The following is a 144179-nucleotide window of genomic DNA, read 5'->3' on the forward strand; positions in this document are numbered from 1 at the left end:
CAGAGCTAACAGGGTTCAGGTACAAGATGTTGCCCCTTAATGGCAAACAGTCTAGAAATCTTTAACTGGTAGACACTCCCACCACATGTGGAGGAAAGCACCGTTAAGCTCACATCCTCTCCAGCATAAAGCTGAGAGAGGAGTAGGAATGCCCCATGCCATCTCACCTTTAGAGGCTTCCTGAAGTTTAGCCAAAATGATATGAAGTGGGGTTTAGAACATAAAGAGCTCCATTTGTGTTCATCAGTTAATTGACCTAAGTCCTACACTTCTCTAAAATTCTACCCATTGCCCATTAGTAGGGCCAATGGTGCTTTATAAAGTAAAGAAGCTTAACCTTTAAGCTGTATATTAGATGTCAGGAGCTGAAGTTAGGATTAGGTCAGCAATAAAAACCACCAGTGTCAGTGAAGTTAACTTTTTATTCAAAACAACCAAAACAGTGCAGGCCTCGTGATCACAGCAACTCTTCTTAGAAGGTCTTGCTCCAATGAGGCAGCTGTGAGGACTGAAGGTCCTCCTTTCCTCTGCTCTCTAATACTCCTCCCCCCCTGGATCCTTCCCAAGCAATCTCAGGCTCCTTCATCTAGTCTCATGTTGTTCTGCCCTCTTCATTCCTCTTTGTGTTTGGGGAGAGCAGTGGGGAGGGGACCCAGTCACAGCAGGAGGAGAAGACTCCCTGGCTTCTTCAGCAGCCTGCCTCATTTCTGTCTCCTGGCCTCCCGCCTCTGCTGCTCTCTGCCCCAGACTCTTCCTGCTCACTAAACCCTGTTGCGTCTTCAGCTTCTTATCTGCCCCCTCTTCTCCCTCTGACCACTCATTGTCATCCCACCACCACTCCCCTGGCTCTGAGCCTTCTTCCCCTGGGGGTTCTCTTGGGGTTCCCTAGCTGGTGCCTTCCACCACTCCTCTGCATCCAGCCAGTCCTTGACATTAGATCTAATTCCTAAGGATTCAAGCATCATTAGGGATTGAAGCCCTTTGTTTTTATGAAAAAGGGAATGACCAAACAAACAAATCTGGCATATTTGAATTCAAGTAGTTCTAATATTCTCAAGTTGTTTCTTTTGATTTTCCTCAGTAATTGGACGTCCTCTTGAGAGAATGTCCTGCATCCTGAATATTCCTGTTCCTGACCTTTGTTTATATACTTGTCTGTATAGCAGAACCTTGAGTGCTCTAAAATGGGTGTAAGAAGGGAGATTCCAGGTACCAGCCATGCTTCCCACAGTTTCCAAACTTGAAAGGAAACCAGTAAGAATGGGTTGCCTCTTCTGCCCCCACCCCAGCTCTAGAGAAGGGAACAGTGTGATTCAGTAAACTACCTGCCTGGGCACTGTCACCTCAGAAACCTAAGAATACCTCAGAGACCAGAGAATCCACTAATCTGTACAGACAACAAATCTGTACACACATGGCAACAGTGTACAGATCTGTTGTCCTGGCAGCTTACAAACACAGTCATTTACTCCGCTCTGGAGAATTCATACTACAGTACTGCTACAGCCTGTTATGCATAAAGTCACAGTAACTGGAAGATTCTGTCTATAACTGATTGGAATTAAAGTCTGGGTTGCCCGTGTGGTGCCCATGGGCACAGATATGCATGCAAAGGCCTTCCCTGACATCCACAGGGTCCCCTCCCTTCCCCGTTCTTGACTCTTGCTGAAATTAGATTTGAAGGGGGGAAAGAAATATATTTCAGCCAATAGAATGTCCCATCCCCCCTCTAATTGCAATGTGAGGGAGTAATTGGGAGGGTTGCAGGTGATGAGGGGGAAGTTCCTTTCCTCAGCCGTAACCCCTTAAAAAACACCCTCATGTCCCAATTACAATTCAAAGAAGCTTCTCAAAAGCCTAAGTGGAATGGAGACCAATTGATGACTTTGGTGGAGTCATTGCTGGGGAGAGAAGGAAATTGCCCCTTGAAAACCATATTCCGTTCACTTCAAAATGACTTTTTTGAGGGCACATGTGTGGCTGCAATATGTGTGCATGTGCTGCATGATTGTGGTGTATGTGTGGTACTCATAACAGTTTCTGGGGTTTGCAAATAGGACCATGAGCCCAGAAAAACTAGTGACCTCTTCATTATAAAAATGAATAAGATCTCACCAGTTGTAAATGAATCAATATCATTTTTACTGGCCTTCTGTGACTTTTATATAATTTTTGGGGCTTGGTTTTTTGGTTTGTTTATTGCACACTCCTACAAATTATCTAGCAATTCCTTCAAAGATAGTGTTTCCATTTGCCACCATTATTTTATATCAAGCAACTATTGCTGTAATAATCACATATTAATTCTCTATCCTTAAGGGGTATTCTGTTGTCATATTTTAGGAGAAAAAACAGTGGGTCCAAATGTATTTTATAGTTCAGCATTTTTCCATTGCATTTTAAAATCTTCCTCCATAGCTTCTTTAGCTTCCCTGCCCTTCAGTAAAAACACTTTTAATTGTCTGACAATTCCAACCATTTGAAATGAAATTCTTGATCATATTTTACTTATAGATAGTAGAGTAACATTTCACCCCATTAACAGCTTGCAGCAATTTTATTCATCTTTAATGAAATGGAGTGGACCGTTCTCCCAAAGTGTCCTCATATTTGCCCCACAGGTCTACTGTCTCTCCCATCTTAGGTCCATTTTAAAATGCTTTGCCCCATCAAATTCACATTCATAGTGTTGCAATATTTTACAAGCTTTGGGTAGAACCTGCTTCTCATTAGATATAAATTCTCTCTAAAACTGGTCATATTTCTTAGCTGCATATCTGATCTCAAAAATTATTCAAATAATATGGAATCTGATAAAATTCAGACCAAGGAAGATTTATGCCTCCTAATTTGTGTTTGGTTTTACTGTTCAATCTATTGTTCTCATTTAAAATGGATATACCTAAACAGCCCCTTTCTCCTCATATTTTCATAAATCTGTACTACATTCTGAAAGTGAACAGAGACTTTCATAGACGGTCTTATTTTATGTCTGTCCCATAATGAAAGAAGGCTTGCTAGTATCTCTATTTTTTTACTTCTTTTCTACTGAAGTTCTGATATGTGTTTCTTGTAATGGACATTCTAGTGAATGTGGGTTTCTTACAGTTGTCATGATACTAGATATTTACACTTCAGGAGGAAATGCCACCTTCTTTTGTTTTAAGTAATTCTCCTCATTTATAACATAGAATATGTAAAAGTAAGACAAAACAACCAAATTGCTCTGCTTCTTCTGTGCAAAGCACAAGAAAGCTTGAACAAACAAAGGTTGCAGGATCATAAAGTGGGGAAGCACCCTGAGGATCATCTAGTCTTGGACTATGCAGCTGTCCTGTCAAACCTGCAACCTTGACGTTACCAGCCCCGTGCTCTAACCAACTGAGCTATCCAGCTTCTCTGGGTATCCATGCCCATGTCCTCAAGGATACAAAGGGGCCGTGGAGATCAGCATATGGCGCTTATAGGCATTAGCAGCAGTTTTAACTGTGTATAGAAATCCCTTGGAGGACCAGGCTTCCCTCTCTGCTTTTCCCCAGGCAAACCCACTAAACTAAAGATAAGTTGCCTCTCAACACTTCCAATAACTCTCTCCATTGCTCCAGATCTTCCTCCCCACCCCCACCCCAGCAGTCTATGTATTAGCAAACATAATAAAGGTCCACCATACATTGCCTGGAGAGACTTCTGGTGGTTTTCCCTTGCACTTCCCTTGTAGTGGGTTAGTTTTTCAGCTTCTGCAATATACTGGTTTCCTGTACCAATTGTCCACATTTAAATTTACAGGAGCTGAAAAATTTATGTAATAACCAGACATGATGCTACAACCCTGAACAATAAAAGGTAAAAGGTAAAGGGACCCCTGACCATTAGGTCCAGTCATGCCTGACTCTGGGGTTGCGGTGCTCATCTTGCTTTACTGGCCGAGGGACCCGGCGTACAGCTTCCGGGTCATGTGGCCAGCAGGACTAAGCCGCTTCTGGCGAACCAGAGCAGCGCACGGAAACGCCGTTTACCTTCCCACCTGAGTGGTACCTATTCATCTACTTGCACTTTGACGTGCTTTTGAACTGCTAGGTTGGCAGGAGCAGGGACCAAGCAAAGGGAGCTCACCCCGTCGCGGGGATTCGAACCCCCAACCTTCTGATTGGCAAGCCCTAGGCTCTGTGGTTTAACCCACAGCGCCACCTGTGTCCCTGGCCCATGAACAATACCAGACCTTTAAACAATATGCTAGCACTTCTCCCTACAAACACAGAGAGCAACAATAAATGGAAAGATTTACACATATTCTGCCCCGTAACTCTTCAGACATTGTATATCTGAATGCTCCAGGACTGAATGCAAGAACACCCTCCCTGCACATACTGTAGAAAAGCAGCACACTCTGGAGAAGCACATCGTAAGATTATTCTTTCTAATATGCCAGTTTTCCATGGGTGGATACTCCACCTACAAGTGGTGCAATCCAGTGCTACAATCCAGTAAGAGCTGCATCACATAGAATAATAGAGTTGTAGACTTGGAAGGAGCCACGAAGGTCATCCAGTCCAACCCCCTGCGATGCAGGAACCTTTTGCCCAATGTGGGACTCGAACCCACAAGCCTGAGATAAAGAGTCTCCTGCTTTCTTGACTGAGCTATTCAAGAATCTAGTGATACTGCAGCTTGGCTCTTGAGGAATCATTCCTAAGTTAGCAGAAGCACCGTGGGAACGAGCTCCCTGTGGATTCTCCCCATGCTGCCCCAGCAATGGGGCTAACAGTTTGGTGCCTTATGGACTGTATCATCACACAGTCAGGAAGAAGAGTAAAGTTTGGGAAACTATCATGGTATTCATATGACTACGGAATACAAATATTACCAGAGACGTGTGGAAGGTGGAACTGAAGAATCATTTCTAAGATACGGAATGACAAGGACTTGAGCACTCAGGGGATTTTCATCATTGCTGGAGAGGGCATATCAGACTAAATGCACCATTGCTCTAAGCCAGCTTGACATATTTGTTCTTATATAGACATGCAAGCACATGCATACCTATTCTGGAAAGAAACAGTACAGTAGGCACTTTATATGTAACAGCACTGCACTACTTTTTTTGCAAATTGTTGCCATTTCACATGAGGGTGTTTATTGGTGTGTGAAGCAAGACTTTCAGCCCACCCAACTGAGTGCAAGTCTTCCATAATTTCATTTGCCTTCTGTGACGTTATCACATAAACTCACCTGACTGGGTAGTGCTATGATGTCATCGTGTTCACCACAGAATCTCTTACTCAATGAGATCTAAGGGTGGAAAAGCTCTTTTCAGGTTAAAAAATGGGGCAAAAGCAACCACTGATGTGGCAGAATACCTACAAGGAAGTGTTACATGAACATGAAATGGCAACAGTTTTTTGGGGGGAAAGTAGTGCAGTGCTGCTACATATAAAGTGCCTACTGTACTGTTTCTTTCCAGAATAGGTGTGCATGTGCTCCCCAATGTGAATTGCACACCCCAAGAAATCAGTTGTGTATGATTAGATCAGGATCACTGGGGGGAGCAGAACCAGGCTATCTGCAACACAACTGGTCAGTTAGTTAAGTATTTTTATTTATTTATCTGATTTAGGGGGGCACCTGCCCCCCTGGCTATTCCCATGTCCTTGCCCCCAGTCTCCTCACTTGCTGGAGCAGGTTTCTTCCATCAGTTGTGTTCCACCGCAAGGAACTTGGAGCGAGCCACTGCAAACCAAGCAGGACTCTCTCTGCAGAGACCCTTCCATTCCACATAGCCGCACCCTAAGTTCTGCTTCTTGGTCTTACTGGAGTGTGATGGAATGTTGAGAAGTGGGTTAGAAATATGCAGAAAGCTTTGAATAATTGCAGTTTCTAGGAGAGAGAGTTGTGCTTGCATCTGGAATGACGCACCATTTTTTCCTCAACTCTGGGATAGCCTTGAGCAAACCAGTGTCACTGAGTTTCCCAGCTGTAAAGGGGGATTAAAGCAGTACTATTCTCATGAAGCAGGGAGAAAGAAATGCTGAACCGCCTGGTAGAACTGGAAGCTCTATATGAAAAACTACATTTCTTCTGGCTGAGTCAACAGTTCCCATTACCTTTTCTTTGAACTTTTTCAGCAGCATCAAAACAAGGGCCAAGCAGTAGAGTTTAGAAGACTGCTTGGGAAGCACAAAGTTCCAGCTCCCATCTGCAGAGCTGCCATGAGATCAGCCCTGTTAGATCAAATCACAGGCCTCTCTAGTTTTCCCACTGCAGAAGCTTCTAAGAAGGACATGAGCACCATAGCTCTCCCCCACTGTTGATTTCCAGCAACTAGTTTTCAGAGATATGGTGCCTCTGATCCTGGGGGGAGACTAAAGCTATCACGACTAGTAGCTTTATCCTCCATGAATTTTTCTAATCCCATTTCAAAGCCACCAGGGCTGGAGGCCCAATTCCCTAGTTTAGCAACGTGCTGTGTGAAGAAGTACTTCCTTTGGTCTGTCCTGAATCTGATACCACTCAACTTCCTTGGATGATCCTGGGTTGTAGCCTTAGGAAAGAGGGGTAAAACTTCCCCATGCCATCCACATGCACCATGATTGTGCCACACCACAGACACGCACCCCTTTTTCTAAACAGTTGTAACCTCCTCTCATAGGAGAGGTGCTCCAACCCATTAATAATTGTGCTCCTAGTTCTACACTATCTTTTATGAGGCACTGTGACCAAAACTGTACACAGTTGCACCATAGATTTGAAGAATGGTATTAATATACCCTGATTCCAGTGAGATGGAAATCTGAAACTTTGCTGTAATGTATCCTGTTTCAGGGCTCAATCACTTGTTTGTTTGTTGAAGCACACATTTTCAGTCTCACCATGGCATCTGGGTCAGTTGGGGTCCGGGGAGAACTTGGCAGGGGGTTGGACTCGATGGCCCTTGTGGTCTCTTCCAACTCTATGATTCTATGAACTCAATGAAAGTCTCTTTGGGCTCAAAGGGGGAATAGCCCCCCTGCCCTCCTAAAGCAGCAGTGTGGACTCCCCTTTTTATTAGCCCTGATGTGCAATGATGGTGGGAGGAATATTAGGCTCATTCATATCAGCAATGCAGATAGTAAGCTTCCTATACCTCTATGGATTCTTTGCGTCCCATATGATGTTCTCCTCCAAATCACTGCCTTCCCAACACATTCCTTTCCTGCCCCCCCTCCTCTTTCTCCTTTTTGGTATATCCCTGGTATAAGAAAACTGGGGTTGGGGGAGGGGAAAGTGTGGGAAGGCAGTGATTTGGAGGAGAATGCTGTATGGATAACAGAAAATTAATGGCGGTACAGGACTGTTATGCTGACAGTCCACATTAAAAGACAGTGTGGATGAGTCCTGGAGCCAACTCCTAAAGGCGAGGTCCCTTCACCCCCCATAAAATGTTTGAGGGGGCCACCCTCCCAAATGAATGGTCATTGCCATTCCAATTGTGCCATATGATCAATTACGGGATGGGGCATATCTGCTCCCCATGGACATAGCCAGGATTTTTTTGGGGGGGGGGGGCAGAACCAAGCTTCAGTTAAGTATTTTTTTTTATTTATTTGCTTGTACACCCATGCTGTCCCCCTATATTTTATTCAAGTTGGCACCCCTGGATGAGTCCATTGTCAGCAGTGTTGCCCATCTGCCTCCCATGCTAAGCACTACTCTCACCTCCTAAGGAAGGAAGGGGGCAGAGAAGACAAAGAGAGAGACTTAGCCTCAATCTCATTGAGATTAGAAATTGTTTCCAGAGGTATTTTAAACAATTATATTCACAAGGGCCACAGAAAGAAATGGACATAGACCGATTTTTGAAAATAAATGGATTACAAAAAATCTCCCAAGAAAGTAAATTAATGTTGAAGTATAAAATATCTGAACAGGAAGTAGAAGGTGCCATTCAAAATATACAATTGGGCAAATCTCCAGGACCGGATGGGCTGACTTCTAGATATTATAGATCTTTGAAAGAGTGGTTATTACAACCTTTGAAGGAAGTCTGTAATGAAATTCTGGAAGGAAAGAGGGCACCAGAGTCGTGGAAAGAGGCGTATATTACACTTATACTGAAAACAGAGACTGAAAAGACTCAGCTTAAGAACTACCGCCCTATATCATTACTTAATGTGGATTACAAAATTTTTTGCTGACATTCTGGCCAAGAGATTGAAAAAAGTATTGATGGAAGAGATTCATAAAGACCAAGCGGGTTTTCTCCCGGGAAGGCATTTGTCTGGTAATTTGAGGAACATAATTGACATCCTGGAAAAATTAGAAGTAAATATAAATACTAAAGCAGTTCTGATATTTGTGGACGCGGAGAAAGCTTTTGACAATATCTCTTGGAGTTTTATGAAAAAGAACCTACAGGGGATGGGGGTAGGCCAAGGCTTTGAAAATGGTATAGGTGCAATATATTCTGAACAAAAGGCAAAATTAATTGTAAATAATGTGGTGACAGAAGAATTTAAGATAGAAAAAGGGACACGACAGGGGTGCCCAATCTCCCCATTGCTTTTTATATCGGTCCTGGAGGTTCTGCTGAATATGATTAGAAGGGACCGGTTGGTCAAAGGTATACAGGTCGGAGCCAAACAGTACAAATTGAGAGCATTTGCAGATGATTTAGTATTGATGTTACAGGAGCCAGAATCTAGTACTAAAAGGGTTTTAGAACTAATTCAAGAATTTGGCCAAGTGGCAGGATTCAAACTGAACAAGTCAAAAACTAAGGTTTTAGAGAAAAATTTAACACCGATTGAAAGAGAGAGGTTTCAGAATGAGACAGGTTTGACTGTGGTCAAGAAAGTGAAATACTTGGGGATTAACATGACAGCAAAAAATGGGAACTTATTTAAAGATAATTATGAAAAATGTTGGACGGAAGTGAAAAAAGATTTAGAAATTTGGTCAAACTTGAAGCTTTCCTTGTTGGGTCGAATTGCAGCTATTAAGATGAATGTTTTGCCCAGAATGCTGTTTTTGTTTCAAACACTGCAAATTGTGGACAAGATGGATTGTTTCAAGAAGTGGCAGAAAGATATCTCTAGATTTGTCTGGCAGGGCAAGAAGCCCAGAATAAAATTCAAGATATTAACTGATGCAAAGGAAAGGGGTGGATTTGCCCTGCCAGACTTTAAACTTTACCATGAATCAGCAGCATTCTGCTGGTTGAAAGACTGGCTGCTTCTTGAGAACACAGACATTTTGGATCTAGAAGGTTTTAACAATGTTTTTGGGTGGCATGCATATTTGTGGTATGACAAGGTTAAAGTACATAAAGCATTTAAGAACCATATTGTCAGGAAAGCTTTGTTTAATGTTTGGATAAGATATAAGGATTTATTGGAAAATAAAACCCCAAGGTGGCTGTCACCAATGGAAGCAAAAGCCCAGAAAAAGCTCAATATGGAGGCCAAGTGGCCGAAATATTGGGAAATTTTGGAACAAGAGGGAGATAGACTAAAACTGCAGAGCTTTGAGAAACTAAAAAACAAAGTGTGAGATTGGCTTCATTATTATCAGATAATGGAGGCATATAATTTGGACAAGAAAATTGGCTTCCAGGTGGAAAAATCAAAATTAGAAACAGAACTGTTAGAACCCAAAACTAAGATTTTGTCAAGGATGTACAACTTGCTGTTGAAATGGAATACTCAGGATGAAACGGTGAAATCTGCTATGATTAAATGGGCACAAGATGTTGGACATAACATTATGTTTGCTGACTGGGAACAGTTGTGGACCACAGGTATGAAATTCACGGCATGCAATGCCTTAAGAGAGAATATTATGAAAATGATATACAGGTGGTACATGACCCCAGTCAAGCTTGCAAAAATATATCATTTGCCCGATAATAAATGTTGGAAATGCAAAGAAACTGAAGGTACATTCTTTCACCTTTGGTGGACGTGCCCAAGAATTAAGGCTTTCTGGGAAATGATCTATAATGAAATGAAAAAGGTATTTAAATATACCTTCCTGAAGAAACCAGAGGCCTTTCTTCTGGGCATTGTCGGCCAATTGGTGCCAAAGAAGGACAGAACTTTTTTTATGTACGCTACAACAGCAGCAAGAATACTTATTGCAAAGTATTGGAAGACACAAGATCTACCCACTTTGGAAGAATGGCAGATGAAGGTGATGGACTATATGGGATTGGCAGAAATGACTGGCAGAATCCGAGACCAGGGAGAAGAGTCGGTGGAAGAAGATTGGAAGAAATTTAAAGATTATCTACAGAAATATTGTAAAATTAATGAATGTTAGAATGATGTTGGATTGAAATTAAGTGGTTTCCAGCTGTAATGCTTTAAGAGAATATGAAAAAAGGATTATAAACAGGTAATAATATAATGGTAAAGATTTGCTGAACCAACAATTTGTGGTGGAATACAAAAAAGGGAGGTATGAGGAGGTCCGGGAAACAAGTTAAAGGAAAATAAGCAATGGAAAATTTATGTGTTTTTAATTATTTTGATTTTGTATTTTTGTTATTTATCTGTTTTTTCTTCTTTTTCACTTTATTGTAATACTTTAAAAAATCTTAATAAATATCTTATAAAAAAAAACTAAGAGAGAGACTTAGCAGAAGATTATGCCCCCAAGATGGTGACTCAGGTCTGGGCAACCACTCTCCACACAAACCCTTTCCAAATTTGGTCCCTAACAAGAATGGAGTGGCCATCACTCAACAGCCTGCTATCCCTGGCATCAGATCTTTCCTGCTTCTGGGTATACTCACACTCACTAAGAGAAGAAGTGGAGTAGACCCTCACAAATCCTTCCATCCCTTTCCTGCCATTGTGCAGGTGTTGAGCAAGGATTGCATGTATGTGTGTTGGGGTGTGTGTTTAGTGGGATCACTTTACTATACCACTTATTCTATGTACAGGAGAGCCAGAAGGTTGCATGATGATTATGATTTTTAAAGATTAGGAAGACAGAAACAGTTGTAAGGCGGCTGTAGGAATAGCAATCATAAATAGTAGACATTTTGGAAAGGGAGCATTTGCAGTTTCGATTATTTGTTAGCAAAATGCCCATGATTGTGACAAGGTGATTGTGAGGGAAGGACCTGTGTATATCAGGGAATGCTGAAATTACAGCAAGGGGCTCTTGTTGATGAAAGATGGAAGATGGAAGCTGAGTTTTGGCCTGAGGTCCTGGATAGCAAGAGCTAGAACAGATTATGCAACAAAAAAACATTGCAGACAAGCAGATACAAAAGTAAGAGGCTTTACTAAAATTTGCTCAGGTTACCTAATTTAGAGGTTGTGGACTTCAGCTTTTCTCAGTGTAGAATTTGAATTGTCATGGTTTACAGCAGCCCTCGTTCTATTTCTATAGAAAATGGACTGAAGTGTGAACAGATGGACAGAAGGTGACGCTGGTAAGTTCAGACTCCTGCCAAAATATGAAGGGCCATGCTAGATTTATGATGTGAACATTGTGTGTGTTGGGCCATTAGAATATATATTAATGAAGTAATGCCTTTATTAGGCCCAAGCAATAGCTAAGCACACACATTCACACATAGTCATTGAAGAAATACTATTCCAAGGTTTGAAGAAAAAGAAGAGGATTTAAAGCAGCAGTTAATTTATCATAACCTTTTTGATTAATTTGAAAGGTGACCCCTGATTAATCAAGGAAGCAGGCTGTTATTTGTATAAAGCAAGTATTTTGACTGGCTCCCCCATATTGCACTCCAGAGCAGTGGGAAGGGAAGCAACATTAAGTACTATCTATCAACAGTTAGGGCAACTGCTAAGGGTAAGCAGGTAAGCAGGCAGGCAGGCAGGCACACACGCACACACACACACACACACACACACGCACACGCACACACACACAAGCTACATTCTACAAATCTGAACTTACAAAGGCTGGCTGCAGGAGGTCAGCTTTCTATTGCCATGCTGGGTCCCTCTTATTCTGTTAAGGTAATGCAGTATAAATGTGTGGGTTACGTTCTGGGTCACTGTGCACATTGGCCTGCCCAGCTCCATTCCTTCCCCCCCCCTTCTGGTGCCAAATGCAGCACACACGGGCATGGGCACACATGCATCAAACGTGCAGCTTGAGAGTTGCCTGTAAATAGGGTTACACAATGTAGGCAATTGTTAATTAATTAATTAGATCAATAAATAACATCATGAGGAAATAAAAAGATGCTCTGATTAACTAGGCAGTGGATTTCTCAAACTATTTTTGAAATCCACAAACTATTTTAACACATACTTACAAAAATGTGTAGGGATGTGTATGGAAGGTAGGAGAGGATATATCAGATATTATCCTTCCTTGCTGAAGTTTGTGAGTACAGCAGAGTGCATCCCTTTGCAGCAAGATAGGAAGCTGTTGATTCAGCCGGTTTCAGCCTTTTTTATGAAGCAACCAGGATGCCTTGGTGCAGCCAGGATTCTTCCTGGTATTTCCCCCCTTTTATCCCACTTAAAACAATAACAGTACAAAACAGTCTTCTAGAATAAAATAGAGTTTACTCAAAGTTCACATTCAGTAGCAATCTGGTGGCAGGCTTAGGCTGCAGTTACAGGTACATATTGCAGTTTAGATTAAAGTGAAGTCTGAACTATGGATGAGGTATGAGAGATCAGACTAGATTGCAGGAAGCAGAGGAAGAGGCAAGAGAGTAAGCGGGGGCGACATCACTAGCCTTTTATGAGTTATGCCCATCTCTACCTGGCCGCATCCAGAGGGAAGCGGCTCCCACAGGTTTGACAGGAAGTCCTCCCTGTTGGCCCCACATCCTCTGAACGCCCCCTTCTAGCAAACAGGAAATGTTGGACTTGGCTGCTCTTTCTGGATATCCCACAAAATGGTGCGCATTAGGTGCCACCTTCAAAGTGCCCACTGCCTCCCACAAGCCTGCAAAGACTACTGTGACCTGCACATGCATTGCTTTGAAAGTGGATTTGTTAAGTTGATTTCCACCGGATACACATTTAATTGGTTAATTCATCTCTATAATAATTATGCTTTGTTGACTATGATTTATTTACTCTTGTGATGACCCTGAGAAAAATGGCCTTGTTAAGGTTCTAAAACCAAAGGAAGTCTTCGCCCATCCTAAGTGTTTTTACTGATGGAATTTGCATATGAAAAATACGTAAATTTAATCAGTTTTTTTAAAGTCACTTCCCATGTATATAACTATGCTGTTCGATTGAATAACCCATTCCTATGTTCACTCCGTAGCAAGCCTCACCAAGCTCAATGTTAACAGGTAGGTCTGCTCCGGATTGCAGGAAGACACCGCCTTCCTTTAGGCGCCAGGCGAAAACGATCCTCTTCCACAACCTCTGGGCTGATTAACATCCTATATCATTTTAAATGAGTTTGTGGGAGGGGGAGTTTGTTCTTGCTCTTATTTTTTATTATGCATTTTGTGTATTTTTATGCTGTGAGCTCTTCGGATGAAGGGCGGTATACAAATTTAATAAATAAAATAAAAGCAGTGGGACTTCCTTCTACGGATCGGGATGCACGTTTGGGTTTTAATCGGATTACAGACCCAGGATTAGTTTTTCGCTTGCTTTTAATGTTACTATGTCTGCTGAAGAGGGCGTGTGTGTGTGTGTGTGTGTGTGTAATTTTGCCGAAGACAAATGCTTCGTTTGCAGACCCTATAATTATCTGTGAATCCCCCTCCCCTTTATTTTGTATGTGGAACTGGAGAGATGAGCGTTGGAAATGCAAAAGGCAGCAGCAGAGGAGGTGCGCGCGCGAAGCGTGTGTGCGAGAGAGCGAGAGCGAGAGAGCGAGCGGATCCTCCTACCTGCAGCTACAGATCGCAAGATACGTGGTGCTACCTGGAGAAGTCAGAACAAGTAGAAGCGCATTGAACTTCCAGGCTGCGGCGAAGCAGTCGATCCCCAGCGACGCCTGCTCTCCTCTCCAGGAGACTCCCCTCGCGATCCTCGATGTGGTTGCTTTTTGCAATTAAAAAAAATGCAAAAGCCCTTCTCTCTGTCTTCCCCCTTTGTTGTTTTTTGGCCCCCATGGTTGCAGGGGGAGCCGATCGTCTGAACGCTGCCTTGGTGCCCCCCTGCCGGGTCTTTGGAGGAATCCCCCAAAGGCTTCCTGCTGCGGGGATTTAATCGGCAAAGATCCCTTTTGCGACCGCTCCGCTCTCTCGGCCCCCTCCCCCCGCACAATTTTATATTATATGGCTCACTCCATGCCCTCCTAGATCATGCACAGAAACTTCCGAAAGTGGATTTTCTACGTGTTTCTCTGCTTCGGAGTCATCTATGTCAAACTAGGGTGAGTACGAGACCGGGTTGCGTCGGGGGCGGCGGCGAGGGGGGTGTCGGGATCCGAGGAGAGGTTTCTGAAGTTGTGTGTCAACAATGCCACATATTGCATTTTGTTGGTTAAGTCATTGCCCTTCTTTGCACCGCTTCTGGAAACGGGTTGTTGCAAACTCGCAGGCAGGTTTTCGGGCACCAAATATGAGATCTCTGGAAGGGTGGCGGGACCTGGATGTCTGCTGCCTGTTCCAGCCCTGAGTTCGCCTTTAGAGAGAGAAAGGGCTTGTGAAGCCAAGCCGCGCGTCGGTCAGCTAAAAGAGTTATCGATTTCTTCCCCCCTCCCACCAGTTTGGAGGCGCTGGTCATGTGAGCACAGCAATTTGCAAAACGTTGCTGCGTCGCGCACTGTCTGGTCTACGTGCCTGAGTCTGCAAAAAGGGACATTTTACATATTGTTGTTTCGTTTGTTAACTGGTGTAGGACAAAGAGGGATTGAATAACTGTGGTTTTGTTTTGTGTGTTTTTTTAAAAAAACAATAACCCAGCAACACATCCCTAGGTAGCTCAGGCTGCAATTCCAAGTACAGATTTACTTAGAAGTAAACGCCATTGCAATGAGAGGAACTTTCTTCAGAGTAAAGGTAGACACTGTGGGTGAGACCATAAAGAAGAAGCTTGCGTTTCCTTTGGAACTCGGCAAGACTTACTTCTGAGTAAAGGTGCACAGGATCGCTGCAGCCTCCTGAGCACGCTGCCTGGGGAGGAAAGCCAGCAGCTGAACCCAGTGGGTCTCCCTTTCCAAGAACGCCGAGCTAGGGTCCAGCTGCCGAGGCTGCAGGCTCGCAGGGGTTAACTCCTGAGCAGCCGGCTGACCCGAAGCTCGCCTTCCTCCTTCGGAAACGTGCTTGGGAACCGCAGCCTAAGGTCGGGAGCCTATTCCGGAGTCGCTCCCGCGGAATCCGGAGCGGGTCCATCCTGCCCCAGAGAGAGCGGGGGCATAGGATCGCTGCTTCCCTGACGATCAGCAAGACTCACCTCCCCGTGAGCAGGATCCGGCTGCGCCCAGCGCCAGATCCCTGAGCCCATTTCCTGGGAAGCAATGTAAACTCGGAAGCGGAGAGGTGGGTGGGGGAAGCTTCTGAGGGTGCGATCCTGTCTCCCTCCTCCCACAATTAAAATCCCTGGAAGGGATGTGTGTGTTTGCATTGGGGGGGGGGGTGTCAGCTCCCAGTTGCTAGCCGGGCCCCAGCGACCCTCCGAAGCATCCCTCGTCCCCGGGAGAGAGGGATCCGCCCCTGGCCGGCAGCGGGGAGGTCGGGAGCGGCGGAGGCGGCCCTCCCTCGACCCACTGCGCCAGGGTCGCTCTCTCGCCCTCCCCGAGACGGGATCCGAGGCACCTGCTGGGCGCCTGGAGGCAGGGGGGGCAGTGGCCGGGGGCGGGCGGGGCAGAGGCAGGGGCTTTCCTTCAGCAGACCAGGCCGGCCGGTCTGCTCGCCCTGCCTCCCTCCCTCCTGCGTGTCGCGCGAGGCGGCTTGCCTGCCTGCCTGCCTGCCTGCCTGCCTGCCTGCCTGCCCGCCTGCCGCGAGTTGTATTTCCACATTCCTTTGCTCCAGCCGAGTTTCTACCTGTTGAACCGCACGTTAAAGATCCCTGCCTTTTATTCCGCCCCCCTCCTTTTGCATAGCTGCGGGATTATTCCTCCCCCCCCCCTTCTCTCTCTTTCTCTCTTTTACGGTCCAAAATGCACAGAGTGAGTGCGGAGCTGCAATCCTGACCCTTTGAAGCTTCACCAGCCAATGGGCCGGGCGGGGGGGCGGGGGGGCGCTTGTTGCGCGAAGGCGCAGTCGGGCTGGCAGACTGGAGCAGGTGCTTTAGGGAAGCCCAAGGCAGCTTTGCACCAACCCTGCAAGGCAGAATGGCGCAATCAGGTGCGGTGCGGGCCGGGCGTGTGGGCCCAGGGACTAGCCCTGCTAGCCAGGGATAATGGGAGTTGTAGTCCAACAACAGCTGAAGGCCCGAGTTTGAGAGGTCCTGTTTAGCCAGAGCCGCTTCAAGGCGGATCCGGGATTCGAACCCGGAACCCCCTTCCCGACTGACAATCATCAGACCCTGCCATCGTATGAGCTGAGCGTGAAGTCTCGCTGTTGGGCTCTCTCCCGAGCACTAGCCCCTGCGATATAGGCCACCAAGTACATATTTCTCTTGCAGGACCTCCTTGAGCTGAGTAATGTTGCTTGGGGAGTCTGGGCTTGGAAGCTTGCATCTTCTGCTCATTTATGCCACATTGAAGAGGGTTAAAGCAGGCATTGAAGAGGGTTGAGGTCCTGTACACATTGAAGTAAATGTACAGGACCTGAACCCTGTGCACAGTTGCTGGAGTCGGGAAGGAGCCCTGCTTAACTCAGTGGCCTTTATTTCCTAGTAAATGTGGGTTTCAACTTGCCAGCGTACATAGGGCTGTAGCTATTTCTCGCCACGAGTAAGTTCAATGAGGCTAAGAATGTGTGTGCGGGACTGCAAAGAGGGACTGTGGCTTCTCTGAAAGTCTGTCACTTTCACACAGAGTTTTAGGAAGGGCTGCATCACAAAATGCCTCTGGTGATTTGATTTTGTGGAAGAATTCATGTTCAGACCATGGCCCTAGCAGAATGTGTGAACGCGTCCTGTGGAAACATCCCAGGCAGCTATAGGTTCCACCTATGATTTGGGAGGAGCCATTCCACATGTGCAGCACATCTGATGTTGCAGCCAACCAGTGCCCAACATGCACACAGGAACCAGTTTTTTCATATTGGACAAAGGCTCATCTCTTGCTGCCACCATGTCAAAGTGCACCTAATACAAGAGAGAATGAAGAAGATGGACTGAGCAGATGTTCCAGGCCCTCACACCAATTTAAGCCCAAGCCAAATAAGAACTTAAGGAGAGAGAGTCCAGGTGGACCTAGCTCATCATCCTGTTCTCCCACGGTGGTTAACCAGATACCTCACCTCAGAAAGCTCGCATGTAGGACACGAAGGCATCCGCCATCTGTCATTAAGGTTCCCCAGCAAATGGTATCCAAAGGCCTTCGAGCCTGAAGGCTTCCTTTTCCCATCATGACTAGTAGCCATTATGTGCCTATACTCCTTTGAGACCACCTAAGTCAGTGGCTGTCATCACATTTTCTGGCTCTGGCAATGCATTCCATGCCTGCATTAAATGCTGTCTATCCTGAATCTCCTGCTAATCAGTTTCATAGGATGACCTAAGTTCTAGTATTAGGAAAGAGGAAAAACGTCCCACACATCCTCTGTCACGTTTTGCTCTCAGTCACTGGTTTGTTTGTATTGAACGTAAGTTTCAACCAAAGGTCTCCGTGTCTTATGGGGTTCCTGCCACATCAGAACTATTGTGTTCCGCTCAGATAGCATTAAGGGAGCAGTGGTGTCTAGAGCCCACACAACAGCTGACCCTGCCGTAAACTCTATCACACTGGAATAAATTTGAATGAGATAAATGGGATTAACTTCAGATGCATTAGACTATGTCACTGATGAAAAGAGTTTTCCTGTGCATAAATGTGTTTCTCTTTAACTTTGTGTCTGTTCCTTGGTGCTGTAGGGACTAGTCCACACATTCACGAATATCCATTGTTCTGTACTTCCTGATACTGCTCTTGTGTATTTGTTTTTTAAGGAGATATGAAGGTCCTATATGGCATTATACCTGTGATAGACCACTCACACTTGCAAGTGAACCCCTCCCCCAATGATGCAGTCATTAAGTGATGAATATCTGTGAGCCAGCCCTGTTTCCAAATAAGATGCTGAGATGTTTAAGCACAGGGTTGCTTTTTCCCTCTGAAACTGTGTTATTGTTCTTTAGCAAAGTGCAGCATTTAACTGGTGTGCCCAGAGCTGATGGTGGTTAGATTGTGTATTGTATAATCAAAGAGATGAAAGCGACTTATGAACAGTTCGGGGCCAACTGCAAAAGTATGTTCTTGCAGTAACCAGATAAACTAACTCTTTCTTACTCATCTTCATCCTGCTGCATCTCACCACTTTCTTCCCAAGGCATCAGACACATTGATGTTGAAGTAGCTCTTTGCCTAGGGATGCTACCAGCACCTCAAGGGTTCCAGGACTCTCTTCTTTTTGTTTTGGGGGGCTAAGGGACAGTTCACACATGTCTGCACATCTCAGGACTGGCCAGCCTTTGATGAATTGCAGCTGAATGTGAATGGATTCCCTTTTTTGTTTTCTGAAAGTTTATATTTAGCATTTGCATGAGAATTCTCAAAATGCCTTACCAAATCTATGTCAATTATATGGGATGTAACATCACAGAAAGCAGTCAAATACAACATTTCCTGTTTGCCCAGAGTGAACACACAGGGGGATGTTACTCCAGCCAGGAGGACTTCCTGTGACACCTGGTCTGGAACATTCCCCCCTGCGTGTGACCAGGTAGATGGGTGCGACCCTGGGAGACCCCCTAAAAGGGCCGTTCATGCAGCCACCTTCCCTCTCCCTCTCTCTTGATGCTTCTCTTGATGCTTTATGCTGTCTGCTGGCTCTCAGTCAGCAGCACATGGGCTCAATCCCCATATGGGATAAACCCACACTCTCTTCTGTTAGCTACAAGCTAAAGCTTGCCTTCAGGATCATACTGTGAACTGAATGTGAGTAAACTTCTTATTACTTTTAAGAGAAGACAGTTGTGTCTTTATTCTTTTTAAGAGGGAACAAAGGGGATTTACCAGGAACAAATCCAATCTGGACAAGCCAGACTGAATTGCTTAACTCAAGAGATTCAAACGAATCTTCCAACTAGCTTCCTGCAATACACAGGGGAATGTGCTCTGCTACCAGCTCACTAGTGTGAATGAGGAAGGATAATATACAATCAATATATCCTCTCCTGGTATCAATATGATCAGTCATATTGCTGACACATTGGCACACAGTTGTAGCTTTCTATTTGGCTTCTAAGTTGATATGTGTGTCCAGAAATCTGGATTTTCCAAGAATTACAAAGCCAGACAGAAAGGTCTCCCCCCGCACACCTGTGTTTTCTTCTGTTTCAGGGAGTTCATCCCAACTATTTACTGCAGCTTCTGCCTGCAAGTAGTTGCTCCTATTGAATCCAGATGGAGTTTCACAGGGTGGGATGAGTCTCTGGAACTCAGGGGATGTGGGTTCAAACCCGACATTGGGCAAAAGATTCCTACATTGCAGGTGCTTGGACTGTATGACCCTCATGGTTCCCTCAAACTTTATAGTTCTATGATTCTATGATTGCAGACGATGACTTACCCAACGTATATGTGTGCATGTGATACAACCATTTGGGAAGGGTGCTCTTCTGTATTGTTCTGTCAAGCAGAGAAGAAATGTATTTACTACATGTTTGCATCTTATCTGAACTACTGACTGGATGGCAAATTTTTCTCCAGCATTTAGAAGGAGGATACAGAGGACCAGCGCACTGCAATCTGAACCTTAATGTGAATCACACAGACTTAGCACTCAAACATGTGAACTAATACCACTGAAACATGTGCAAGACTCATTTTTCTCACTACAACTTGTTCCCATGTAACTGTAATTGGAGGAGGGAGGGGAGGAGAGTCTGGTGCTCAGAGAGTAAAGGATGTCATGAGCCCAGGCAGCTACCTGGCGGGATTTCCACCATTTAAGCGGAAAATTGAGCCATAGGCAGTGCAGAGGTCACTGTAGGTGAGGGAGATGCATGGGAGAGGCGTGCAAGGAGAATATGCTGCACTAAAGAAGAGCATAGATCAATAATAATGAAAAATATAGAGGGTCACACCACACCCAGACAGGTGACAATTGGAAAATTGGTCCAAACTAGCAAGCACAACACTTGATTATTGGAAACTGAATGTGTGAACTGTATCCACTGATAAGCATGAAGTTTGAGGTGAATAAAAAGTTATCTCTGTGAAGTCTAATTCACATATTCATCAGTCAGTCTTATAGTAACCTGAGCATGCAATGTGTAAACTAGTCCTTGATTTATTTGTCTGCAACATCGTGGTGACTTGCAAGTGTGAAAAAAGGCCCACATGGCTTCCAAGAAAATGGTTTTTCAAAAAGCCAATTCAGTACAGTGCTCTCTGCTACCTGTCGTGGTGCAGTCACCTTTTAAAGGAAAAACCAAGTGATGCACCTGAATCTGCCCTTGCCCTCTTTTAGCTAAATGGAGAACTGGCAGCGATGCTGGCAGGTGATAAAGGCTTTTCCCCTGGATTTATATGTGCAATGCAAATTGACACGTGCATTACCTGATGTGCATCACTTAAGGATCAAGCTTGTGTGAATCAGCCAAGAGCTGCAGTCATTCCCTAGGAAATGTATTGTGCGATACTCGCGCAGCCTGGCTTGGCATATTTGAAATCACACTGTGGGAAGCGGATTCCCGAGGGAGCAGGGAAGGCGACGGGGCAGCTTCAGAAAGCAGGAGGCAGCCGCTGCAGAAACTAGACTGGCCAGTTGGGAAGAACAGTTTGCGAGTCAGAGAAAAATCTCTCTCTCCTAGCTTCGTTCCTTGCCCATGTTGTTATCCCTCGTTTTGGGTTGGGGAGCAAAATGAAACGAGGAAAGCGGGGCACGCGGAAGTCCAGAGAAAGGAGAGCAGGCTGCTTTGTGTCGTCCTCCTTGCAAAGGACGCAGGTGAGACTGAGAGGGCGATTCAGAGCCCCAGACAGGTGAATACTGATGAATGATGACCTCCTCTTTAGTCTGCAACTGCAAATGTACGGTAATAAAAAATAATAACCAGAAGAGAGAGAGAGAGAGAGCGAGAGAGCGCACTAGATCCTTCAGCAAGCCTAGGAGAGAGATGAAGATCCTCCACTTTCCCTAAACAATAGCGGGTGTAATTGACTCGGGCTGCTTGGAGGCTAGACTGGGGGGAGAGGCAATTATTCCCTCTTTCATCGAGCCTTGGAAAGACCAATTCTCCCCACCCCCGTGAAATCACATCCTTTTGAATGCAGTGATACCTCTTCTTCTTTCTTTCCTTCTCTCTCTCTCTCCCTCCCTCTACCAGTTTTTTTCCCTGTACAAAAAAAGGAGAGGGAGAAATGATAATGCAGCAGCCTGGCTTTCAATCTCTCTCTCTTCTCCATCCTCCTGTTTATTCTACACTCCACCCCCACCTCTGTCTTTGATTTGCAGAATGAAGCAAAGTGTGTGTTTTAGGTATGGGTGAGTTTTGTATTTTGGCCATATTTTTGGTCCATATTTTTAGACTTAGTGAAGATGAAGATAGCGTTCAATCTCGACCTTCAGCTGTGGTGGAGAAGACCAGCAAAAGAACAAGGTTAGGGATGAATGAATTCAGGATTTCTCCTGTCATCATCTTTATTTCATTAATTGATTTGTTGTTGTTGTTGTTGTTGTGTTACACATAGTGAACAATTCCACAATTCCACCAAGGTGCAAAATAGGCCCCCGCCATGAAGAGATTACAATCTAAATGGTATTGGAAGAGATAAGGGAAAGGAGAAGTCAGAGTAGTGGAGAAAAGTCCTTGCCCCTTCCTGAACTCAGTTTTATGGAAAAGGTAGCTTTTAAGGAGGGATTCTTTGCTGGTCTTTAGCACCCCTAAAGTACTCCACCGCACTGCCTCCGTTTTCCTTACAGCAACTCTGAAAGGTTGGTCAATATTAGCTCCATATTGCGATGGTGGTTTCTATGAACCTTCCCGGCTCCAGTCCCCGGTCGCGCAACCCGAGCCTCTCATCGTTTACTCGAGAGTAAATCCTCGTGGATCTTGGGTCGCGGGTCAGAGAGCCTTACTTCCCAGTGACTTCAGGCTCCGCATCCTTCGCTTGAACCCAGTCATATTTCCCACAAATAAGAATACAAATCGCGCTGTTAAACCCGCTCTATTAAACACTCCACTTCCTGGGTCAGCCTGTTGGCTTCGGAGGAGGAAAGTGAGATTCAGAAGGATACAAAACCAGTTTCGGGCTCGGCGCTTCCGGTCTCCTTCCTCTGTCTCTCTTTGCCCACCGCCCTTGCGATGCTCAGATTGTCATCTCCCTGGAAAGGGGGAGTTGTTGTTTTTGTTTGTTATTATGGTATGTATTTTCGATGTTTTTTATATTGCAAACTTCCCTGTGATCTTCGAATGAATGGCGGTATAGAAATTTTAATAAAATAAGAAGAATAAGAACAATATAGTGGGTTCAAGTCGGCTTGCAAGGCCATTCCCTCCAAAGTCCCCTAGGGGCCCGGGCAGGAGGGAGGCAAGGTTAAACCCTGCGTTGGCTGGGTGTCCTATTCTTAGGAGGGAAGGTGTGGCCGAACGGAGCAGGATTTACTCCCTGCTCATCATCTGATGAACAAGAGCTAAATCCAGCCCCAGGAGGAGTATAGATACCCCCCACGCTTTTTAGAAATAGAATAGAAATAATAATAATAGTAATAGTAGTAGTAGTAGTAGTAGTAGTAGTAGTAATAATAACAATAATAGAATAGTAATAGTAATAACAGTAATAATAAAAGGTTTCTGCTGCGGCTTCCCTTTCCATGAAAATGCTCCCGCCAGGAGCTGAATGAAAGTGATCCTGGGCTTCAGACAGTAGTCAGCCAGGCGGTCTTCCTGGATGAGCGGCCCCTGCCCAAACTCCAGATTTGGCGGGGTGATGCGCCGAATGGAAGACCAGGATCTTCAGCGCAGGGACAGATCCGGAGTGTGTAAGATACTGACAGGTAGCCGTGTGTGTGTATAAGAGAATATAGCGCTCTCTGTCTCTCTCGCTCTCTCTGAGAGAGAACTATATTCAGTCCTACACACACAGACACACACGGTTTTCTGTCATATGAACTCTAGATATTTCATAGCGCTCTCTCTGTGTGTGTGTGTGTGTGTGTGTGTGTGTGAGAGAGAGAGAGAGAGAGAGAGAGAGAGAGAGAGAGAGACTCTGATTTCCCACTGGCTGCTGTATCCCCAGGGTACTCCTTTCCGGAATCCCTGAATAGCACTGTGAACAACAATCCGGAGTGAAACACGTCACTATTCGGTTCTGAATGGGAAGGGAGCGATGGGGAAGTAGACTTCGGAGCGAGGGACGAAGGACGCGGGGCCCGGTGCAGCTGGCTTGCACGCCCTGCTCTTTACTCCAGATACAATAGACGCGCGTCCTTCTGCCCTGGGAATAATTTACACAGGTTAAAATACTGCAGTCCTAGAGACAGGATAAACCAAATGAACAGGGCTGGGGAGGGAGGCGCCACTTTTTATTATTCTTTCGCCCACCTGCTCCACGCCTGGCCCGCCTTGGTGGGAAGGGGGTAAATCCCAAGGTGCATCATTTAAAGGGAGCAGCGCCTTACAACCCAGCAACGAAATTGTATCTCTTCTTTTCCATCGCAGCACTCAAGAGATCTCAACAGTTTTCAACAGCGGCACTTCACCTTTCAGGCTTACACTGCCTATACAGGAGTATAGTCCCTACTCAGGGATTTCTCCCAGGCAAGTTCGTCTAGAATGACAGCCTTACGATACAGGCTTATAAATATTACTAGGCAGATCAATGCAGATTATTATTATTATTGTTGTTATTATTATTATTCCTTTAAAAAGACTTACACCCTCCCACACCCACAGGAGCCACCTGAGGTTTTCTTTCTAAAATGGATTTCGTTGCGTTCCCTTGCACACATTCAGGGCTATGCCAAAATAGTAACAAAACGCAGAATGTAAGCTTGCTTTCGGAAGGTGACGCAAGAACATATTTTTGAACATTGCTCTGGGAATCTGTTGAGGGCCGAGGCTCGGTCTCCGGATACCCTTGTCCATCAAACAGAACAAAACTTCCAGCCGGCTTCGCCTGGGAGCGCAGCTCCGGATCTCGTGAGGATCCCATATGTACAAATCTGTTCGCTCGCCTTAACGGTATCAGCTCATCGCACCAGCATGTCAGATACACGCTCCCTCTGCCACTGTCATTTCTGTGGAAACGAGACTTTCACTTTCTAATAATAAAGGACTGCCACGAAATCGGTCTCTCTCATTGTCAAGTCTTTGAAGAGAATTCTGCCGCTAAAACAGGACACTTCAACTTACCGCATGTCTGCTGTCATAAAATCGAAGTGTTCCCGACATTTGTTTTTCTCTTTAAAGAAAGCAACAGATCAGTGATTTGGTGTGATTTGGTCTAATTGTGTGCGCGTGCGGGAGGAGGAGAGTTTGTTCCTCTTCCTAAATTCTTATTCAATTGAAAGTCCCATTAAATTCAGTGGAATTTACCTCCGAGTAAGCCTAATCCTGCTGATTTGGCATGGAGTCCTCTTCCAAGCCGAAGTTCCATAGGATCGGGTTGCGCGTCACTTGGAGTGGGGGGAGAGGTCTCTAATTCTAGCTCCCCTACCATAAAACTTACTTACCTTAAGCCAGTCCCCACCACTCATCAAAAGCTACTGGTATTTTTGACTGAATTTTTGACTGAAATTTCTAAAATTGTGCAACAATTGTATTTTGTGTTGGGCGGACCCCGGCAGATTGCCCCGAGATCCCTGGAGGAAGGGAGGACGGTAAGGATCGTGTGAATTCATTGTTCAGCTGGAGCTTTGACGCGTTTGCTCTGCAGCCAGTTTGGCCGAGGCCAATGCGACGTTTCTTAATAAGCATGTTTGGAATTACAGCTTCGTGGTCCGATCCTATGCCAGCAATGGGAAGTCAGTCCCGTTCCAGCTCCGTTTCAAGTAAGAGTGCACAGGACCTTGATGGTGCAAGGGTCATTTAGGATGGATCTGAGTTCATTCAAAGTACCTTGCAACTATTACAAATAGTCTCCATGGGATTTAGAAGGGGCAAGTAACTCCTTGGGCGGGGCTGCTGAGCTCCCTCTTCAGGTACCAAACTGCCTTCCCTGCCCGTTGGGAAGCGACGGCTGATGTCCCTTCCACCTTTCTCGATATTTGCAAATATGCACACACCCCCTTATCCCGTTTCTGGCTGGTGAGGGGAATCACTGACGGACGAGACGAAATTTAATCTTTCTGCTTGGAGAGAGAATAATAATTAACATTTCGCCCCCTGGGAGATTCACTTATGTCGGGAGAGGATAGAATTAAAGAGTGTTCAGGTTTTACGCCCGCTTTGACGGCGGCCAGGTGTCCTGACCGAGTCCCGGATTCAAACGACCAGCTAAAAACCCTCCGGGAGGGTCGCACGGGGTGAGGGTCGCCAGAAGCCGTTGTCCACGGGAATATGTCCCTCGCTCCATTTGTGGTGGTCGTGCATCACCGCCCCCCGCCCAGGAATGGAGGAAAGGCAGTTCTGGGAATCAGCTTTCCTTGGCCCTAGAGGGAGAGAGGCAGGTTTTGTCCAAGAGAGGAAGGCTGGCTGCAGTCCAAATACTTTCGCATCCCTTCCATTTACACCCCACTTTTCCTGCAAGGAGCTCAGGGTGTCGGGTCTGGGTCTCCTCCTCTCTGTTATATCCCTACAATAACCCTGTGACTGAGGCAGAGCTCAGCAGCTGGAGCAGGAGTCTCAGGCTCTTGGCTTCCCGCCCCGCGTTTCATGACTGATTCTGGCCCACTTAGTCCTTCATTCACTCGGTCCTCGTCCAGCGCTAACGACTCCACCGCACTCACCGAGGAGAAAGCCCCGTGGAGCTGCATGAGGCTTATTCCGCAGTCGGAACGGAGAGGCTCGCCCGGTGAGCTGCGAATCAGGAGTCCCTGGAAGGGGGATTTCCCCCGGTGCCATCAACCTGGTGCCACAACCTCTCCGCTTCAGCCCAGAAGGAGAGAATTCGGAGAGACCTGCTACCTCGCAGGGCTGGTGCAAGGGTTATAACAGGGGAATGCAAACGAAGCTCTCTGAACAATGACCATTATATAGAGACACAATAGACAAGACCCACGCGCTTTACTACCGAGGGAGTCGATCTCCGCAGCTGTCCTGTTCCCCAAAATTCTGTTTTAATCTAATCTTTCTGCTTGAGGGGCAGTTCAGGCACCTCTTTATATAGTGCCACGTATAAAGAGGAAAGAGCTTTAAACGCTTGGGGGGGGGGGGAATTACAGGAGGATCCTCGACAAATTTCGTTTCAGTGTTATAGCGGGCGCACCTCGTGAAACCACCGAGAGAGCAGGGATCTTCCCGAGCCTACGATTGCAGAGACCGATGGTATTCCAAGGCACGAGGAATGAAGCTCCCTTTCTTTCGGAGCAGGGCTGTGGCTCCGCTTTCTTCTAGAAAAAGCAACCTTTTTCAGCAGGGGCCGGTCCACCGTCCCTCAGACCATGGGGGGGGGGGGGCGGGCGGACTATATTTTGAAAAAAACCATGAACGAATTCCTATGCCCCACCAATAACCCAGAGATGCATTTTAAATAAAAGCACACATTCTACTCATGTAAAACCACGCTGGTTCCCGGACGGTCCGCAGGCCGGATTGAGAAGGCGATTGGGCCTCATCCGCCTCGGGCCTTAAGTTGCCTTCCCCTGTTCTGGAGCAGGGATGGGGACTTGCGGACCTTGCGGGTGTCCTTGGTATATAAATCCATGGGCGTAGCCAAGATTTATGTTCGCAAGGGCAGGACACCCACCTAACATCAACCTCTACCTGGCTCCATCTAGCAGATTCGGAATGAAATGTCACAGCAACAGTTGTTTTAAATTACTTTCTTTTGACCCCAGGTGCTCAGAAAAATGTCAAAATCTTTCTCCAATTTCTACTTTTAGTTCAGTATTATTTATTTATTTATTTATTTATTTTTATTTACTTGATGGGGGCAGCTGCCCCCTCCCCTTGGCCACGCCCCTTTATATATCCCATGAGCCCCAGCCAGGATGCCCAAGGGCCAGGAATGATGATGATTACCGTATTTTTTGCACCATAACACTCACTTTTTTCCTCCTAGAAAGTAAGGGGAAATGTCTGTGCGTGTTATGGAGCGAATGCCTACGGATGGCGGGGGGATCTGCTGCAGTCGTGAGCAGAGGATCCATGGTTCCCCTTCCTTCCCTCTTCCGTGGCTCGCTTTGAAACAGCAAAGCGGGAGAAGAGCCGCTGAGTGGGGAGGAGAGAGGGACAGAGAGCCTGCTTCTTTAAAGGAGCAAAGCGGGAGGGGAGAGGAGCCTTCTCCCCTTATACCCCTCTTCTTCATTATTAGCAGCATCCTTCTCCACCCACCCCACGCGTGCTTCTTCTCCCCTTAAACCCCTCTTCTGCATTATTAGCAGCATCCTTCTCCACACACCCCACGCATGCTCCTTGTCCCTTGAGTGCTTTTCCTTCCCTCCCCACTTAAAACGTGGTTACAAAGCACGGATCCACATGGATCCTCAGGATTTTTGCATTGGTTACCCAAACTCACCGTCAGATCACATGTCTGTGGCCACAGCATGAACCACTAAAATCATACATCCGCTGTTTCGTTTAGAATATTTTTTTCCTTGTTTTCCTCCTCTCTCGCTCGGGAACCTCCCTGTCTGTCTCAGGAAGGTTTCATTTAATGTTTCTGGCGGTGTTATGAAGCCAGGAGCTATCCTTTCTAAGCCAGTCACATCTGGCAGTACTGACGACGACAACAATACTTTTATAAATTTATTTATATAGTGCTTCTGATGGCAGATTCCTTCCCCGAGGATTCTCTAATTTAAACTTCCACGGGATATTTAAATATTCAAAAGAAGGAGGGAAGGGAAATAAAAGGGTCAGTGGAATTGCTTTCATTGCTGAGGAATTGTAAGCTCTGTGGGGCAGAGATTTCGTTCCCTTCCGCTCCTGAGCCTCTGCCAAGTGCCATGCTCATGGCTGATGCTGAAGAGCTGCCTTAAGGATAAGGGCGAAGAGCGAAGAGCAAAAGGGAAGCCAGGGCGTCCCATCCCGGCGCTTGGGCGCTCGCTTTTCAAGCCAGCCAACTTGGAAAGCGCTGCTCCGCCACCGAAAGGGAGCTCTCCAGCTTGCCGGATCAGTGTCATGCCATTGTCATCGTTACAACACCGCCGCCACCAACACACACACACACACACACACAGAGAGAGAGAGAGAGAGAGAGAGAGAGAGAGAGAGAGAGAGAGAGAGAGGAGGCGGTTTGCCGGCACCGCTCGCCCAATGGCAGCTTGCAGTCTCTGGAGAGTTGGCGAGGAGAGAGGGAGAGAGGCGCAGTCTGCCCTCCAAATCCCTGGGAGCATCATCATTCCGCCGAGAGAAGCCACTCTCTAACAAGCTTCCAACCACTGCGAGATGACTGGCAGGGGAGCTGAGCCAGAGGCAGCAGCAGCAGCAGGAGCTGGAGGAGCAGCGACCATCGCCCTGTAGAGAGACAGACAGACAGACAGACAGACAGGCAGACAGACAGACAGCACCACCACCACCCAGGAAATTAACCAGACACAGCAAAACTGAGCCAACCAGCCCCTCTCTTGCTCCTTGCCCCCAGCCCAAGCCGGATCCAAAGTCAAGTTCCCCATCTGAGCCTCTCCCCCCAGCCACCCTCCCACCCAAAGTGAAGGGGGGGACACCGACCGGGGGAGGGAGCAGTTAACCCTTTGTGTCCCCCAAGGAAGACATCCATCCTAAGCCAAGGAACAGACCTTTCGAGAGTGCTGAGAGCTGGATAACGACCATGATCCTTTTCTCACCGCGCAGCGTTTTACTCTCAGTCTATTACCCTCAGATTTTCCTCATCCTTACCAGTGGAAGTTACTTGTAAGTGATCAAGACTTCTTTTCTTTTAAACCCCTTCCTTAGATGTTTGCTGGTTTCCTAAAGGGCGCCTTCTAGGGGCTGGGAAAGTGGGGGAAAGAGACGTGCGCCCCAAAGATGGTTGCAAGGCAGGGTGGGGGGTGGCAGGTATGGGGGCTGTCGGGAGTGGGGTGGGCATGTGAGAGAGAAAGTTTCTTCCGAAAACAAGTTGCCTGCGGCAGGTTTGGCTCTCTGGAGTTCAGAGGCGCCCCCAGAGCAGTCAGAGGCTTTGGGGGAAGGTTGTGGCTGAGGTGCTGCGGCGAGAGATGCTGCTGCTGCGAGCAGGTGCTCCGTGAGGAGGGATCGGGTGGCGGAGCCAGCGAGGGCAGAAGCACTGCTGAGAACCGGGGGGGGGGGGCTTCCTTTCGGGTAAAGATGCCGGGGACTTGGGGCTCCTTGTCCTGAAGAAAGACTGCTAAGAGGAGAAGCGCCCAAAGGCATTCAGTGGGTTGCTCCGCCAGGCGCAGTGACTGGGGAATAAGTCCCATGGGATTGTGGTGGGGCTAACTTCGGAACAAGCGTGACTCGGGATGCATGGCTGCAATTCCACTCCACAAAAGGAAGTTTGATTTTAGACGTCAAGGGGTTTGTGTTTGAATCAAAATAAGATTGTACCACCTCCCCCCAAAGTAAGATAAGTATTGATGTCCAGGTACTTATCAAAAGTCTTGGCGATGAGGAACTGTACTCCTAAATTACAGGCATATCCCCCTAAAAATAACAATTGTATTGTATCTATGACATGATCCGGCCGCAGAGAAACTTGTTAGAGTCCCATTGGTTTCAGCGAGAAGACAAGACCCTTCTGACTCTCCTCGCTCTCCTTGACAGCGATGGCACTTAAATTTGAACTCTGAACTCAAATGTATGCTTTCTGCCCCTGACTCTTAACTGGAACGGCTCGCCCTCCTTCGCTTTTCCCCCGCACAAGGGCTGCCCGGTTCGCTCCGTCTCCTCTCCATTCAGGCCAAGACGCGCAGGCCATTCCCGCATCACCCGGATCGCGAAGGTTACCAAACGATTTTATCTGGGAAATGAGGATCCGGGTGCAGGAAGGGATGGAGGTTAGGGAAGCCGAGGGGCAGAGGGACGGACCCCCACCTCCAAGCAAGCCCCTTAATTTTGATGCTGGAGATGGACTCCGAAGTCAGGCTTCCTGGAGGAGTGAGGACTAATTTATTCAAAATGAGCGAAGCGAGGCTGATTTGAGGCAGGAAGCTCGGATTCAGGCCCAGGACTGGATCTCGCCTTGGGCTCCACCAGTGCAGTGCGGCGTTGCAGGGGGATGAGGATGGTCCAGGCTGTCCGCTAGAGAAGGCTTGGCCAGCTTCCAGCTTCCCTATGCGAAGTGCTCCCGCGCCCATAAGATGCCAGCCATGCTGCCAACAGCCGTGTCAGGTAGGCTGCTTTTATTAGGGGAGGGGACGACGGTGAAAGAATAACGGTACCCTTCGCCTAAGTCTCGCTTGGGCAGAGATACAACGGGCTCATTGCTGAGTAAAGGGGCGCCGTTTCCGGCTCCCCTGGGAGTGCGCCCTGTTGGGGGGATTGCCGGCTGAGGATCGCGCGGAGGGTTGCAGTGTACAGAAGCTCTTAGCTGAGGTGGGATTCGAACCGGGGACTCCCCACTGCGGCATTCGCCACATGAAACGTATTTATGGATTAAGCATTTGCTTAACTTGCACCCCACCCCACTGGAGCGCAAGGTGTCAAAAAGCTCAGCAGGTCAAAACCTGTTCATTTCAACTGGAGAACTGGGGCTCTTTCTCCTCACTCACTGCCATCGAAACCAATGGGGACTTTCTGGTCGCAAAATCCTATGCATCCTTACCTGGGAGTAAGTCCCATTGACTCTACTTCTGTGTAAACACGCATAGACTCGAACTCTATAGTGCTGAACTTCTGGGAGATGGTGGCCTTGTCTTGCTTTTCTCTCTCCGGTGTGCGTGCGACCAGTGGCCTATTATTCACCTCCCCATCCATCTGCACCCCACCCCACCCCACCCCACCCCACCCCCGGCTGCTTCAGTGGGTCTGCAGCTTTCTACTTCTCTTGTGGGAAACGCGCCCTCGATCCCCACGCAAGTTAGAAATCTACCCTTTAAAAAACAAGGAAAGAGGAAAGGCAGAAAAGAAACGCGTCTGTTTCTTCCTTCTTAATTCTTAATGAAATACATATGCCTTGGCCACCTATTTTCAGAGAAGTCTGATTTATGGAACCGCGTTGCGTTTGCATTGCTGTTCGCGGGGATTAAATGGAATCGCTCCGGCTGCCGACTCTGCGCAACGCGGGGCGCAGCGAAACAGCCGGAGCGAGCTGCTTACCGCTCCCCTCTTTTCTAAAAGGGAGCTTTTATTTTATATCTATATCTATATGTAGGCATGTGTGTGTAGGAGAAGAACCCCCTTTAATAGAAACCTAGCCGTATTTTCTTGAAAAACTGTAGGAAATGACTATTCCCACCAAGTTTTTCTTTCTATAAATAGTTCCGAATCTTGAAACAAAAGTTTTCTCAACCACACACCAGATGCTGGTGGTTTCCCTTGCAGTGTGACATAATTATAAGGTCCGAAGGCAAAAGCTATGGATGTATAATAATAATACGAAGGCAGCTCTGCTGATGGGGGAAACACAAGCGCAGGCTTTATTTAGAGCTCGCTTCGCGGAGACTGGCTGCAGAGCGCAGATTTCTGGGGCAGTGAGAATTTGTGGTGGGAAAATTAATCCGGATCCCCTCCCCCGTCTCCCTTCAGGCCAGCGCGGCCCAGATGCTTCCCGCCCCGCACTTTCCCAACTCATCATTAGTCCTCCCCGCCCAAAATGGGCTGGGGGAGTTGAGGGATTCAGCTGAGCCTTGGTCCCTTATTGGAATCAAGCAGGGCAGAAAGGGACAAGAGTTGAATTTGAATGAAGAACTTGGATTCAACCAGATGACCACCTGGTCCATCGCTCTCTCCCAATATGATGGCAGTTCCTTGTGGCTTATTCAGAGATAGTCTGCATCAAGAGTTCCACTTAGATTCCAGGGCTATAGGCTGTTGATAGGTCTATCTTCCATGAAGTTGTCTAATGGTGGTGTTCATTGGTTTTTAAAATTGTTGTTGTTGTTTATTACCACCCTTCACCCTAAGGTCTCAGGGCAGGGTACAAGATTTTAGAACACAGTATTTAAAACAAGTTACAAGCACAGAAGTAAGGTTAGTCCAAAATCCATCTGAGGTAGTAGCCATCAGCACAACAGTGAAACAAGGGCGACGTCTCTAAAGTTGCTTGAGGCAAAGCCTAGAGGCAACAACCAAGAAAGCTGCCTGAGCGTTCACACCAGATGCACCTCAGTTATTGGTGGAGTGGAAAGAAGGGGCTCTGCCAAAGATCATAAAAACCCAGGCAGGCTTGTATGGGAGACGGTGGTCTTTCAGGTAACTTGGTGTCAAGTCATGTAGGGTTTTATATGTTACTGTGCTGCCCAGGACTTTGTAGAAACCCAAAATACTGTGATTTTTAAAAAACAGATGGTGTTGTTTGTGTATTTGTACCTGGCACAATCATATTCATGCAGAAGTCACATCCAAGCCTGATGAAAACTGTTGCCTGCACCTCAGGAGCCCTTGTACTGAGTTTGACAACAATATCTCAAGGGGCGACTGAACCTATGCAAAAAGGGGGAGGGGCAAGGTAACATTTCGGTCCACAATCTTAATTCAAAATGGTGCCCAGCACCCAAACATTTATGGTTACTGCTGCTCCCACCTTGGGAACCCTGTGCCAAGTTTGGGGATGATATCTTGAGAGGAAGCAGAAACAATAGAGCAGCGTTTCCCAACCGGGGGGCCATAAGGACCCCTGGGGGCCCCCAGGTGAAAATCACATAAATGGGGGCCACAGCACAGAGGGAAGTGAGAAGTGAGGGGGGATTTATTTTTAATCCCGATTGACTGGCTGTCCACTTGGCCAATCAAAAGTGGGTAAGGGGGTGACCCACCAGGGCCTAATGCTCCTTTTTGCCACATGCATTTTCTTGGAGCAGTCCTGGTTTGTTTCTGGAGGGAGAGGGTGGTTGCTGGGCCTGCCATGTTGAGCAGTAGGGCCTGCGATCCAGAACCCCCAGGTCAGGTAAGGGCGGTGGTGGGGTGGCAATGGGCAGGGCTGGGCGAGTGGGAGCTGCTTGTTGCTGCCGCCAATGCTTGGTCCGGTGGCAGCGTGGGTCTGACTCTGCAAGGTGTGGGGTGCAATCCACCTCAGTGCCTAGTGGATCAGGGCCTTCGGATGTTGCCAAGGGGTGCAGGGCCCATAGGCAGCGTAGGCCTGGCTCTGCAAGCCGTGGGGTGAAATCCACTTCAAAGCCTAGCTGAGTGGGGTTGTCTGGTGCTGCTGACTTGCATCTAGTAAATAACAAAGTGTCTACTTAGAAGAAAGCTGCACTGAGTTCAGTGGGCCTTGCTCCCAGGTAAGTGAGTGTGGAGCTAGAGTGTTTTATCTAGGCAGCCAGGGCTCCTCCAGATGACGAGATCTTTTTGCACCAGGTCAGTGAGGACCACTTGCTTCTAAAAATTCTCCCCTATATACAGAACTCCCTCTGCACCTTTTGGACTGAATCTGTAGGTTTCTCCCTCTGTGTCAAATAACTGGGGTCAAATAAGTGTTGTTTACATTTTATAATACATGGAAGATGGATCTCCCTCGGGAGGTTCTGGACTCTCCTTCCTTGGAGGTTTCTAAGCAGAGGCAGGATGGCCATCTGTCAGGGATGCTTTAGCTGAGTTCCCTACATTGCAGGGGGTTGCACTAGAATGATGATTCTATGTTTTTCTGCTTCAACAATATTTCATTATGTTTCTATCATTTTATATAATTGTATTTTGTAAAAATTATGAAAATTATATATAAAAGATGTTTTATTTACAAACAAAACATTTAAATAGCTACCTTTCCACCTGTAGGATGGGAGGAGGCATGGGCATAGTCAGGATTTTTGTTAGGGGGGTCAGGCTTTTGTTGGGGGGGGGTCAGAACCTCAGATTTGTATTGACTTGTATTGATTTTTACTTACTGGGAGGCATCTGAGCCCCTGCTCTCCTTGCTATGCCTATGGGGGGCACAGGAAGGAAACATGGTCAGAAGGGGGCCACGGTTGGGAAACATTGCTATAGAAAACAGACAGACAGACAAAGGAACAAACCACTTACCAAAATGTATATTAATGGAACCAGAACTTTATGCCCAGAAACAGACCAGTAGCCAATGAAGCTCTTCTAACACGGGAGTGACGTGCTCCCTGCAATCAACCCTGCTCAATGGCATTCTGCAACAGTGAAAGTGCAGCCCAGCCCAGAGGCTCTTACAATGGTCCAAATGAAATGTAACTAAGCCATAGTGTCCCCAATGCCACATCATTTCCAAGAATGAGCAAAGTTGACATACTGATCTTAGCTATGCAAAAGTGCTCTGAGTCCTGGCCACCACCAAGCCTGGACATCCAGGTTCGGGGCTGAATTCAAGAAGACATTCCAGATGGAAACCTCATTCTTCCAGAGGAGTTCAATCCCATCCAAGACATGTTGAATCCCTTCACCCAGGTTTGCTCTTCTACTGGCCACGAGTATCATGGTATTTTTTGGATTAAGTTTCAGTTTGTTCACCCTCATCCAGTCCATTACTGACATCAGACACGGATTTCAGAACTTGAACAGCTTCCTTGGACTTAGAAGGAAGGAGAAATAGGATTGAGTGTTGTCAATATAATGCTGGAACTAAACCTCCAAACTCTGGACAACCTCTCATAGCAGTTTTAACCAGATGCTAAAGAAAATGGTGGGGGGCAAGATCTTGGGCTGGTGGGGCCTCAACTTTTGGGGGGCTGTGAACACATGTAAAATTCTGGGACTGTTGTGGGTGTCTGGTCACAAAATGTAGAGCATGCGTGGCGGGGGAGGGGTAGCAAAAGTTTTTTTTTTAATGGACCCTCTTATATTTACATGATTTTATATGGGATTTTATCTAAGCCACCACAAAAGCACAGGTCACTCTGTCCCCATGGATTGACCTGTAGAAAACGTGGCAACTGTGAAATAGGCAGATTCCATGCTAAAGGATCATTTGGAAAAGATTAAAAATAAAATGGCTGGTATCCTAATGCTGTTATACAAATCTGTGATATGACCACATTTGGAGTGTTCTGTACAGTTCTGGTAGCCTCACCTCAAAAGGATATTTTAGAATTGGAAAAGATTCAGAAAAGGGCAACCCAAAATGATTCCGGAGACAGGGCAACTCTGCTATGAGGAAAGGTTGGGACTTTTTAGTTTAGGGGAAAGGCAAGTAAGAAGTGACATGATAGAAGTTTATAAAATTATGCATGGCATGGAGAAAGTGGCTAGATAAAAGTTTCACTCATAATACAAAAACTCGGGGACATCTATTGAAGCTGAATGTTGGAAGATTCAGGATAGATAAACGAAAGAACTTCTTCACACAGCAGGCAGTTAAATTATGGAACCCACTCCCACCGGAGGCAGTGAGGTCACCAACACGGACAGCTCAAAAAGAGAATCAGACAAGTTCACGGAGTATAACTCTAGCAATGGCCACATTGCCTGGCAGATACGGTCTACCTCCAGAATCAGAGAGAGTATGCTTCTGAATACCAGTTGCTGGAAACCACAAGAGGGGAGAGTGCTGCTTCTTGGCTTCCCATGGGCATCTGGTTGGCCACTGTGGAAACAGGATGCTGGACTAGATGAGCCATTGGCCAGATCCAGGAGACTCTTCTTATGCTCTTAACCATCGGTCCAGCACTTGATGCCTATGGACTGGATTGTAAAAATCGCAGACTGGTGCTTACTAGAACCACCTGAGCACATGGACATGGAGCTGAGGCATGGATGCTTGTGGGTATTTTGGGGCACACCTGTCCAATAGTGATTTTCTAGGAATTCTATGTAAAACCATGTGGGTTCATGAGGATCTGTGTTTTATTATGCCACAGAGGCTCTGACAAATACACTGGGTAGATCATTTTTGCAGTGCAATCCACAGAAACTGTTGGCAACTTCAGTTTGATGCTTGGCTTGCGTGGGGCATGCTTTCTAAAAACCATGTGGACCTGTGACTTGGATCCATGTTTCAGTGCCATGGTGCCCCAAAAGGTCTGCCTCCACACAACTTTCCACTGCCCACAGACATCAGTGGAGATGGAAGGGCACCAAACAGCCAATGAGGGCTGAGCTGTTTTGTGGGGTGGGAAAGGCTGACACTGTTGAAGGGAAAAAGAGAACATGGGATAGCAGGGAATGGCAGCTGGGATGCTGAACTCTCCATACTGCAACATTTTGTGCAGTGCTTGCTATGTAAAATGGCTTCAATAAATTGCTGTTGCAGCTTATTATAAATATAATATATTATAAATATAATATATAATACATTCTGGAAAGTACTTATTTCCATTTTGCAACTCCTAGGCCAATATTTCCTTTACACTATTTCCATACCTAATGGAAAATAGCCTACTGCATTTGTGGTACGTATGTGTATGTTGTCGACAAATGTGTATGTTTGCCTGGTTTAGTAATGGCAACCTTTGAAGATTAAAACTTGGCAGAAGGCATCCAACTATTTCTTTTTGGGGGTCTCCTTCTGAGAGAATTTTAGTGTTCTAAAGAGAAGTGTCCCCAGTTGTTATGTAGGAATTTTGAATCAATTTGTTGGTAATTTATTTCTAGGTGTTCTGTACTTTCTCACCTTTGCAAATAAACTGTTATTATTTATGAACAAAGAGGTTCTGTACAGTTTATCACATCTTATTACATCACAACAGTTTCTTATATCCTGCCTTCTCATTGGTGTACTCAAGGCAGAGAAAATTTTACTAAATCAACACAAAAGTATAATCAAAATAATAAATTTATAAAAATATAACACACGTTAATATATGTTAATGTACAGTAATGACAAATTAATGTATATTAATGGAACTTATTTTATAATTATTACAACATTTACATTTTTGCTCTGTTGTTCGGTCTATGGGATAATAATAATAGTAGTAGTAGTAGTAGTAGTAGTAGTAGTAGTAGTAGTATATTATTTATCCTCCGCCCATCTGGCTGGGTTTCCCCAGCCACTCTCGGTGGCTGGATCCCACATTGGCTGATAAAATGCAAAATAGACAATGTGATCTTAGAGAAAATTACAAAATTGAAAAGACTAAAATATTTTCTAATGAAGGCTAGATCTAACACGATAGCATGTCTATACCATTTTACAAAACAAATGTATCTATATATATATGAGCATCGTGCAGATTTTACTGAAGGATGAGAGGTGATTTTACTGAAGGATGAGGGAATTGCGTGCATTTGTATGTGGCCTTTGTTCTTTGTTCCTGGTTGGCAAAAGAGATCATTGGGTCTAGCCACAGATAACTTTGCACAGGAGCAAGTTGTGAAATGATTATAGTGCACTATAATCTCAGTATGGTTGCAAGCAGCAACAGCAAAGCCTGCTTGCCCAGCTGTCTGTCTCAGCAACTTTCTCGTTTCCCCCTACCTTCCAAAAAGTATATGTGTGGTGTATATTGAGGTGAATGCATTAGCTGCAAGCTCTTAAGTTGTTATTATGGATTTGTTAACCACCATCCATGTACAGTGGTACCTCAGGTTAAGTACTTAATTCGTTCTGGAGGTCTGTTCTTAACCTGAAACTGTTTTTAACCTGAAGCACCACTTTAGCTAATGGGGCCTCCTGCTGCCGCTGCACGATTTCTGTTCTTATCCTGAAGCAAAGTTCTTAACCTGGGGTAATATTTCTGGGTTACTGGAGTCTGTAACCTGAAGCATATGTAACCTGAAGCGTATGTAACCCGAGGTACCACTGTACTGTACTTGGAATTTTACACAGTTACAAAAACAACCAAACAAAATACAGTTCTCTGTCCTGGGGGAGACTATAGTCTCAATTTTGACAGTGTGCAAAACCACAGACAGGTGTTCAACCATAGTATAGGAAAAAGGGGGACAAGAGTAACAGTGTTTAATTTTAATTTAATTTAATTTAATTTAATAGTGCCCTACCCTTCCATTGTAAAAAGTGCTCAGAGTGGCTCACAACATATTAAAAATAACCAAAAAGGCATCTGCCTGTTGTGATGTACATTGGTTGCTTGCTCTTTGATTTCACAGCATGCATAACAGTGACATTTAGCATGCTGAACTGATCAGATTGTCATATGCAGACGTAGTAATAAGCACATAAAAAACAAGTGAGCTTCAATAAACAATACAAGTGGAAAACAATTTAGTGCAGTAGCTGAGAGTGTTTTTACTATGCCTCTAGGCAGTGACATATAGTTAGTCTTCTGTTTTGAGTGAGGGTGAATCCTCCCAGCTATGGTGACTAGAGAGAGCCTCAGGGCTATTTGATAGGTGTCAACTGTTTGACACATCCAGCTTATGTAGTGGCAAAGACCTTTGTGATGAGTGTACAGTAGAGCATTCCAAATGGCAGCGTCAGCAGCAAGTGAGCCACTATCAATGGCTTGCTGTGTGAGCTACTTTCACATGTATCGATTGAATGCTGACTTTGTATGGGTCTGTTTTTGTTGATTCCACATCCTCTAGTCATGGAACTTACTAGCAATAGGAAAAAAGAAATGCACTGAGATTTCACAGATCAAAAGAGAAAGAGGAAGACCATGTCCTATACATGAGCTTTTATATACTGCTTTAGAGTACTGGTGGTTTGGGGTTTGTTTGTTCTTTAAAAAATGCATGGAAACCTTACCATGCAAGAGTGCTCTACAGCATGCAGGCAGCCCCTCTCAGCTGCTGGCAAGGCCTGATGGAGGTCATGTTGCTTCCCTTGCTTTCCCAGAGGGAGAGGACAAGCCAATGGGCAGCAGTGGGACACTGAGGGGATCTTACTCATGTGAAACCCCTTGAAACCTGCAGTGAATACTAGGAGGTGTGCATGCCTGGGGGTTTGGGGTACGGAGAGTGAACGGAGCCCACACCTAGCCCTCAATGCTGATGCCCCACCCATCAGAGCCAAGTGGGGGCCATGCTGCACCCCTGCCCGCCCCGGCCCCTGGTGGGCATGAAAGGTGCTGTCACACTGCCCTGCCAGCCCCATGCCACTTTGTGATGCCGCAGGGCTGTGTGAGGGGGATGCAACAGGCATGTGCCCTTTCTGTGGGGCTGGCAGGGCAGTGAGGAGCAAAATGTGCCCATGGCCACTGCCCCTCTGGCCCTCCTCACGTGATGCCACTGGCCAGTATGCCTTTAGGTGAGGGGTGGGAAACACCAGACCTAGGGGAGAAAAGCAGGGCTCTCTCTGCTTGGCCCTCAGGTTCTGTCCAGGGCCCTTCTCTGTCTCTGTCAGATACCCTCATGGAGTGCTTTTGCCAGGTAGGAACATGGCCTTGATCTGTGATCATGTCTCTTACTTGCCACTGACCTTTGCATGGCTAGAATGGACATTGGCTAAGGTAAATTCTTGGTGTGGTAGTGTGGAGAGAACAGACTGTGAACAACATGGAGAAAGTAGAAATTTAGATTTGGCAACTCCAAGTGAGAGAGGTGTTGCTGGAGGAAAGCAGGAAGGGAAGGTGATGCCAGGCTGTCAGTGGGTTGGTACTGAGAGAAATGCCTTTCCCTGCCTGTGCTGATGAGATTTAAAGGAGAAGAAAATAAAGAGATATTGAAACTTGTTGGAAAGGATCCACGTAAGGCGAGGACTGTCGCTTTTGGACAACAATCTACTTTTTAGAGTATTATGGGATGGACCTGCGAACTGGGGAGAGGAGGGGCTGAGTTAACCTTGAGATACCAGCGATGCACTGAATAACTACAAAGCACTGCAGGCGCACAGAAAGGGCTCAAGATAATCTTTGGAAATGGAGACAACTGATATAAATGGAAGGCCAATGAAGGTTGTATACTAGAACTGTCGTACACAGAATGAATTGAAAAGAAGTATAATATTCTCACTTGAAGCTTTACAAAAGTATACAAATGCCTTAAATAATGTTTCAACATGAATGGAAATTAATAAGAATACAGCTGATGATTAAGTGATAATTTTGGGTAATGGATTACAATTGGAGGTACCTAATTTAAAATATTCAAAGCAGTAACATCAGAAGCTAAGGACTCATCGACAATGGTGAGTGGGAAGTCACTTGAATAAAATTGTATTAAGTTGGTAATAAATTACAGAAATGACAGAATTGATACATGATCCTTTAGCCACAGGTAAAACATGTGAGCCAATAGGCTTTTGTTTTTAAAGCTGAGCAATGTTAGAAAGTTAATCAAATAACAGTTCTTATTCTAATTGCCCCTGCTATTTTTTTTTTTTTTTGAGTTTTTGCTGTCATCTAGTTATTTGATCTGCCAGAAGACAGGACACAGTAGCAATGGTTGAGCAATCTGGCATTGATAGTAGCAGAGGGGTAATAACCTCGCTCCTCAAATCTTTGCAGCTGCTGCAGCTTTGAATGCGTTTAGAGGGAAATGGTGACTACAGAGTTCATTGCTACATATAAACAAGCTGCCCACCATTGTTCCTGCAGTTCCTCCCTTCCAAAATGCCACCAAATATATTTCGTCCCCTGCAGGGTGTAACATGTCTGCTTGCTTTTGTGGTCTCATCAAATGGAGAGTATATCTTGCCATTCAGATAAAAAGGCCTCAAACTCTGCTGCACATGCCGATATAAAACCTTTCAGAAATTATTTGGGTGGAGGGCAAAAAACTAAAGTGAGGTGGGTGAGATATATTTACACTAGACAGCAAGTCTGGATGGCGCAGAAGTTTATCTGGTCAGTCTGGTAGCTTTATGCATGCGTGGAAGCTGTTTTAGAGGGTCCAGCTGAGAGAATGTTGTCCTTGGAGCTCAGAGGACCGGCTTCAAAGTCTGGCCTTGCTGTGAGGCTTGGCAAAGTTGCTGTTGCTCTGCCTCCATCTCCTACTGTTTCTAGCAGACTGGACAAACACAGATTCCATTCCCTGCTTTAATGGAGGGGCTCATGAGGCTCCTCTCAGTTTGCTAAGAGCTCCAAGGAGCCAGATAATTGGCCAAACTTGACACCAGCTGGCAACACAACGCAGTACTATAGTGAAATCATTCTGACACACCAGTTGTATGGTATGCCTGGTGGAACTGCGATTAGGAAGTGTCAAGCTGGGGGCTGGCTGGGGTGAAGCAGGGACAGGAAACAGGTGAAGCCACATCAATGTGCCTACAGCTACATGGTAGAGGGTACACTTGGCATGCAGAAGGTCCCAAGTTGAACTGTTGTAAACTCCAGTTAAAAGGATCACAAGGCAGGTGATGGTGTTGGCTGAAAAGGAACAAGAGCAGCACTAGAGGAGTCCCTTGTTTGCTCAGACCACCAAGCAAACCTGGCCCCAAAGGCTTGATAGCACCAGGGCAAACATATGACATGATCTGACCAATTGTTGTAAGAGCCCCATTAGCTCTAGTTCCTGTTCCCTCCTGAAGTTCCCTTTGGCCAGAACTGGATGGTGGTTCACAGTCTGAATCCCTGCCTGACGTTGGTCAGGCCCCACATTCGGAATCCACTTCAGCCCTGAGTCAAGACATGAAGCAGCATGTTGTCCAAGCAAAGTCTGGAATCCTCCAGAAGGTCATACTCACACGGTCTGTTTTGGGGTTGCTCTGTCAGTGAGGCCAGTTAATGAGGCCAATCAACAATATGTGGTCATTACTTGATTAGGTGTGAGGTGGTTGGTGAACTATGGTTCATGTGTCATTCACCCCAATCCCAGAAGTCAGTGGAAATAATTTTGACTAACTGTATGAATGAAAATATGCCACTATGAGATTACTCTGGCCCTTAACGATTCACGTGTGAGCAGGTGTATGTGACAAGCGCACCTCTGTACTAAGAGGAAGAGTTAGATTTTTCATTGATCCATCATGATTTTTCACTGGATTGATTAATTGAATAAATAGATAATATACCCACATATTTTCATTTTTAATAAAAACAAACATTGGAAATCTGTTCAAAGATCTGATGCTGCGTCTCATTTGGTCCTTAAAATGATAGATAACATGTTTTTCATATTCATGTAGAACATCTCATGCCTTTCAGGCATTGCCATGACTGACAGCACTCGCAAACAATGTACAGTTTTAGCTGCCATGAATTGAAATGACAATTAAAAAAAAGACAAGGGTTTTTTTCCACTGAATGTTTTAACATACAATGCCCCAAATCTCAGTACACCCCCCCCCCAAGTGAGACACTGTCAGATGAGAAATGATACCTAAAAAAATAAATTAGACTGTTGGGAGACAGGTCATATTTACAAAGTTCAATGCTGTTGGGTTATCTCTGCTTTCAATTACCCTTATAACAAACTAGGTATAGTCATATTTTAGTTTCACTCTACACATGGCTTGAACATTTCTTTTCCCTGTAAACTCAGATATCTGCAGCATGGTCTTGATACATGCCAAGGGGCAAATGTGACGATGGTGAGGTGGTGAAGATTAAAGTATGAGATGATCGGTTTTCTCTGAACTGCAGCTTAGCAACACTTTCACTCATCATGTGAAAAATAGCTACATGGAAGCCAAGCTCTGATTCTTGTTAATTCTAAAGGGTCCCTGTGAGATAGGCAGAGAAATTTGGAGGGGACTGAAGGTAAATATAAAAGACAGGAAATAAAAAAGGAAGGAGCACTTCTCTTTTAATTGTTAATTTCTACATATCTCATCTATCCTTAGTAGCTGATTGTCCCTGCTCCTTTCCTCTCAACCCCTAGAGACAATTAGCCATTAAAGGAGAGAGAAGAAATACCTGTATTATCAACAGAGGACATTGGGCTACTTTTGATATGATGAAGGTAACTGGTAACCAGGTTCTTAGGCCTTTCACATCTAATGCTCCTAACCTTGTCTGTATTACTAAAACTCTTTGAAATTCCTCACACGCTGACCTGGGAAGCAATCCTCCTTCAACTGCACTCTGAATTTCATTTTAGATTCAGTATCATAGCCTTGATGTGCTACACCTCATATTGCCACATTTATGTATTGAATGCCTGCTAGACACCCATAAATTGTCAGGTTACAAGGTGGCAACCCAAGGTACAAAACAACAATGTTGGTAAGTACCAAGAGTCCCAGGAACAGCTGCATGAAGATCCTATACTGCAGAAAGGTCTTATATACCCAGTTATTAGGAATTTTGCATTGCAGAATAGTAGAGAGGATGAGAAAAGTAACCTGCTCTTGCAGAAACATAGTGAGCACTGAAGGCTTTCATTTTTGAGCATTTGGCATTGAGAGGGGGGTGTCCAATACATTTTGGCACCTGAGGCAAACCACAAAATGGCTCCCATCCACTAAGGAAGATTGGTGAGTGCAGGTCGAAATCAGGAACAGGCAGAGAATAAAGATCTACATTGGGAATAAGGGTGGGAGGAGACCAGCAGGACCTCCTATTTCCCAAGAGGCCACTGGGGAGGTGGCTTTGGGGGGCAGGCAGATCTGGCCTCCCAAGAGCACACTGCAGCTCTTGCTGCCACCATGGCAGCAGTAGCAGCGGGTGATGCATTCCATAGTGGCTGGATCTGCTGCCATTGTGGATCCTGCCACCCAAGGCAATAGTTCCTGGGCCTCTTGGTACTTTCCAACCTTGTTGCCTCAGAGGTGGGCTGGCCCTGATGTTATCTATCAGTCATGAAATCTGTCAAATAGTGACATTTACTTTAATTCTGGATTGTGCATGGCAAGGCTTCCCCAACAACAATATGGTTTGGCTAAATTGTTCAGCAAGAATAATTAGCAAGCCACATATGACAAAATAACAACCTCTTGGGGGGTATTAGCAAGCATGAGGTGCACCCAAGTGCTTCTAATCCACCCATTAGTGTGATTAACTCCCCATAGCCACACCCTCAAGAACTGTGCTAGAGAGATTTTTGAATTCATTTACTTCAGTTCAGCTCCTGAGTTTGGACTGAAAGAAACACTACATTGCATGTTATCGTAATTTCTGAACATACCTACGCTAAACCAGATGATGACATAATGCCTTCTCCAAGACACCACCTGCCTTCAGATCACACTTTTGTTCTGAAAAAAGAGCATAAGTGGGGAAAATGTATAGAAACCCAGGATCCAATATTAAAGAAGTCCAGGCATAAAATTATACTTATCAAGTTGTTATGTGTAGGAAGTGTGGTGTGTAATATTGCCACATGTCTTGCCGCATATCAACACATGTTCCCTGATGTGGTTCCCCAGGGTGCCTTACAAAACAAGAAGCGACATCAGTACTAAAGTCAGTGGTGTCCTCTGGTGCCTATGGTGGGTGAAAGGCAAGGGGTTCAAAAGGAGATGGAGCCTGAGATCATGATAGGCAGAGCCAACTAATCCCAGGCACCATCCTGCATCTTCTGCTGAGCTCTACAAGGACAACTAAAGAAGAAGAAGAAGGTGCCATAGGCTGTGCGATTGCCTGAACTGGGTGAAGGCAGACGAAGCTGGTGGGTCAGTGCCCCATTCTCCCTAATGGACCAGCATCCACTAAGTAAAATATAAGATGATAATTTAAAACCCTACACTGCCAAATTCTTTGCTTCAGACTAATCTTGTGTGATGAATGATATTCCACCCCTGCCTCCCCCAGAGCCTCAAACAACTTTTTGACTTGTTTTTAAAATGCACTGTTGAAATGTATCCCATCAAACATGGGCCGTACTGAATGATGAATTCTGCATTCTTTTTCCGTAGTGTCTATCCTTAACTAATATGGCCACTCTGCCCAGCTGGACAAATGGTTCTCTCCTTTATGTCTGTACTTTGGCAGACAACCGCAGTGAAAGAGAGGGCTACTTTTCCTCTACAAGGTCAGCAGCTCTGGCTGCTTCACAAACTGTTCTTGCAGTCAAATAACTTCCTCTCAGCCCCTGTCCAAATAAACTTAATATAAACATTACACTTAAGACATGATAGGGTGCTAAGCTATCACAGACTTCCTGAGGTAAAAAGTGGAGCACAGTGCCTGCCTGTGACAAACATTGTGAAGAAGCCAAGACGTCCCTGTGAGAACAACAGATCAGACCAGAGACAGGGCCTGTCAAACGACCTGTTCCAACTCTTAGCTTCACTGGTGTCATTAACCCCACTACAATGTCACATGGTGCTTTACAGAGTCCCATAGGCAAAAAAGGATAGAGCCTTGTCCTTGAGAAGATTAAAATCTAAATGTTAATGGTAGTGGGTGACCAGAGAGGCAGGGGGGTAAAAGAGGCGCAAATGTCATTACAAGTCCTTAGCTGTTGTCAGGGCCGGCCCAAGACATTTTGGCACTTGAGGCAAACCACCAAATGGTGTCCACCCACCCCTGTCCAGAGAAGAAAGGGTAAGTGAAGATCTACATGGAGGAATAAAGATTGATAGACGGCCCTTCTCTATTCCTGTCAGATACCCTCCCATGGAGTGCTTTTGCAAGGCCCTTGATCTGTGATCATGTCTCTTGCATGCCTCTGACCTTTGCACTGCTGGAATGGACATGGCTAAAGTAGAATCTTGGTGTGGAGAGACTTTGCCTCATGGGTGGGCTGGCCCTGGCAGCTCTTAAATGCAGTTACGGTAGTTTGTTTGGGGAATGAGGATTTAGATGCTACTTCAAATGCTACTCAGAAGAGATGGGTTGAGCCTGAGTCTGAAGGGTGAGAGAGGGGAAGGAGGGATGAACAGTAGCACCATGTGCAGATTCTGAAAGCACCAGGATAAGGAGTCACAGGCAAGAAAGGGAGAAGCTGTTTAAGGGAGGAGACTTTGAACATGAGTGGATGTGGAAAAGTTGAAGCAGGACTTGGGCAGGGAGATGAAGGGACAATGACAACATTAAAGGAAAGGATAATGAGTTTGTCCAAGTGAAATCTTTATGTCCAATGGTTTATATAATAAAACATTTTATCTGGAGTGCTGAAATAAGACCTTAAGAGAACAGCACCACTTGATGGCACATAGGCAGGTTGTGGCTGAGGCAGCTTTTGAAAGGGTGAATTTTCAGTTGCAGGGTCCACTGCAAAAATGGGAGCACAGAATGGAAGTCAGGCTAGTACCAATAGAAACAGGACATGCATTTATTTGCTAACAAACTGGAAAGTGAAAAACATGCATGCATTTTAGATGTACATTCACCAGACAACAAAGCATTTTAGTACACTTTAATTTGGGCAAGTTCCCAATTATCTGGTTACTCTAATATTGTAATTTTATATTTCTATTTTGTTTTCCTAACAATCTTGTAATATTAACTGTCTAATTTAGCTAAAATTTCAAACAACAACCTATTGACGTATGCACAGAAGCAAGGGGACACAATGGTTCCTACTGAGGCCATCAGCCTGTGTGAGAAGCATTCCAGCTCTACCTGAGAGACTCATATGACTGAATGATCCTCCACCCACAAAATCCATCCACATCCATTTCATAGAGAAGGGCTAACTTAGTCTTAACACACACATCTCCAGCTGCAGTCTGAAGTGATACAGCCCAGAGAGGAAGACTTACTACCACAGTGAGAACTAGACCAGTATCCTAGTGTTCAGTTCACACAGAATATTTTATCCCAAAGTATAACTGAAGGACAAGGCCTTTAAAGGAATCATTGTTCTGAACTACCTCAGTATCATGGACTTTCCTATTCTTCTGTCTCCGCACCCCAAATTAATGTGACCTCTCATGAATGCTCCTGCTGCATTTATCAGTTGCCCTATTTAAGCCTCTGAGATTGCTGGTAACCTAAGCTCCTGTTTTGCTTTTCTTAATATTGCATAATGTGTGTTCCAAGAATTATCATATCTTGGGCTGCCTGATAGCTCTTGGGTTGCTATTGTTCCTTGTACTCAATAACAAAACCTTCCTTAGGTTTGCAGCAGGATCTGGCATAGGTTGTATTCACTGTGAGACATCTTGGGGGATAATGGAAGTGATGAGTGATGCTACTTAATGCAGTGAAATAATTTCTCTCAGTTTGTAGTGGGGACAATTAAAGGTTGCTTGTGCCAAATCCATCCTTGGCATAATGCCACTGATTTCAATTAACCACACCAGCCTGTTTTCAAACTTTATAGCGTCAGGGAATCCTTTCCACACTGATGTGTCTGCCATAAAATCCTTGCATGTTGTAGAAGATTTGGCAAAGTGTTCTTGGGTGCACGTTCAGATCATGCAAGGCGCTGGCAAGGCCTTTTGCTATATGTGAACTGGGGACTGAACCAAATCTGATGGGGCATTGTCTGAAATGGCAGCTGAGGTGAAGTTTAAGCAGCCTCAGGATCCTGGGGAATGGAAGTTTAACTCTTTATCTGCCATGGCCTGACAAAAACAAAACCTCTCTAAGACTGCTATTTGCATATTCAAGGACGCTCCCATGCTAAAATTAGGCCTGGTTTTGGATTTAATATGCCACATAGTGTCCAAAAGGGGGTTGATGACAAAATGCTATTCTAGTCCCTGAAGCACAGTCTGGGGAATATGCAATCCTGGAGGGGAAATTTTTGGAACCCATGAATCACTGTTGTAAACATCTTTAAATGATAGCAGGACTAGAATAATCAGAGCAGAGAAAGTTTAATAACATGAAATAGGCCTGAAGGTGAAAATAAAAGGGTAAAGGAACATTTTGGAAATGCACTTGAATTAGAGGAACTTTAATGAACCATGGAAGGTGGGGAGGGGAAGTTGTGGATAATGAGAGGATTTAAATAATTATGTATTTGTTGTAAAATTGAAAACTATAAATACAATGCTTCCAAAAGTAATGCAGTCCTTGAGAGGACACTGAATTTGGTGATCCAGAGTCGGGTGGTCCAACATGTGGCTTCTGTTGGTGGTCCTTGCCCAAAGGAGCATTGCTAGTGGCAACAGCCATTCTCTTCCATATTTTCCTCTATGTTTCTTCTATGAATCTAAGTGAAAGGGGTAACACTGGCTACGTGGGGGTGGCACTGTGAAGGAAATCTTGTCTCTCAGTTAGTTCATGCCAAAATCATAAGCAATGGGTGCGAAGAGAGGGAGACCCCTGTATGGGTGGAGGCAAGCTATGATTTGCTAAGGTCTGAGGAGTGGTGGCAAACTCTCTGCAAGAGCATGAAGACTCAGATTCGGGCTTGTGGGGGAGGCTTTGGTGCTTATCATTCATTTCCCCCTCTTGTCATTCTTGGACGCCATGGTGAGTCCTGCATATGTTTGGTGCACAGCTGGAAACTGCCGCCTGGTGTGCGTTGGGGGCAATGAAGGACATTTGGCTTGGCAGCTGTCAGCAGACCCCCAGGAACCTCACCAGGGAGCAAGAACTACAACTCCCAGCATGCATTATGGCTAAGCTCAGGTGTCCTGGGGATCCTTGAAATGCCTCTGGAATATTTTAGGATCAGTCCTCAGATGAGGAATGCACTGCTACCACTTCAGACTCATGTGTGTTCTCCCTCTATTTTTAAATTATTTGTTTTACTTGTTATTAATTGTTTTTATATCCCACCTTTTCCTCCAAGCAGCCCAAGGTGGAATACAGGGTTCTCCCCACTCCTTGTTTAATCCCTCACAACAAGCTTGAGAAATAGTGAGAAATAGTGAAGAATGAGAACTCATTCTTCATGGGCTGCATTTATATACTGGCTTCACAAGAGGCTCGAGTCAGTCTGAATAGGAGCCTTCTATCTTCCTCTTCTTCTTCTTCTTCTTCTTCTTCTTCTTCTTCTTCTTCTTCTTCTTCTTCCCCACCTTTTTATCCAGACAGGGACTCGATATCAGCATTGTTGATGAAAGCGCATAATACGTTTGTGTATTAATTTTTGTTTAATAAATAAATATATCTATTAATTGTGTATTTAGTTATATATATATATTCACTTAAATATATTGTCTATATTAAATGATATTAACTATATTACAGGCACTTTAATTTATGATATGGTTCTGTGTTGGAAGTACTCTGGTGGCCCACTTGGTCTGAGGGGCTGGACCACCCTCATCTTGGGTAATTTGGTTGGTTGGTTTTAGGAAAAATGTCTCTTTCCTCCCTCCCTTGTCTGTGCTCTTTATGCTTCCAGCTTTTGCCAAAGTAGGCCAAACATTTACCCTCTGTTGAAACTCCCAATGAACTAGGTCTGCACAATGTGAAAAGTGTGGATTCTCTTCCATTCAATCCGGCCTCCTTTGGTGTTTCATGCAAAGTGGCAGTGATGGTGGTTGTTGGTTCCGTGGGCATTTGCTACTCCTTGGGGCCATGGGAATGGATGCACATACAAGGTCAGGAAGAAGGCAAGGATAAAATGCAGTCTTGCCAGATTGGCGTCTGGTTAGTCTGAAAAATTAGTTCTCTCTGTTCTATTAACTGAATAAGCCAAACAATGAATATGTGCATTTAGCTTCTCTCCTCATGTCCTTTAAAAGGGACATTTTTAAGGATTAAATGCAGTGCATTATATTATTTTACACAGTGCCTTTAGAGCTGAACTTTCCTCACCCACCCACAATGCAATATGAACTTTGCATATCAGGCCCATCTATGTGTCTCATCCATGACCTAAAAGGGCAACCTCTGGATTTGTTCTTCTCTCCCTGTACTTGTTTAAACCTTAGCCAACTTGCTACAGCTGACAATCAGATTGCCAATTGTGGTGGTGGTTTCTGTGATGTGGCGACTTGCCCACTGAGAACTGGATTAAGATCATTGACGCATTCGTAATCCTCTTTGCCACAAAACATCTGCCAAATGGTAACTGTTTCCCCCACTCCTGGTCATTTCAGACTTGAGCCATGTTTGGATCGATGATGAAAGTTTCCACATCCCAATAACAATCCCTCAAACAATCTTGTTTCCCAGAATATATATATATATAGGAAAGAGTAAAGCCACATTATATTGTCTTAAATTCTCTTTCATTGGCTATTTTTAAGGGCATGAGCTAGTTCTGTAGGTGTATGGTTCTCTAAACCTAAATATTTGGGTTGAATGTGTCAGAAATGACTGCCAAATAAGGAAGTGATGTATACTGTTGACCCAGTCGAACCTTGCCACAAAAAAGATAATTTCCTACAAAGAACAACAACAAAGAATATTCAAGGTCTAAATACCCAATGTACAGGCAACAAAGGACTTGGGTCATGTCTGTAACCATGGCCAGCTAGTCTTGGAACCATGAGAAAAGGAAATCTTTAGACTAAAGGCCACACCACATAAAGAATCAGTAGACTGGGCAGAAACCAGCATTGGAGGAACAAAGCCAGAGTCTAACTCAGGAAGTCATGTTGAGTCAGAAGGGCCAGACCGAGATGGAAGACTCAGCAAGAATATAGGGTACAACCAACCTAACCAGGCAGCCTCTATAGTATATGCCACATTTTCCAAACATTTTTTGTTTCCTGCCCAGACTTTAATTAGCACAGAGGTAACTCATCAGTAGCTCGTTAGATATGAGGATCCTAATGATATACCTTGCAAAGTAGCAGAACTGTAGGCATTATAACTGCAGACCCTTTCCCAGATGGCACCATGGTTAAAGCTGTTACCAGGCACAGAGCATGCTCCTAAGACCATTGACTTCCGTTTAATAAGAATATATATAATAGTAACAGACAGCAGTGCCCTAGCTGGGGGGGGGGGCTAGCTGGTCTTTTTGCCCCAGGTGAAGCCTCCAGAGGGGTGCCGTTGAGGCTCCCAGCCTGTGTGCGTGTACACAAATGCACATGGGTGGGGGGCAGGTGACCCAGGTGAATTAAAGCCTAGTTTCACCCCTGACAGAAAGGAGCAGTTGGGGAGTACTTCTGGATTCAGTTTGGGGAAGGCCCAGGTACCTCAGTGCTTAGAAGCACCTTTTACCAGCTGCAGCTAGTATGATAACTAAAACCATCCTTGGACCATAGTAGTTTAGCCACTGGTGACTTCAAGGCTGGACTACTGAAATGCACTCTACGTGGGGCTTCCCTTGCGCTTGATCTGGACACTGCCCTTGGTGCTCTTAGTGCAGAGTGCTGCAGTGAGACCCTGTTTAAGCGGTATATAATTGTCTTAAATAAACAAATAAAATAAAAAACTCATCTGCTCAGAAATCTGCACTGGTTGCCAATTTGTTACTGGGCCAAGTTTAAGGTGTTACTCTTAGTATATAAATCCCTCCAGCACTTAGGACCAGTTAACTTGTGGGATTGCATCCCCAATATATTCCCATGTGGCTGCTCTGTGGAACTGGCCTTGCTCCAGGTGCCACACAATACTCATTCTTCATTTCTAAGAAATTGATCTTTCAGTGTGGCAGCACTCACACTTGGGAGCTCCCTGCCCAGTCACCTCAGGCAGATGCCTTCACTGTACTCTGGGTTTTTCCTGCCACTTAAAACATTTTTTTACACAAGCCTATCTTGGCATGTAGTATGCTGACAGGTGTTTTAATCCCTTTTTGCATACTATTATTTTGATAGTCTTTTGAATGTTTTTAAATCCAGTACATGCATTTTATACCTTATTGGACCTTGCTAGTTGTAACATACATTGAAAGTAATGCATTTATGCATTCTACCAAAGGAAAAGTTAGGGATCTTATAATTGAATTTTAATAGTGCTGGAGGCTTTTGCCTATTGAGAAAATAACCCATGATTGTTTAAATCAATGGATGAGCATAGTACAAAATTTACTAAATGGATTTGCAAATTAGCTGTTGGGTATTGTTAAATACTATCACTCAGAGAGATATTGTATTATTTCAAGTGCTAGTTGCTGTTGTAAAGTAATCATATGGCAAATACTGATGCTGAAAATAAAACATTTATTAAATATTCACCTATCCAAAATACATTTGGCTTTTCATTATCAAAATTAACTGAGGAGAATGCTGCGCAGCAAATTCATTTCTACTTTAGACTCAATATTCACAGTTCTGAGTTTATGTGAAGATTCTTCAGCATTTAATCATTTCATTAGAACAGATTTTAGGGACTAACAGGTAACAGGGACATAATTGATTTTTATTTTTTAAGTTGGGGCTGTTTTAATGTACGCTTTATAAATTCTATGCTCTAATGAAATGAGCTAATTGACTGGCCTTACATTGAGCTTCTGAAATTATAGTTACTGGTAAGGTGTTGCAGCCATACTTTGCCAACACTGGCACCATGTTAGGAATCTCTGCTACTGTGTTTGGGTACGTAGAGGACTTCTGCCATGTGCCTGAGTGTAAATCAATGTATGCACATCCATATAGCCATAGTTTGCATGCTTTCTTTTGTTTTGTCTATGCTGTTGAAAAATTATCATGCCCACCTGCCAAATGTGGCATTTGATGCACGTGTTCCATGTGGACGAAAGGGTGCCAGGATTCCTCCTCAAAAGAAGGGAGGGGGAAGAGTGGCTCATGTGAGTGTCATATATATATTGGTCCAACAGCCCATGTCACCTGCTCCTTTGGGTCAGGGATAGAGAACCTGCTGTCAGCACCAGTTTTAGGGTGGCACAGGTGGTTTCCGCACACAGGGTGCTGATCTGCGGAGGCACAAAATTGAGAAGAGTCATAACGGATGACCAAAGTCCACCCCTGCTATGGTCCTTCAGATGATGCTGGACACCAGTGGCCCTTGGTTAGTGGTTAGGGATGAAGATATTTGTAACCTCACAGCATCTGGGCAGTCACAGATTCCCCGTCCCTACTATAGGCATCTCTCTGTCCCTCCACCACTTGGTAAGCGGATGAGCTGTGCCTGCGTTCCGGAGTCTCTATTCATTTCACAAGCTAACATTATAGTGTAGCAGGGGTATTACAAGGGTACATTTGTGCTGGTTTCCTCAACGTTGAATTAAAAAAATTGCCTGGTCATTGTAACTGTACTTGGATGGAATTTCTAGACCCTTCCAAAACAAAAAACAACAACCCCCTTCCATTCCAGCGCTCGAACATTCCTTTTTTCCATTGAATAGGCTCTAGTTTCAGAGCATGAATGCAGGCACCGTGGCCAATAAACCTTTCACAACAAAATAGCTACTGCATTTTATTACTACCTCAATGCACTATCAGTGCACTTGCAACTTTATAAAGTAACCTGGGTAGTGTTTTTTTTTAGTCATTATCTAAATTAAGCCCAATTATACACTCTGCTGCTTATCTGCATGTGTGTGCCCTCTGTTTAGCATGTACCTGAAAGAGAAGGAATCCACGCAAGACATGGTGATGACCACTAGCTTAGATGCTTTTAAAAATGGATTTGAGCAGCATTCCCTCAACTCTGTTTTGAACTCTGCCCTTTTCTAAACCATTTTGCAAGCTCTCATCCCATTGGCTGAAATCTCTTTAGCAAACAAATAAGCAAGCAAGCAAGCACAAAGAATCCTCACATGCAGCTGTATGCATGCCGTCCACTGCAGTCTGCGTAAGGATCTATGGACCGGGGCACTCATCCAGCTAGCATCAAAAGAGGAGCTGCAAAGCAAGCTTGCCAGGCTCCCTCCGAAAAGCAGCCAGAAGTCGGAAAGGAGAAATGCTGCACATAGCCAGCAGCTCCCACAGATAGATCTCTGAGGTGACAGTTGGGCTTGGATTGGACTGGGCATATTCATGGGAAATGATCCGCCCCAGTTTGCTGCTAATCAGGAATGAATGTTTAAATCACCTTCCTTTGTGTGTGAAGTGGAGGGGATCCTGAAGCATGTGTCAGTGGATACATGATGTAACAGAAAACTGTGGTTTATTGCTGCATCTGAACTAAGACAGAAAATATCTCTCGTTGCGGTATCTAAGTAAGGTTGAAATCCTGCACACTTGGGATTAAATCTTTTTGACCACAGGAGCCTTTCTCAGCCTTGGGTCCCCAGATGTTGTTGGACTACAACTCTCACCATGCTTGACCACTGGTCTTGCTAGCTAGGGATGATGGGAGTTGTAGTCCAACAACATCTGGGGACCGAAGGTTGAGAAAGGCTGGACCACAGTGAGACTTCACCAAGCATAAGAATTGGGTTGTAAGGCTGTTTTAGCCTTACAGTATTTAGACTGCAGTATTGCAGTCCAGCAACATCTCGTGGGCACCCTGTTGTCTACTCCCGAACTAAATTTTCCCATGTGACTTCTGCTCATGTATTTCAGTTCTGAGAGAATTAGTCCAAGAAAAAGTGGTAACTGTGGGCATCAAAGCCACACTGGTATCTAAAGAATCACAACCACCACATTTTTACAGAACATCATTACAATGACCACCAGCAACCCTATCAGAATCAGCAGGGAATCTGGGAATCAGCAGGGGATAAAATATAACCATTGAGAGGCAAAGAATGTTCAGATGATGTGACAGCATGCAAGCAGAATATATGCCGCTCGCAAATTGCTGTGCCGTGGAATGGAAGGGAGGTGTTGCGGGGGGGAGAGACACATATCGACTTGTTGCTGTTATATAATGTAATTCTACTTCTCCAAGTCCAACATATAATTATTGTTTTTATGTGTATTCTTTTTTGGCCTTGCACACACACACAGCAGTTAGAACATCCAGTATCCCCATGGAAACTTTGGACCCAAGTCCATGCATTAGAACCTTGTGCTCACTTTAGGAATAACAGAATGCCAGACTCCAAATAGCAAAGAACCTCATGACTTTGGGATACTTTGGATCCGTATCTTAAAATGTTGCCTTACGTCTCTCTTTACTGTTAGGGGAAGGGGAGAGAAATTATGCCAAAATGTCTTGCAGCATGCGGTTAGAAAAGATATACATTAGAGCTCAATATTTGGAAGGGGAAAGACCGTGTCCACATCCATGGAAATGTATTCAGCAGAGAATCCCTGGTGTGCTGGCACAAAGTTTACCAGCACAAGTTTTCCCTGAAGGTAGCACTTCTGTTGTGTAAATATTGTAAGTTTCTTGAAAATCTCTCAACATGGCACACCATGGCGCTCTCAGACACAGATTTGTTCTCCAATGCTCTCTGCTCTTTCATTTCATTTTTTTCATTTTTAAAATGAAGGTTTGGTGTTCTTTATTGTTTGGCTTGGGTGTTGCCTGTTTTTTGTTTTTTGCCTGTGCTTTGTTGTTGTTTTTTGTGGTGGTGGGGGGTAATTTTTTTTTGGGGGGTGGATTTTGAATGTCATCAGTTTTCTTCAATGAAATGGATATTTTGGAGTGTCCACAACAGTTACCATGTGGACCCTGGTCATTGGTCTGGCCAGTGTCAGAGGCTGTGGAATTTTACCATGAAATGGGGTCAAACGAGACTTTGGTAAACTTTGTCAATATGGTGCCCTGAGCGAGACCAAAATTTGGCGCCCCCAGATGGATTTCTCAATTATAGAGCTTCTCAATTTTGCACTCAGCCCCCTGTGGGGGGAAAATGCCTGCCCTGCCCTGAATCCAGTGCTGTTGTCAACCAATGGGAGAAGTACAAGTACAATGGCAGGTACAATTGGCAAGTTAGCTCTATTATACCACAATGCATATAAAATGACATCTGAAATACAGTATTTGTCAATGACCTTGGGGCAGTTTCAGAGCTGTGTCAATGAGCACACCAGAAGCAATTTAAAACACACTGGACAAAGCTGGTTGGGTACTGAAGCAGAAAGGGGGCTGTGAGGTCCATTATCATATTCACCTTAATTTCTTCATCTAAATGCCAGTGACAATGTCAGTGCCAGATTTGGAATTTGGGGTGTGGGCTCCTCCTCAACGGATCCCTGTAACTACCAATATGTCCCCTGGTCCTTGGGGGCAGTGTGAAAATCAAGACTGGAAGCTCAAAGGTTTTGCAAAATAACATTTTGTCACCATACCTGGGCAGTCAGTGAAAATCAAAAGGCTATCTGTTATGAGATCTGAAGTATAGGAATCCAGAATCAATCTGCAGGGCTGACCCCACGTGTCTCAGTCTAAAATGCAAGCAGCTGCTCTCTCCCCTCCCCCTCCCACTTCTCTCTTTTCTTTTCTTACATAGCTGACAGTTGCAGCCTTGAAATGCTGGCACTTCTGCTGATTGTCTACTTTGTTTCTATGACTGGGCCAAGGCAGGAGATGGAGATCTTTGTTAGCCTTGGGACACTGGCAAATTCCAATTTCACCATGCTGTAACTTGGATTGTTTCGACGTCAGTGCTAATGGTGGTATTCTGGATGTGCCAGCAGCCCTGTTGATCAACACCTGCAGAGAAACGTGTTCTCTCAGCAACAGTGTCTGCTCTGTGTCAGAAGTGGTGCCACCAACGGTTTGTCGTGTGTCACCTTGTGACTCTTGATACAGGTTCATTCTTGCATGGGGTGGTTATATTGGCAACAGAGCCAAGAGAGCTGAACAGGCATCAGCAGTCATGGCAGTGGATCTGCCACTAATCTATCACACACGCCAGTCATCAAGAAATTGTGTGTGTGTTTGTGTAAATATGCCCCTAGTTTCCTGCATCATTGCCCACCTGATTTTATGACTAACACTCTCCTAATTATGGGCCTGTAAGTATTTTACATCAGAGTCCTAACCATGTCTACTGAGAATTATGTTCTTCAGAATTCAGTAGGATTTACTTCTATGTAACTTGGGTTACATAGACAGCAGTCACGAAATTAAAAGACGCCTGCTTCTTGGGAGGAAAGCAATGACAAACCTAGACAGCATCTTAAAAAGCAGAGCCATCACCTTGCCAACAAAGGTTCGTATAGTTAAAGCTATGATTTTCCCAGTAGTGATGTATGGAAGTGAGAGCTGGACCATAAAGAAGGCTGATTGCCGAAGAATTGATGCTTTTGAATTATGGTGCTGGAGGAGACTCTTGAGAGTCCCATGGACTGCAAGAAGATCAAACCTCTCCATTCTTAAGAAAACCAGCCCTGAGTGCTCACTGGAAGGACAGATCCTGAAGCTGAGGCTCCAGTACTTTGGCCACCTCATGAGAAGAGAAGACTCCCTGGAAAAGACCCTGATGTTGGGAAAGATGGAGGGCACAAGGAGAAGGGGATGACAGAGGACGAGATGGTTGGACAGTGTTCTCGAAGCTACCAGCATGAGTTTGACCAAGCTGCGGGAGGCAGTGGAAGACAGGAGTGCCTGGCGTACTCTGGTCCAGGGGGTCACGAAGAGTTGGACACGACTAAATGACTAAACAACAAACTTGGGTTAGGATGGACCTTAGGCTGCACACTTAAACAAATTCATTTGTGGGTACATCCTGCTCAATTTAATGGGGCTTAGTATTGAGTAGAGGGACGCGGGTGGCGCTGTCGGTTAAACCACAGAGCCTAGGACTTGCCGATCAGAAGGTTGGCAGTTCGAATCCCCGTGACGGGGTGAGCTCCCGTTGCTTGGTCCCTGCTCCTGCCCACCTAGCAGTTCGAAAGCACGTCAAAGTGCAAGTAGATAAATAGGTACCGCTCCAGCGGGAAGGTAAACGGCATTTCCGTGCGCTGCTCTGGTTCACCAGAAGCGGCTTAGTCATGCAGGACACATGACCCGGAAGCTGTACACCGGCTCCCTCGGCCAATAAAGTGAGATGAGTGCCGCAACCCCAGAGTCAGTCACAACTGGACCTAATGGTCAGGGGTCCATTTACCTTTACCTAGTATTGAGTAGATTGCACTATTAGTGCCATTTCAGAATGAAAGTGAGAGCTGACATACTGGAATGTCCCCCAACAGGGGAAAAATGTTCCTACATATGATAGAAAACTTGCATATTAGGAAAAGGCTAAGCTAGAAGTCTTCTCCTTCACATACTACTTTGTGTAGAGGAATGATGATGGTGGAGTATTCTTCCACCTGCAGACTGATGTGGTACAATCCTGATATAGGTATGTCACCTCACTAAGAAATAGAGCTTGTTCTTTTGTCTGTTTTATGAGCTTGAGGGCCACTATAGGATGATGATCCCACCACTATAACATCCGGATTGTGTGGGTCTGCTACTGGCCTTTGGTCAGACTGTGCTTTTGAGAGGCCATTTAATATGTGAATCAGCATCGCTACAGTTGCCATGATTTCGACTTTGGCAGCAACATGAAAGAATTATATCCCATTGTGAGGAATCACTCACATGGAAATGATGGCTCTCCTCGGCAGTTCATCTATGGTACTTCCAGAGCAGCCCCATTCACTCCTGAGGCATTTTCATGGGTGTGGGAGAGGACACAGTGTGTGAAGAAGATATCACCCCTTCAGCCGCTTTCCCCTCATGTTTTGAAATGCTAGACACATGTTTCATAACAGCAAAAGCTTAGAGAGCCTTAGAGCCTAATTATGCAGCAATTTACAAATAATCTACAATTATGTGGCCACATAATCACATTACACACAGGGTCATGCTTGTGAAGGGCAAAGCCACAACTGAGTTTTGGGAAGTTTGTGCCAAGGAACTCCTTGTGTCACTCTGTGGGTATTCTGCATATATAACCCTATTCTTCATAAAATAAGCAGCTACTTTGGGAACACTTGAAAGAACCCTACAGTACTTTGTCATTAGGCATTTATGACTGGCCTCTGCATGCTAAGCGAGCTGTTTTAGGACTCCACATCCAATAGTTTGGCAACAATGTGACATTTTTAGTCTTTAAACCTGAGGGTAAACAATTGAATTAGCTGACACTAATGCTGAGAGATCACTGATCAGCACAGCCTCTGTCAGCACCCTGCAAGCAAACCCTGGCCCCAGCTAGGCTCTGACTGGGCTCAGCAGTCATCTCATAGGCGCAGCAATATTGTTGCGTTAACCATGCCCTGAGGCAGACAAGGGAACTGAATCAGTTCAGACTACAGTGGGATCTCCCCCACTTTTCAGCCTGAAGACTTGTGGGAGGGGGAAAGGAAAAAGTATGAAGTGGGCCCTGCTGCCCCATCTGAACCTGGAATGTTCTCCCCACAGTGGGCGGGTGGGATCACCTCTCAAACGCCCTACAAGCAAAACAAATGACCTCTTGGCACATCATATCCACCCTTACCTTTTCCCCTGCACTCTTGCCCAGGTCTCATCTGAGTGTTTGTTTGTTTTTTGCCTCACTGTTTTCCCCAGGAATACCTGTTCTTTAATGAATCAGACAAAATAGCTATTCCGGTTTTCTGTACAATTGTTTTCAACGGTAAAGAGAGGGTTTTGTTGAGAAAGTGCAGGGGTTAAAAAAAAAGTGTATGGAACTTTACAGCAAGGATCTGTGCCTAGAAACAAGAGGAAGTCTGGATGAGTCCTCGGTCCATTCCCTTCTGTGCTAGTTTGGGTGTATCATACACAGAGAGGTATTATAATGTGTAATTCCCCCCACTTGCTACCTGAAGCGGAGCAGACCGTTCTATCCCTTAGAATTGTGCCATCTCATGAGCTTGCAAAGGGAGAAAGCTTGGATGTGATTAGCTTCTTAAATTATTACATACGCCAATTTCAGTTGACAAGCTTTTGGTCAAGCTGTCTACTTTTTACTAGATTAGTTTCAGAAGAATTCTTCCAGATGCCTTTTGGATTTAGGTCCCGGAACAGTCACTGTGGAGGGAAATCTTTTCACCTGATATAAAATATATGCTGTCCTTTCTACTAATTGCCTGCATGTTAGAAGTTAAACCACAACAAGCATTGCTACTTTCTGATTTAATAACAGTCTTGTGGCTCACATGAACAATACAGTGGTACCTCGGTTTAAGAACAGCCCTGTTTACGAACTATTTGGTTTACGAACACTGCAAAACTAGAAATAGTGTCCTGGTTTGCGAACTTTATCTTGGTCTAAGAACAGAAGCTGAACGGTGGAAGGGCACTGGCAGTGGGAGGCCTTCACAACATAAGCTTTTCTTTTTAAGTAAATAGTATCTGTTGCTGTTTTATTCATAATTTTATTTATGCTTTACATATATTTGTTTTATTGTGTTTTATGTTGCAAGCCGCCTTCATATATTTCCAGATCAGAGTTTCCCAAACTTGTTTGTCCTACCGCCCTTTTCAGAAAAAAACCTCAGTGCCCCCCTGGAAATCTATCTTCTTTAAGTGAACAAATTGAAAGATACCGTGACAAATTTGCCTTCTTTTATGTAGCTATAAGATACACGGATGGTGCTGTGGTCTAAACCACAGAGCCTAGGGCTTGCCAATCAGAAGGTCGGCGGTTCTAATCCCCACGACGGGGTGAGCTCCCATTGTTTGGTCCCTGCTCCTGCCAACCTAGCAGTTCAAAAGCACGTCAAAGTGCAATTAGATAAACAGGTGCCGCTCCAGCGGGAAGGTAAACGGCGTTTCCGTGTGCTGCTCTGGTTCGCCATGGACTGTTGATAGCATATGAGATATGAAAACATTCATGTAGGAGAGGTACAGAAAGTAATATAAAGGTATACAAGTGTGAATCCCTGACAAATTTTGAGGGTTTTTTTTTTTGGGGGGGGGCATTTTTGACATGTGTGTTCCAGTATGGATGGTGTACCTGTGCTGCAGATACGGTACATCCAACAAAATACACACTTCATATTTCTGGGGTTGAAAACTTGGGTGTGGGGACTAAACATGGAGGACGGATGACTGAAACTGCACATCCGCAGAGCCCAGTTCCCAGTAGCCCTTTATCCTGTGAATAGGCAGATTACTTTACAGACTTTCTTCTTGATTTACTCTATGCAAATTGAGGGTCTCAGGATGTGGCCTGACAGAGACCCCTCTTGCCTCACTATTCTGTGGAGCAGGTAGACAAAATGACCCAGCAGCAGTGGTTTGCTTGGAATATGGCCCCTGGACCAACACAATTTGCCTCATCCTTCAAAGGAGCAATCTTCCTCAAGGGTTCAAGTGTCCCGGGAGGGGGGAATTTGGCATGCACATGCAACCTTTTCTCCACCTTCTTATAGGCCCTGGTTTAAGGAAAACAAATGAATGGATGCTTGCTTCCCTTCTACAGCTAGGTCCTTCTGCCCACCATTATTTACTGTCAACATTTGCTGGCAGCAAAAGGGTGCTCAGCTCTTTTCTGTATATCTCAAGAGCTCCCCTGGTGTGTAAGAAACCTGTCCTTTCTCCCATTTCCTCACCAAGCACAACTACATGTGGGATCCCGTTTGAAAATACTTGTTGGCATCAATCAGCCTCAGGAGACAATGTTTGCAAATGTTTTCTTTTAATACTACCACTGCTTTGAGAGGTTCTGTTTATCCAGTGCTTTTTCGGGGGGGGGGGGTGCAGCGGTACGCATACCCCTAAACATTTTGTGAACCTAAGTTTGGCCTCATTGAGGGGCAGTATTTCAATATGAGTAGGAAAATGAGAGTACCCCTAAACATTTTTTTTTTTAGGAAAAAAAGCACCGTGTTTATCTAATAAGAAATATGCTTGTTTGGACATTGCTTTGGAGATGCAGATTGCTGGCAATGTCTCTTTCTCATATTGAAATTTGGTTGAACTCCTTCCCTCAGTCCCTTGGTTGGAGTTGTCTTCCCTCTTCCTCTGCTGATAGAGGCTCCAGGGGCTTCAAGCCACAAGTGAAGAGCCCCGTGGTTTGTGCCTTTCAGTTCACGCCAAAGGCTTGCACCTCTGCCAATGTTTCCAAATACCTGCATGGGGAGGAGAGAGCCTCAGGTGGTAAGATGAGACAGTCATCTATCTGCTGTGTGGACAAGGAAGATAAATAGCTTCAGTTTGCCATGCGGCATGGCAAGCTGCTGCTTTGAAACAAGTCCAAAGCCCCCTGGGCATGCAGAACTCAGCATGCTGACTAGCTAGATTCCAGCTCTGATTGTCTGCCTGCCTGCTCTGCTTTATCGGCTTGGTATTTGCAATCTGTTTTATTGCATCTAAACAAAGTTACTTAAATGAAATCATTTGGAAACAGTATTTCCTGCAACGAGCAATGATTCAGTGTTTCATACCAAATCACTAAATTATGACTTCACACTGCAGTTTACCGAAGACCGCATCCTGCTTGTAAATGGTTGGCTACATCCAATCCGTATAGTTCAAGCTATGGTTTTCCCAGTAGTGATGTATGGAAGTGAGAGCTGGACCATAAAGAAAGCTGATTGCTGAAGAATTGTGCCTTTGAATTCTGGTGCTGGAGGAGACTCTTGAGAGTCCCATGGACTGCAAGAAGATCAAACCTATCCATTCTGAAGGAAATCAGCCCTGAGTGCTCACTGGAAGGACAGATCCTGAAGCTGAGGCTCCAAGACTTTGGTCACCTCATCAGAAGAGAAGACTCCCTGGAAAAGACCCTGATGTTGGGAAAGATGGAGGGCACAAGGAGAAGGGGACGACAGAGGACGAGATGGTGGGACAGTGTTCTCGAAGCTACCAGCATGAGTTTGACTAAATTGCGGGAGGCAGTGGAGGACAGGAGTGCCTGGCCTGCTCTGGTCTATGGGGTCACGAAGAGTCAGACACGACTAAATGACTAAACAACAACACATCCAATCAGATCCTTAAGGGGGGGGGAAAGGCTTATTGTGAGAAGATTTATTTTTAGTAGCGTAACACTGAATTTTCATGAGGTTCATTTTAAAAAAAAAATTTATGTGAGCTCTAGAGGACTCTGAAAAATCCCTTAAAAATAGTATTCTGTATTTTTTCACACCTGTTTCACAGCTCTGGCATGCTGCTGTTTTGGTGTAGGACTTCACAGCTAATTGGTGAAGATGACAGTGTCACAGCACCACATAGCTATTCAGATTTAGCCACATGGCAACATCTGGAAGAGCAAGCAAAATCTTCCTCCTTTCCTCTGCAAGGCAGAGATGAGGGAGCACCTCCTTCACACTGTAGGCCACTGATCCACAACTGGTGGGCACTGGTCAACAACTGGGGCCTGGCCTGATATAAGGTGGGCCACAACAGCAGCACTACCAACATATGATTAATTTATTTTAAAAATAAAAAATGGGTCCCTAAATGCATTTTTGCATTAAAGGTGGTGAGTCTTTGGTCAGAACAGGTTGAAGACTGCTGGGTTAACACTTCTTGACATGCTACAATATAATGGCAAGGTCGCCCCCCCAAAAAAAAGTTATTTCTTCCTTTAACAAATTCCCTTCAAAAAAAACTAGTGAGTGTGCTGATATTAGGCACCTGGTAGCCAATCCTTGGCTTTTCCTGCATTTAAACTGCAGCCCAGGAAAAGATTGTGGGGTAACTATTCCCGGGAGTTGGCCAGGTTTTCCCCTGTGAAGGGCACAGACTCAGGGGGCACAAAGATCCTGCTCTCTGGCTCAGAGTGGCGAGGAGTTGCCTCCCCCGCTGTAATCTGTAAGCATCTATATTGGTGCAAATGTAAAGGGGGAGGGGATTGCAGGGAAGAACCGGCAAACAGGGAGATGGTGCTTATTTTCTCTCATGCCCCCCCCCATCGTTCCTTGCTTAGCCAGCTTTTAAGATTCAAAATTAGCCTTGCTGTGGGGGGTGGGGGTGGGGAAACAACAGCCTGGACAAGTGGTTGCAAGGGAGAATTTGCAGGTGAGGGAAATGTCAATTGTCCACTACAACCTGTTGACTCTCCCGTGCAAATGGCTCCCAATCCACACGATCACTTACAAATGAATGTTAGCTAGTCAGTACTAGTGGGGTGGGGGTGGGGAGAGAGAATGGTCTCAATAGGCCTACAGCTCTACACGATAGGTGCTTAATTTTTTTTAAAAAAAATTCATAGCACAAACAACAAAAATTTCAGTTCCATCTCTCACAGAGGTTAGCACACACTCTGAATCTATCACAAGTTTAACTTGCCACTGAAATCAATGCAAACTGTGTGCCATAAAAGCTTTCGAAGTTCCAGAGTAGAGATTTGAATGGGAGTCCAGGGTTGTTCTGTAACAATAAACCTGGGTCCCGCACACTTCTTAGGAATTGGTTTGTAATGTTTAGATTGTATTAGCAGAGCAATGTGCCCAATGGATTAGTTATCAGATCCCCGTGAACCTGTTGTTTTCCAAGCAACAAACAATCAAGCAAAACTGAACAATTTTCTTAATCTGCTGCTTATGCAATGAGAAGGCTGTGGAATTCTCTCTCCCCACCCACTGGCACCTCGTCCTGGGATGGGAGAAGTTGTGTGAAGCATGACAAACACAAGCATGCTGTTTCAAAGAGCACTAAACCATACACTCTGAGGGCAGCATTAAGGTATTATTTCATGAAGCCCTTTCAGTGAAAGCATTCCAAACATTTGCTTTTATTTGTTAATGTTACTTCCTGGACAAATAACATGATGAACACCTACTGCATCTTTTTTAAAAAAAAACAACTACCACCGATCATTAAAACATTCTTGGCATAGTTTTCTTTAAGGTGCTCAATAAGTGGAAAAGCTTGTAAGGTGGTGAGAATTTGCATGGAAACTCACTGAAGCTCATACTGCACAACATGGGAGCTCCCAGCTGCCTGCCTGCCACTCACTCGCCACCCCTTGTATGAGCTGCCCTGAGGCTGAGATCCTGACACTCAGTGGATGGAGGCTGGACATTAGAGTCAACTCCTGTCTGGTTCTCTGAAATGACTATCCGTCCAAATACAAAGGAAGGGTACATCTAATGGGCAAAAATAGAGACACGCTGCTCATTATTTTCATATCAACACTACTGTTTCTTATTGATGACATTTTTATTCTGGTTGCTGTATACCGTCTTCATTGATTCTGCAACAGCCCATCTTCCATTGATTTAAAAGCCAGAAGGCTTCTTGTTCTTTGGGGAAAAGATATACTAGGAAAATGTCACTGTCCTACATGACTTTATCAGCAGTTCAAAATATATCATTGCAGCCCCGGTGTGTGAAAAGGCAGGCCGAGTGCTGCATGGGGCCTGAGAGATGATGCACGTGCCACAGGTGGATTTAAGGGACTGCAAGCAGTTCGCTTGCGCTGAGCCAAGAGTGCACTGCAGGGGGCACGGAAGCAGTGGCAAACAACGGAAGGCAAGGGGCAGAGGGGCACTGAATTTTGTCATTGCTCAGGGTGCCACTGAAATTTTAAAATCCAAAGTCCACCACTGCATTTACCTGCACGTGCAATAAACATGAAATGACCTTATGACCCAGTCCAAGGTTCAATTTCTAGATACCCCAGGGCGGGGGCCTAAATCCTAAGATGACAACTCACTTTAAGCACATTTTAACAAGACAGCACTCTCTGCAAAGGCATCAGCTGAGAAAATGGGAACAATGAAAGACTGGGGAGAGGGACCAGAAAAACAGGAACTGTCCCTGGTAAATAGGAACAGGTGGAACTTGTGCACGTTGTTAAGATCAGCTGGGACTGCATTTCTTAGCTCTTGGAGTGAGCCATCCAAGGATGCCGTGAGCGGTGCAAGGTGTGAGGCACTCAGTGATAACGAATGGGGCGACACTCTCTTTCCAGGTCCACCACCAAGAAGTCCACTGGTGCTTTATGATGTGGCCAAGCTATATATACTTTCAGACCAGCCAGACTCTGACCTTGCCTGTTTGGTGCCCTTCTAGGCTCTATTTGCTACCATGTTAATCTTCCCACTTGCTCTTCTGCCTGCTACTTTCCTGTCTCTTCATTCCAGGCTTCTTTGCTTGGTCTTCTCAGCTCAGTTCTACTCTGCCTCTGGACCATGGGTTGGCAAACTAAGGTCCACAGGCCGAATCAGGCCCAATTGCTCTCTGGACGGTCCCACGGACGGTCCCGGAATTGCCGCTTGGATCAGTGTGATCGTTTGGGCTGTGCCATTTTTTTTTGCATTTTTTTCCCCAGGCGCCATTCCCCCCCCCCTCCCCACACCACAGCGGCGCCTCCTCCCTCCCTTCTCCTGGCAGAGGAAGGGAGCTGGAGGCTTTTATTAGTGCCAGCCAATCCAAAGACTTGCCACCCGTATGCTGAGGCACAGCCCAGACTTGCCACCCGCCCACTGGCCTCTCCATCCATGGCCATGCTGTGGGCATTGTGATGGGGGCATCGCGGGGCTTCGGCTGGAGCTTGGCGTGCCTGCTGGCCCCGCACCTGGTGCCCAGAAAAGCTGGCCCAGAAAGGAGAGGAGCCGTCCCCGGCTCCCAACTGCAGGCAGAGCGGCGGAGGACGTAGGAAAGCAGGGGGAGGGGGGAGGGGCTGGGGAGAGAAAAGCCACCCTCTGCCACATGGCCTGAGGGGCGGTGAACCGGCCCCCTGCTAAAAAAGTTTGCTGATCCCTGCTCTTGACTGATCCACCTGTGGTTCTGCTCCACAGCTCTGCCAAATATGAATTAGCACTCAATTTAAAGTCCGATTTCATGTTAAAAAGCATATTAGCAAGATCCTCCTCTAGACTCTTGTTACAATTGATCCTGTTACTATTCATAGGTCACTAAACTGACCTATTCTCATGGGCTGGCTGGATGCTGAGGAGTGGGGGGAGGCACCAGCTGGGAATCCCCCAGGGGAAGAAGGCTCAGAGCCATGAGTGGTCAGAGGGGGAAGAGGGAGGAGGAGGTGTCAGAAGCTTGAAGAGATAACAGGGTTAAGTGAGCAGGAAGAGGCTGGGGCAGAGGCAAGTCCTGATTCAGAGGCTGAAGACGAGACAGAGGAGGTAGATTGCAGAAAGATCTGGGGAATCTCGCCTCCCCCCCCCCCCCGGTCTCCCAGAACACGCAGAGAAATGAAGAGGGAGGAGCAAGGAGCCTTAGGCCTGTGGGGAAGGAACCAGGGGAGGAGTGGGAAGGTGAGGACTGCAACCCTCTCCACTGCCTCACTGGGGTGAGACCTACTGGGAAGAGTTGCTGGCATCACTAGGCCTGCACTGTTTTGGTTTCTTTGAATAAGGAGTTCACTTCACTGTCACTGGTGCTTTTTTTATTGCTGACCCACTCCTGACACCTGTGCTCCTCATAAGAGCATAAGAAGAGCCTGCCGGATCAGGCGCATGGACCCTCTTTAGTCCAGCATCTCGTTCCCTCCGTGGCCAGCCAGATGGCTGTGGGCACCAGCAAGCAGGACCCAGGACCCAGGCACCAGAGCCCTCGCCCTTCCTGTGGTTTTCAACTGGGCTTCAGAAGCACTGCTTCCTCCAGCTGTGGAGGGAGAGCATAGACATCATGGCTCATAGCTGCTGCTAGCCTTATCCTCCATGAATTTGTCTCATCTTCTTTTAAAGCCATCCAGGTTGGTGGCCATTACTGCTTCCAGAAGGAGGGCAACCCCTGTTTTCTAGTATCTGGTAAATCATTGTTCCCATTTTGCCTTTTGTACCTTTGTATAATCCCCCACCACATCAGTTTATCAAGTTCCTAACTGCCTGTCCAGATAGCAATGTTGCTTTGATTTGCCTAGGATAAAAACCAGAACTACTACAAGATCACGCATTAGATGCTTGAATTCTTACTTTTTTAAAACAGGAAACTGTTATAGGCCAGTTTACTATTGCCTCCTCTTCAGAAGCTAGTGCAAAATAAGCTATTGTAGCCGAAGTGAGCATATGCAGATAGCTGAATGGGAATGGGAGCTTCTCAATCTGTTTTGGTGAAAGGGGCAGGGCTTAAAACAAATCTTTGTGAGAACAAACATAGTTATACAACAGTGTCCTTATTTCTGCCTTTAAATGCTTATGTAACGAAATGGGGCCAAATATGTACACACGCACCCTTTATGTCTGAAAAACTCAAGTATTCATAAAATATCTCTGAGCTTGAGATTTCCCCCCTAATTTTTCAAGTCTGCACACACAACAAATCCCATCCTGATCTTTGCCCTGCCCTGCCCTGCCCCCACACTGCATCCCACCCCACCGTCCATGGGCAATTGTCAGTCTCACGGTCAAATTTCCAAGATAAGTGAGATTTTTTGTTGACCCTCTGAATGGGTGGCCAGCTCATCACAAAGATTTGTCCATCAACCGAGTAGATTTGTGACAAGGGTGAATAGGCCTCGTTAAGGGACAGAACCCATGACCTTCTAATCCTGCCGCATGTGCGAGAGCATGTGTAGTTCAATGGGCATTAGAGTTGGGTGAACAATTTGGAGGAACATCTGAGCCATTCTAAGGATCAAGGAGTGTTCAAGGCAACCAGGACACAGTTTAAATCTGAGATACTAAGTTAGCTTTCATGTGGCTGCATTTCTTATTTCAGTTTGAAATGCTCCCAAGTGGTCTGTCTCTGTGTGCTACCCATTGCATATCTACATGCCAAGAGAAGCTCTTAAAACCCTTGGTTTAGAAACTATTTTTAAAGGACAATTATCTGTAAATAACTGCAGACGGTCTTTAACCCAGTCCTTTCCAAACAAGATCACCACTAGTTATCCAATAATTAAAGTTTCAGTAAGTCTTAAGTAAGTCCCCACCTACAAAGGAGGCTGCCCGCTGCTTCTCTGCATGATTTGTGCACCATCAGATTCCGCTCAGGCCACAGCTCAGGGTCAGAGCACTTGCTTAACAAGCAAAGGGATCTCAAGTTCAGTCCCTGGTGTCTCCAGACAGGGCTGGGAAATACAGCTGCCTGGAACTCTGCTCCTTGGATGGCGTTGCTACGTGGGCACCATGCAGGAGCACAGCTGCTGTGTGGGCATTGCGTGTGGAAGAGATGCCCAACCTGGGTTTGCTCCCTCTGGGTCTGCGCAGGGCTAAAGCAGCAGCCTCTGGGTGTCTGCTTTCACCTTGTAACTACTCAGCAAGGTGTTCAGTGATTGTCAGTGAACTGCTGCTGCTGCATGGAGTTATGGACATACATCTCTAGTATAGGTAGGACCTTTTGGTCCTTTTAAGCAGGGCTGCCAACTTTTGAAAGTTAAAAAAATTCTAGTGCATTGGAAGAGCCCAGGGTAGGCAGGGCCAGCCCATCCCTGAGGCAAGGTGAGGCCTTGGGTTGCAGGACCTACAGGGGCAGCAGATCTGGCCTCCAAGAGAAGCTTTGCCCACTGCGGCCACTGCCATGGGGGCAGCAACAGCTGTGGGGTGCTCCTTGGAGGCTCCTTGGAGGCTGGATCTGTTGTCCCCTCAGCATCCCCCCCCCACATGCCATCCCTACAGTGCCCTTTAGGCGAATAGGAGGCGCTGCTGGTCTCCTTCCACCCAAGCTATACGTGCTGTATTAATTATACTAGACCAACTCAGAATACTGCCCAGATTCCAAATATCACAAGCACAAAGCAAAAAATAAAAGTGCATCACTCAAACAGGTGAGTCCTGCCATAGGCCTCATGTGCCTTATTATTATAAAAATGTATATCCCATCTTTCCATTCACACCAGTGGCTTAGATGGCTTACATACAAATTGAAAAGTCCATTCAAAATCTATTAAAATCACTGACGCCCCTTTCTCTCCCTCTCACACACATGCACAGGTTTACACACAGCACCCTCTTCACTCTCTCAGACTCCCAGCCACCCAAATATGCTGGGCTTTGCCTGCTTTATAGGCAGGAAATGAATTGCCCACATGGCTGATATAATTATTTATATAGTGCCATCAGCTCTGCTAACTTAGCTGACCGCTGGATTATTTACCCAGGGTGATCTAAGTAGCACTGAGTGCAGAGGAAGAGGGGAAACATCAGTTTCTGGAAGGACCACCTATCTAACCACATTTGAAAGGTTTTCAAACTAACCTCAAGTGTTTTCACTGACTGAGTAACCTATGGTAGTAATCAAGTATCACCAGACATCACCAGACATCAAGAACACAGATATTTGATGAACATTTGCTAAATATTAGAACATTCTGACAACACTCAGTTTACTTTCAGTGTTGAAATTCACACAGTAGAACACTGAAGAGAAATTCATGATGGCTTCTGGCAAAACAAGTGTGCTCAGTTGTGCCTGAGAGGCTAGGACAAGCCACTGCAGGCTCTAAAGCATTGGTATTTTGTGTGGTCTGTGCCCCCTGTGAAGTAAATGCTCTACTATAGCCCAGATGGAGCTTGCTGATAATCTTCAAAGGCAGCCACCCACAGAGCACATTAGGGTAGTCAGTCTGGAGGCTACAAAGGCATGTGTGATGCTGGATGAGTCCGCAGAGAGAGAACGAAGGTCGCAGCCTCTTTACCAGGTGGAGCTGGCCAGAAGCACCTTTCACTGTGGCAAAACTCAATTGTACAGGTGCAGACTTGGGTCTACGCTGCCTCAAAATTCACCGCCTTGAGGACTTTGCAGTACTGAAGCCATCCAGGTGTCAAATTCCCTCCAGGCCACAGGCCCTGCCAGCCACCATTGCCTCAGATTCAGTCAGATCATAAATCTACTCAAATGTGTGCAGTAACTCCAGTTGTTCTTTCTAGTTCATGGCTGTGAAAATCTCATCTCTCTCTCTCTCTCTCTCTCACTCACTCACTCACTCACTCACACACACACACACCTGGTCAACATGATGTTTCTGTATGGATTTTTGAATTTTATTTTCAGCTGATCTGAAATGGTGTCTGGCAGGGAAGATACCTTGGCCATGTAGGAAGTTTCCCCTGGTGAGGCTCATCCACTACACCCCTTGTTCTTTGACCCCTGTGATGTCCCCAAATGTGGAAAACTGGACTGCCTAATTGGTGCTAGTGCAGACCTACACTTGGGAGACAGCTAAACTGTGAGCCTCTGAGCTGGCAGCCACCAGCAACATCGTGTGGCATCCGCTTTTGCAATTCCAGACAGGCAGCAATAATAGGTTTACTGTAGTAGTATAATTAAACCTGGGCAATAGGAGAATCAGCTGTGGGTGCAATATGAATGTGAATGAGAAAGCAGTATTAAAAATTGCATGACATGTTGACATTATGGCAGGGGAACTACTGTTGACTTAAATACTGTTTCCTTTTCTGTGTGCAATTGTCAAGCATATTTTCAAGATGGCGGAGGAAAAGCCAGTTTGCTTGGAGGCTCAATAAGGGCAGCCGGGCAGCCAAGGCAGTGTTGCTGCAGTTTCTCATTGGCCAGCAACACAGTCAACTGCAGAGTATTGCTAGTGTGCGTTGGGGAGGGGGAGAAGTAAATCAAGAACAGGTTACATTGTGAAGCAACAGCAAACAGGTTTTTTGCACTGACACACCTGAGAGGAAGTAGTCTCCTCTGAGCAGAATTGAGCCCATTATTCCAACAGATTTCACTTCTCAGCAACTTAAAATTGTTGAATGGTTTCTTTAAATGTACAGGTTCATCATTGTTCCACCCGATGTGTATGTCTTTAAGGGGCCAGAGCAAGGGCCAGAGCAAGATAACGAGACCCAGCTTTACAGCTGTGAAACGTAGCAGGTGCTGCTGAGTTGTATTTGATTAAGGTGTGTCAGCATTTGGGTGTAGTATATAAGGAGCAGCACCTAGCTCTCCCATTACCCTGGGGGATGGGTTGGTGGTTGGGTCTGGTTTGGTTGTTAATGTATTTAGTGTAAAAGGAGTTTAGTTTTTCTTATTAAAACCTTGTTTAAGTTATTTTTGAGTCCATTTTTTTTAATGCATGGTCTCCCCAGCAAGCTCTCCGCAGCGCTACCATACTGCAAACAGCCAACAAAAATACCCATAATGTCCCAAACTGTCAATTTAGCACCAATAGTACAAATATGTATAGCTTTATTTCATCCTACAATTTTTATTTTTGGTTTATATTTGTTTATTTTATGTTTGTGAAGAAAGGAACAGGGGTGGTAGGGGTGAAATCAGAAATGTCTGTTATTTGCACTGTGGAATTTTGTTGTACATCTCCAGTTGATCTCTATTACTGTCAACTGCTTGTGGGGACCAGGGAATCTTTGTAAGAGGTATCCTAATCCAGTGGCTTCATCATATGAGCCACTTTGCTTCTAGGTCACATCACTGCAAGCTCAACTCTAAACTCTGGTTTTCTCCTTCTAACTAACCTCCAACTGGGAGAGGGCCCCCCTCTCACACAGACCCCCTTTCCTTTGTTTCCCTTAGTGGCCCATCACTCAGGCTACCCCCTCCACACAGGAAGCTAGCCTGGCGTAAAGGTAAAGGTACCCCTGCCCGTACGGGCCAGTCGTGTCCGACTCTGGGGTTGCGTGCTCATCTCGCTCTAGAGGCCGGGAGCCGGCGCCGTCCGAAGACACTTCCGGGTCACGTGGCCAGCGTGACGAAGCTGCAACTGGTGAGCCAGCACCAGTGCCGCACACGGAAACGCCGTTTACCTTCCCGCTATAAAGCGGTCCCTATTTATCTACTTGCACTTAAGGGTGCTTTTGAACTGCTAGGTGGGCAGGAGCTGGGACCGAATGACGGGAGCTCACCCTGCCACGGGGATTCGAACCGCCGACCATGCGATTGGCAAGTCCTAGGCGCTGAGGTTTTACCCACAGCGCCACCCGCGTCCATCACTCAGGCTACCCCCTCCACATAGGAAGCTAGCCTGGCTTATATTTTAGCAATTCCTGGATCCAGGTGTTAGCAGGGTCTCAATCCCCCCCCCCCGCAAGTCATAACCACAGGAAAGAAGGGCAGGAAGGCAGGGTGGGGCAAGGCCATGGAAAATGTAAACACCTGAGTCATTAAGGGCCAAACTAGTGGTTATGCTAAATATGTAGCATGCAGTTATTTATGTATTTGGGTGGGTTTTTTTGAAAAAATTATAGATATGGGGACAATGGTTATTGGGACAGCATTGTGTCAGGAGGAGCGGTTTATCCCCTTCCTATCGAGCCACAATTTGGACAAAATCCCCCTCCCCACACAGCATGATGATGAAACACAGAAAATATCCCCACTGGTTTCCGCCAGTGCCCCCTCCACCCCCAATGGTAGCTGGAAAATATATAAATAATCTCCCCTCCCGACACATGGCAGCCCCAGTAACAATTGTTCCCCCATAACAATTTTTTTATTATTATTATTATTAAAGATTTTATTGGTTTACAAGTGCACATACATTGTCTCTTTTTTCAGATTGTAAAGTCTTTTCTACAGATCAGTTACATTTGATATGAGACATTAGTGTTGTGTACAGTATAAGGTCAGGGAAGTAGAGAGGGGGGAGAGGAGGGGTAGTGAAACTTCTAGTTTTAATCTATTTTGCTGTTTTAACTTTTATATGGTTTAAAGCAGGATTGTGAATTTTTCTTGATTTTACTGTTTTGTCTTTTGTAAACGGCTTTGAGTTTTATTTAACAACCAAGCAGTGAATACATTTTATGAAATAAATAGTTACACATGTGACACATTCAACATCCTGGGTGTTTTGGACTGAGCCAAGCAGGTGATTAAAATGCTGTTTGTGCAAGGCCTGACCTCCTTCAGGAGGAAAGGGGGGATAAAAAATAAATTATTTATATTATTATTAATGATACATGTGTAGCTGAATGAGAGTGGAGAATACAATAAGCCCATAATTTACACGGGGGCTTACATTCCAGGGATCATGACCAGGGGTCAGCAAGGTTTACCTCGCCTGGGCCGGTTCACTCCAGTGGAGATCCTTCCGTAGGCCAGATCACGCCCCCCCCCCCATTTCCGGTGTCTGCATAGACGCGATTTCCAGTGGCGTGGAAGTGAGTCCCCCTGTTGTGTTGTGCCGGTTTAGCACAGCGTGCAGGGACTCACTGAGTGGGCAGCTCAGTTCGGGGGCGGCTTGGGGGCTGGTTAAATGACCCCCGTGGGCTGTTTGTGGCCCATGGGCCTTAGGCTGCCAACCCCTGATCATGACTAAAGAAAACATCATGTATAGTCACAACAGATTGGTGGGAGGGTGGTTGTTGTTGCCAAATACTGCCCCCCAGATGCTTGTCCCCTTTCTGCCTTTATTTATTTATTTTGGTAAGCACGTATAGTGAATGCGCACAAGTTAAATGCATGTAAGTTGCAGGCTTACTTACTGAGGTGTAAGGTGGAGTGTAGCACTTTAGACAGCAGCTGTGGGGAACCACATTTCTAGACAGCAGATAGCAGGCTGGGTTAAAATCTTTCTACTAGGTAGATTAATATTTTACCTGGAGAAGTATTATTGGCAGCCCCCCACAAAAACTTTAAGAAAAAAGATGATGCCCCCCCCCCCCGCAGCCTAAACTACGTTCTATAAGGGGAAGACTTTGGTAGCGCTTTGTGTTGGGCCAAAATCCCCCCCTCTGCCTTCTCTTCTGCTCAGTTCACTTCATCACAGCTCAGCGCCTAGTGCAGGGGAACTGGTCATGCTGCTCTACATCTGCCCCTGATTCTAATCCATGTTCAATAGCAGTGCAGCTCGGGTTTGACGGCCCTGCAGAAGTCTGAGCATCTCTCCAGTAAAAGTATGCATGTAGTTTTTTTGAAAAAAGATTGCCATTTCTACTGACTGCAGCACGCACTCTATTTCCTGAAGTATCCTGCAGCTCAGATCACAAGCTAGTCCCCAAAATGTGTGCCAACAACTTCTGAACACCATTGCCTAACTAGCACAATTCAGCTGTTCCTGTTGGGGAAACAACACTGTCGAAGCTTGTTGGAGAGCAAGAAAGGATTCTCGTGCGGAGGGAAATGCTTTCACAAAGCCTAGTTTATACAGCTGTGACTAATTTTCACACTAGTAGTAAAAACACACACACAAAAAACCAAAAAAACACTTCCCAGTAGCAGACTCCTCTTCTGTCCTTTTCTTTGGCCCTTGGTTATTATTTCTGTTTCCTTCTTGTACTGTGACTTTTGGTTCCTCTTCTTTCTTCTGCTAGATTGTGGCTTGGATTCCCTCCCATCTCTCCGCTGGGTCCCATTTTTGCTCTCCTCCTGCACGGTTTCTTTTGTAGTAGCGGGCAGTTGTCAGATATATGAATAGAGTTGATATACCCCCAAAATTGTCTTTCCCTTAGGCAAGGGCATAGCATGGGGATGCCAGGGATGTTGTGAACCCAGGCACACAATTTTGAGGAGGCACAACCAGGCACTCCCATGCAGGTGGCCAAGGGAGGCAGGCAAGGGGCGAGTCAGAGAAGAGGCAGCAGCCCTTCCAGCGAGACCAACAGGGATGTCTGTCCATGTCCCTGCCTCCTATCATGCCACCAGCTGCTGCCCCCCCAACTCCAGCTCAGGAATCAGCAACAGCCATCTCCACCAGCCTGGGGGGCTTCCAAAAAGGTGGTGACGATGAGACCCCTTGCCTCAGCCAAGCCGCCTCGGAAAGCTTGCAGGGTTTCTCTGGAGCCCCCAGTGCCTTTTCCAGCTCTTGGCCCAGCACTTCTCTTCTGCGGCAGCTGCCACGCAACAGAGCTGCCCCAACCAGGATACTCCCCCCACAACAGCTGCCCCAGCCTTGGGGGCACTTCAGCCTCCAGCATAAGGCCACTCAGACCTGGGACTGCGAGGCTCGGGTGTGTGTTACTGCGCAAGTGTTTGCAAGGAAGGCCGTGTTGCATTTATCGGTTAGCCTGCCCCCGACTCAGCGGCAAGGGCTGGGCTGGCATGGCGGCCCCATTCACCCTCCGTGCCCCACCCCCGGCATGCCCTGCCTCCTGGTGCATGCATGCGCCCCCGGCAACCCATGATATGCTCCTGTAGTTAAGACACAAATTAGGTGCATTATACCACACTAACAGTGGGAATTCCAAAGCACAGCACTTGGCCTTACAGCTTTAGAATGTTTTAGCACATGGATAGGGGAGAAGCCAAAATGAGAAGATTGCTTTAATGGCTATTGACATTACAGCATCTCTTAATTCCTATGTGAGCATTCCATGTTCTGGTAACAGGACAGCATTTGTTCTGGGTATCAGATCTCTAGGAAGTAAAATCTGGTGGGGCTTAGGTCAGGGTCTTTTTTGTGATGGCACCACAACCGTGAAATGCTTCTTCCATGGAGGCCTGAGAAGCCATATGTTAGCTTTTGGTGATAGTTGGGGAGCAAAGCAGTTTTGCTCTTTTTAAAAAAGCTTTCAATTCTTAATTTTTGTTTCTTAGTTTTTGCTGCAGCTTCCTTGATAGGTAAATTGGAAGCTTCTCTCTTTGTGGATCGTTTGTATAGGCTACTGTGATATACCGTATTTTTTGCTCTATAAGACTTACTTTTTCCCTCCTAAAAAGTAAGGGGAAATGTGTGTGCGTCTTATGGAGCGAATGCACGCTGTGCAGCTATCCCAGAAGCGCAGCGATCCCTCTTGCTGTTCTGGCTTCTGGGATTCAGAATATTTTTTTTTCTTGTTTTCCTCCTCCAAAAACTAGGTGCGTCTTATGGTCTGGTGCGTCATATAGAGCGAAAAATACGGTAATTGAATGGCATGTGTACTTTGAATGTTTTGAATGTTGTGTTCCGCCCTGGGTGTTTCTTAAAAGAAAAGCAGGTAACATTATAAATAAATAGAGAATATAGTAGGCCAAAAACCATCTGACTCTTCAGAACAACATTAAGCTCATGCACCCTGAGAAAAGAGGCTTGCATTTTGAGGGTGGGGCTCAATGGCAAAGCAGACACTTTGCTTATGCCGCATGCAGGGTCGGTCTCTGGGCTGTCCTGCAGGGGCAGCTGCGCAGTGGAGGTGGGCCACAGAGTCACCTTTCTCACAGCAGCATTGCTACGGCTTGTCAGGGCTCTGAAGGTGCACTGGCAGAGTCAGTCAGGTGCTCCTGCTGATGCACCCACGCATGCCTGGCCTTGCCACCCCCTTACGCCAACCACTGGCTCTCTCAGTAAGTGGTGTCACCTCCACTGCCAGGAGGGCCTCTCTGTGTCCACCCCCACTCCTGCTTTCCAGTCAAAAAAGATCTCTGTAGCTTGCTAGGAAGTACAACTGCTTTGAGATCCTAGAGAGCCACTGACAGGTAGGCCAGCAGGGGGCCGGAGCTCCTGCAATATTTCTGATGATAGGGCTGCTCCCCAAGTTCCGTGGAAGCCATGCGCACACACCGTGGGGCATCCACATGGCACACCAGCATGCCCTGCGGTGTGCGTGGGTGAAGTCAGAGCACTGCAGGGCATGGGGACATCTTGCACTCATGCCATGGGGCTGACATCACACATCCCTGGGCCACCTCCATTGGGGGACAAGGCCCATGTGTGGAGTAGCTTGCAATGGGGAAGGTGAGCCAGTGGCGAACTTGTTTTCTATGGTTTCTAGGCTGGGTGTTTGATGTTGAACGATGCCTCACAGGTTTTCACAATTCAGTGCAGTGTGTGGGGTGCTACATGTCCTCCACAGTGGTCTTCCTTCTTCTTGAGTTATAATTCCAACCATGCAGTTTCCTGTGTTCTCAAGCATGTGCTGTCCTCAGCAAAGTTAACTGTATTCTTTGAAAAACAGGTGTGGCAAGCAGTGTTCAGCTGTTTGCCAGAATGCTATCCTACAATGAATTTATGTTTAAACTGACTATTCAAATACAATGTAGGTAACCTTAAAAAATGGGGCAAGAAAAGAGAGGTGAGGTAATAATAGTCATCCATGAGGGCTTTTTTCAGGATTGATTTTCCTGAGATAACACTCACCATAAGGGGTGAATTACAAGCTGAAGGAAGCTGAAAGAGCACCGAGCAACACTGACAAAATTGGAAATTCCGACTTGAACCTCTTTGATCTTCAAATAAGTAACCCTGTAAATGAAAGCAGGATCTCTGGTATGCAGAGGTGGGTGAGGTGAATATTTCCTTAGAAACGCAGAGTGACACACAAATGACCCAAAATAGTTGATATAAGAATCTAGTTGATATACGCCATCTGCGTAGAAAGCGGTTATTTTCTTCAGAAACGGAGCCTGAAATAACTCATGAAGCTTAGCTGGAAACACCGACCTTCCAGTCATTTGGTGGTAAATCCAAGAACTGGTCCATGGAAACAGCAAATGATATACTGTTACAGCTTTGCTGTGGGTGGGGGACCCCCTGGCGGAGGAAGAGGTGTGCAGGGGGATCGCACCGCCCCCAGCAGTGCGGTCCTGGCGGGGAGCCATCGCGACTGCCCCCCTGCCCGCACTGGGCGCCACGCCCCTACGGGTGGTGCGCCATGCGCCCAGGACACACACCAGCCCCGCCCCCGCCTGCTCTCCGCCCCCTGGTGCATGAAGCTCTGCCACTGGGGGGGGACCCCTAAACCCTAGAAATTTGCTTATTTGGGATGTGAAGGGAGAAATAGCAGCTGCAGAGGAATCCTGGGCTGGCTTATGTAAATCAGCATGGCTGGCTTAAAGGTAAAGGGACCCCTGGCTGTTTTAGGTCCAGTCGCGAATGACTCTGGAGTTGCTGCACTCATCTCGCTTTACAGGCTGAGGGAGCCGGCATTTGTCTGCAGACAGCTTCTGGGTCATGTGGCCAGCATGACTAAAGCCGCTTCTGGCGAACCAGAGCAGCGCACGGAAACGACGTTAACCTTCCTGCCGGAGCGGTACCTATTTATCTACTTGCACTTTGACGTGCTTTTGAACTGCTAGGTGGGCAGGAGCAGGGACCGAGCAATGGGAGCTCACCGATCAGTGAAGGTGTTGATGGGCCATCGAAGAGAAATGCTTTAGCCTGGGGAGTCAGATGTTACCAAGGTGATGGAGTGTGTGTTTGAAGTGACAGAAAAAGGGAGTTTCGAGCAAGAGTTGCTGGCAAGAAGAAGCAGGAAGAAAGGCTGGGCTCCATCGCTGGGAAGGCTGGCTGACTTGGAGAGATGCCTTGGACTCCAGGGCTACACCGCTGTGAAGTACAAGCCCGTCTTGAAATGGCCATGCTGTAAGGTCTGGACTCCCTCCATGCAGATGAATAAACTATATTTCTTAAAGCTACGGCAGTCTCCACTGCGTCTCAGTTCTCCAAAGGACCACAGACCCCGGGCGAGTGCCAGGAACCCCATGGGCTCCTGCCACTGCTTGGCAGAGAGAGGGGGAGGCACCCAACTTTTGTAACAATACTAAACAATACACACTTCAGACTGTGGAATCGCCGTATTGACTGCTCCTTTGTATTAAAACTGCAATGAAAACAAAAGCACAACTACACATAGACAAAGAGGGAAAGGATTGTAGCCTAGCTTTCTTCCTTAGATGCTTCTCCCTAAGATTCTGGTGGAAAGTTGCTTTAAATAACACACTGCTGCCACCCATTTATGCAGAGGTTCATTCTAGGTGCCAGAAGAGGGGAAAAACAGGGTGTGGAATGGGCCTTGCTGCAAAGGACTATTGGGCTTAACATGAAGACACTGGGATGCCCTAACATGGATTGTAAGCAGGTGGCAGAGCCTCAGGGAGTCCACCAACCATCCACTGCATCTTTGCATTTCTGCCAGGCTTGGAAGCCTCCTAGGGGCCAAGGATATTGCACTTGGGCAAAAAAAACGAGAGGCACAAATACAAGATGGGTGACACCTGGCTTGAGAGCACTACATGTGAAAAGGATCTAGGAGTCTTGGTTGACCACAAACTTGACATGAGCCAACAGTGTGACGCGGCAGCTAAAAAAGCCAATGCAATTCTGGGCTGCATCAATAGGAGTAGAGCGTTTAGATCAAGGGAAGTAATAGTGCCACTGTATTCTGCTCTGGTCAGACCTCACCTGGAGTACTGTGTCCAGTTCTGGGCACCACGGTTCAAGAAGGACACTGACAAACTGGAACGTGTCCAGAGGAGGGCAACCAAAATGGTCAAAGGCCTGGAAATGATGCCTTATGAGGAACGGCTAAGGGAGCTGGGCATGTTTAGCCTGGAGAAGAGGAGGTTAAGGGGTGATATGATAGCCATGTTCAAATATATAAAAGGATGTCACATAGAGGAGGGAGAAAGGTTGTTTTCTGCTGCTCCAGAGAAGCGGACACGGAGCAATGGATCCAAACTGCAGGAAAGAAGATTCCACCTAAACATTAGGAAGAACTTCCTGACAGTAAGAGCTGTTTGACAGTGGAATTTGCTGCCAAGGAGTGTGGTGGAGTCTCCTTCTTTGGAGGTCTTTAAGCAAAGGCTTGACAACCATATGTCAGGAGTGCTCTGATGGTGTTTCCTGCTTGGCAGGGGGTTGGACCCGATGGCCCTTGTGGTCTCTTCCAACTCTATGATTCTATGATTCTGTTCTCAACAACCACAGTTTTCTGATTTGTATTTGTTTTCCCAAGCGAAGTGATGAAAGGATTTGTTCTATGATCACACCCTCTCTAATATGTAAACCAGGGATGGCCAGCTGGGTCCCTGTGAGCTTTATCTGGCAATTGAAGGGATTCCCCCACACCCAGGTCTCTGATATCCATTCACAATTTTAATCAAAACATTGGTGCATTTTTTTATATTAAAAAAGTACCCTCTCTTGTACTTGCCAGGAACATAAAATTGCTTTCTAAAGTCTTGAGGGACAGAAATAGACATTTAGGGTAGAACTAAACACTGCCTTGGCATATGTGTGTTTTGGTGGTAAAAAATGATGCAGGGAAAGGATTTTCAGGGGAGAATCAGCAAACAAGGCAGAGTGCACAACTCTTCTCCCACCACGACTAGGCTTACTTTCCTACCCCCTCATCTACCGCCAAGTTCTCTTCCACCGTTTGAATCAGAATGGAGTGTGGAAAACAATGAAGTGGGAGAATAATTAAGAATCACTCCCCTTTCACCTTTTGATTCTCTCCTGGGAACAAAGCAGTCATTTGCAGAAAAAGGCAAATGCAGGCTGGAGAATTCCATGTTTTCTTCACATTACCTGTAGTTCTACCTACAGGCAGGTAGCTGTGTTGGTCTGCCATAGTCGAAACAAAATTTAAAAAATCCCTCCAGTAGCACCTTAGAGACCAACTAAGTTTGTTGTTGGTATGAGCTTTCGTGTGCATGCACACCTCTTCAGATACACCAACAGTTCTACTTTATTTTAAAATCTCTTTGGAGTGTTTATTTCTAATGTAATGCCCTGGTCATTTGTATTTTTCCTTATATCTTCTTGCTCTTTCCCTTGTGGTCAGGGCTGTCAACGGGGAAGGGAACAAGGGGTACACCTGTACCAGGCCACAAGTCAACAGGGCCCCCAGACTCTTAGCTTTCATGTCTTTAAAAAAGAAAAGGAAATCAGACATTTTTAATGAAAGTTATAAAACAAAGTGTGGAGACACTCTAAGGCTTTGGCAATTGACAAGAAACACCATTGCTAAGGACACTTAATTGCTGTTGCTAAGCAATTAGAGGAAAGAATGCTGATGATTCCTACCTGGGAGCAGCAGAAAAGAAAGCAGAAGCTCCTTGCTGCTAACTTGATGCTGGACAGATGATGAAATCAAGGTACTTTTATTTGAGCACTTCCCTTGTTCCCACATTATTTCATTCATTCTCCACACGTGGTGCCTTGCAGAATAAAACACAATTGGCTGGCTCTGGTATGTTCTACTTAGAAGTTACTTAAAATAGATGAGGTTTATTTCCTACTGGATTTCCCATATCCTCCTTATAACCACTACTGGTCTGCTTGCCACCACTGGGCTATTATTCATATACAATCACGAATCAACAAATGCAGCCATAAAATAATTAAACACCTTACAGCTGAAGTAAGTTAACATTCCTTTGGCCTTTTTTGTCTATATAATGATTTTTTGTGTGTGTTTATCAAGGTCAGCAAAATGTTTGTGTGTGTGTGTGTGTGTGTGTGTGTGTGTGTGTTGCACTGCTGAGAGTTGAGAAACTGCACACATTCGTTGCTTATTATTTGTATATTGAACTTCCTCCAAGGAACACGAGGCTGTGTACATTGTTTCCCCTTCCCCCACCTTTTAATTTTCAGAACAGCTAGGTTGAGGGTTGGTGGTTCAGACACCAAAGCTGGGAAGCTCTACAATGATGTCATAGCATAATAGAATTGTAGAGTTGGAAGGGACCCTGAGGGTCATCTAGTCCAACTCTCTGCAATGCAGGAATCCAACTAAAGCATCCCTGACAGATGGCCAGCCAGCCTCTGCTTAAGGACCTCCAATGCAGGAGAGTCCACAGCCTCCCAAGGGAGTGTGTTCCACTGTCAAAACAAGTATGTTTAATTTATGCTATTTCTTTCATTTGTTGGTTTTGGTGTTTACTGTATTTTTGGTTTTTATGGAAGCCGCCCAGAGTGGCTGGGGAGGCCCAGCCAGATGGGCGGGGTATAAATAATAAATTATTATTATTATTATTATTATTTAGCAGTAAATATCAGGACTAGGAAACACTGAAGTTAAAGCAGTGAGCGACTTTTCTGGCTTTCTTTGCATGATCAGTAGGTGACATTATAAATTTGTATCTTGTTTTTATACCCAGGAGCTAAAGGTTATCCCTGCTTCCCCCCTTTATCTTTCCAACAACCCTGTGAGGTGGACTAAGTCAAGTTAATATAAGCAGAAGTTATTGCCCATAGGTCGCTGGAGGCGATGCCAGGCCCAGGAAATCCTGTTGGCATCCCTGCTTGTGTACTACATCGTCTTCTGGACTGATAATAGGGGGGGGGGACCCAGATTATTTCAAGTGAGATTATTTTCAAGTTTAGTGATTAAAATAATGAGTTTTTAAAGAAAAGTGGCTTCCTGCACTTTTTTTAAATGGATGCTAAGAACCATCTCTTAGTGGATAGCTCGCATGAATTAAGAGAGAATTTCCCACCCGTTCCCACTGCATCGTGTCACTGCACAGGCCTGCTACTACAGCTTTGCCGCGAATATAAGTCACACTAGACAGCAAATTCCATGAGCCAGCATAATAGACCCTATGTACCACAGCCCCATTCTTGTGGGACAAATTGCACATTCCCCAATTCCAAAATTGCTTTAAAAACTATGCCCATTCAAAGCTATGAACAGCATTCTGCAATGTGTAACATGCAATGTTGACTTCTGGAGATTTTTGTGGGTGAACACATTCTGAAACCGACTGCAAGGTCAGTTTCATACTGGAAGGATTCTTTTGGGTGCACACAGGGACAAAGGCCTATGACTTCCTTCCCCAAGAGAACATATTTATGGCTTCAAGTCTTGCAAACTAGCATCAGGTGGGTGAACCTGTTGACTTCTGACAAAACCGCCATGCTAGATGGCAGGGCCGGCCCTTGCAGATTCAGCAGCAAGGCTCCAGATGATCAGCGTTGAGCAAGATTATCTAATTAAGAGTATACTGAATTAAGTTTTCTGCAGAATACTTTCTCAGGTGCTCATTGGGCTGTGGAGAAAAACTGCCTCAAAACGTCTGCCCCTTAGCTCTGGACTCCTGCCATCCCCTGAGCCAGAGGGGCTTGTCCCTGGGCCCAACAAGGCCCAACAAGATTTTTCATTTCATTTTACAGTTTAAATTATTTTAACTGCCTAAATACTGTGGGCAGAAGCTTCTGCTCTATTAAATGAGGCAAAGGCTAGGCTGCCTAGTATTTATATCCAGTCCAGCCAATTTAGAGACTTTGAAGACCCTCCAATATCCCTATTTTGCAGGGACAGTCACAGATTTACAGAAGCCGTCCTGGTTTCTCATTTGATCCTGGAATGTCCCGCTTTTCCTTAGGATGTCCCTATTTTCATCGGAGAAATGTTGGAGGGTATGGAGTTATGCAACCCTCCCCCCAAGTCAAGTTGATAAGTAACTATGTAACCTTTAGAAGACATCTGAAGACAGCCCTGTATAGGGAAATTTTTTAATGGTTAATGTTTTATTATGCTTTTATATATGTTGGAAGCTGCCCAGAGTGGCTGCGGCAACCCAGTCAGAGGGGCAGGGTATAAATAATAAAATTATTATGGAATAGGATGTCCCTATTTTCATTCGAGAAATGTTGAAGGGTATGACTTTATTGTATGTGCTAATTAGGGGTGGGCAAATCTGACAGTTCCAGTTTCCCTATTTTTCTCATTTTTTTCTAGTCTTAAATTAAGTTCTCGACATTTCTGCATCGGTTTGAATATATATATATATATATATATATATATATATATATATATATATGGCTCATGAAAAGTCATAAGCATTTTAAAGTGTAATTCTCCTAATATACCTGTGTTTGTATGCAATTGTGCCTAATAGACATTGTTTTGTTAGCGGTCTCCCTAATTTAATCATTTATGTATGCTGTTTTCACAAATATATGCCTTTTTATGCAGCCTTTCCTCCATATGCATTTTTGTATTTTTTCTTTCAAGATTCAGACAAGTGCACATTTCAAAGGAGAGTTAGGTTTTGAGTTGCATATTGTTCTCAGAAGTACAAATTAGGCAGATTCACATTAAAATGTGAACTGAACCAAATTGTCCCCCATCTCTGTGGCTGGATCTAGACACATCAAAGAAGCACAGTGGTACCTCTAGTTAAGAACTTGATTCGTTCCGGAGGTCCGTTCTTAACTAGAGGCGTGCTTTCGCTAATGGGGCCTCTTGTTGCCGTTGCGCCACCGGCACACAATTTCCATTCTCATCCTGGGGCAAAATTCTCAACCCTTCCAGGTTAGTGGAGTTTGTAATCTGAAGCGTTTGTAACTCAAGATACCACTGCATTTCAATTAAACGCATTGTAAATTTAAATAGGGAAAATAGGTAGAGAAAAACGGGACTCCACAGCGCCATCTGGTGGCCAAATGTTACATTGCATATGTTGTTGTCGTTTAGTCGTTACTGTCTCTTTGTGACCCCCTGGACCAGAGCACGCCAGGCACTCCTGTCTTCCACTGCCTCCCGCAGTTTGGTCAGACTCATGCTGCTAGCTTCGAGAACACTGTCCCACCATCTCGTCCTGTCATCCCCTTCTCCTTGCATCCTCCATCTTTCCCAACATCAGGGTCTTTTCCAGGGAGTCTTCTCTTCTCATGAGGTAGCCAAAGTGTTGGAGTCTCAGCTTCAGGATCTGTCCTTCCAGTGAGCACTCAGGGCTGATCTTCTTGCAGTCCATGGGACTCTCAAGAGTCTCCTCCAGCACCATAATTCAAAAGCATCAATTTTTCGGCGATCAGCCTTCTTTATAGTCCAGCTCTCACTTCCATACATCACTACTGTACTGGGAAAACCATAGCTTTTACTATACGGACCTTTGTTGACAAGGTGATGTCTCTGCTTTTTAAGATGCTGTTTAGGTTTGTCATTGCTTTTCCTCCAAGAAGCAGGCATCTTTTAATTTTGTGACTGCTGTCACCATCTGCAGTGATCATGGAGCCCAAGAAAGTAAAATCTCTCACTGCCTCCATTTCTTCCCCTTCTATTTGCCAGGAGGTGATGGGCCCAGTGGCCACGATCTTGGTTTTTTTGATGTTGAGCTTCAGACCATATTTTGCGCTCTCCTCTTTCACCCTCATTAAAAGGTTCTTTAATTCCTCCTCACTTTCTTCCATCAAGGTTGTGTCATCTGCATATCTGAGGTTGTATATATTTCTGGCAATCTTAATTACGGCTAGGGATTCATCCAGCCCAGCCTTTTCTATGATGAATTCTGCATATAAGTTAAATAAGTAGGGAGACAATATACAGCCTTGCCGTACTCCTTTCCCAATTTTGAACCAATCAGTTGTTCCATATCCAGTTCTAACTGCAGCTTCTTGTCCCACATAGAGATTTCTCAGGAGACAGATGAGGTGATCAGGCACTCCCATTTCTTTAAGAACTTGCCATAATTTGCTGTGGTCGACACAGTCAAAGGCTTTTGCATAGTCAATGAAGCAGAAGTAGATGTCTTTCTGGAACTCTCTAGCTTTCTGGGAGTTCTCGGTCCACATACTGCTTGAGCCTTCCTTGTAGAATTTTAAGCATAACCTTGCTAGCGTGTGAAATGAGTGCAATTGTGCGGTAGTTGGAGCATTCTTTGGCACTGCCCTTCTTTGGGATTGGGATGTAGACTGATACAACACCTATAAATTGCTTTTCCTTTACCAATCTAGTTGAGTCCTGTGTGAGGCCTGAGCAGCGTGTTCACCAGCCTATCCATGTTCAGTCCCCAAAGCCTGTTATAATGAGCTTTTGGGTCTCTCTTGATTATATATACACACACACTGTGCTGCAACATTTAATCAATTAATTGGTTAGATTATTCAACTAAAGAGGTGTTCCCAATTAATGGGGAGCCAGATTTTAAAGCAGAATTTTAAAAGAGGCATTCTACCATTTCTCACACAGAGATCTGTATAATTTGAAGACAAATAACATATGCTAAATATATATATACAAGGATTCATCAAACAATTGACAAATTCAGTAAGAAATAAGCCTGCTCTTACCTTCTAATGTTTTGCATAAGGATTGCAATAGTGATTAGTTGGTTGGCAAACTCTTGGCACTTTTGATTAAACACATAATATACAGTATATTGTTGTTATGATTCATCAAATTATTGTAATTTAAACTGCTAGACTACTGGTATTTTGGTTTTCCCAAAGTGAATCAGCCAGTGAAGTTTGTGGAAGCATTTATACGTATTCAGAACTAGCCGGATTATGCAGGGGAACATAATCCCTGAGGAATGTATGCAGGCAGGCCTTGGCGCACTTTGAAGGTTCTCTATAGGACAATAATGATGACTGAAATACCTCTTCAGACAATGAGAAATTGTGGATGTCAAAGGGATCTGTTGGTGGTGTCAACCAAGGCTCTCACCAGAAAGCACATGGTGGATATGGGTGGGTGCAGGCAGTGCCAGATTTACGTATAAGATAAACAAGCTATAGCTTAGGGCCTCACTCTCTTGGGGCCCCAAAATTTTTTTAAAGAAAAAACAACAACTGGATATACATTTCCAAAATATAAGATAAAAAACAAATGAAATAAAACACACATACAGCAACAGTGTTTTGGGTTATGTAGGCTCCTATGCTTGTCGTGGCGAAGGGGCTTGAATAACTCAGAGAAGCTATGAACTATGCCGAGCAGGGCACCCAAGATGGACAGGTCATAGTGGAGAGTTTTGACCAAACGTGATCCACCTGGAGCAGGAACCGGCAAGCCACTCCAGTATCCCTGCCAAGAAAACTCCATGGACAAAGACAACAGGCATAGAAAAGTTATGATGCTGGAAGATGAGCCCCTCAGGTTGGAAGGCGTCCAACATGCTACTGAGGAAGAGCAGAGGACAAGTACAAGTAGATTCAGAGCTGATGAAGTGGCTGGGCCAAAGCCGAAAGGATGCTCAGTTGCGGATATGCCTGGAAGCGAAAGGAAAGTCCAATGCTGTAAAGAAAAATATTGCATAGGAACCTGGAACTACAAAATGGTTCTTCCCTGTCCAGAGAAGAAGGGGTGAGGGATGATCTCCATCAGGAACAAGGGAGGAAGAAAATCTACACTGGGAACAAGGATGACATCCAGTGGGTGCAGAATCCAGGAGACCCCAGAGGGCACCCCCCAGGGGTGGGAGGAGACTAGCGGTGCCTCTGATTTGCTGAGAGGCTGCTTTAGAGGCGGGATTGGGGGGGCTGCTGCTGAGGCGGTGGCAGATCTGTTCTCCAAGGAGTGCATTGGTCTCCAAGGAGTGCTCTCGCTGCCGAAAAGGCAGCAGCAGCAGCAGCAGGTGATGCATTCTTTGGAGGTCGGATTTGCTGCCCCTGTGGATCCTGCCACCTGAGGTGGTCACTTCCCATTGCATTATGGGTGGGCCAACACTGGCATTTACAGCCGAAGCCCATGTTAGCGCTACTGGAAGTCTGCTGAGGCTGCTTAAAAACCGTGGCATTCACCAGCTGAGCTGGTTGTGTGAATGGGCATTACATTTCCATTGCTTCTGAAGTGAATACGTTTTAGTTTACATCTCATGTAAATACCCTCAAGAAAAAAAATTTCTTCTTCTAATGAATCTCAGAAATGATGTTCACTGCAGAAGACACATGAGCCTGGAGATTCGGCTCAGAGTCAGAGCCACAAGTAGGATCGCCCCACCACAGTGCAATATGGAGCAAGCTTATTGGATTTCCATTTCATCATTGCATGTGCCAGCAATGATTTCTTGAAGCCTGAAGTGGAAAACAAAATTGAAAGCACAAAAACATATGCAGATGAAATCTAGAGCCAAAGAAGCTTCTGCCAATGCTTGGCCACTTATGTATGCTCAGAAATATTTACTTAGGAATTCTTAATTAAATAAACCATCCAGCAGTGAGATCCTATTTCAGAAGTGTCACAGTGCCACCACAAAATATATCAGCCACTATTTGTCTATATATATATATACACACATGCCATTGAAGAGTAGGTTTTCTCTTTACTCTGTTAACTAATTGACCTGGACTGCCCCTCCTGTTAATGGAATATGTGTGTGGCTAGCTTCCTTCAGTCCATGCCTTGTACTCATTCTTTGCCCACAGTGATTGACGCTTTCTGACAGATAGAAGTAGCACCTCAGAAATCCTGCAAGAGCCCATTGTGTATACTAATGCACCAAAACTCAGTGACTATATAAGCAGACGTACAGATCCTGCTTCAAATGCCAGCAGCCTCTGGTGTGTCAGGATAGAGACCTTTCTCAGCCCTGCTGCCTGAGAGATCCCTTGAACTGGAGATGCCAAGAACTGAACCTGGGCCTTTCTGCATGTAAAGCATGTTTCTTCTCCATGTATTGGGGGGTTAGAGTGATCAGAGGCATACCTGGGGGTTGGTGAAACCGGCGCCCACTGAGGGCGCAGGTATAGGGGTGGTGGTGCAAAAATCAACCCAGAAATCAGCCTCTAGTTATGTGTGTAAGGTTGTGCATTTAGAACTGGGAGCTGAGCAGTAGGAAAAATGGCAAGGCGGTATGAAGGTTGACTGCTGGAGACTATGGAGTGTATGAGGTATATGTGCGTGGCAGTGCGCCACCACTGTTGCAGTGAGATCAAACATGGGAGGAGCTTCCCCTACTTCTTGCACCATGGCACAAAAGCGTGTGGATTTTTTCACCCTTCCTCCTCACAGACTGAGGTGAATTTGCAGGAATTGTTATGCAAGTCAACATTTTCAAGGGTGGAAGGGATTTCTATGCATCTTCCCTAAGATGGTTGAGTTGGTGGCAAGGAAAAATAAAACAAAACATTTCATCCCCTTTATTTCTAAGTACCTCTTTTCTTGGTGTTATTTACGTTTTTGTTGTGTTGAGTTGTGATTGCCATTCCAGCAGCTATAAGAACTATATTCCACTTTACACAGCCACTGGGATACATCAGTATTCCCTGAACAGGTCATTTAGGCTAGTTGGGGATAATTTGAATTCAGCCAAATGTAAACCAATATTCCCAATGGGGAAGACATAAAACATGAATTGAAATGGTGCATTTTCAAATAATCTCAGGAACATGATCCAGGGAGTAGCAACTTAGCTGTAGCTTCCTGGCATGGAGACACCCCCCTCTTGATTATAATGCACATAACTGTGTAAGGTATAAATATGAGAAAACTGGCCCTAAGAAGGCATTTAAGTTATCCTGAGCACAGAATCAGCATCCCTTCCCCTTCCTTCGTGCTGTAATATTTAAATGTTGTAGTAGAACCTTAACATTAGATCCTCCATCCCCATATCAGCAGAGAACATCTCTTTGTTATTTTGAAACTAAATGTAGATAGTCTATAATTCCATAAACTATTAACTGGGGATGGAATTTATATATCCTAAGCAGTATTAAATCACATAGTAACCTGAATCCAATGAATCTGAATTTTTATATATTAAGAATATTATAATATGTTTCAGGCTCGTCGACTCTGCAAAGATATTGTGGGGGCTGACGCTCAGCTTCCATGACCAGTGGCTCTTCCACTTCCTCCGCCTTCTGCCACCGCCACGGGTCAGGGGCTGCTTCCCCTATGTGGCAGAAGAAGGAGGAGCCTCCATAGCCCTGGCTCATGCAACTGCACGAAGCCAGGATGCCGCACATGACAGCATCACATCCGGGCAACACGGCCAGATGAACATTGAGGGGGCTCACCCCCACTAACAAATATTGGTGCAACTCAAAGGGGTTCAGCCCCATGGAGTCTGCACTCCTGATGTGCTCCTACATTCTGGCACAAAGAGTTATTTCAATTAATTAATTCTTTATCCCACCATTCAACCAAATTGAATTCTCAAAGCACCCTAGACTGAGCTGGTTAGCCAAACTGAATAAAAACTCAATATTTTAACAAGGAGAGCCAAGCCAGCAGATGGGGAATAGTTAGAGCATGCCCAGAAGGGAACCTTGCCCAATAGGGGGGGGGGAGAAGATTGTTGCAGGGGGAAAACTCTCTGTGGGTTCTACCGTAGGCCACCATATTTTGTCTACCTTCGTGGGAAAATGTCACTCTTATATTGCTGGGCTTTTTGTAAATGTGGTTGGTTGGGTGGGTGGGTGGATGGGTGGGGGAACACAGAAAATTGAGAGAAATCTGGTTGTTGACCCCTTCAACCAACCTGTGATATTTCCACTTTTTTTTTTAAGGTTCCATGTGATTTGCCATGGGGAGAAGCCAGGCTAAAACCTTTTTGCTTAACATGTTTAGTAATGGGGGGGGGGCATCGAGAGGTGTAGTTACCCCAGTTGCATTTTGAATTGGTACATTCCATCAAGAGCCATACAATGTGGAATTTGGCTCCAATTCAAGTAAGTAACTAATAAAATCTGGAGTTACTTCAACTTTTGTTTTAGGTCAACTTCTGTTTACAACACTAAAAAGATTAGGGACTGGTCATTAGTTCAGTTGATGATAAACCAAATAGCTCTCTACTTTCCCCCAGTCACTTATTGCTGCTGATACCCAAGCTATGCTGTATAGCTTAGTCTGATGCTTTTATGCAGTGTAATCTGGTCACACATGGCACTAGAAGTCTTGATAAAACATGGCATTCAGGATTTCCTCTGATAAAAAAGGATATTGCACTGTGAGGAAAGATTAAATAGGTGCCAGTGCCAAAATACAGCACATTAATTTGTTTTTCAGCTGCTATGAAGCAAAAACACTCTCAAATCCAGCTGCAGATGTAGCTCACAATATGCCAAGACCTAAATGTGCAACATACCACATTAGAATGTGTGACAAACAAAACGAGGAAGCCTGCAAGGAATAGCTCAAGAGGAAGCCTGAAATTGTTAGGCACATTTATTTAATATAAATAAAGAATTTTCCAAACCTCAGTCTCATGACTCAGCATTTCTGCTGGCAATCATTTATGGCAACCACTTAAGAGTGAGATAAAAGCAAAGCTGGAGGATATATTGGTAAGGCTGAGCCAAAAGAGGACTAAGACCCCACCCCCAACAGCAGCTATATATTTTTAAAGGAACCAAATGCCTTATATTTTGTATATATTTGTCTAATATTTTCTAGCTCTGTAAGAATCTAAAGTTAGAACACAGTGAAAAGTTGTAAAGGTGGGCAGGTTTGCATGGGAGCAGGTGGTCATTTGGGCACCCTGAGCCCAGACCACCTAAGGCTTAAAGAACAAGCCAATTGGAAGCCAAGGACATTTATTGTCTAAGGACGGGTGCTTGCATGCTGCCTTGTGAGGATGCATGTGAAGCTTGCATTTTGAGCAAATAGGACATGGAATTATCGAGCAAAGCCACAGGTACCTATTCTATATACACAAATTTCTTCTTTGAATGGCAGCTGCTGCCTCCTCTACAGCAGCACCTTCCAAGCCATGCCTTGCCTGGATCTCTGCATTCCATTGTGGTTTTGTACATGAGCCATCATGAAGCATACTCTGTTGGCATTCATGATTAAGTGAGTTGATCAGCAAATATTATTTTTGTATTATGTTAGTCACTGAGAATGGCATTGCAATAATGCTTTGTATGGGACTGTAATGCTTTGGAATTTGATTGGATTGCCTGTAAAATAAGTGCAAAATTTATTCTCCCTCTGATCAATGAAATCACCCAGAAAGGTGAGATCTGGAAATGTTATATCTGGTTAAGTAGCTATGAGCCTGAGCTCTGAATCATAGAAGCCGGGGGGGGGTGTTCAAGAGCCACTGCTATGAACTCTCTAGTTTGTGTAAATTTTATCAGTTATGACAAGTACTTTAATTGCTATAAAGCAGTATATCAGTGTATTATTGTCAAGAAACAGGGATGGCCTTATAAACTTCCTACATCACCAGGACCATAGCACCTTTCAGGGAATGTCAGTTCCATTTCAGATACAGATGTGAGAGATGCTACACAACAGTCATACATGGACATTCATCACTGCATTCCTTCATTCAATTCATTCATTCATGGACTGCAGCATCAGATGGTGGCTTCTATATGTGAATAAGCCATTGCAGAAGGTAAGCTGGCTTCTATACATGGGGCAGAATCGGGCAGTAGAGACTTAACATTGGTAGAATGCTCTGCACCACTTCAGACTACAGGTGTGTGATCATATTCTTTCAAGTCTCCCTTTTGTTAAACAAACAGCCTTCCTGTATAGCAGGGAGGAGAGTGACCTATGGTCACTCTTGAGATGCTAAACTTTGACTTCTGGGGAGGATTTTTTGGTCTGTTTTATGTAGGGGAGCAGTAAAAATGCAATTGCTCCCTCCAAGCACAGTACAGAGTGGGACAGTCTGTTCTACCATCTCAAGCCTCTTCCACCTGATTCTGTTCCATGTGTAGATCCAGCCCTGGAAGTTTCATGTTGCTTCATGTACTTCTTCTGTTTTTAAATTATTCTTTTTGTAAGCTACTTTGAGTGACTGCTATTGGAAGGGTGGTATAAATAAAGACAATTCTCTCAGTGGAGCCAGTTCACACATTCAGCTATGGGACATCAAGAGATGTGCATACACAGTGTGAAGCAGCCTGATTGTTGGGCTCTGTAAGTCTGATGCTACACAGAAGCATGTATGGCTATGGAAGGAGGAAAAGTATAAGAGGGACAAATGAAGCTGCCTTAAATTGAAACAGATAATTGGTCCTTCTAGCCTAGTATCTGGCCCTCTGAGGTCTCAGGTAGGCATGTTTCTGCTACTGAAGATTCTTTTTAACTGGAGGGATTTTGAATATGAGCTGGGGGTGGGACCCAACCTTCTGCCTGAAAAGCGTATGGTCAGTCACTGATGTCTTAGGTCGCCTACAGTGAAAGTAGCAAGGATAATAAAGAGAGACTAGTGGACCCTAAGATGGGTTTGAAGCAAGAATGGATGAGCATCAGCTGATCAAATGATCAGAGATTAGGTCACACGGACTGTTGTGAAAGAATGGAAGCCAGGACCTCCAGCAGGAAGCGTCTGTGGAAATAGAGGACCTATTCACTCCTCCAAGTCATAGACAATGCTTCACCATGACAATGCCATCCTGGAGTGGTTTCCAACAATACACAAAGTACAATAATATATACAACATAACAAAAATTAAAAGCAGCACAATTAATAAAACCAACAATAGAGCAACAGCATGACAACAATTAAGCCAGGCTGCAGGAGGCCCAGTTTGGTCACAGCGAGTGCCAGGACCAGGCCTGATCAATTTGAATCCTTAACAGGTCCGAGAATTCCAGAATTCAATGTAACAATGAGCATGTTAATATTCTGTTTGCATTTCTTTAATGCCTAAAACTGCTGCTGGGAAAAGGAACTTCAAAATAGATATGGTATTCCCTATAACATTTCAACACTTGCATTTGCACAGTTCACTGTACCAATATACAAGGGCTCCAAGACTGGCTAAGGACTCCACTACTTAAAACGCTCCCATTTTCACTTTTCACAAAGCACAAGGAAGCTTAGAGGTTGCATAAGACACCCCTCAAGTTCACATCACACACCTTGTCTCTACCTGGCTAAGGTGTCCGTCAAGGATGCCTTGCTCTAAAGCACAACCTTGAAAATGGCATTACATATATTGTATTGTGTTTCAGTCTCTGCTGCAAGCTTTTTCTCTTCTTTTATTTGCTGCATGTAGTTAATGGATGGTGGACTTGCGGCACTGGTGCCATGAATGCTGTGGGCAGTGAGAGTACCCATGACTCATATCTAGTGAAAAACCTTATCTAATATAATGTTGAATAAAGACATTCCATCTAAACGAAAAGTTGTCCTGTCTGATGTTCTGTTCCCTCAAATTTGTTAGTTTAGCTAACAACATCTGTTGTACCACTCTGTAATGGATGAGAAGTCATCAGATCCCCATTAGTTTCAATGGGTCAACTCTGAGTAAAACTTAGTTGAATACCACCCCTACTATTCAAGCTTCCTCTCCAACACTGTGGTGCTGTTTGACCTTCAGCTCTGGATATTAGAATGGAAACCACTGCGAGGCTCGTAGGGGCTGCCTATGTATTGCAGTGCAAATGTTGCGTTTTATGGAATGAACTCCCTATGGAGATCTGGTGGCCACTGACTATGAGGGGCTTTCACAGACAATTAAAGGCCTTTTCGTTTTCTACAGCATTTCATATTGAGTATTTTATTGATTCTGGTTGCTTTAGTTCTTGAAATTATATGACTATATGGATGTTCTGTTATTTATTGTAATGGTTTCATGTACATTGCGAACTGCTTTGAGATAAGTGAAAAGCAGTATATAAGTTTTTAAAATAATAAATAAAGCAGTACAATCTCTTGCTCTGGCGTTAAAGCCATAGCTTAGTCCTCCTGGTTCATTTTGAAGTACAACTTGTTTCCAGCAGGGTCACCTCCCCTTTGCTAAGAGCACTGCAGCCTCAAAACTGTTTATCACTGAGATAGCATACTGCAGAAGACAAAAACTTTAATGAAAATTGCAAGCGTGCCTGCTGCAGTTATTGAAAATGTTTCTTTTACTCTGTCTAAACGTTTGAGACACTTCTGTGAAAAGTTCCAGACCGTTTTCCAGGTCTGAAAAACCTGACTCTGAAATTTGTGCTCGCAAGCTCCTATTAATCATTCATCACCTCGTGTTTATAATAATGAGCGTGAATGTTGGTTGAATAAAGTCATCCCCTACTTTTTATGTTGTGGTTTAAAATTAGAAAGGGATGAACTGGCTTGAAAGCATTCTGCAGTGAGGCGGAGCCAGTGCCCACTAAACTTAATCTGCCCTTCAGTTAGCAAGATTTCCAAAAATCCAAATCAGATTTTTAATATCTATTTCTCACATCTCCTCATTGCCTCGTATGATCACAGGCAGAAGCTGGAAGTGCCAACGTTTTGTAAGACAGATTGCACATGTGGTAACTCTGGCCCAAGCAAAACCAGGCATTACCGAAAGTCATGCAAGGTTTCCAGCCCCACTGCCAGACCAAAGAGGTTGGGATAAGTGTGCGTAATTATAGGAGCCCCTTTCCAGCCCTTTTGCTCTTAGCCAGTTGCCTTGTCCAGCATGCTATGCTATCAAGGAAATGGAATTAATGGCTTCCATTAGCTCTAATGCTTCTTCTCTGCTTTCCTTTAGAGCTTTGTCATCTGTGGTGGCTTTAGGAGCAAACATAATCTGCAACAAAATCCCAGGCTTGGCCCCTCGGCAGCGAGCAATCTGCCAGAGCCGTCCTGATGCCATCATAGTGATCGGAGAAGGGGCCCAGATGGGGATCAATGAATGCCAGTACCAGTTCCGATATGGCAGGTGGAACTGCTCAGCCCTGGGAGAGAAAACAGTCTTTGGTCAAGAGCTTCGAGTAGGTAAGGGATTCCTTCAAGTAATGTTGAAGAGGAAAAGCATATTAACAGGCATATAATAGATGCCAAATGTAATTATCATCCTCAATAGATCAGATAACCTCTCTCTCTCTCTCTCTCTCTCTCTCTCTCTCTCCCTCTCCCTTTCTCTTTCTCTCTCTCTTTCTTTCCACGTGTTAATGTGGCAAGTCAAATGTCAAAATATTGGCACAGATTAATGAAACCAAGTGGCATAACTCTTGCACATATGCAACGTGGAACCTTAGTAACCCTGTTTTAAATTGTGTGAGGCATTTCCCCTTTACCCCAGAAAGCTCTTCAGTGCTGTGTAGTCCCAGTGCCTCTTCCCCCCTCTTAGCATCTAAAGGGCATCAATTCATATGTAGATTAGAAATATTCGTTCATGTGAATTGGCCCTGCATCCTCCACTATGCTATATTAGTAGTGATCCGCAAGTCTCTTGGGCTCATTTTGAAATTGGAACTGGTAACTGACTGGACTGCATCCTTAGAATTGCCGCAGACATTTTTAAAAATGAATTTGAAGCAAATTTCGGGTTCCATATTGGAGCCACTTATGGGGAAGGGTTTTCTTCTCTTTTGTGTGTCTTGGTAATATGCTGGTAGCATGTGAACATGGACCTAATATTGTACTAGTATGGAAAATGACTGTGTTTGCTGGAAGATGATGGTCTTCACATTCAAAGTTTCAGGGTGAACAACTATCAATTGTATCTCTGGTAAGAATTGGGCCTTCTTCCATCCCTGAACTACATTAACCAAAATATTCACCAAGTTCGTGAACTTGTTCAGTGAACCTGGGGAACTCCCAAAAATGTCTGACTCTGATTGATGTGGTGCTTGGTGGCTTTTTATGGTTTAAACCAAACTCAGACTAAACATGGCCATTTCAGCTGTGTTTTGCTTTGGGATTGTAGGTTCATCTGAAGCCAAAGCAGAAGGTTAAGTAGAGGGGTAAGAAACCACAAGAATAATAATAGCTGGGGAAAGGGGACTCTTGAACACCTTCAGAGGAATGTAGGATCTGCAGATTTTCAGTAATTTATGATTAAAAGACTGATTGAATAATTTAAGGGCTAGACTTGATCTGCTCCTGTGATAACAGACTGCTTTAAGTCAGGGGTGATAACTCTTAGTTTGGGGGCCTAATCTCTGCCCCACAAGCATTTTTTTCTGCTTTCCCCAAGACCCCACAGATTTTGGCAGAAGTGGAAAAGAAAAGAAAAAGAAAGTCAACACAGTGTTGGGGTGGGCAGAACCCAGTGCACTGATGGGGATGCAAACCACCCCCCTCCCAAATTACTTGAGTGAACAGGGTGCAATAATCGCCACAGCTCAGCTGAGGAAGTGGGGCTGTGTGCTCACATATGTCTGCCTGGGTGTACTCTCTCTCTGTGGGGGGTGTGTGTGTGTGATCTTGTGGGCCTCAGAGTGTTGGCCAAGGTTGACTATAGTCCCTGGGTCAAAAAGCATTAGCCATTGCTACCTTAAGTCTATTTATCATCTGGGAAGTTAGCAGCATAGTGACCATGGTTTAGTGGCAATGGACATCAGCTGCATGCAGGAAGCCCCAGCTTTAGTCTCTGGCAAAGACCTCCACCAAAGACCATGTGGAGCTTTGATGAACCCATAATCAGAGCTTGGTAAATGCCAATAAAGGAATTAAAATTCTGCATGCAGGCAAACCAAGCTTTGTGTCAAGGAAATCTGAATTCTGCGAACCATGCAAATTATACACTCAACAAATGTGCTCCCCCCATTTTACGTAAATGTGTGTGGCGTATTTTATTATTTTCATATATATTTTTCTAATTTTGGGACAGGATAATGAGGTGCTGCCCCCTTTGCCTTTAGGTTACAGCAAGCATCGCTATATATTTTGGATAGCAACTCCAGGTCTCCTCTCGCACACCCTCCACAGGCAGCATGTAATAAAAAACAAGACAACAACACCAACCATTCAGGCCACATGTTTGCTCCCCACACTCATCCCTTCCCTGTCTCCACAATCAGCAGCCCACAAAGTGAACTAAGCTCAGAGAAAGAGGATGGCACGGCATCATGCATTTCAGAAAAGATATGGAGGCGTGAGTCTGTTGTTTTGGTGGTTTCCAGGCAACTTGAGTCATGTCTAGTTCTGGCCTTTCAAATCTAGCTTCACAGCCATTAGGTCAGAAACTTGCTTTAAAAAAAAAAAGCTAAGATTTTATGGATGCTGAATTCAGTACTGAATACAGCATTCTGAACTTTTTCTATGCACCACAGAATACACCCAGGATGCAAAGACAGCATTTCCAGTATCCTTGTGATATGGTTCAAATCCTGAACCAATTCAGGCCGCTTTTTGGTTAATGTGAAACACTCTTCTTATTATTATTACTTTTATTCGTTTTTTTGTTATTTTTTCTCATACTGTCATTTTGTCATATTATTGGCACTGTTATTTAACTATTTGGTTACTGTTAATGTCAGGTTGATGGTATGTTTATTATAAAACATCTGTATATTTATTATGGGAAAATCTATATTGATATATTTGTTTTTACTCCAGTAATTGGGGGTATGGGGTGTGGGAGTGAGATATGAAGAATGGAAGATCAAAATAATCTGGAAGATAATAAAGAGAAGAAATCAGAGAATTTTAAACACAGTGCAGAGGAGTGCTAAACTTTACCTCATCAGAAAGGAGGGATGATGTTTGTTACAGGCTGATTTGCGTATGCCTATCGCGTGAAGGTGGTACCATCACATAAACGTGCAAATTAGTCATAATCCGTGTAAGGCACAGGTGGGCAACCCACACCTGGAAGGGGGTGTGTAACACATGTGTACATAAGCATTAAAGAAGTCTTAAAGCAATTTACCACCAAGTAAAATAAAATAATAAAATTTCACTAACATATTAAAAGCAGATTTACCAATACAGCCATATTGTTGGTGCTGCCCAAACATCTCAAAAAACAAAAGTGTGCCAAAAAAATGACAGATTTGGTGCAAGGCAGGGAACCCTGAGGGGCGACGACAGAGGAGGCCATGCAGAGAAGAACCCCAGGTGGCAAGATCAGGGTTCAGGAAGGTTCATATGCGGAAGGAACTTTAAGAAGGGGGACATTTTTCACAGGGAAAATGGTATGTGGGGGCGGGGAGGTTGACACACAGTACCTTTCTTCATGGACAAGGATGCAGGAAAGTTAGTCATGGATCTCTTGTCTTCATGTCTAATTTGGCCCCAGTGAGAAAGAGGTAGGTTGAAGCACACAAGGACCAGCCATATAAATATATTTTCATACCCTCCAACATTTCTCAGATGAAAATAAGGGCACCCTATTCTACACCAGGAAGCTTTTCCCGCGGTTGATCTTGCTGCACACAGAGACATCATGTACGGTACATCTGTCACCTTGAGCCAATTGCAACCTCTCCACTGAACCTACCTCACAGGATTGTTGTAAAGAAAAAATGTGTGAGGGAAGGGATTGTGTACAACACCTTCCACAGATAAATGGAATGAAATACATTTTTAGCTGTAAACTGCCTTGAGTCAGGGGAAAATGTGGGCAGCAGCAGCAGCAGCAGAAACTGTGAAAATGAGCAGGAACATACCAAAGAGTAAACTGAGTGAATTCTTACTTCTGAGTAAAAATGCTTAGTATTTCAGTGTAAGGCTAACATAAAGGAATAAACGCTGCATGCATTTCCTTGAAAAATTGCTGGCTGTTGAAGCATTGCAATTAAATAATTTAAAGTGTTGGTGACATTTTCCTTCAAAATTATTGGAAGGGCTGCCAGAATAGTGATGACAGCTTCACTATTTCCTTTCATTTGATGCACGTACCTTTTTGCAGTATAAACAGGACTCCATTTGTGCACCCACACCTACACAGCAAAGTCTCTTCTGGCAGGGGGGCGGGGGGCACGCATCTGATCTCTCCATCACTTTTAATTGTTCTCTCAGAAGGAAGGAAAAAGGGAAACAGGGACATTCCAGGATCAAATCAGAAACTGAGATGGCTTCTGTAATTCTGAAACTATTTCTGGAAAATTGGGACACTTGGAGGGTTTTCATTTTGAAGGCAGAAAAGAGGTCAGTAATGCTGCTTTAAAGAGAAGTTGTCAGATGATGGCAAGCTCTGCACTCTCCTCCCACCAGATGCCACCCTTGAGTTCTAATGTGCTGCCCCTCTTTGCATCAGGATCTGAGCCTCAGGAAACTTAACATGTCCAATTCATGTACCAGAGAGAGAAACTCTTCAGACATGTTTGTGCCTGTGCTGCAAGGAGAAGAGGCAGGGTTCAGCCACAGAGCACACGCTTTATACATACAGAATCCCCTCTCCAATCTGTGGCATCTTTAGGTCAAGTCAAAGCAGATGGTCAGTATCAAGGCTGAAGCAGAGAAGACAATGGAAATTATTGGATCTCTAAATTTTGGGCAATAACTGGGAAAGGTCTGTCCAGATCAAATGGTTGGTTATGTTTATCCTAGAGAGTAGAAGATTAAGGAGAACCCATGACAATGTCTTCAAAAGCCTGGTGGGCATTTCATGCAAATGGTTGAACAGATGTCTTCACGGTTGCTCCAGAGGGCAGGACTAGAGCCAAAGGATGGAAATTGCAGGGAAGCAGTTCTTCACTAAACATGAAAAGGAACTTTCTAACAACATGAACTGGTCAACTGTGAAAGAGAATTGCCTTGAGAACTGGTGGCTTCCCCTTTGCAGAAGGCATTTAAGCACATGTTCATGGCTCAAGGATGATGTGGTTGCATCCTGCTTTGCAGGTTCTTCATTGAGTTTGAACTAGATCAGTGGAGGTCAGAAGCTAGATCACAATTTACTCTTGTGCTTTGAAGTAAACTGGCAAGGATTTCTGACAGCATTTTTATGTTGTGAAGTGCCCCAAGATCTGCGGATAAAGGGTGGTACACAAACAAACAAACAAACAAACAAACAAACAAAGCAACCTGTCTCCTGTATAACAATAATAACATAAAAATGACATACACACCATGCAACAAACAAACAAAGTTATTGAAATGTGGGCAGGGGAGGAGCTAACCAGGAGTGGCTTTTTGTGTGGCAGGATTGTGACCTCAGTTCAGCTCTGATGCTCTAAACAAATTCCTGGGCTCAAAATTATTTCATTTGAAACGTCTACCCTATGCACCAGGCTCTGGTCAATGGGTTTCAAGTATCCAGTAACAAAACAAAAACAAAGTAGATCTCCAAAGACTGAAGCCTGCCCACCCTTGGACTAGATTATCTTGTAAGCACGCTTCCAACTCTATGATTTGATGAGACCCTGGTGCCCAGGGTAGGCAGTTAACTCTTTCCCTCAGCTCATGTTCCTGACAAAAATGCTCCTTCCCAAACTGTTCTTTATGCTGTTAGGTAAAACAAGAGTGCAAAATAAAAGGACACCTGGGGTGGGGCTGACACTATAATGGCATTAGATGGCATTAAAATGAATACAAACTGGGATGTAAGCATGTATCTTTTACCAATAGAGCCTATTTTCAGCTTCTGAAAGAGCCACTAAGTCAGACTATGTCTAAAGATACCAATTATCCAAATATGTGTGTCAGGAAAGATGGCTGTTGGAATTATTTCAGCCACATGACATCAGGCCCGGGTAGCCAGCAAGCTGGGGCAATGCTAAGAGGCACCGTCGGAAAGAGCTGCAAAGTGCTGCTGCTGTTTAGCTGTCCTTGAAGCAGTAAATCAGCAGAAAGCAATACATGCTGTGGAATTCCAGCTTTATCATCAGGCAGCCTGGAAGCAGGGAAAAACCAACAACAAGGTTTCTTATGGAGAAAAGAGAAGCCTATCTAAAGATTATCTTGGCTCTGGTGAGATAAGAAAAAGTGGGAGAGTATTGTTACTGCTAAGAAAGCAAAAGATGATAGATAATGAGAAGCTCAGGGTTCCAGTTTGTTATATGCATATCTTAAGGCCACAGTTGTAACCCTGCTTACCTGGAAGTAACCCCCTCCCCTTTCATTAGGACTTACTTCTGAGTAGACATAGTTCAGATTGTGCTGTGAGACACACCAAGAAGAATTCCTTCCTTCAAGCTATAACTAGTAGTATTGGATGGTCAGAGGTGCCTGGTTGTATTGGATGGTCAGAGGGTGGCACACATTGTGTGTGTGTGATGTCACATGCATGATGCGTGAGTGGCGTCTTGTCTTCTGGAGAAGGCCAAGCACTCTGGAAGAGTTGGCCATTGAAGCTGGGACACACAATGTGCGATGTGTGTGACATTGCATGCATAAGGTGCACACCAGGCTCCCTCAGCATTCAGGGGTCCTGGCCCCTTTCCAACAGAGATTGATGGGGGTGGTGACAAAATGGCCCCCTAGAGTTGGTGCACTTGTGGATGGTGGAGATTCAAATGTCGGTCAAGCAAATGCAAATGGTAAATATGTGTGTGTCGTGAATTAAGTAGAGAGTACCAGAAATACAAACACACCAAATCTAATGTGATTCTACAAGATAAGCCTCACCCCACCCTGAAAAGGCCCAAGATAAAATAAATGGAATTCTAAAAATTCTACCTGGAATTCTCTTCTTAATTATTATTAAATAAAATCATCTATAATTGGCCACATTTGTACCTTATGGGCAGTGCTCTCAAAATTACTATGCAGTGTACATTAGGTTGAGAGTTTCTGACTAGTTCATGCTTAGCTAATGAATTTCATAAATAAGTGGGGGTCTGAACTCAGGTGTCCCTTGTTATAGTCAAACACTATATCCAGGCAGGCACGTCACTGAATATTCTGTCATAGATTGATATCTGCATTTGGTATTACATGAGATTTAATTTCAAATTTTGATGATGTTGAATATGCAATAGTATTTCATTTATTACTGTAATTGATAGCTGACATATACAATGCTACAGAGTATCTGATAGCATCTGATTGGCATGCAATGGTCTTTAGCATTGGACCATTTATATAAGGTTTCATGTTTGATACCTGACAAATTCAAAAGCAAGCAAAGCAATAACAACTAGACTAACACTTGCTGGGAAGTAAGTCTAAGTGATCTCAATGGTGCTTACTTCTGAGTAGCACTTTGGATTCAGTTGCAAGTGTTAAATTTCTTACCATTTTAAGTTCAGCAAAATTTTTAGTTCTGTATTTAGCTTTTTAAACCATTGCAATTTTGTTCAAAGGGCCTTGAAAGGCAACAGCCTAAATCAGCCTTCACCAACCTAGTGCCCTCCAGATGTTTGGGGCTTCAGCTTTCATCAGCCCATGTCACTCAGGTTGAGGGAATCATAATCTGTGGACGTCACCAAGGTGGAGAAGGCTGGTCTAGACATATGACTTACTTAATAAATCCCTGGATCCAAGAACATTGTGAGGTTTCTATTGTGAAGTATAAGAGCTAAAACAAAACCCTCCTCTTTAGTCTAGTTAGACACATGTCAGATTTCCTCAAATACCTTGTTCAGCCCTTTTGCAGCTAATTATGCCAAACTCTCTTCTGAACTCTAGAAGATGAAAAATGTTTGCCTTCAGCACTTTACTGTGTTCTGACATGAATTGAAGCTGCAGGAGCCAGCTGAGCAAAACAAGTGAAATCCTGATTTCTTCACTACCCATCTATAGACCTGAAAGTCCAGATGCCTAGTGCCTTACTATTTTTATTACTACTACTATTGTTGTTTATTTATAGCTCCACAGTTTTTATGGTGCTTTGCACAGTAACAAGTTAACAGCCCAGCCCTTTGCATGTTTACTTGCAGTTAAGTCCCACTGAGTGTGTAGAATTGCAGCCTAAATGACTAGTCCCAGAAGCAATGAGCTTACAATCACACACACACACACACACACACACACGAAACAGAAACATTGCTGTACATTAAATACATCAAAACATACCCTTTTAGCAGGTTCTATTTGCTTTTCAAAATGCTCAAGCATTTGCTTGTGGTTCCTGTGCTGCTGAAATCCCTCCCCTACAATTATAGATGATAGGGTTGGTCATCTAGTCTGGTTCTTTACATCGAGTGGCAAATGCTAAACATAGAATTAAAATTCACTGTTACATGTGTTGCATCCTTCCTTTTCTTCTCTCTTCCTTAACATACGTTCTTTTTAGTAAACCACATGTTCTTTAACAAAAAAACACTGGATAGCATTTCCAAAGTTTGAAAGAACCCCCCCCCCATGCAACACAAATGTACCCCAAATACAGGGATTTTGTAAAATAGAATGCTTTTTGTTGTTGTTATTATGTATATGAGCATTTGGGCAGTCTTTTGAAAAATAAATGATTTTGTTATACAAAAACATACAAGGACTGTACATTAACTTTAGTTTGCGTCATATATTATGGCAGCCAAGCCAAGAAATGTTTATATGACAGAGAGCTATACTGCAAGTTTGCAGCTAAAAATAAACTCATCCCCACCCTAAATGCATTTTGGAATATGAATGTTTTTAAAGGGGTGGGGCCTAAAGGCCAAGCACTTCAAATTATTATTTTCATAACTCTTTGGATAAAAACGATTCCCATGCACCACATGGAATCACAAGGAGACTTCCAGCAAAATAACCCCAGAGGTTTTTTACATTAATCTTGGGGATCTGCACCAGGCAGTGTAAGAAAGTGTGCTAGTCCTGGTGATTTTTTACATCCTACAAACTTTCTCATTTGTAGCGGAATCTTCACCTATCAGTTTTATAGCCTAAGCAGTTGTTATGTTAAAGGTGTGATTACATTCAGTGTGCAACCCCCCCATTAAATAATAGCCTTTTCATTCTGTTGTGGCCCCAATGATCATTTCCCTGCTCTTAGCATCAGTGGCAGTTTCCTGCCTGGGTTGAATAGTAGTTTTGACCTAGCAATTTTGGTTGGGGCAAGACAAGCAAGTTTGGGTGAGCACACAAATGCCAATTTTTATTTTTATGACTTCAAAACCAGAGAATAAGGGGGCTAAAGGGGACCCCAAGGTAAAGGTAAAGGGACCCCTGACCATTAGGTCCAGTCGTGGCCGACTCTGGGGTTGCGGCGCTCATCTCGCTTTATTGGCCAAGGGAGCCGGCATACAGTTTCCGGGTCATGTGGCCAGCATGACTAAGCCGCTTCTGGCGAACCAGAGCAGCGCATGGAAATGCCGTTTACCTTCCCGCTGGAGCGGTAGCTATTTATCTACTTGCACTTTGTGCTTTCAAACTGCTAGGTTGGCAGGAGCAGGGACCGAGCAACAGGAGCTCACCCCGTCGTGGGGTTTCGAACCGCCGACCTTCCGATCAGCAAGCCCTAGGCTCTGTGGTTTAACCCACAGCACCACCTGCATCCATGGGACCCCAATGTACCCCCAAAACAGGACAGTCCTGGTTTTAAAGGGACAGGTGACATTAACCTTTTTATTATTGTTTAAGGAAAACTTATTGCTAGTTTAGGCCAGAGGTTATGAATAACCCAGACAAAAAGTACATTTAAATAAAAGCAAAATAAGATTCTCCCCCCCCCGCCCTGCAAAAATGAAGGCACATAAGAAGACAACCACATCTAGCATGCTAAATGAAAAAGGCTACTGGGCATGATTCTTACGTAACTGACACATACTATCAATTTACTTCTTGCCCATATTTGTTCCTGTTGCAGGAGGGCAAAACCGGCATCTCTCTTATAGCATGGGCATGTGGATTCCTCCATGGAGCGTAGTGCAAAAGAACAAAGGTAGCCAAAGAGAAACTCTCCTGTGCACAGCTCTCTCTGATTTGGGGTAGGTTGAAGGAACAGGTTACCCAAACCTGATTGTGCAGCTACCCTAACCAGGCCCCTAAACCTCCCAAATTCCTTCTTCAAGAATCCATTAGCTAAAATGCTGTTCCTTCAAGGTGACATCATTGAAGTCTTGCACAGGAGATCTTCCCAGTGGATTGTTCCCTCTGTGATTACTATAAAGTCACTGTTCTGCATCTGCTCTGCCATTCTCTGAATAAGACATGCTGCCCCTCAGGCTCTTTTGCTAGCGCATTGATGCACCATGACATCCTGACACAGGTAGCAAGGCATGAACACATTTCTCCCCCTCATCTCTTCCATCTCCCATTTATTTTCCTTTGGCAGTTCAGGAAGGCTGCCTTCACGTTCTCCTTCGCCCGCCTGCCCACCACCGCCCCCATTGTTTGCTTTCTCTTCTCCATCGATCAAGTGTGTTACTTTACTGCAGGCACTGTAATATTAACTACTGTTCAAACAGAAGCACTTAGCAGGGGAGTTCGCTGGGATTCCTCTGACCTATTACTCAACAGGATTTTCTGCAACAACACGTTTTTGTTTGTTTTGGGGAGGGATTAGTGGCAATTTTCCACATACTACTGACACAATGAAACATAGGTTTCATAGGAAGTAAAAGGAAATCTCTCTATCTGACACCGCCTCCTTGATTTTTAAAGGAACATATGCAGATGTGATTGCTTTTAACAGTTTCAAAGTCCAATAAGAAAGGTGCAGAATAGGAATAACATTTGCCTGTAGCAGATGGAGGGGTCTAGGACTGCCTCCTTTTGCTGCAGCCGCAGAAAGTGAACCAGCCCTCAGTATTTTGTGTCAGTTCCTTTATATAATCTTCACCTTTTTAGTATCTTGTTGGATATATATTTGAACACAAAGTTTAAACTTAAGATCTTTAATATGTATATACAGATATGCTGCAGGCTCCAGGTGGTATAACTGGCATCAACTGAGAGTTTAGGGCACACTTGATTTCAGTGAATATTTATGATCTGAAGTGTGTGTAACAAGAAAGAACGTATTAAATATAACCTTTCAATCCTTCCCAAGATGGCCACGTAAGCTTTTAAAAGTGAAATTAAGGAACTTGTACACTTTTCTGGCACTGCTCCTCAATATCCTGGATGATAAAATGCCTAGATATTTGTGCTGGTCAGCTTTGGGGCTTTTCTCCTGGGAGACAGGCACCTAACTACTGCCATACAGACTTACATAACTTCTACATCACACAACTGTAAATTACTCTGTGATGGGAAAGCAAAAAGTTGCCTCTTTTAAAGTAAAGGGAATTGTATCTTTGACATTCTCACTGCTACAAATGCCCATTTAATTGTATACTAATAGTAGCTAAGGGACGCAGGTGGCGCTGTCCTCAGAAGGTCGGCAGTTCTTGGCCCTTCCCCTTTCTAAACTTAATAAATACTCTGGGGAGAGACCATATGTGGCCAGTTTTCTGGGAGTGCCCTTCAACCAACTAGATTGGAATTTGTCAAGAAGCATCAGGGAAAGTAGTCCAACCGGCGAGTTGTTAAGTCTTAGCCAAGTGCATAAGGTTCTTATCCATACTTTGGCTTTAATGCTGTATAAGCCCGCTTCCAGTCGTAGGGCGGCGTTTGGGACGCATTTAGGTGTTTGCAGGAGTGATCTAAGGAAACCTGATTGTATCTTTTCATATGGGTCTAGATTAGAGAGGGAGACGAGTGGTGCGAGGTATAGTATTTGTGCTGTTGATTTTGCAACGAATAGTTTAATTGTAGCAGGAATGAAATTTCTTCCCGTTGTACGATGGAATCTTAGGATTGCTGTTGTACTTTTTTGTGCTGTAGAGGAGCTGTAATTTATGTGGGCAGTCTTCTTCCTTGATGCTTGGAATATAACTCCTAGATATTTAAAGCATGTCACTTGTTCAATCTCCTGATTGTCTAAATTCCATCTGTATATTTTCCTTTTGTTAGAGAAAACCATGATTTTTGTTTTTTGGTAGTTCACTGCTAGTTTCTCTTCTCTACAATATTGGGATAAGCTGTTAAGAGCTCTTTTGAGGCCCATCTGAGTCTGGGACAATATAACCGCATCGTCTGCATAGAGTAGGATAGGCAGTTTTTTGTCTACTAATTTTGGGGCGTGTATATCCGCTCCTTGTAGGTGGTCTATTAGGGAGTTTATATAGATGTTGAACAAAAAGGGGTTGTTTCCGTGTGCTGCTGTGGTTCGCCAGAAGCGGCTTAGTCATGCTGGCCACATGACCTGGAAAAACTGTCTGCGGACAAACGCCTGCTCCCTCGGCCTGTAAAGCGAGATGAGCTCACAACCCCAGAGTCATCAGCGACTGGACCTAACGGTCAGGGATACCTTTACCTTTAATAGTATCTAAGGTCTAGTCTTGGTAAATCTGTTTCTCAGATGTACTGCTTCCAATTGCAGGTAGAGGATCATGTAGCTTGAATCATAATCACAGAACCATAGAATTGTAGTGTTGGGACCCTGATAGTTATCTAGCTCAATCCCTGCAATACAGGAATCTCAGCAGAGAAGGACCTCTATACAAAGTACCTCCATACAGAATTCTAGCAAACTAGGCTACTATCATCTTAGCTTAGCATGCTGTATTTTTCATGGCCAGGGACATTTTTTGCATAGAAAAGATGTGAGCCCACACCCACCATCTGAAGTGATATGCTGCCGACACAAACTATCTCCAGGTAAAATAGAGACAGAGATTGCCACATTTAATATGCCCCCGTGTATAAGATGACCCCTATTTTTGGGGACTCCCAATTAAGGAAATGGGGGGAGATTGCCCAGAGTTGTTGAGCTTTTTTGGGGGGTGGGGATTGCCGGAAATCACTCAACGGCCTAACTGCCGCTGCCAATCTCACGCCTAGCCAAAGCCACCAATCATCTATCTGCTCACCAATGGCAGCTGCGAACAGACCGCCTAATTACCACAGCAGTAGCCAAAAGAAAGCAGGTATTGCTGCAGTCAACAATAACCCACACAATAACCTCTGACAATCTCCTGTTCACAGCTGCCAACAACCGCACGTCGCCCCTCTGCACTATCTGTGTATAAAATGACTCCTAATTTTTAACATTTAATTATAATAATTAAAAAGCCATCTTATACGTGGAAAATACGGTAGTTTTCCTCCAGCCAGAATTTTCAGAAGTTGATTATAACACCTTGGAAGGTCAGACTCACACTGGATTGAAGGCACCTAAGAAGGTCAGGCGCAATGCCCAGTATCTTCGAGGTTATGTGGGGCACTAAGATCACCTTGCCAAAGGGCCTACAGAATCTTGGTGTCCCCGTCCTCCTTTGTATCTGGTCAGCGTACTTAAGTTGCAGTCCTAGAAATTGCCCCAGTTCATATGTTTGGTGGCAGGGCACTGTCTAGTGGGATGGAAGAGCATTCCTTTCCACCACATGGATAACACTTAATGCGAACCTATCCGAATGTATGAACTCAGGGGTTGTGACTTGCATGGTACACATTTTTACAAAACATAACCATCAGTAACATCACCATCTAGTAATATGCCTAGTGGTGGGTTTTAATATCCAATTTCCATGAGGAGTATTTGTTGTTATGTTTGGTGATATTAATATTTCCAATTGGATTGTTTGAATTAGAGATCAATCTGAGCCACAAAATATAGCTTTGAACGTTCTCAAAGTCCAGTAATGTTCAGAGATGGGTTTTGGTTAGTCAATAGCTAAGTTCCAGTATGGGAAATTTACTTTACCAAGTAAAAATATTGCTGGAAGATCATATAGATAATACTAAATGATCTTAACCAAACATATAGAATAAAGACACAAGTAAAAAATCAATTAGTGTATGGAAATGTGAGGATTGTACAAAGAAACATATACAATGACTTTAACATTATTTTATAATAATTAATTGTAATCAGAGAAGGTCTGAGTCACCAAGCGCAAGATACAGATGGTAGCTTTGATTATTGTAACATTTCAGTTTCTGTTGTATTCCTTCTCACAAATAAATGGTAGCAAATCTCTCGCCCCCCCTTTTTTTGTTAATAAATGACAGATCTCAAGGATTCCCAATCTATGTGAGGCAAGTAGGAATCTGCAAGAGGGAAATCAGTAAGATTGGCAAAGCCCAGCATGGGGAAAGGTTTGTGGGGAAGAACAGCCCACTCCATCCCACCCACTGATTTCCCTTATAAATGTTGTTATTACAACAACCTTCACCAACTTAGTCACAAACACATTCTGGAAATCACATTTCTCAAGTTCTATCCTAATATTAGAAATAAATCCAAATGTTTGGAATAAGCAAACTGTTTCAGATTACAAGTAATCCATTGCCTTGGTTATTCAAAAATTTTGTAATATCTGAAATCATTGCAAATTATTTTCTGGGATGCTATTTTTGGAGATGGCATTCCTGCATTCCTGTTCCTGCAAAGGCAGGCTAGTTCTTTCTGGGCAGGAATCCAGACTCATTCATACTCCTCTAATTGTGATTAAGTCTGAATCCAATCCGCTGAAATAACATGGGGATCGGTAGCAGATCCCACTTCTGAGTACGGTTGCGCTTCCCGCATGCTGAAGGGCCATTGCTCAGTTTCTTCTCTTTATATCTCCCATGCTGGGAGGGCGAGGAGGAGGAGGAGGAGGAGGAGGAGGAGGAAGAGGAGGAGGAGACATGGGGATCTTACCTGAGAGACAATTTGCTTTGACAGGAAGACCTTAATATCGGATTCTGTAGAGTCCTAAGGCAGAGGAAGGGAACTTTTTTCTGCCTAATGTAATGTGTTCTTGTTTTATGTGAAGATATTTACATTAAAAAAATGCTTTTCAATGAGAAATCTAAACCACTTCTTTTTCACTTATTTTTATAATGTTTCATTATATTCTGCGTGTTTGGTGTGTTTGTCAGCTGAGGTTGGGGGTTTGTCACATTTTTAATCATGGGCTGCTCTATTGTAATTCATGTCTATGTCTATAATTATTTGCCTTAAGGTTGACATTTATTTATATGGTCACCATTTCTTTGTCCCTGATGAAGATTGTCATTCACCAAAAAAATTTGGTCCCCCCCCTCCATATGGGCTAATATCTTTGTCCATCAGTGTATCACTACACCCGTTTAACACTTAAAATTATTTTATTATTGTTTATTGTATTTCATAATCTATTATAATTACTACTACTACTAGATTTATATTCCACCTTTTACATACAATCATTGCTGTTATTTTTACCAAATTATGTAACACACATACACATATATATTTCTGTTATCATGTTATCTTGCACAATTACATTCAACCAGATGAACTCTATGTATGAACATAAATAGTAACTCATGTTATTATTTTATTATTTTATTTGTGTAACCACATAGTTGCCCAGTTGGATTAGGACCTCTAAAACCAAATACTGATTCATGTCAAGTATCAGTTACTACCAGCTACTAAATGCTGTACCTTACTGTTAAGTAAATGTAATTACAGTATATTTCAGTTATAAACTACTAAACACTATTGCATATCATCAGCCGGCAAATACTGTCAAATGTAAGCTGTCAAACACCATATACTGAACATCAAAGTCATATATAAACGACTGAAATCAAAGTATTATCTCGAGTCTAATGTGCCATTGAATCTAATGTGTGCCTTAATTTTTGCAACGTAATTTGACAAAAAAAGGTGAGCATTAGATTTGAGTAAATATGGTAGTAATATTTAGCAAATATTCAGAAATTCAGAACATGGCTGTGAATATTCAACATGAAATTTTTCAGAGGAGAATATCTGAGCTGACTCCTTTCAGCTCTTGTTCATATTTTACAAGATTCCACAGTCAAATTGTCTATTCTTCCTGACTAAAGCAAATGATTTCATTTCAGCTGTGTTGACAGACATGTTGAAACTGAGCCATACTGTATATATTTTACCTCAGGTTACAGTCTGGATTTGCAAAATTAAATTAGAAATTTAGCTCTTTGAGACTGTGTTAACTAGAACTGATCCCTTTCAGCTGCGGATTGAATCGTCTTCTTTTTTACATTTGAGAAAGGCAGTAGCTGTCTGCGTCCAAAAAGGGGCTGGAGGCTGGAGGGGACACCGAGTTAGTCCCCCCCCCAAAGTCCCTGTTGGCTCCAACCCCACAATCACAGATTGAGGCCAAAGGTCTGGAGAGAGGTTGTCCACTCATTTGGCTGAATGCGTGCCAAATCCTCACCATGATTGTGAACCCTGATTGCGCAGGGATCATAACTGCACAAAGAATTTAAAGCACCTTCACTCGAACAAGGGAACCACAAGGATTTTGTTCAGTCTGTATTTCTGGGAGAACTAATTTTATTTGTACTTTCTGGACTAATACGTGGGTCACAATGCATTCTCCGATCAGAAAAACCTGTAGCAAAGCACATATAAATAACACGTATTTAGGATAAAATATGTAAATACTATTTTTTTTGAAAAAACATGTTTAAAATAATGCACTTTTTTTAATTAAAAAAATGCAGATTGATGCAGAAATGAGACTGAACAGATTTATGAATGAACACTACTGAATAGCTCAGTTGGTTAGAGCGTGGTGCTGATAATGCCAAGGTTGCAGGTTTGATCCCTTATTCGGACAGCTGCACATTCCGGCATTGCAGGGGGCTTGACTAGATGACCCCAGGGTGCCTTCCAACTCTACAATTCTATGATATAACATGCAAAGCTGTCATGGGCTGGAAACAGACTGATCCTTCCGTCCCTAACTCAGGAGTGAAATGAGGACGGTCTGCTTGGCTGCTGTGATGTTGGGAGTGAAGTTTGTGTGCACATTTCTGTACCTTCTCCATGCTTTATCTCCACATCATTATTATACTGAATTTATTTGCATCCCACCTTTTCCCCAGACTGGAACTCAACACAGCTTACACAAATTAAGAAACCACAGATAAAATGCAAAAAGCTGTCCTTGAATCCATGAACGGGGATCTTGACACAATATTTCTCTGGAGTGGTCCTAAGCTGGGCACCCCAGGGCATTGTGGGAAATTCAAAATGGGAGCTGGTGGCACACTGATGTAGGAGAGGGCCCAAACCGCCAAGACAATCCTACCCTCAAACCAGAATCCAGCCCATAGCTAATGTGGTGGTTTGCTGGAGGCAAATAAGGCTTCTATCACTGCTGAGAAAACTTTATTTCCAATTTAAAAAAAGGAAAGGTGTCCTGATGCCCTGACTAGAGGACGTTGCCAGCCACTTGGAAGCTGTATGCCTTTAGGGTGCTGTGCTGGCAGCCCCCGGTGCCAAATCACAAGGGTCCCGGATACCCGCCTCAGTCATGGCCAAGCAGCAGAATCCCTTCTCTCTCCTGCAAGGTGCTCCACGAGCCACTTGGGGATAGCAGCACTACCTACATCCTGACTGGGCAGACGGTTGAAATGCCAGTTGGCTGGGAAGCATAGGGTGGATTTCATTGGGGCATGGCTACCTTCTCTTTGCTCCAGTCAGCTGATTTTCCCCCACCTTTTTTTCTCTCCCTCCACCCCACAGGAAGCAGGGAAGCCGCTTTCACCTACGCCATCACTGCTGCTGGGGTTGCGCATGCCGTCACTGCTGCCTGCAGCCAGGGAAACCTAAGCAACTGTGGCTGTGACAGAGAGAAACAAGGTTATTACAACCAAGAGGAAGGGTGGAAGTGGGGAGGCTGCTCCGCTGATATCAGATACGGCATTGAATTCTCCAGGAGGTTTGTTGATGCCAGAGAAATCAGAAAGAGTGCTCGGAGGCTGATGAACTTGCACAACAATGAGGCTGGAAGAAAGGTATTTTAGAATAGGAGTGGATGGTGTAATGTTAGAGGGATGGGCTTGCTTTTCACTGGTAGGCATGGATTCACATGGCTGGACAGATACGCCTTATGGCAGTGTAAAAGATTCCCTGCATATACAAAACTCGAATGTCCAAAGGGGGGGGGGGATTTGATCACATTTGCATTCTAATGCAACCCTGCCTTATTTTCATTTCCCAAAACAACATGCAAATTGAAACTCAGCTCTCTTCCAAAATTCACACTTCTCTGAATTTTGTGATATATGTGGGAAGAGTGTACGTAAAATGCATATATTTGTGAAAATACTAGGAGCAATGCATGATATAGGGGAAATTGCTTGCAAAAAAAGAGTATGGCAATGTGCTGGTTAATGATGGGTCTTTATTCTCTTTTTAAAAATTCAAACTGCTGTAGGCATGTGGAGAGCTGAACTTAAAACAGGAAACATGAGAAACCCAAACAGACAGGAGGTTCTGGCCTAGATGCCTTCCCAACATGCTAGCTTTCTATATGAAAGGGTTTTCTTTTCTGTATAGAGGATCATCCAGTCATGTGAGTCTCTATCTGCAGTTTCAAGTCTGTCACAGGTTATCTGTCTCAGTGACAACTAGGCTTGAGAAAGGGTCTCAGGAGGAGCCTGCAGGCATTTCCTCTCTCTGTGCCAGCGCTGCAGATGGTGCTTTATGGAATAACATAAGCAAAAGACACAGAGCACCAGTGTCAAAGTTGTCTATTACCCTTTGCTCTGGCAGTTAAAATACGGATTACATTACATTCAGCAACTGGTCTGAAAATTAGCATCTCCAAGAAAAACACACAGCAGGGAAAGCAAGTTCAAACCAACACATGAAAAAATGTTACTATTGTTTAAAAAATCCAGGCTCTAGTATGTTCAAAAACTGCATCTGATGCCATATGCCTAATTTGAAACTGACAAAACATGTTACACATTTTGTTTTGATTTTCTTCTTGGTAAGGATTTTCTTTCTAAGTTGCAGGGGGAAATTCCATCAAATGGTGTTTGCAATGTGTCATTTGAAAAAGCAAAACAATAAACTGAAGAAGTGGTTTTTATGCCATTGTATTTCAGCACTTATTTTACAAAGGAGAAGTGGCATTTCAACCATTTTAGTTGGAAAGAACATCATGAACCCAGAGGGAATCTATCTAGAGAAAGGGGAATAGTTTCAATGTTATTCTGAGAGAGCGAGTCACGTAGTGGCGATTTGTTTTGGTGAATCACTCTTACGGTATGATTTATAGCTAATTTTAACTGATAGCAGTGCTATTTTTCTAGAAAAAGAGGTGCTGGAACTCACCATGAACGCCTCCCTCTTTCTCTTGGAATGGCAATGGCACCCACCTGAGAGGGGCAGGAACTGAGTTCTGGTGAGTTCCCCCTGAAAAAGCCCTGACTGATACTATCAGACATCTAATGAGCAAGACTGAAATTTTAATAAGTAGATTAATCAATTAACTTTTAATCAATGAAGGCAGTTTTAAATTGGGGGAGCTGCCAGACACAGCCACTTAAATTTTTTTGACATGATTTCAATTCTTGGGAAGTTTCTGCAAAATGGAGTGAGAAAGCAAATATTTAAAACATACTTTCCTCCAAACAGTGTGGCAGTTCTTGCCTGTTAAATGTTAAACTATAGTTACCACAGCATCTCAAAAGGTTTCTGCATGGACACCATGGGCCTTGAGCATGTGGACTTATTAATCACAATGTGTTAATATAGGAGAAAAAAAATTGTCCAGTAGCACCTTAGAGACCAACTAAGTTTGTTCTTGGTATGAGCTTTTGTGTGCATGCACACTTCTTCAGATACCACATGAAAGCTCATACCAAGAACAAACTTAGTTGGTCTCTAAGGTGCTACTGGACAATTTTGTTTATTTTTTTAATATATATTTCCACTGCGTCAGACCAACACGGCTACCTACCTGAATGTGTTATTATAATATATCCAATCATAACAGATGGATGAAAACCATACATGGGCCAAGAGGGACTGAAAGCAGTTCTGGTCCAGCATGGCAATGGCTTGGAGAGAAAAGCTAAACCATAATGTAAGATTTAAAAACAAAACAGTGCTGTACTCTAAAAGGGCAAACCAATTCTTCTACAGAAAGGATTGATTCTAGGCAGTCCATTATGTCTTTGCACCCAGTGAAAAACTAATTAGACCACTAGTGAGAATTTAAAAGCACATGGAAATACTAATGCCATTGGTTATTTGAATAATGAACATTTGTTGGGTCAGTTGCTGAAACGTTTCACTATAGAAGCTCACCCTCCTAGTCAAGAACGGCGATGGGGCTGGGCTTGGCAGGCCCCTCTCCACTCTGCCCCACAGCTTGCTACTCAGGCAGGGACAGACAAGGGCCTGACAAGGGCTCCTGCTCCTCCCCCCCCTTTGCTTTCCTCATTGTTTCATCATCATAGCAATAGTAATGCTGAGTTTTTGTTTGGCAGTGGGGGGGGGGAGGACGAGGGAGGCAGATGGAAAACCAGGAATGGAGTTTCCTGGAAGATGGCATGTCTGGTGATATTTTGTTGCAGGTCCTGCTTATACAAATGGATTATAAACCTGAGGTAGGGAAGTACTGTGTTTTCTTTTTCTTCTGTGAAGTGTGTAGGTGACACTGCATGAATAATAAGAAAAATATGAATTCAGACGTGGACAGTTTCAATGAACCATGTCTGGATTCCAGTCCATACATTATGCACAAACAACAACCATTTTTGAAATGCATAACAGCTACAAATTCAGTATTATTGCTTTGTTTAAACATGTCTTTCCTGTCTCCTGAAGGTTCACACTAGCTTTATTTGAAAAAGTGTAGTGAGGTCTTAAATGCAATGCCATTTACTTTGGTATTTCACAGAGATGAATTGCTTGATTGGGTGAATTTAACAGGATTGGAAGGGAATTGTCTGTGCCTTCCTGTGAAGCGTCACATGCCTCCCACACACCTTTGGCCTGGACGGCTGCATTTGCTTACGAGCTGCACTTTATGCACATTTGCTTTGCGCTCTGTTGTTTGCCTAAAGGCTCAGTCTGAATCCTACCAGCACATGCTGACTTACTATATTGCGTGTCTTCTTCTGTATGCTGTTGGCAAATGAAGGGGAGCTATATGATCCCACAGGATCAACTTGCATATTGCACACTAACATAGCCAAAATGGTGCCCTCCTGATGCTGTTGAACTCCCATCAACCCCAGCCAGCATGGCAAGTAATATGAGAGGGCGGGAGCTGCAGCCAAGCCACATCTGGAAGGCACCAGGCTGGCTATTCCTGACATAGCCAACAACATTGTTTTGGATATGACTATTAGGGTTTCCATTGAATTTTGCATTTAATTAAAATATTAAGCACATTTGAACCATCTGAAGCATATAAAATACTGCAACAATTTTATTGGAGATAGAGGTTGACTTTGGTGTGGGTATTGTCTGAACATCTTTAGGGCAGAAGAGATGAATCACACCATTAGGAACAATAATAAAATTTTGCTTTCACACTTTCACACCAAAGGCTTGAATCAAGCCAAGCGAACCACTCCTAATTTCAGTTAATTTTAATGAGAGAAAAGCACACAGCAGAGATATCCATCTGAAGCTAGTGGGAGTTTAAAAGTGCCGGATTGTGCCCTTGATCTTCATGCATGATATTGTCACAAATAACTTCCCATCTTAGAATCCACGTGATGAGAGGCTATTTCCCCCTTTCATTATTTCTCCCTGCTTTTGTCTACAGGTGCTTGAAGAGAGAATGAAACTGGAATGCAAATGCCATGGGGTTTCTGGTTCCTGCACAACCAAGACCTGTTGGACTACGCTCCCTAAATTCAGAGAGATTGGATATATTTTGAAAGAAAAATACAACGCCGCTGTGCAGGTGGAAGTGGTGAGAGCCAGCAGGCTTAGGCAGCCCACTTTTCTGAAGATCAAGCAGATCAGAAGTTACCAGAAACCAATGGAAACCGATCTGGTATATATAGATAAGTCACCCAACTACTGCGAAGAAGATGCTTCCACTGGGAGCGTGGGGACACAGGGACGCCTCTGCAACCGCACCTCACCCAGCGCCGATGGGTGTGACATGATGTGCTGTGGGAGGGGCTACAACACCCATCAGTACACCAAAGTTTGGCAGTGTAACTGCAAGTTCCACTGGTGCTGCTTTGTGAAATGCAACACTTGTAGTGAGCGGACAGAGGTCTTCACTTGTAAATAACAGCTAATGTTCCTACTTTCTAAAAGACTCAGCCGCCACGTGTTAGAGTGGAACAAGACAACTACAGCATCATTTTGCACATTTAATTTTCTTGGAGGAGGAGGCCAGTCTTTTTCCTATTACTTCTTAATAACACATTCAAGAACGATGCGTTAACTTGCTGACTAGCTGCTTTCACTACATTGGAACCAGGGTCGATGGGATGAATTGCACGGTGACTTCGTTCAGTGCAAGCAAGTTCCTCTGTGGTTCCCCCACCCCGCAAAAAACCCTGCAGCCTGGGTTTTGTAGAGTTTTGTTCTTAGATTAAATTATACGTATCACACACAGCGAGTCCAGGAGGTTATTTTCAGATTTATAACGCACACAAATATGTGCAGATAAGACCTTTATCTTATTAAAAAACAAATGAGGAATTTAACTGTACACAGAGAAACCTAAAATCCCAGCAGTGTTGCTGAAAAACTTTTATTTCTAAGAAAAGAAAAGAAGCAAAAGCAGGTAAAGGGCAGCTGGTGAGACAGTGATGGAAAATAGGGACGAGGGTGGAAGCTCAGCCATTGACTTATTTGTGAAACAAAGGTCAGGACAAAGGACAAAGCTCTGACAGCTGCAGGTGACACTGGAACCTTTTGAATGGACATTTGAAGAAAAAAAATATTTTATTTATGTTTTTAATAGCATCAAAACAAATTCTCTAAGCACTAACGGGTAGCTATGTCTTTACTCTGTACTAAATGTAAACTTACTGGAATTCTAACTTTCTGATTTTTATTTCTGTTTTTATTTTGTATTTGGTTCTCCCTATGTCTTCAATGCTACTGATTTCATAGCACTCCACTGTTAGAAAGAGTTCTGTGACTGTACACATCAAACATGGCCTAAGAGCACAAGCAACTGGAGCGTGGGAAACAGTGGTTTAAAATGCTAGGAACGTGGTTGCTATAGATAACCCAGAATTCAGAAGGGGAGCAGCAGTTTCATCCCTGTACAAACCAAGGCAGCCAAACTTGTATACTGTCCCTGCTTCCTCATTTCTCACCCCTCGGCTACCTTTTATTGGTTGCAGCCATGTTTGGGGAGACACTTTTTCATGTGTCCACTCCATGCTGTGGCTGGAACAGTTAAGGGTCACCACCACGGGGATCCAGAAAACTGCGTAGCACTTGACATGAAAGCATCATTCCCAAGCTTAGCTGGGTAATGGTTTCGCATTAAGGAGCCATCGAGTAAACAAATATTAGTGCAGATCAGCATTGGGGATGACAATTTTGTATTAAGGTCCCACTGCCCACATAGTGGCACACTTTTAGGGAGCACAGCCACACAGTGGGATGAACCCACGGGAGAAGCTGCCATGTTTAAATGTTACTTAACGATGCACTGGCTTACCTGGGCAGAAGTTCCTGTTTCTGGGTGAAGGAAGGCCTCCTGTGCCTGACCTCCGCACTCTTCATTTGTGCAACAGAGAAAGTCCTTTGGGATACTCATGCATGCAGAGGGCTAAATCAGATGGCTCCTCTTCAGAGGTTTCTGATTCTCCATGGGATGAGGGCGAGTGAGGCTCCTGAGTGCTCTTGCTCCATTCTCATAATCTTCCCCACTGTTGAGCTGGAGGGTTGACTTCTGCAGTGGTGAGACTTCTCTACTTCTCTAGGCTGTCCATGATCTCCCAGGGTTCTAAATCACAAGTGGAACCTTCTCAGATAGAGCAGACTCCTTACTGTAGATGTGTGCTTCCAACTCGTGGAGCAAAGAGATTACAGGAGAGAGTCAGCACCTTCTCCCCCAGTCTTCCTCTTTTGATGAGGAATTAGGACATCCAAGCAGGGCTGCTATTCCCACCCTTTATTTTGTGGGTTATGGCTCACAGTTTCAGCCTCTTCAGGCACAGACAACCTAAAGTACTCACTCTATTAAGGGGATGGTGGCAGAGGGAACCCTGGACCTGTTCCATGAGAAGAGGATCTTTATAAGTCTCTGAATATTAGCTGAATGTATGAACTATCTTCACTGAATCGAAAGGATGTTGTCTGAGGTGATGATAAACAAGGTTCTGTCTGTGTGACTTTTGCACCACCACTGGCCATGGTTCTTCCCATTCCTCCCAACAGTTGAAATGAATGTGGATTGGATGTCACCAATGTGACAAGGAAGTGGGTGGAAATTTTTGCTGCAGGAACCCCAGTCCCATTGGCAAATATAAAGTCTATGCCACCATTTATTCCCACATGCAGTTTGCCACTCAATGCTGTAGTCCATCATGTGGTCCATCAAGTTCCCTCTGCTCAGTCCCACTGCCTTGCCTCAGAGGACATCCGTGGGAGCTGTTGTCTAGTGGGCAAAGGCTGAAGGGAGACACCAGGAAAGCGTGGGGCAGGAAATGTCACTTGAATAATTCTGGCAACAGAGGGACACTGTACCATTTCTGTGAATGTGGGGTGGTTTATTATTATTAATAATAATATTATTATTGTGAGAATCTTTTGCAAGGAAGGCGCTTTGAAAGCCTCTTGGGGCTATAAAGTGGGCTATAAAGTATTCTAAATATAAATAAATAAGTAAATAAGTAAACAAGAGCCAGCAGTTTTCTCATACATCACCTCAAGCAAATTCCTTTCAGGAGAGACAAGTCAGACATTTAGCTGTGAGCCATCAACTGTTGCACAAACCAGTAAGTACATGCATGTGTGATTTGGTCATAAGGGCTTTATAGAGTTAACCTTGCAGCAACATTATTTGGGCAGTTGGATTTTCTTAATGTTTGATAATTTCCAGGTAAGGACAGGTTTTTTCTCTGAAAGGCATTATCATGTTCACACCATGCCATGAAGATGATGAAAACAGCAGCTGCTGAATCCCACTTTACCCAATACAGCCAACTAATACATGGCTGATGTGTTAACTTGAGTTATTTTTAAATGGCACAGTGAACCGAAGTATGGTTGACAGCATTTAACTACCCTCCCTCTTCCCGAAGAGCCTCTTCATACCACACTTTTAGGTGCACGTCTATAGCCAAAAAGCATGACTGTAGCATGCACATGTTTCCAAGGGTCCTGCTGGTAAACTTGACAAGGAGCTGGGTTTGGCTGCAGCTGCCTCTTAAGTCTGGATGTCCTACAGCGTAATGTATAAAATCAGGGCCAGCCCAAGACATTTTGGCACCTAAGGCAAACCACAAAATGGCACAAAACCAGTAACCCTCCACCAGGGCAGAGAGACCACTGTTGTGGTAGCATGGGGAGAGGAGCTGCTGAAGCAGATCCAGCCTCCAAGGAGAATGCTGCAGCTTTTCCTGTCACTGCAGCAGCAGCAGCAGCCGGCAATGCATTCCTCGGAGGCTGGATCTGCTGCCTCTGTAGATCCTGCACCTGAGACAGTTTTCTCACCTTGCCTGTGGGTGGGCCGGTCCTGCATAAAAGAGCCCTTAGTAAATTTCAAATGAATATTGAGAAATGAGCAAAGCCTTTATTCATGTTCCTTGCAATTGCACCACTGTGTTTCTTTATCTTACATTTTATTGTTTTACATTGTATGGTTGGTTCCCACATGCCTCTGCATCCACTGAAGAGTGCAACTCTGACATGTGTGGATCGCAGTTCAAAATGTTACAGTTACAACTTTTGTATCACCCAGTGTCATTGCAAATGCCTTCGTTTCCAATGACACCCATTTGCATTCAACAATTCCAAGAACTAAATAATAAACACATAGCGAAACACATAGTGCCACATGGGGCATCTGAGCTAGACAGGATCAGGTAGCAGAATAGGTGATAACATTCAGTTTTCAAAAACCTGGTGTGAATCTGCAGCTCCCAGTTATGAAAATGTCCACCACTTGGTTGCAAGCCAGCTGAAAGGCCAATTACATTTTTTTACTGAAAATGAACATGAAATCCAGGTCCCTTCTAGTCTGTGGCAAATTTCAGCCTTGTGAGAGCACCCTTTCTGAATTTATCTCTAAGAGCTAAGTAAGGTACTTGCAGATGATATAAAAAGAATTAAGAGACTTGGATTGCAAATATTCACCCAAGCAGGTGTTCCTGTCTTGGCATCAGGAAAGATGGATCATGAAGAGTCACGACTTAAAATGCCCAGTGTCCAATACTGGAAAGAGCCCTGATCCATCTCTAGTTACACAAAACAACTGCTGGGTCTAGATGAGGATATAGGTCCATAGGTAGCTCACAAGATGCATTTTGCAGGTTAATGGAGCACAGGCAAACATTGTGATGCAGATACAGCTGCATATCTGAATTAGCATTTGCTGCATATAACAAAAGCTGCATCTGTACATTGGTATCTCCAGCTGGAACAGGGCAGCAAATCCAGCTAATTCAACTTCCTTTCTCAGCACTCAATTTTGATGTTCAGGTAGAGCAAAACCTTGCCAAAGACGAGAGTCCCTAGCAGGTCCTAGCATCTAGAGCTTGAAAAAAAGCCAGTTTCAACACAGAAGCATTTTTTCAAGTGTTAAGCCAGACATAACATTGTAATAATGGTGGAAGTAGCTCAAACACTGCTCTGAAAACAACTGCTTTCTGTGCTCAAACTACATCCTCCACACAGAGCTTCATTTGGCTGTAAGCTTGAAATGTTACGTTTGTCTTCATCCTCATTAGTCCTAAGACTGAATGCAGAGAACTGTTTTACACTCTACAACACATTTACTGTGTGGTAAAAGATTCTCTGATCACCTGGCAGGTTCACACAAGTGACTATGTTCCCCTGAGTTGAGAGAGTTGTAAATGTGGGCTCAAAGCATGAAGACAGATCACCATTTACAAATTGGCACCTCTTAATATTGTGCATGCAATTGCATGCTCACCTAAGCTATATGATTCCCCCGTCCCTCTTCTGCTTTCCTAGATTTCTGATCAAATGTTGAGAAGAGCAACCATCAGACCAAGTATTCCCCCCCCCCTCACTCTCTCACACACTGCAGTAAGCCATCTCTTAATAAATAGTCCCCTTTGTGGTACAAAAAACCCTCGTGAGTCACACACATATCAGCACTTTTGAATGGTTATTAGATCTTCAGTTTGATGTCTCATTGATCAATCTCTTGCTTGATTCTATTTGTTTCATGCTAATTTGTTGTTGCAATGCAGTAGCTTTTGTTGTGGTACATCTTCCTTGTGGGATTTCCATCTGGTCATTTCTTCTTTTTTTTAATAAAATATTTATTGAAATTTTAGAAAAACATAGGTTTACAGAATACAAAAAAAACATAGAAAAAGAAAAAGATAAAAAAAGAAAACATACAAAAATACATAAAAAATAAAAATAAAAATACAAAATACAAAAAACAGATAGATAAAAAAGAGTTAAAAACAAATCCATTTTTTATAACTTTAAACTCATTAGCTTGTTTCCTTGACCTCCTCACACCTCCCCTTTTTGTATTCCCATTTAAATAATCAAATCAGCAAATCCTTACCCTCTTTCGTTTATCTTAACTCTATATCTTAACATATTATAACTCTGTATTTTCATCCATTATCAATTCATTTTTGCATATTCTCATTAACTTTGTTGCTAATGCCACTTATTTTCAATCTAACATCATTTTTAACATTCATTAATTTTACAGTGTTTCTGCAAATAGTCTTTAAATTTCTTCCAATCTTCTTCCACCAACTCTTCTCCCTGGTCTCGGATTCTGCCAGTCATTTCCGCTAGTTCCATATAGTCCATCATCTTCATCTGCCACTCTTCCAGGGTGGGTAAATCTTGTGTCTTCCAATACTTTGCAATGAGTATTCTTGCTGCTGTTGTTGCATGCATGAAGATAGTTCTATCCTTCTTTGGCACCAATTGGCCAACTATGCCCAGGAGAAAGGCCTCTGGTTTCTTCAGGAAGGTATATTTAAATACCTTTTTCATTTCATTATAGATCATCTCCCAGAAAGCCTTAATCTTTGGGCACGTCCACCAAAGGTGAAAGAATGTACCTTCATTTTCTTTACATTTCCAACATTTGTTATCGGGCAAATGATATATTTTTGCAAGCTTGACTGGTGTCATGTACCACCTGTATATCATTTTCATAATATTCTCTCTTAAGGCATTACATGCCGTAAATTTCATACCGGTGGTCCACAACTGTTCCCAGTCCGCAAACATAATGTTATGACCAATATCTTGTGCCCATTTAATCATTGCAGATTTAACCGTTTCATCCTGCGTATTCCATTTCAACAGCAAGTTATACATTCTTGAAAGTATCTTAGTTTTGGGATCTAACAATTCTGTTTCCAATTTTGATTTTTCCACCTGGAAGCCATTTTTTTTGTCCAAATTATAGGCCTCTCTTATTTGATAATAATGAAGCCAGTCTTGCACTTTATCTTTTAATTTCTCAAAACTCTGCAATTTCAATTTATCTCCTTCTTGTTCCAATATTTTCCAATATTTCGGCCATTTAGCCTCCATATTGAGCTTTTCCTGAGCCTTCGCTTCCATTGGTGACAACCACCTTGGGGTTTTATTTTCCAGTAAGTCTTTGTATCTTATCCAGACATTGAACAATGCTTTCCTGACAATATGGTTTTTAAATGCTTTATGTGCTTAAACTTGTCGTACCACAAATATGCATGCCACCCAAAAACATTGTTAAAACCTTCTAGGTCCAAAATGTCCGTGTTCTCAAGAAGCAGCCAGTCTTTCAACCAGCAGAATACTGCTGATTCATAGTAAAGTTTAAGGTCTGGCAGGGCAAATCCGCCTCTTTCCTTTGCATCAGTTAATATTTTAAATTTTATTCTGGGCTTCTTGCCCTGCCAGACAAATCTAGAAATATCTCTCTGCCACTTCTTGAAACAGTCCATCTTGTCCAAAATTTGCAATGACTGAAATAAAAACAACATTTTTGGCAATACATTCATCTTTATAGCTGCAATTCGACCCAACAAGGAAAGCTTCAAATTTGACCATATTTCTAAGTCTTTTTTTCACTTCTGTCCAACATTTCTCATAGTTATCTTTAAATAAGTTTAAGTTCTTAGCAGTCATATTAACCCCCAAATATTTTACTTTCTTAGCTAATGTTAAACCAGTCTCCTTCTGAAACCTCTCTTTCTCAATCGGTGTTAAGTTTTTCTCAAGAACTTTAGTTTTTGACTTGTTCAGTTTAAATCCTGCCACATGACCAAATTCTTGAATCAGTTCTAATACTCTTTTCGTACTAGATTCTGGCTCCTGTAGCGTCAAAACTAGGTCATCTGCAAAAGCTTTCAATTTATATTGTTTGGCTCCGACCTGAATACCCTGAATCAGACGGTCCCTTCTAATCATATTTAACAAAACCTCCAGGACCGAAATAAAAAGCAATGGGGAAATTGGGCAGCCTTGTCGTGTCCCTTTCTCTATCTTAAATTCCTCTGTCATCACATTATTGACTATTAGCTTAGCCTTTTGTTCTGAATAAATTGCACTTATACCATTTTCAAACCCTTGACCCACCCCCATCCCCCGAAGGTTTTTCTTCATAAAATTCCAAGAAATATTGTCAAAGGCTTTCTCCGCATCTATAAAAATTAAAACTGCTTTAGTATTAATGTTCACTTGCAACTTCTCCAATATGTTAATTATGTTCCTCGTGTTGTCAGACAAGTGTCTACCTGGGAGAAAGCCAGCTTGGTCCTTATGTATCTCTTCTACTAATACTTTTTTTTTATCTATTAGGCAAAATATCAGCAAAAATTTTGTAATCCACATTGTTGTTGTTGTTTAGTCGTTTAGTCGTGTCCGACTCTTTGTGACCCCATGGACCAGAGCACGCCAGGCACCTCTGTCCTCCACTACCTCCCGCAGTTTAGTCAAACTCATGCTGGTAACCTCGAAAACACTATCCAACCATCTCATCCTCTGTCGCCCCCTTCTCCTTGTGCCCTCCATCTTTCCCAGCATCAGTGTCTTCTCCAGGGAGTCTTCTCTTCTCATGAGGTGGCCAAAGTACTGGAGCCTCAGCTTCACGATCTGTTCTTCCAGTGAGCACTCAGGGCTGATTTCATTAAGAATGGATGCATTTGATCTTCTTGCAGTCCATGGGACTCTCAAGAGTCTTCTCCAGCACCATAATTCAAAAGCATCAATTCTTCGGCGATCAGCCTTCTTTATGGTCCAGCTCTCACTTCCATACATCACTACTGGGAAAACCATGGCTTTAACTATACGGACCTTTGTTGGCAAGGTGACGTCTCTACTTCTCAAGATGCTGTCTAGGCCTGTCATTGCCCTTCTCCCAAGAAGCAGGCGTCTTTTAATTTCGTGGCTGCTGTCACCATCTGCAGTGATCATGGAGCCCAAGAAAGTAAAATCTCTCACTGCCTCCATTTCTTCCCCTTCTATTTGCCAGGAGGTGATGGGACCAGTGGCCATGATCTTCGTTTTTTTGATGTTGAGCTTCAGACCATATTTTGCACTCTCCTCTTTCACCCTCATTAAAAGGTTCTTTAATTCCTCCTCACTTTCTGCCATCAAGGTTGTGTCATCTGCATATCTGAGGTTGTTGATATTTCTTCCGGCAATCTTCCGGCAATCCACATTAAGCAGGGATATGGGGCGGTAGTTCTTAAGTTGTGTCTTTTCAGACTCCGTTTTCGGTATAAGTGTAATGTAGGCTTCCTTCCACGACTCTGGCGCTTTTTTCCCCTCCAAAATTTCATTACAAACCTCCTTCAGTGGCTGAATTAACCAATCTTTCAAAGATCTATAGTATTTTGAGGTTAAGCCATCCGGCCCTGGAGATTTACCCAACTGCATATTCTGAATGGCACCTTCTACCTCCTGCTCTGAAATTTTGTAATTCAGCATTATCTTATTTTCTTGAGAGATTTTTTGTAATCCATTTGTTTTTAAAAATTGGTCTATATCAAACTCCTTCTGTGGCCCTTGTGTATATAACTCTTTAAAATACCTCTGGAAGCCTTTTCTAATTTCCACTGGATTCTGAATGTTCTTTCCTTCCACTTCCAAATTAGTGATAGTATTGAGCTTTTGTCTTTTTTTCATTTGCCAAGCTAACAATTTTCCACATTTATTAGCCGATTCAAATGTCTTTTGTCTCATTTGTTTAATTTTCCATTCAATTTCCTGGTTCATCATCTTCATATATTGCACTTGATATAACTTTATATCTCTCAGAATCTCTTGTGACTTTGGTTTCGCTCTTAGTTTCTTCTCACCCTCCTTTATTTTTTCTAAAATTTTATCTTTTTTTCCATTTTGGGCTCTCTTCTTTATTGTATTCTGTTCTCTGGTCATTTCAGCCAGCTTGTTTGACAGTCCACAATTCATTAGCATGAATTCTTTAAATTGTCAAAAGTTTGGGTGTAAAATTTCAAATGTTAAATGTTAAGTTTTGACCAGAAGTTCATATCTGAGTGTTGGGGCTTGAAACCCTGCAGTCCCCAGGAATGCGTCTCAGGGACCATAGGAAGCATCCAAGATTCAGCGTCAGAAGCCTCCTCCCTGCTGCCAAGACAGTTTGGGGGCATCCCTGAGCATCAGACACTCTCCCCTTTCTCCAACATGCCTCCAAACTGGGGCAGTAATCCTTTTTTAAAAAAGGACAGAGAGCATAAGAGTGCTGTTGCTTGCCAAATAATTTTTATTCATTTTCCAAATTTTTAACAAATCAATACCAAATTACATCAAATTTAATACAATTTTCCCACTCTCCATCATCAATGTGTTTCTTCATTCTTCTAATTACTGCTTTATATTACATTATTTATTTCCAATTCACATTCCATTCCTTATATTTAATCTTAAATTCCACATTTTTAAAATTTTTATTTTCCCCTCCTTTCCCCCTTCTCCCTCAGCTGTCAATTTCTCAATTCCTGCTCGTATAATTTATTATTCCCTTAAAAAACAAAACAGAAAGAAAACAAATGAGGTTACTCTGCCCCTTGCCTCTCCATCTTAAATCATTACTTGTTGTTTTTATATTAATTCTTTCTTTTCATCTTGCTTTTGTATAAATCTGGATCCATCCTTTTCACCACTGCTCTCCTTCCATCATATCCATTTCCTGTCCAGAACTGTGGTGGTGTAGAAATCCATATTTTCACCACAGCGTTTGCACCCCACTGTCATTTGTTTTCAAGGACAGCCATTTAGGAAAGCATTCTCCTCCTGCAAACATTCTCAGTTAAACCAGCCTGCATAGTGGGGTGTGTGTGTGTGTGTTTAGACCATACTTCCTCATGAACTTAAAAAGACAGAGTTAGTCCCCTCCCCATCACCATTTCTCTGCTGATTTTCATTTTATTCTTTCAAATAAAGTCCAAGCCTCTCTTGTTTTTAGCAATGCTGTCACCTCCATCTTTATTTCACCTCCTGTGGTCTTTATTTCAAATTCTTTATTTCCTGTTCTGGGAGGAAGTGGGTAAATCCCTTGGTAAAATGGAAAAGCATAAACAGTCCCTCCCCCTGCCCCGTCTTCACCTGACGGAATCCAGCCATCATGAGATGGTGCACAGCACAGAAAAAAGACACACAGAGCCAGCTATATTTTCAGGATGGTAAGAGCAGCTCCCTCGTCCACTCTCCCCCGATTTTATTCTCCTTTGTTCTCCCCAGCAGCATGGCCATTTGCCAATGTCTCACGTTACTTCATCCGGTCATGGCTTTTGCTACGCCCATCACCATATAAGGTCAATACATTCTAATACATTGTAAGGCACAGAGTGTGAGTCAGCCGAGGTCAGGGGGCACCCTGCAGTATTACAAGCCTCTGCCATGGCTTTATGACTCCCACATTCACCCAAACAGTTTCTTTAACCACTGTTCATTGAGACAAGGCTAATTTAAACTCCAAGGTCCTCATTTGTAATCTTTTCTTCCTTTTAACAGGAGGGGCTCATAAACACATAAAAAGTGGTGTGTTTATTACTTTCATTCAGAAACCTCTAGCTCCCAGCAGCTTGTTTATTTCACATCTTCTCTGAAGACTTAACTTTATGCCCAATTATCCTAATTTGGAGGAACTTTGCAGCACATGCACAAGAGAGACCAGAGCTTGCAATGGATGAAGTTGCCGTAACTCCGCGTCCTTCCCCCGCGACCTCCACCTCTGACCCCAGCAGGCATTTCCAGATGTCTGTGAGTTCATCCCCCTCCAACATCATTGGGAGAGCATGCCAGCCCCCACTACCCCCATCTCCATCCAGGTTCCCCACGAAGCTGGGCGCACCCGGAGAGGTGACTTGCCACACTGGCTTCTCAGCCAGAAGTCCCATAAGGGTATTGTTGCTCCTCACTTGCACCTTGCTGACATGAGCCTGGCAGGGCCCTGGATGAGATGGTGGAGCCATCACCCAGTCCTCTAGGATTAGAGTCACAGAGTTGTTGGCATCTCTTGATTGCTCTGACAGTCATCAGATATGAGACCTCGTAGCCTATCTAGCTGTCGAATACCAAATTTATCCCAACTATCCAAAACAGTCAAACATCAACTACTGAGATCCAGTAAAATGTAGTAAATACTGAAATAAAATATAATAGGATGTCAGCCACAGATGCTGAATATTTGACCAACTTTTCAGTATTCAGAGACTATTTAGAGAATATATGATTTAATAATCCAATGAGAGCAAATTCATTGCAGATCTAGTATGAGCTAAATTCAACAGTAAAGAACATACTTTTCTTCCTTGTGTGTTTTCCATTGGTGGTTCGTATTGTAAGTTGGCAAGTGAGATAAAGGTGTGTTTTTTTGTTTTAAATGCCCTAGGCGAGCTTAATTCCAATTTTTAAATAACCATTTGTGGAAATGGCAGTTCCATTTGTGGAGCAGATTTGCTGGTGAGTTTCCATATGAGCACCCAAAAAGCCACATACCCCAAATGTCTTTCCAAACATACATGTATCCAATTCCAATTCCACTTCACAATAAATGACTGCAGCTCCTCTGAAACATCACCACCACAGTTATGCAGATCTCTCAATAAAACTGCAAAAAAACCCCTTTGATTCATGAAATTTGATGTGTCCTCTGTGGATATCATACTTCCATATTTGGTCCTATGGCACAAGCTATTGTAAATATATTAATAGTATTTGTTGAGTACAACTGAGTGATTCAATTAAGTTATATTATTGTATATCACTGAAATGTCTATAGAGTTATTTTAAATTATTTTGAACAACACTGAAAGAGTATATGTGTGTGTGTCTATATTATAACATAATGCCCCCTTGAAAATCCTTTTCTCCATACTCAGTTATGCAATTTTTCTAATTAACCATATTAATTCATCCGTGCTCTGACTGTATGAGGAACTCTTCCACGTGCAAGCTCCAATGCACACATTTTCTATCCCCCACCGCACAAATGGACATAGTGGTCCTCATAGGAAGATGGTGATGCTCACTGTGTGCATCAGGATTCCTGCATCCACTTATTGATCACATCACCTTAGCAATTCCCATTCCCCTAAGTTCTGATTCGCCAGATGTTTGGGAGTGACCTCCCCCCCCAGCAGCCCATGTTTTATGTCAGGTGTTCATCCTCTTGAAGTTTCTTCTGATAATTTGACATGAATTCCTAACGTCCAAAGACTTGCTCAAGTGGAGGTGTGTTTTGCAGTCAAGGGCCCATCAGGACGGAGCAATGCCTGCTGACCACAAAGGGGAAAAGACAGAGAAAACACAATATTGGATGAAAGACAAACTGAAAGCTATGCCAGCCTTGCCTCAAAGGGTGAAGAGATTATGAACTGCTCTTCTGGTGGGAAATAAACTGTAGTTTAGCATCAAAGAGTTTGGGGGAGGGGGGAGAGAATCCACAACCAATTTGAACGCTACAAACACAACACTGTGGTTTACAGTAATTAGTAATGGCAGAACTCAAAACACTGTACATTAAAGAATTTGAAAAACAAAATAAAGCCTGAAGATCTGCTTCTTTCTTTGTGATAGTGAAGATTTATGAGAAGAAAACTTCTGGGTGTTAAAATCGATTTGGAAGCAATTCAACAAGAACATAAGAAGCTGCCTTTTATCAGATTAAATTATTGGTCCAGCTAGCTCAGTGAAGGAGAAGGGCGGCAATACTGCCACCACTTCTGTGCCACTTCTGCCCCCTGCTCAGGGGGGAATTGACCCAGGAGGGGAGCAGTGGCTGGCTTGCAACTGCACCCTGCCCCTCCCTCTCAGCTGGTCCATGGGTAGCTCTCAGGAGAAGGAGCTGCTGCTGCTGCTGCCACCCCAGCCTCAAAGACTGGGCCTCAGTGAGACAGCCTGGTTGCGTCCCCTCAAAAAAAATGTGCCTGGGGCTATGGCCCCCCAGCCCTCCATGCTATACCACTGATACAGAGATCCTCTGCAGCTGAGTGCTGTTGGCTCACAGCAGCTGTTCCTTGTTATTTTTGTTCCCAGAGCATGCCTAGCAGTTATGCCACAGAGCACATAGATTGGGAACTGAATAAATGCTATGAATGATGTTTTTCTGATCATCGTAGCTAAGTGACAAATGTAGATGAGAAACACTTGACAAATCTACAAGCTGAGAATGAAGTGTATACTTCTCTCCGCCTCCTAGACAGATGGGTTTGGTTTTTCAGGTGTGAACCTCATAAGAATGTCAGAGGGACATTCTGGAGGACCCATCCAGTCCAGCATCCTCTTCTCACGGTGGCCCACACTGGTATTCAGAAGCAGACTGTTTCTGGCAGTGGAAGTGGAACCCAGCCACCGTGGCTAAGAGCCATTGATAGTCTTGTCCTCCACAAATTTGTCTAATCTTCTTTCAACTCCATCCAGGTTGGTTCTCCATGGCAGGCATAATCTTAAAAACTTCTTTCATGTCACCTCTTGCTTGCCTTCTCTGTAGACTAAATGTCCCAAACGCTGCAACCTTTTCTAATATGGGAGTAACTTCATCTCCTCAGTTATTTTGGTTGCTCTTTTCAGAACCTTTTCCAATCCTACAATACAGGGGAGCCAACTCTGCAGAGCTGTGGAGTTGAAGCCCTCCCCAAATTTTCAATGAGGGGGCCGCACTGTTGGAGGAGGCCCAATGGGGCCTATTGCACCCTCCCAAAAGCCCAACAGGGCTTGCCACGGCTGCAGCAGGCTGGGCCCTCCCACTGCAGTGGTAGACTCTGTCAGGCAGAGGATCCAACGGAGCCTGTCGCTGCAGCGGGAGGGTCCGATGGCGTCCGTCGCAGCTGTGTCAGGCCTCACTGGGCCTCCTCCTGCCATGCGACATCACATGCATGCGCCAGGCACCTACAATGTTGGGCAGAACCCCTGCTACACCATCCTTTTTAAGGTGAGGTGACTAGATATGTACACAGTGTTCCAAATGCAGTTTGTATAGCGGCATTATGACGCCTGCAGCTTATTTTCAATGCCTTTCCTAATAAGCCCTCATGTGGAATTTGCTTTTCCCACAGCTGCTGCATACTGGGTCAGCATCTTCATCAAGCCACCCACTACAACCCCAAGGGCTCATTCCTGGTCAGTCACCGCTAGTCTAGCCCCCATGAAATTAGGTGAAATACAGGTGAAACTGAGATATCTATTTGCACTTGCTTATACTGAATTGCATTTGCCATTTTACCACTCATTCACTCAGTTTGGAGAGGTCCAGGGACACTATGTCAGCCAGACGCCTTCCTAGTCTCACTGGAACTCTTGAGGCTTCCCTGAAATTATTTGAAAGTTTCATCTGCAAAGGAGACATTCGCTTTTAATGTCTCTTCAGGTGGATTTTTTGCTATTATTGACACTGTGTTTCTTATGTCCTTGAAAAATTGCAGACATTTTAACTGAGGAAAAGGAGCCCTCCCTTTCACACTTTCTTTGAGTTTATGTTTAGGCATTTATCTCTAGTTGCACCTCTCTAATGCCTATACCTAAGCCTTTGTCAAGGCACCTGATCTTACTTATTTATGTTATCATCAACCATTCATTTTCATTCAGATTTCTCACCCGTCCTTCTCACCATGAGATCCCAGGGTAAGTTTCAGCAATTTAAAGATGCAATATTAGAATCACTTCAGACTAACTTCAGTCAAGAGAAAGTGTCAGATCCTAAAATATATTTCTCTCTGGTGTTAAAGACCAGGGTAGAGAGGTGCATCAGTGTTTTGTCATGGAATGTCATCTGGAATCTTCTGCTCAAAGGATCATATTTTCTCAGTTGAACTAGGCTTTATATGCAAACAAAGAAAATATTGCACTCTCTGCACATGAGCCTCTCTCTGCCCACATGAACACTGCACAATAGCTGAGGTGTCTGTTAAAAGGCACAGTTTAATCTTTTCCAAGAAGCAGCACAGTTGAAAGGTTTGTTTTGTTGCTGATGACTGTTGCTAATCCATACTGGATTTCATGAATTTGATTTGATAAGACACTTACTTGAACACAGAACAAACCACATGGAACTTCAAATGCAGATTTCAGATCCCCACTCCCCGTCTGTATCCGAACCTGTATTTAACTCTTGTCAAATCCAGGCCACCATGCTGAAACCACATGAGTAATTCACTAAACTCCATGAAACTACTGCTCATAAGCAGTTTCAGACCTTTGTGATTTTTGTTTTGATTTGTTTAAATTCCAAAAGAGAAATACGCATGAAAACTAGCATGCCTTTCCCTTTCACTCAAGACAATTTCACTTTTCTCTTCTTTTTTAAAGATACGTATGGCCTTGATTTCCAGTAGGTTCATATTAAAGTTTTCTCATTTTGCTAGAGAAGGAAACCTACTATGGCATGCAGTAGAGGGCTGACATTGCATGCACATGCCCTGCAGTGTCCCGTGTGCTTGCTCCTGCAGTTTGTGGGTGCCCAGCCCCTTCATGGGAAATATGGGTGCTCAGGCACCCAGGTCCCCACAGAGCTGGTGCCTATGGCTCCAATGGTAAGGCATTATACAGCCACCATCCTAGAGGCCTAAAAGGCTGCACAAATGAAATGAAAAAAATGTTGAAATATACATTTATTAAGAAACCAGAAGCCTTTCTACTTGGAATAATAGGTTTGGAATTGCCCAAGAAAGATGTTAGATTGTTTTTGTATGCCACAACTGCAGCTAGAATTTTGTTGGCCAAAAATTGGAAATTACAAGAAGTACCAACAGTGGAGGAATGGCAAATGAAGATGATGGATTTTTGGGAGCTAGTCAACCTGACCGGAAGAGTCCGTGACCAGAGGGAGGAGGAGTATCAAGAGGAATGGAAGAAATTTAAAGGCTATTTACCGTAGTTAATATGTTAAGATAACATAAATAGAATTACTTGCGAGTACCAGATAGGCCTAGGATTTAAATTTGTGATGTTGTAAAATACTATGTTAATGTTAAAATGAAAAGAAAGAAAGATGTAAATTGACTAAGTAAATTTTATGTGAAAATAGTTTTGGAAAACTGCTACAATGGAGTATATGGAAACTCAGCTAGGGGGATTCAAGGAAGTCATTCAACAATGTTAAAAAAAGTGGAATTATTATAGCAAGGATAAATGTTTGTTTGTTTGTTCTTGATGTTTTTTGTTTGTTATAAATTGGAAAACTAATTAAAAAAATTGAAAAAATAAATAAAAGGCTGCACAAAAAGATTATCCAGCACATAATCATCAATATGAAACTTCCACAAGTAGGGACTCTTTCACTTCACACTGTCATATTGTAGCCTTATGAGGCTTTGCCATCGGGTGGGAAAAATATTGCGCCCGGGAAAGGGAAGTGGGAGTCAACAGACACTCAAGGAATAGTTTCAGAGAAAAAGCTTTATTTCTACCATCCATGAACTGGTAGAAGGAGCAAGTGTGTTAACTCACAAAAAGCATGCACGGGTTCACAGTCATGTGCACAGAGTATATATATTCCCCGGACCAGTTCCCTCCCCTTTCTCCTCCCTCAGGAGTCCTCTGAGCATGAACATAAAGCTGTCTTGGGACTATTGGACTCTTGGCACCCTTCCCAGGAAAGGGGAGTGAGAGCCAAGGGGTCGAGGAGCCCTGGTGGTTCAGCATGTCCAAGATAAGATTCGAATAAGATAAGATTCGTTCTCAGGCGTGCTTTGAACAGAGCCTATTCATTAGCTTTTTGAAGCCTCCTTGTGCTGATAAAAGAATAACATTTTGCCTTTGGAACAGCATCTTGTGAGAATCCACAGAAAAGCTGTAGCTGTGGATTTTAGGAGAGAGAAAGGGAATTTTGGATAGTTTTGAGGCCTGAGGTGATTTCACAGACAGGATTTGGGTATCCTGTCCCTTCATTACCCCCTCTTTGTTTTTGGACAGCCACCAGGCCTGTCCCAAATGGACCATTATCCTTTCTTGAGGCCACTGATGCTTGCCCCAAGTTTGGGTGCTGGGAGCTGCCTGCAACTGTTGCTAGGTCAGCTGAACGCCTCCTTCGATGGGGTGCAGTGGCTACCTGCTCAGGAATCCACATGGTAGGAATTAGGTAGGCAGGGAAGCTGCCGGTTGTGGTTGGTTGTTGGTTTTGTGCCCAGAAGAAGCAGTAAAAAAAAAGGTGCTCTTGGGCCCCGGTCGAAGTCTAAGCGCTGCCGGTTGTGGTTTTGGTAAAAAGGGGATTGAGGGAGGTGCATGGGTTTCTGAATGTGCGTGTGGGGACACTCCAGTGAATGTTTTGAGTGTGTGAGACGTTGGAAGCAACGTCTGGCCTGTGACTGAGTGAAAAAATAACTAGGAGGGCTGAGTGTCCCAGTATCCCAGTATCCCAGTGTCCAAGTGTTCCAGGGTCCCAGGGTCATGGAGAAAAAGCAGTAAAACAACTCCCACGACCCCCTGCAATGTTTCCTGAACAAATTGGAAAAAACGCCACGAAAATAGATGATTGAGGATTTAAAAACCTGATGAAAAATAGACTCCAACACTTATGTGAAGTTCCTGACCGTCCCCCATGGCTTAGGAAAAGCAAAACTGTGATTAGCCCAAGCCAAACTGTTCCCAGTATGGCAGCAAGTACAAGTTTTTTTTTTAAAAAGAAGCCAGCAGTTTTGCCAGTCCCAGAAGAAAAGGAGGGAGGAATAATTAGCCCCCCTCCACCCTATGCAGCAACTGCACCAGGGCTAAATGAGGTTCCCCCTACCCAACCCCCAAGCAAAGAGACTGAGGAAGAAAGACAAGAGGAAAGTGAGGAAGAAGGTGATATGGAGAATGAAGAATTCAGAATTAATTAGAAAATGGACAAGCAGACAGTCTGAAAGAGTGTTTCAGTATGTAGAACCATGTGGCTTCTTGGGATAGAAGCAGCACGATGCAAGAATGTGAATTGGCAGACAGAAAGAAACAGAAGGGAAGGCTTCAAGATCCGCATGGGACAGAACTGTTAAATAAAAGAGACAATTAAAACCAAAGGCTCAAAAGCCCTAGGATTACAATACTGAGCATTGAGGAAATCCGCAAGATAAATGCCCTCAGGGCAGCGGACAATACTGATGCTGCAATTGAGGCAGCTAAAGCTCCACTTTGATGGCCCCGCCCCACCGAGTGTACGACCCCCTGGAGCCATCCGACGCCCAGGACCACAGACCTCCAAGCACCTTAATCAGAATCCTTCTTTCGAAGAGGACCCGGCCAAAATAATTAGGGGTTTGTCTTCAAACAGCCAGGGAGCATCTAAATGCTGCAATCAATATGGCCAAGGTAGCGGAAATCCTCCAGCAACCCCTATAGACCCTGGTGATGAGGCCCAATTGGTAATCATAAAGTCTGCCTTTGTGGCACAAGCAGCCAGGAGGATGGCACTTAGAGCCGGCCAGCAGCCAGCAGCCAAAAATGTAATCCCGGAGGGTGTCCACGGGAGGGGCAGAAGAAGCCTAGGGAATAAACCAGTGCGCCATCTGCAGGGAAGAGGGTCACTGGAAAATGGAATGCCCACAGGCCCCTCGCCCGAAACACTCCCACTCCCCACAGGCTGGGAACAGTAACAAAGGTTCCCATGCCACGTACCCAGCCACGAGCCCAGCCCTGGACTCCAGAAACAAATCAAGGCAGAGGGCAAGAACAGGGATCTGTACAGGGATACCCCGTGGCCTGAACCCCACCCGCACAAAAAGATTATCCAGCACGTAATCATCAATATGAAACTTCCACAAGTAGGGACTCTTTCACTTCACACTGTCATATGTACTGGGTAATAATGATTACCCCAAATAAAGGCAAAACTACATGTGACATTACATAGGGTTCCCAAAATTTGAAAAGTGAAAATCTGGACACAAATGCTGTTGAACGTTTGGGGTTTTTGGGGGGGGTCAAATTGTTGAGGGGTTTCTGTGTGTGTGTGTGTGTGTGTGTGTGTGTGTGTGTGTGTGCAAATTCTTAAAAAAAGAGGTTTGGAGCTTTTTTAAAGGAAAAACTATGCTTCCGACGTGGGTTGCCATTTGTCCGGGTTTTCCTGGACATTCCAGTGATTTCCACCCGGACACTGTTTACGAGGGGCGAGTCCCGTCTTTGTTTGGGAAATTCCAGATGAATGGCAACCTGACATTACATGTGGGGAGGGGTTGGGGGAGAGTGTGAATTATATTTAAAATGTGAACATCAACCAGAGAGGTCCTCAATGAGGCTTGCAAAATTGCTCTCTTCAAAGCTGCTGTTTGCTGCCAACTTGATAAATTTTCATGTTGACACAAGGCAGAAATAGCCAGCAGGGTTTGGTCCACTGCAGGAGCAAACTGTCTGCATAGTAAGGACTTGGAATTTAAGTACACTCCAGGTTTCACAATTATTCTTAGCTTACCCTGGGGCTGGTTCAGGATGTGGAAGAGGATACAGATGCGGGAGCCAGCCAGCCTCCGGCACAGATATGATGAGTTGCAGGACTGATGTTAATCAAATGCTCTGTGGGCAAAACAGACTTTCTCTAAACTCTTCTCGTTTGTGTGGAATGAGCATAAAATACACGACTGCAGCTGAAATCATGTATGATATACTAGTGGTCTATTTATTCAATAACTCTCTGTAAAATATCTATAACAGCAAAGCAGCTGTCACTCAACGGTGCTCAAGCATACAGAACGATCAGTTGCCAGCTTCAGAAAATACCGTTGTGGAAACTAATGGGTGAAATATTTTTCTTGCTTTAAAAAAAAGGATGAAGAAGCAGCAGCAATGCAGAAAGACAGGTTTTCTCACTACATCTTGTTCCAACTGATCTGGCATAGAGCCATCTCTGCAACTCAATCTGCTTTCAAAACATACAAAACCTAAAGGGTAGGCTAGCAAAACTGCCACACACGTGTGCGCATGTACATGTGTGTGTGTGTGTGTCTGTGTGTGCGCGCGCACACACACACACACACACACACACACACACACCCCTTCTAAAATAGGGTCTCCCTTGGCAGAGCGGAGGAATAACCCTGCTGTCTCAAGACTGGTGCTGATACTTGTGAGAACTGTCCCTTTGCAGAGTGAAGAGAGAAAGGTTGCAGTTACTTTTCCATTTGTGACAGAGGCAATGGGCCTCTGAATACCAGCTCTTGAGAATAACAGGTGCTACTATATTTATTGTTGTCATGGTTGTTAATTGGATTTTTTACCTGCTCAGCACCCCAAGGCCCCAGGGCAGGATGTGGCAATTTAAAACACGGCATTAAAAAGTTTAAACAAATTACAATCACAAGAACAGGATGGGGCCTAAAAACCCACCACCACCTTTAGCAAGTCCAAAGGTTCCTTGTGTAGACGAAATAACCTTCAGGTAGGCTGCATGGCCACCTCATGAGAAGAGAAGACTCCCTGGAAAAGACCCTGATGTTGGGTAAGATTGAGGGCACAAGGAGAGGGGGACGACAGAGGACAAGATGGTTGGATAGTGTTCTCGAAGCTACCAGCATGAGTTTGACCAAACTGCGGGAGGCAGTGGAAGACAGGAGGGCCTGGCGTGCTCTGGTCCAGGGGGTCTCAAAGAGTCGGACACGACTAAATGACTAAACAACAACAACCGCAAGGCTGCATTCAAAGAAGTGCTTGTGTGAGAGAACCTGGAACATCAACACTACAAACATAGTTTTATTCCAGTTTTAGGGTTCTTGCAAAGGATCTTAGTTTCCTGCTGGTGTCGAGAACAGAATGACCTGGGAGCCCCCAGAGAACTTCAGCTCTTAGGGTTCACTAGGGAAAGGGAATGACAATTAAGCCCACCTAAATCTGTAATGTGGGCATGCCCTCTGAATCAACATTGCTCTCTCTCTGTGTGTGTGTGTACCTTTTAACAAGTTCTACAGATTTCTGCAAAACACCCCAGGCCATTTAAAAACAAAGTGAAACATTAGAGATATCATCCTTACCCTAAACTTAAATCTCTGAAAGGGGTAAGAAAATATGCAATTGGGGCGTTTCAGGCAAGTACCTGAAAGGGAAGGAATGAGGAAATGCCATCGCGGTCACTGGTTTCCCGTGGCTTTGCTCCCCTGTACATAACTATTACATTTCAGCCATTGGGGCAAATAAACAAAAACAAAAAAACCCAAAATGCTTCCAATTCTCCACGTGTTTCTGACTCAAGTGTGATCAGTGTCAAATAGTTTAGTTCTGGAGGAATTTATTCAATATTTGTGACTTCCCTCTTTGGAAATGGTATTATCTTTCCCAGCCACAGGTGAATCAAGGGCTAACAATCAAAACATCAAATGAGGCAGTATAGAGGATGTTTCCCCTCATGATAGTTGCTTTGGTGGGATTCTGTCCCCACTTTCCCCTTACACTCAAGGTTCGCTCGCTTCTTTCTTGTCCATGAAACCATCTCGGAGGCAGCTTCTTCAGCCTGTTTAGATCTCCAACACTCCTTGACATGAGACAATGAGATTCTAGCTCATCCCAGTGCTTGAATCACATGCCCCTGTATTCAGAATTTCCTTAAGCTCCCTCCCTAAGCTTTTGGGCTCAGTCCTCCCCTCCCCTTCCACTTTGCTTCTAGCAGGCAGGCCTAGAACATGAACTTGCTCATGTCATCAAAGCCAGAATTGTGTCAATGATTTATCATCACTGTGAACCTTTGACCTTCTGCATAGTGGTTTTGCTCTAGATGTTACTGCTCTGCAACTCCATGGAGAACATAGTTTCTCTTTATTAAGACGTGATTCAAGTCTCTGTGACCTTCATAAGCATCTGAACATCATCATTGTTATTTATTGAATTTGTATACCAACCTAGAACCAAGAAGGAGGAAAAGGAAGGTGGGGAAGCACTGCCAGAGCCACATGCGTTGCCGAGAGAGCCTCGCTGCAAGGACAGGAGGGTGAGGCAACACAGCAGAGCCAGCGGCCCAGGGCAGGCACGCGCCCGAGGGGGGTGGGCATGGAGGGTGCCCTCCCACGCGCCACAGTTCAGGGTAGGGGGGGCGGGGAAGCTGCTGCTCACTCTCCTCCTGCTCTCTGCCGCCGGGTCAGACATGCCCCACAACAGAGCTGCTGCGGCCAGGTGTGCCTTGCCACGGCTGAGGAGGGCTGCTCTCTGCTGCTGGGTCAGAAGAGCTGCTGCCGTCGGGCACAAGGTGTGCCGCCCACTCGCCTGCCATTTTGTCACACACACCCCTCAGTCGTGACACCTGGGGAGGGCCACATCCACCACACCCCCTTCCTACGCCTCTGAGCAGAGCTCCTGGATTTGCATTTCTCTGCCTTATCTCTGCTCCCAGGTTGGTGCTGGTTTGCAAGGAGAGACTCCCTACATTCGATGCTGGCCAGTGAAGGGACTGACTGCTTCCCAGTCCACCAGGGGCCACAACACCTGCCCTGACCCAGGCGCTGGCAACCCATGCTGTGCCCCTGGTGGTGGGCTCTATGCTCAGTGCTTCCCATAGCAGTTCCAAGGCACCCAACAATCAGCTGGTTGTCAGAAGCTTGGGAAGCACTGAGAAAGGGGCTTTGCAATTACTGCCAATCAGCTGTGCCACACCCTTGCCTTTCCACACTTGATTTTGTACATGGTTAGATGGGGGAGCGTGGCTTGCACAAAACAGCCTCAAAGCAGCCCAATCTGGCCCATGGGCCACAGGATCCTCCCCCCCCATCGCACTGATTGACAGAGGCTCCCCTGCATTTCACCTGGACTCCCCCCCCCAGCCCCTCCAGGAGATGCTGGGCTTGAATCTGGGACACCTGCATGTCCTGCATGTGCCCTGCCCCAGAACAAACAAAATTTGTTTGTTCCCCATAACTGACTTATTTCCCCCACCCTAGACTTACATGTGAATTGGAAAGCAGCTATCAACCAAAATTCATAGTTCTCTGGATTTTATTAGGAGTTTCAGTTCAAGGAAAAATGCACAAAATAAAATGTTATTTTACAAAAGCATTTGTATAAAATTGTGCATTTTAGGTGAAATGCATTGGAAAGCATATCAAATTTGTGCATTTAGAGGAATTAAAAAATGTGCATAATTCAAACGTGATTTGTGTGTGTTTTAAAAATTCACAAAATTGGGATATAACAAAAGTATGTTTCATATCAGACGGAGAGAGTTATTTTCCATAGCAGGATCCAGGAGTGATAAGATCCAATAGCTTTATCCTCTACAAATTTGTCTAATCCTTTTCTAAAACTGTCCAAATTGGTTAAAGAACTTCAACATGTCAGTGGGAGAGGTTTGAGCACATGCTTAACTCCAAAATTATGTAAGTGAATGAAAACCCTTCATTTAATCAGCAGCCCCCACAAAGTGTCTTGGCTGACCAGCATCTTTTCAGAAAAGCTTCAGGCAGCTTTATAAGGTCCTGGGAGAGGCAGAAGGGGAAGCTTCCTCTTACCTTACTTGTCTTGGAATCTGACGGTTGTAAAAAGCAGCTTGTGGTGAGAAGATACACTAAGGCACCGAGACGGGGTCAAAAAGATCGTCTCTCTAAATTACAAATAATTGCCAGAGGGCAAGAGAATGGGAAAGGAAGGAAATGTTTGAAGGAAATGCCTAAAGGAACTGTAATAGGGGATGGAGTGAGAGATGGAAAGGGAAAAAGCTAACTTACCAAGAACCTGCACAAGAAGAAAAACGACAAGCATTTGCCTTCCTCTTTTATAGACTTCTGCAAGTCTTGCCCCTTGTTACTGGGATTGAAAGGCTGTGTATTGAAAGAATTCCTACCAGAATGCTTGACACTTCTACTAAGATGTGTTTGAGACTGTGCAATCTCCCTTTCTCTGCTCTCTTGCTTTCTGCTTCCTAATAACGCCCTACTCTAGCAATTAGGCGAAAATGCAAGCTAAAATGTTTCTGAATTGGTTACAAATAAATATATGACAGTTGTTTCAAGTGAACATTTGGCATACTATCTTATGAGAGAAACACAATACTTAATAATCAAGAAAATAAATTTATTGAGAGGTGGGCTCTGTTTTTATATTTCTGGAATGACAAAGTAAATGACAACATTTTTCCTTTTCATTTACTTATGGTATTATAGAGTTTTTGTTATGGTGTCTCTCTGTGTTCTCATATGTCATTCTCGGGTTTTTTTCTTTTCTTTTTTTTCTTTCCCTTGGGGTTTTTTTGCACAAGAAGCAAAGGTGTTTGATGTATAGTGGTTTTTGCTGCATATTGTTACAACACAATTTCAATTTTTTTAAAAATTAAAAAGTAACAAGCGAACATTTGAAAATGTGGGATTTGTTCTGCTAATTAATAATGAAATGAATGGCCTCCAATTGTTGTATTTTTTAATTGTTATTACAAAATGAATGCACACACACGCACAGCCTGCCAACTGGCAATGCTATAATAAGCAGTGCAACTGCTTTTCCTGACAGAAGTGACCAAGGTTCATGATCGGGGGGGGGGGGGGCGTCTTTTGCTGAGGTCAACAGCTGAAATACGACAATGGCTGAAGCAAGGAGGGTTGCAGAAATGCCATTTAGCAAAGACCTGTTTGGCTGGCTCCTTGAGAGGTAAGAGGTGTTAAACCTACCAGAGAGGTGTAGCAAAATTCCAGTGGTCCGGGATTGATGTAACCATGTAAAAATCAAGCAGAACAAAATGTCTAGCAATGGTTCTGAACATCTTTGTTATGTTAGCACTTTTCATTCAGTACAGTATTGCCCCTCTTTGTAAGGCTATTCAGACTTTATTGAAGAAGTCTCCTCAACCGTTTCATGGTGATGAATGAGTCGCGCTGGGGGAGAGCATCTACTGTACTGTGAAATTAACTCCATCTTCACCAAATTCCAGCACAGAAGTCAACAAGGCAAAACAGACTCTCAGAATTCCATCACTGCAAAACACTAGAACAGCCATATAACAATTTCCCTTCATTTTTAAGACTTGCTTTAGAAAATCTATATATTCATGTTTCTCCCAGCTTCAAAAGCAGCAAGACTGTACTAACCGCAGCAAAAGACACCACCCCACCCACCCCCCCGGATCATGAAGCTACTAATTGCTGGATGGTACTGTCCCACTGTGGGTTAAACCACAGAGCCTAGGACTTGCCGATCAGAAGGTTGGCGGTTCAAATCCCTGCAACGGGGTGAGCTCCCGTTGCTCGGTCCCTGCTCCTGCCAACCTAGCAGTTCGAAAGCACGTCAAAGTGCAAGTAGATAAATAGGTACCGCTCCGGCAGGAAGGTAAACGGCGTTTCCGTGCACTGCTCTGGTTTGCCAGAAGTGGCTTAGTCATGCTGGCCACATGACCTGGAAGCTGTACGCCGGCTCCCTCGGCCAGTAAAGCTAGATGAGCGCCGCAACCCCAGAGTCATCCGCGACTGGACCTAATGGTCAGCGGTCCCTTTAGCTTTACTGTCCCACTATTGCCTAAAAAGCATGTTTCTAGGATGGCTGTAGTACACTTTCTAGGAAAAGATGGGTAAAAAAATAAACTGTACAGTAACTGGAAGATCTCAAGGCTCTCTCACCTGTAAGCATCCTAAGACTTTTGAGTTCCATGTCCTGGATGGGCTGGATGCCAAGGAGTGGTGGGAGGCACCAGCTGGGAAACCCCCAGGGGAAGAAGGCTCAGAGTCTGAGGATTGGTAGTAGTACAAGAATGAGTGGTGAGGGGGAGAAGACTGGGAGGAGGAGGTGTTGGAAGCTCAAAGAGGTCACAGGGCTTAGTAAGCAGGAAGAGGCTGTGGCAGACTCCGAGGCAGAAGCTGAAGCTGGAGAAGAGTGAGGCCAAGAGGCAGAGATGAGGCAGGCTGCCAAAGAAGCCAGGGAATCTCCTGCTCCTGTTGTGATCAGCTTCCCTCCCCTGTGGTCTCCCAGAACCCGAAGAGGTATGAAGAGGGTGAAGCAAAGACAGACAGGATGAAGGAGCCTCAGATTACTTCAGAAGCATAGATGCTCAAGCACCCACAAAATTCCCCATGAAGGGGCCTGGCACCCACAAATTTCAGTCCCAGGGCCATGCACACTGCATGGCACCCACGGTCATGGGGCCAAATTGGCACTCCTGTTGGGAAGGAACAGAGTTGTGGGAATGTGGGGACCTTCAGTTCTCACAACTGCCTCATTGAGGCAAGACCTACTAGGAAGAGTTGCTGTGATCACTAGGCCTGAGCTGCTTTGTTTCTTCGACTAAAGAGTTAACTTCACTGACGCCTTGAGAGTTATTGCTGACCTGTTCCTGATACCCGCCCTGACATTTCATTAAGAACATAAGGTTCACAGTGAGCAAAGTCCTCTGATTTCAGTGGGACTTTCTTCTATGTAACTGTGCATAGGACTATAGCCTACTTTTTTCATTACACAGACCCAGGTTCTCCATGCAGCTTGAGCAATGGAACCTCATGATCTGGGTGATCCAATGATTCATCCTTATAACATAATGCTTAAGCTTGTGAAATGGCATCTCTGGGGACTCCTTTGTGTACCTGCTTTGAAATACCTAACCCTCAATTCATGCAGAGAGGAATACCGCATGCCAGCATTCTTACCTTTGTTACACTGTAGAATCTAACAATATTTAACTGGTGAAGTCATTTTGGTTTCCAAACCTGTGTCACAAATATGCTTGGGAACTTAGGGAAGAAAAGAAAGAAAGAAAGAAACAATGCTCTTATTCATGACATCAGATCCAGCTCCATGGAAACATGTTGTGATGACAAAAACACACAGAGAGAGATTGCAAGGTCATAAGTTACACTCAAAAGAAGA

At 44.3% G+C, this 144179-nt stretch overlaps 1 protein-coding gene across 2 annotated transcripts; it reads left to right on the forward strand.

Annotated features, from left to right (window-relative positions):
* The first annotated feature begins 13750 nt into the window (after positions 1-13750).
* On the forward strand, positions 13751-117850 carry WNT7B (Wnt family member 7B). Of its 2 annotated transcripts, none has more exons than XM_053387566.1 (4): positions 13751-14313; positions 95028-95254; positions 112569-112840; positions 116617-117850. In XM_053387566.1, the coding sequence occupies exons 1-4, from the start codon at positions 14243-14245 to the stop codon at positions 117094-117096; spliced, it is 1050 nt and encodes a 349-aa protein (XP_053243541.1). In that variant the 5' UTR covers positions 13751-14242; the 3' UTR covers positions 117097-117850. The 2 variants fall into 2 exon arrangements, with proteins under 2 accessions (XP_053243541.1, XP_053243540.1); XM_053387565.1 differs by lacking the exon at positions 13751-14313 and adding an exon at positions 28424-28988.
* Positions 117851-144179: the final 26329 nt, after the last annotated feature.

This window comes from Podarcis raffonei, chromosome 5 (genome assembly GCF_027172205.1).
Source record: "Podarcis raffonei isolate rPodRaf1 chromosome 5, rPodRaf1.pri, whole genome shotgun sequence".
Taxonomy (NCBI): Eukaryota; Metazoa; Chordata; class Lepidosauria; order Squamata; family Lacertidae; genus Podarcis; species Podarcis raffonei.

Coding starts and splice junctions, on each gene's coding strand:
- WNT7B (XM_053387565.1), top strand. CDS start 28,906: ATGATCCTTTTCTCACCGCGCAGCGTTTTACTCTCAGTCTATTACCCT. Junction 28,989..95,027: donor CTTACCAGTGGAAGTTACTT/GTAAGTGATCAA, acceptor GCTTTCCTTTAG/AGCTTTGTCATCTGTGGTGG. Junction 95,255..112,568: donor TGGTCAAGAGCTTCGAGTAG/GTAAGGGATTCC, acceptor TCCACCCCACAG/GAAGCAGGGAAGCCGCTTTC.